The sequence below is a fragment of the Emys orbicularis genome, chromosome 2, assembly GCF_028017835.1.
Source record: "Emys orbicularis isolate rEmyOrb1 chromosome 2, rEmyOrb1.hap1, whole genome shotgun sequence".
In the NCBI taxonomy this organism is placed as follows: Eukaryota; Metazoa; Chordata; order Testudines; family Emydidae; genus Emys; species Emys orbicularis.
The window spans coordinates 264,848,303-264,992,481 of NC_088684.1; the positions used below are offsets into that span (position 1 = coordinate 264,848,303).

Here is a 144,179-nt window from a genome sequence, read left to right on the forward strand (position 1 = left end):
GACCGCCGCCCCCCTCTACCAGTGCCCACTGACGACAAAACATCAGATCGCTCAGTCACCTGCCGTCCAGCCTTGAATGAAATGTGATCCCCGTCAGGCAAGGTACCCCCGAGGGCCAGACATGCGTGGGATCGCCAGCCCGGAGACTCCCCCTAATCAGTTCCTCTGTGCTCCTCAGCTTGCCCCTGTGCCAACCTCTAGCCTTCAACTGCCTCCCTCGAGTTGCCGGGTCTTTCTCCCCATTCCCCTCTGAAGCTATCTGGACACAGCACGCGTGGGGCGTGCCCGGCTCCCGGAGCAAGTTTGGCTGTGCTAAGGACCAGGAAGGCATCCCATCAACCCCAGCCGCCCCCGTCCCTGGGCCGGTCCCGCAGCGCCCGCAGCTGATCTCTGCACAGAGCCAGCGCGTGGCCAAAGCAGGTCCCAGGCAGCAGCAGCCCACAGCTGGAGGGGAGTCGTGACTCGCGCACGCCGCCCTTCCCCCGCCCCAGGGTACCCGGGCTGAGGGCTCCAGCTGGATAAAAGCAGAGCCACGGTGACCCCCCGTTTGGCCGAGAGACGCGCGGGGTTGAAGAGGGAGCGGATCGGCACCATGGAGAGCGCCTAGCGTCCCTGCCCCACTCCCTCTCCCACTTCCCGCGGCCAGCCCTGTCTCCCCGGCCCGCAGCCCCGCTGCTTCTAGCCTCCCTCTCTCTCGGAGCCCCCGGGGAGCGCCAGGGCGCCGCTGCCTCTCTAGGCGCCGGCGCACGCTGCCTGGCGCTTGCACACGGGGATACTCGCACACGGGGACACTCCCGCGCTGGGACTCTCCCTCCCACATAGCTCGTTGCAGCTCGCCGGCTCCTAGGCACTGTTGGCAGCTCCGCAGATGGCAACGCCAGGCTCCGGCTTTTGGTCCTTCGGCTCCGAGGAGGGATCGGGGGATGCGGAGAACCCCGGCACAGGTAGGAGCGCGGAGCAGCCTTGGCGGGGGATGAGTTCCACCACCAGCCGCAGGAAAGTTCCCAGCCCCGTCCTGGGATGGGCTCCCAGCGCTACCTGCGCCCCGCATCCCATTCCCTGCCTGCAGCCAAGCGGGCTGGAGACCAGCTGGCCAGTTCGTCGCGGTCCGTCCTGACCAGCAACAGAGCGCACACTTGGATGCGGATGAGGCAACAAATAATCACCTAGGGATACTCCAAACACCACCCAGGGCAGCGCTGGCAAAGAGAAACGCAGCCATCCCAGCTCCCCTCGGACTTCGCAAGGCACTCGGGACCCAGAGTTGGGTCGCAGAGCAGCTTTATTGTAAAGCCTTGGCTGCAGCTAGAACTGGACCAAAGTGCCGCAGGATTCTCCAGGGCAGGAAGGAGCGACGCCAACATAAACCTGAGTCTACTCCTAGGGGGCTTTTACCTGGCTTTGGGGGGGTCTCTTTGGGGCGGGAGAGGAAGGCGAGAGGGAGGGGAAGGGTTGTGCTGTCTTGGGGGATATTAAGAAAGTTATGTTCTGTGTTACCCGGAATGTGTTTGCTCTTCGAGATCTGAAAGTTAGACAGGAGGGACAGTTCCCACCCAGGCATCCAGCCTGGAGCAAGACCAGGACACGAACCACGCCGTTTCCGAGATGACCCTACAGAAGGTATGGTACACCCCAGATAATATACACAGCCCTTTTTCTCTTCCAGCGAAAGCGTGGTGTCAGGCTGCCCAGAAGTTTACGGGAGGAATTGGAACCAAACTCTGCGGTAAGCGAGGGAAACCAGTGGTAGCAAATTGCATGAAAATGGGCAATAAGCAAGAAAGAATTCGCAGCCACCTGAGGGACCTTGGAGGGATTCTGGCAGAGAGGGTTAGTGGATCGCGGCGGGGATTGTAGTCCAGTCCCTGTGTTTTAAGAGCTGTTGTATTTAGGCTGCGTCTTTTGTGTCATTGTTAGCTTTGCTGTATGGGGATGGAGAAAGGCCCATGGAAACCGGGGCGAAGGAGGACCTGGGCTCCACGGAGAAGACACCGGCCTGTACCTGCAACAACAAGCCCTGTAGCTGCCAGAAAGCGGATATTAATTATGCATTTTTACACTCAACAGGTAACGGTACCGCGTGTGTGTGCTTGAAAAGTAGGAATGGATGGAAAGCCATTACTCCAACTTCTCAGCTGTTTGGTTTTCTCAGCCCACCGTAACCCTAGGGGCAGACCTTTCTCAGGGGGTGGAGACCCACAGACGAGCTAAATGATAGAAATTCTCAGGGCTATTCTAGCACAGCATGACGGCACGCGAAGGAAGGTTTGGGACGGGGCTATATGGACAGCACAGAAATTGGGATTATCTATATAGATATGTGTCTATATAAACCCAGTATTGCTTTTCGGAGTTGGTTCTAATCGGGCCTGCCTGGGCTTGCTGTGCAATGGCCCTGCCATTAAAGCAGAGGGGATGTACACTCAGAAGAAGGGTTTCCCTGTTCCACTCCGAACTGCGGGATAGTCTAGATGACAAACTTTTCTAAAACACCAGTAAAATATTCGGACTGGCTTGGCCTCTAAACTGCGCTGCCCGAGGAAGGCTGACGGCAGCTTTTTTTGAGAAACACGAAGCCAGCCGGGATCACGATTTTTAATTCCGGACATTCTTGCCATATTAATGAATGAACAGCCCAGTCTTTCTGCTCCAGTAAATACCCCAGACCCCAAGGGGGATGTGCTGGTGAGAAATGGTCCCATTCGAACCACCAGCTCCGCAGGGTTCCCTTCTCCTGGCCCATGGGGTCAATGGACAACAAGCAGCCTTGATAATCTCCTACATATTTAACCGCTACAGTACTACAAAGATACAGTCACAAGAAATAGGGGTTTCCCTTAGCGCTCTGTGCGGCACGGGCCTGCACAATTCAGTTTAAATAAAGATACAAATATAAATAAACATATGAATAAATCAGAGCATAACATATTGTTTCACGGAAAGGCATTCAAGCATCACTAAGGTATTGCAACCCTCCCATTTGACCAAACACAAAGAAGCTATTTTATTGTGATGTTCTTCTGGGTCTTCCACTTGTGTCATTTACAGTACAGGTATTTGCCTATTTTTCCCTGAAACTCTTTTCATTATTTCTTTTTCCTTTTTCTTTCTTTTTTTCAATGTTTTTAAAGTCAATCATAAAATGCAGTTTTCAACACAAATTTCTAGTTAACAATGAATGTAGAGCTTGACCATATCTCCTAGAAAAAATATTTTTGAAATAAGGTCTCATGGGATTGCTTACCAAATTAAAACCCCGATCCTCCGCTCATTGAAGTCAATAGAAAAGCCCCAAAGTCAGTGGGGGCGAGATTCTGTCAAAAAATCTATACATTAAACAATAAACTGGAGCTAACATTTCATGTAATTCCCCCCTCAGATCTTCTGCCAGCGTGCAATGGGGAAATAACAACTCTGTCTTTCCTACAAGATGTTATGGATATTTTGCTTCAGTATGTGGTGAAAAGTTTTGATAGATCAACAAAGGTTATTGATTTCCATTACCCAAATGAGCTTCTTCAGGAATATAATTGGGAACTGGCAGATCAACCACAGACCTTGGAAGAAATTTTGTTCAACTGCAGAACAACTCTAAAATATGCAATCAAAACAGGTAACAGGCATGCTGAGATTCTATTATGTGTGATTTTTTTACTATTTTTTTAAATGTCACTTGCGGATCCTTGGAAAGTCAGTGAAGCAGGGATAGCATATTACCCTGTGTGGCTTTAAGCAGTTATTGTCATTTGTAAATACATAACAGTAGATGAAAGAAAGAAAGAAAACTATTTATCGGCGCTATTAATATTTTCCTACGTGAAATGTACAGCGTTATAGTTTAAGTACAACAGTATACATTCTTCCTGATCGAAATGAATGTCCCGGTCAATGGTGGAACCTGTATATATCAATCGCTACGAAATAACATTCTCCCACCTCTGTGGCTCTTTTAGCACTTAATTTTTACACCGAGCACATTTTGGGCCCCCATCTTCCATTCTTTACGCTCTTCCATCCTAACCCGCTAATGGGGACCAAATTCCGCACTCGGTTACAACGGTATGAATTTGGAGCTAAACAAATGTAAATCCGAATTTACACCGACGTAGCAGAATCCACTCCCTGAGTGCTCAGTTCATAAGGAATGCAGGATAGGGGCCCCTGAAGCAGAGATTTATTGCTAATCCCCCAAGCGAGCACTTCTAAGAAGAAAGTGTTACCGTTGACTGCTGGGGTGGGGAGAAAAGAAGCAATTAATTTGTCAACTAAAATTGCCATAAGAACCACACTAATGGAAGTTCTGAGCAGACAGCTGAGTGCTGGTGGCGATGTTATTTATACAAAAGGCCACTAACTCTCCTGTGTGCCAAATGGATCGAGAGCTGGTGCTTCGGCTTTGCATCAGATAGCCCTGGCTTTGACTTCCGCATCTCCACACAGTCTAAAAAAGCTGGATGCAGAGAATGAACAATCCCATTTTCCCGGAGAACGCGATCTGGCTGCCCACTCCTGGGCTCGGTGTAAAAATAGGAGAATCTGGCGCAATGGAACGCAGAAAACATGTTTTTTCCCACTGGATTCTAAGCATGAAAAATAGGAGCTTGTTCAATGGCTATTTTTGTTATTGTCATGACCAAAAAATATTTCAATTAATTCTGATCTGTCCAGAGACAGCACCATTTGTCCCTGCTCATGTCGTTATTATCTCCACTTAGGCAACCTGCCACATGAAAATGATATTCTCAGTGATGCTAAACAGAATTCAGCAAATTCTTATGTGGACCCATCTAATTAAATTCTCACCGAATAAACAGAAAACAAAGGCTGCCTTTAGCCTCTCTTATACTGTTATTTAAAAGAACCATTTGTAGAGAAAACAAGGGTTCGGGAAGCTCCCGCTGGCATTTGAATTGCTGGGGAAATATTTTTTAAATAGTATAAATCCTTTCAAAATGTGGGTCCAAAAATCTGAAGGAGACGATAATGTGATGTGCGTATCGGCTGTGCAGACTCTGCGGGAAACACAGCTTGTAGCCTTTTAACAAATCGAATGGAGTGAAATAGACCCGATCCTGATCCTTTGGAGTCTTTGGCAAAACTCCCATTGACTTCAAAGGGACAGGATCGGTCCGGTGTTTTTACTATTTGATTCTGATGTTGCCAAAGCGTCCCTAAAAATATCCGGGCAACATACATAGGAAATAATTGAAGTAGTTACATTTGGTGGAACTCCAGGTCTGGGGTCGCAATATGGCATAGGAAACAAATATTTAACTGGATTAGATCAAACACTTTAACACAATTCAAATAGGATTTGTTAGACTCGCTCTACTAGTATACAGGTGCAATTTGCATTACGCTTCAGTGCATATCGACGCAATAAAATCACTGTGAAGTGTACATATACAAATCCTTCAAAATAATGTTACTGTTTCCGTTATGCCATATAAATGTGGGGAAATTTCCCCATTTGTAATTAAAATATACAGAAGAATTATACTTTAAATTACATTTTAAAAGTTCAAATGATTGCAATGACCATTTAAAAAAATTAAAACATTTTTTTTAAATAAAGCTGTTTGCTAGGGCTTCTTTTAGTTTCACCAAGCAAGTGGTCAAGCTAGTACCCTGGTTTTAGAAGAAAACAGGACCAAGGGAATGCAACTCCAGACACCCTTTGAGTGTGATTGTATTCCCCTGAAATAAATATGATGTATTGGCTCAGGGCTATCCATGTCCACTCAGTATCTCTAATCAGGAGTGTAGTACCCTCTGGATTCTTCCAAAATGTCAGAGCAGCCGCAAGAAACTGGCAGTCAGATTTCGTTTGCACGTTTCACGTATACATGCCTGTATTATTACCTGTCTCGTTGAATAGTAATGCTATTTAGCCTCTTAAAACAATTGTCATTTCGCTGCTATTAGTAGCCTTCTTGATACCTCAAGATGCTATTTCATCCGAATCTCAGGCTGGCATTACGTTTTCACCAATGCCCTTTCCCCCGTGTGATGTACTTTGAGTTGCACGACGAAATCGTTGCAGTTGCAGGTGAAAGGGTCGCTGTGCCATGACTACAGGATGTAAATAACGAGTCTGACAGCAATGTGCAGTATTAGGCAAATACAGAAGGCACGGCAGGGTTTGGAAACAGTCTAACTTTCTGGAGTTTTTTGTCACGACTGTTGTGGCAATGGTCCAGCACCACAGCTAAACATCGCCCATATATACATCTCCACACGCAATAAACAAAGGCACCGGGCATCCGCCCAGAATTGTGAAAAAGCGCCCGGCCCCTGTGTCAAACAGACCGGGCGATTCCGACCAAAGAACGTGCTTTGCTACATTAAGATTTTTTGGGGAGTGTATAAATGAGGGCATGTCAGTTGGACTGAGGCTCGGTTCACCCTCAGAACTGGATCCCTAGACTTCCGACCAGCAGACCCTTGCTGAGCCTCAGAGCTCATTTGCTCAGCTAGAGAGACCATGTTCTGAAGCAGGAACGCCTGCCTGCCTCCCTATTCAGCCCCGCACTTCCCGTTTGCTAGCTTAATAGATGAGTTAAGGTCAGTTTCCCAACGATATGGTTGTCTGTCATTCTAACCAGAGGAGCAGTGTATTCTAGCAGCAGCCGCCGCCGCTCCGTAGAGAGGTTCTGACAAGATCCGTTCTGAGCTGCTGGGTGAATTTAGAATGTGATCCTTGAGAAAATACCCTGAAGCAGCCTTGGGGTCTTTATCTAAGCAGAGTCGATGTGCTTGCTAATGGATTAGAGGAAACAATTGGTAATAAACAATTTAATTGATTAATTGAGCCTCCTATTCTGCAGCCAGATCCGGTTTCCCAGGCTTTATTCCTGAGGACTATCTTCTCTAGTTGTTTATTCTATGGGTTGATTATCAATATTAAAAATTCACTGTGTATTGCTTAATTGCGATTGGTTAGATATGTCACGTGGTATTTCCCCCGCTTCTTGACTGGATAAGTGCGTCGGTACAGGTGCGTCTGGTCCGAATTCTTATGTTTGTTCAATTAAAATTCAGCTTCTGGGAATACTGGTGTATGTAGCGTTGCAATTCATTTCCAGAGTTTGCTGGAGTTTTAAAAGTAATGGAAATTCCAGACAGTGAGCAGACTAAGAACTGGTGTTTGTCCAGCAGTGCTATTTGCTAGTTAGCAGGTAGTAAATACAAAAGGTTCATGAAGGTGGCCAGAGCAGATTGATTCACAAAGCTGAATGAATATCAATGGCTCTGTGTATGTGTCTGTGTTAGAGGGCAACAGAAGACTGTCAATAAATAACAGAGAATGCAAAGGGTGAAAGTGCTGCCAGCGGGGGATGTCAGTGCTCTGGGATTATATTGCTTGCTCTGACTCTGGCTCACTCTGTTACCATGGGCACATCACTTACATCAATTTGCCCTTCTGTAAGATGAGGATAGTACTGGGACTTCCCTATTTCACAGGTGTGCTTTGCAGCTTGATTAGTATCTGTAGAGTGCATTGAGCTCCTTGGGTGACAGAGAAATATGTCCAAATTATCAATTTTTAAGTGAATAAATCCAGCAGACAGTGGTATTCTCCTGTTTCCCCTTCAACCCACCCCAGATTCGGATTACTTACAGTCCCCTCCTCCTTCAGTTAGTTGCAAAACAATGTTGATAGCCATGCATTGAGGTAGGAGAGCACTATTCTACTGCTTTTTACTAATTCCTCAAGCAAGATCTGCTTATATGGTCAAGTGGGTTCCACAGGTTTAAATGAGACTAGAATTTATTTCGGCCATCCAATAGGGTGAAAGAACTTTACAGTCTCTCTAGGACCTTAAGCAGTCCCAATAATGGAGAAATACAAGCATCTATGATTAGAGTCAGATTATCTCCTCTCCTGTTTTCCGTGGAGAGCAGGGCCCAAATTTTGCTGAAGCGATGGCGAGTGAAAGCATCATTCTCCCTGCCTCCTTTGCTCTGAGGATATCCCTGTGAGAAGGCTGTATACATGCAAGCCTCTGTGGTTTTGAAGGGAATGTGGGTGAGCCAGCACCAGGTAGAGCTGGGGAAGAACCTGTCTCTGCACCCCCCTGAAAACGTGTGGGAATTTCCCCAGGTCCCCAAATAAGGCTAACCCTGTCAGTACAGCTTACAGAACATCCTGTTCCACACTATCTGGCATCGGCAAAGGCAGGGGTTGTTTGGCCCAGCTGTGGATAAGGAAAATGTTGAGCACATGGTTCCTCAGGGAGCTGTGCTGTTATGGGAGACTGGAGGTAGGAATTGGCAGGAGACACTGGGCTCTGCAGAAATGCACCAGAACTCTGTTTTCCCCCAGGATTTCGCCATAGACTCCCACCTGGACCCCCAGGGGGTTTCCCAGACTTTCAGTGAGTTTTCCTGAGGGAGGACATGATTTGACCCTTAATTGTTGAAAGCTACCACAGAATATCACATCTTCAGTGAGGCTGGAATTCACTTGCTGGAGGAGAGCCTGAGCAAGGTCCTCCCACATCGCTGAATATCTGTGGAACCCTTGTGTGGCTGGAGCAGTATGGCCATGCAAGCCAGAATGGGAAGTTCCGAAGCCCCCTGAGCATTAGTGGGATAGGCTCTGTGCCAGCTTCAAAGATAGAGGGAAGCATTGATGATTGACCAGAGAAAGGGGTCATGGATCTGTGCTTATGCTGTACCAGTGGTCAGCAATCCTTGCATAGAAGGTGTGGGCTGCTATGTCCCTGGATTATGGGATGGGGGGAATTGGATTTTGTTTCCAACTCTCAACCCAGGTTTACTTCCAGCCACAAAGCCCAATTACTCAGACTTTGTGTGCTGTGAGCTGGGGGGCAGGTGAGTAATTCTCGGCACAATTCTTTCAGCCATGTGTATGTGCCTGATAACAGACCACAAGAGACTAGGAGATAAGTTTTCTCTTGGTTTTTGTTTGCATTTCCTCAATCGCCCTGCTGTATTTTATGTTTCCCATGCGGTCAGTACCAGTCTGCAGTCCTTGGGTTAGGACAGGTGTTTTCTAAGCAGAAACGCTTTCCTTTGAATGAGATGATATTTACGTAATTGTTAATCTTTCAAAATTCTTGCTGGTAACAAAGCCGTGTAACTCTAAACAGGGGGGCAGGACATGACTAGTCAAGTGAGCTCTAATGAGTTATTTGTTTTATCCCAGTTTTAATAGCTCTGGGCATATTTTTGAAATAAAATATCTGACAGGAGGTCAGAAAAATCCAGAAGTCAGCAAGAGAAACCTTGTAAATGGACTACCCAGCCCACTGAATATATTTTCACACATCATTCCGACATAGCAGCAATGTTCCCTTTCGTCGGGTTTATTTAAAATCACAATTACTAGGAAGCTCTGTTATTTATAATTGTATTCTGACAGTGAAGAAATGACAAATATTACCATAGTCCATGCCATATTTGCACAATCATCAGCCTCTGAGTCATGTTCAAAGCAGTCAGCAAAGTGTTCCATTTTCTCATTTTGCCCTGTCTTTTATAATCATTAGCCATTCATCACTGATGTTGTTATAAGCAGTGTCAAGCACCTCAGATGGTGTGTTGTGCATGCCTTTCAAACGTAGCCCAAGCAAAAGCACAGTCAGTGACAACATGTGACACACATGCAGGGGCGAATAGCTATTTTAGTGCAGCAGCATCATGCTAATTTTCAATACAAATGGCAAGAGCTTATAATTCCAGTACAATATAATTTCAGTACAAATGATAGATCTTATAATTCCTAGCTCTACTTCATTGTTCCTATTTTACTTATTTTGAAATAAGAAAGGGGAACATAATCTCCCCATTACAAAAGATCTGTTGTTGTTGTTGTTTCACACATTGATGATGCTTTTCCATTGTGTAAAAATCCTGAGATAAATACACCAATCAGTACTGAGCAATTTCATTTTGCTTCATCAGACTTCTGATACATTTCTTCCATTTTATGCAGGGCATCCTAGATATTTCAATCAACTTTCAACTGGACTGGACATGGTTGGATTAGCTGCAGACTGGCTGACATCAACAGCAAATACTAATATGTAAGTAGCCAAATTTGCCACTATCATTATCTAGGTTAATTTTAAAATTAGATTCCACAGTATTTGCTGTAGCTGTAGGTAAAAGAAAGCCTTTCATGTGAAACTAGCAGGAAAAACATTTGTCTGCCTTTTAAATTTTAATACACCCATCATGTTATTTTAAAACTGCTTTGTATATTGTCTCCCATAAAAAAAATGCATTGCATAAATAAAGTGACAGCTCTGATAAAATTCCTGCAAGTGAAGGGGAAAATATTTTTGTATTTTGCATACATAAATACGTAAAATGTGAAATGGGAACACAAACAGATGCTGTTAGGTAAATAGACTTGCTGACAAAAGAACCTGACCTTGCAATCCTTACTCATGTGGGTTAGTGCCATTGGTTTCAGTGGGACTATCCAAGTGGCGAAGGGCTGCAGGGTCAGACCCAAAGTTTATTTGTAAGGCTCCTGGCCTACAAAGTGTTGTATGCACATCTTGCTTTATGCACCATGTCTCATTGACTTCAGTGAGACTACATTTGCATGTGAAGTGAAGGGCCTTGTTCTGGTCAATAGCTCTTGAACACATTGTAATAATGTGAGCCCCTGTCCTGCAGGAAGCTGAGCAAGCTCCACTCCTGCTGAAGTCAGTGGGAACAGAGTCCTCGGCACCTCACAGGAGTGGGGTTGAAAACATTTAAACTTCAAGGCAGAAAGAAAGTAATCAAATATACTGCAAAATATAGTTCTCTGCACTGTACACTATACCGTATATATACATAATATGGATTCAGAGTTTGACAGTGGAAACAATTGTGTAGATATTTTAAGTAGTAAATTAATGTTTTAAATAAAAAGAATAAAATATGGCCATTACTACATTTCAGGTTCACCTATGAAATTGCTCCAGTGTTTGTACTTTTGGAATATGTCACGCTAAGGAAAATGAGAGAAATGATTGGCTGGCCAGGGGGCTGTGGCGATGGGATATTTTCACCTGGTATATGATATTTCAAGCTTTCTTTGTGTTTCAGACTATACTATGACAGACCTCATAACTAATCTAGCTAAAGAGTCAATACAATGAAATCCACAGTTTCAAGAGGTCACTCACTAATAACAACCGCTGTCCTCTGTTGGATAAAAGTACTGCATATTTATGAAATTCAGGGATGTGATTATTAGGGATTTTAATGTCTGTCACTATTGAATACTCCCTTCAAGCGAATTGTGCTGCATTATGAACAGCAATAGTAGTGCATGGAAAACATAATCAGAAGAGACATTTGCCCTGCAGTTCTGCTATGGTCCTACTTTCTTATGGATTACATAAAATAAAAGACTATAGTGTTAATAATGAGACAGAGAAACACTCTGATGCCCTCCATCATTACAGTAGAAATTTAAGTGAGCAGGAAAATGTATCATCCCTATCAGTAAATACAAAGCCTGGCCAAGATCTTGCAAAGCCTTATGTTTGTGAATAATTTTACACAGGTGAGTTGTCCTATTGAGTTCCATGGGACTGCTCATGTGAGTAGTTATTCAAGTGTGCAAGTGCTTGCAAGATCAGAGCCCTAGCTTCTTCAAGGCAAATCAATAAGTCAAGAAATGAGTATGATTAACTATAGAGGAATCATTGTCAGTGCCAAGCACTATTTCCTTGAGACATCTGATTTTTTAGCATGCCATTTAATCTTTTGCATTACACTCTTCTTCACTTCCCGTTTTACTCTGAAACTTTATTATTTAAAATTACTTATGTATTTATCTCCCAAAGCCACAGAAACTATCCAGAAAAGGGACAAAGACTTAGCACTGTATAGATTACCTTTGTCAATTTCACAGCAACAGAATGACCTCTGCGGGAGGAATCTGTTCTGGAAAGAAAGGTTCAGTGGTCTCACAGGGGGAAAAAAGGATGTTTTGATTATCACCTGATGAGTAGACTGCACAGCTAATCATCACAGGTACTTCTGAGCCCCCCACGTACACTGAGTGTGAAGTTCATTCCTGTGCAGAGGACCAATGCAAAGCCCACATCACATGCCACTCAAGAGGGCTTAAGCAGGCTCATGGGCCTTGTTCTGGCCCTTTGCACAGGGGTGAATTTTAAACATAGTGAAAGCGGGAAATTTATATTACTTATTATTAATGAGCATTTAAATAGCACAATATGAACCTGACCTCATTCCTACTGAAGCAGGGGGAGTTTTGTTCCATAATGCACAGGAACCTGCTGCTGTTCATGGGCATTACTGTGTCTGCTCACAGCCAAAGCACTTCACATACAGAATGTGAAAACCAGAAAGGGGTTAAGTAGGCAAACTGCAGTGCGATCAGCAACAGTGTACAGATAGGAGCAAATCCTTCATTACACTATCATCACTTTCCTTCTCCTGACATAAGGAGGGAGGACTGGATTGTGCCTTGCTGAAAGTCAATATTATACATGGCTCTATAGCTATTTGTAGACCATGGGTCAAATTCAGCCTGGACTATGTTGGTTCAATTCCCACGGAAGTCTCTGGACCAAATCAACTATAGTGTAAATTACATGTTGGATATTAAGGTGGTCAGAGAATGAGTGTAAGTGTTAAAGTTGTGTAGCTCACAGTGATTTGACATTCAGTGGGTTAGCAAAGCAAGTGTAACATTCAGCAAGTGGCAAATGAGGTGGATTAGTAATCAACAAGAGGGTATTATTGTTCTTATTCATTGTTTGTATCATGGTAGTGCCTGGAGGCTCCAATCAAGCTCATGGCCTTGTTGTATGAGGCACTGTGCAAACACAGTGAGAGACAAGTCCCTGCCCCAAGATCTTACAATCTAAATAGCAAAGACAGACAAAGAATGAGAGGGGAAACAGAGGCACAGAGCGGTGAAGTGACTTGCCCAAAGTCATATAGCAGGTCTGTAGCAAAGTTGAGAACAGAAGGCCATTAGACAATGCTGCCTCCTCTAAGACAAGCAAAGATAAGATGAAGCAAAGGGAATCTACAGCCAGGTACCACTTAAACCCACCACGTCTATTTTCTGACCAACTTTATACTCAATGTGCAACTTACACCATTGTTTATATCACGTCTGAATTTGTCTCACTGCCTCTAAAAGTTTCCTCTAGATTAGAGGATTTCACCATGTCACGGTGCCATACTAGTTAACAGTATGTCCTACTAACTAGTTGTATTCTGCTACTCTAGGTTTCATTTGTGGGGTGCTCATTGTTTCTGCTTTGCATACAATCCCTGAGACATTCTGTATGGTTGTGTTTGCCTTTTAGCTAATTGCTCTCTGCACAGCACTACTAATCAGGAGGTGGCACTAAGAAAAATGCTGTCTCTTAGGGAGTTATTGAGGCTGCGTGTACAGTGTTTGTATTCACAATTAGAGCTGGCCAGGAATTTTTTGATGAAATATTTTTGCATCAGAAAACATTGAGTAGTCAAAACCAAAACTGTGGGAAAGGATCAGTATTGATGAATTTCCTGTTTTGAGAAATAATTGGAAAAAAGTTTTGTAATTGTCAAAACAGGACATTTCAACATTTTCAAAACAAAAAGTTTCATTTTTCAGTGTGAAACAATGTTTTGTTTTAAAATTTTAGTTAATTTACATAAAAAAATATTTTAAAATGTAAAAGGTCAAAACTGAAAAGAAAAATGTCAGTTGACCTGATCTAATTTTTTTTTCAGATGATCTGGTCTCAAAATGTTTTAAGATTTCACCTTTTTTTTTTTCCTGATTCTGGATGGAAAAAATTTTGAAATCTCAAAAATTCCTGTGGGGTAGGAAAACCATTTCCCACCAAGCTTTTAATCACAACTAATAAAACAACTTTATAGAGTCTAAAGACTTTAATTGTTCAAACTACGTGATGGAGCAGCTCTGTTGGAGTGCAAAGAAACCTAGTAAGAAAAGAGGATTAATAGCAACACTGCTTGGACAGTACAAGCCAATGGACAGGACAGTACTGATGTGGATGGTAATTAGGCATATCCTTATTGCTAGATTAAAAGAGTAGCACATTTAGGTAGAGGGCCTGTTTCAGTTATGAAGTCTGGTAGGTGGTTATATGAGGTGGAGTGACCCACAAAACATACACCCAATGGGAGAAATCCTGGCCCTATTGAAGTCAGTGGAAGTGTTGTCATTGATTTCAGTGGGGCCAGGATTTCATCAAATGGGTCAAATTCTGGAAATATGCAGAAAAATGAGGCAGCACCCCTATATATAGCTCTCCTATGTCCAGAATAGGAATCTTCCTTCCCTCTGCGGAGGAGAAACTAGCTTCAGGGGAAAAGGAGGAGTTGTATGTAAGGGCTCCACAATCACTGGTTTATGGAGTACACATATACACACTGGTCATCTGGAATGTAGTCCTGTATCATTCATATATGATTTCTGATCAGAGCGGATTACTTGTTTATACTGTAATTCACGCTTCTTACGAAGCAGTAGCTACTGTGCCAGATCTGCTTGTTTCGGCAATAGTCAAAACCATCTTTGTCTTTTTCTCTATGTCAGGGTACTGTACCATCCCCTTTTAGTTCTAATCCCTGCATCTCCGAATGAAAGAATAGTTTTTATATAAAGCTCTCACTGCTGTGAAGAAAAGTCTCTAACTCTATCCATTCTCTGCAATTGACCATATACAGACCTAATTTTGAGCTGTACTTTTACAGGTGTCTTTGGCACCCACAATTAATTATGGGCATAAAAATGTGTCTGGAAAAATGAGCGCCTAGGTTGAGGCCCATTAATAAATGTAATTCTAAATGGCTAAACAATAAAGGGAGTGATAGAAACGGTCCGTTGATGTAGGAACTCCTACATTCTAAACTTGGTGTTGACACTAATTCCATTTGTTGCCTTAGACAAGTCATTTAGACCAAATTTCTAAAACTCAGATGCCTTAATTTAGGCATCTAATTCTACAGTTAAGCAATTGAATACTTTAGGGATGTAAATTTGGCCTTAACCTCCCTGCTTCAATTTCTTCATTTGTAACAATAAGCATTAAAATACCTACATATCTCACAAGGGGTTGTGAAGAATAAATCACTTACAAGCCTGCTTCTGCTCTCATACCAGTTTTACACTGGTCCAACTCCATTGACATCAGTGGAGCTAATCTTAATTTACACCAGTGCAAGTGAGATCAGAATGAAATTCACTGCTTATAAAGACTGAAGATTAGTCTTAATTTAAAGAAAAACCCTGAACCAGAGTACCAGTTAGAAAGGGAGATACAAGCACAATTCTTGGCATACAATGGAATAGTAGACATAACTCCATGTTCACTGTAACAAAAAGAAAAAGCCAAAACAATGTCCAGACCAGAGGCGGAGCTGGTGTAATGTGATGTAACTCCATTGACTTCAATGGAATTACACTGATTTACACTTGCTTACAATCTGGCCCACCATTTTTAAACCTAAAACATAACCATTAAGCAGATACAGAACTATTGTAAAACCTGCACCCGGGGTGCATTATATCCCATAGTAACAATGGGTTGCTAGGCTATATCCAGATCTTACTTATCTTATCAATTGCTGAACTACACGTCCATTTTACTGAGCTTTTAAAAAGGAAAGAAACTGAATTACTGTGTTTTTTTGTGTCTAAATTGTTTAATTTAAGCATTAGAAACTGAATTATAGAGATCAAAACATAGTACAGCTCTAGACTAGGTAAATCAATCTGACACTTGAAACTGATAGTTTTAATCAATGTATGAAAGTGATTTTGATAGACTATTGTTAGAGAAATTTAATCCCGCCCCATCTCCCAACCCCACTGTGGGGGGAAAAAATCCTTTCAGAGGGCAGGGTTGGTAATAGATTTTAAAATAAAAGGAACAATTGTTGGACTGGTGTCCTTTTTTTCCCCCTTCTTTTTTTCTTTTTCTGGTTGCCCTAATGCTTTGACCTGGTGGTATATCCAGGACACCAGATTTGGGACCGATGCTGGAGTCTTTGAGGGCAGAGAGTATGTCACTCTCGTGTGCCACTTTGCAATTTTCCCTGTGGTGGTTTACATGTTGAAAGAGGCCCTTTGACTTCTCACACATGGGGTCAGAGCATCACATAAGAATACAAATTAGCAGCATGTGCAACTGTTCTTAGGCAAGAGAAGGACATGTTTGGGGAATGTGGGGAAGTGGCATCCAGGAATAGGGAGAGGGCAGAAACCCCATGACCCCATTCTGGCCAGCTTAACTTTTCACATGCTTGTCTTGGGGCGTAGGAGGTGTGTTAATAGACCCATTTGGTCTATCCCCCTCTCCCCCCGATTAGAGGAACAATGAGCAAGAACCATTCATGCTCCCTTGCCTATGAACTTGAGTTGGAAAAACTGTAACAAGAGTGTAGTTTGTACTAAAATGATGTTAATAATGCATAGAAAAAATAACAGTGTATTACTGTGGACTCCAGGTGGTGCCATATCTAACATGTATGCTATGTTGATTGCACGTTTCAAGATGTTCCCAGAAGTCAAAGAGAAAGGAATGGCAGCTATTCCCAGGCTGGTTGCCTTCACCTCAGAGCATGTATGTGTTTCTATTTTATCCAGTTTGTTAAACTTGCTTTTGTTAATTAAACCAGGACAGAAAGAATACCCGAGCAAGGGATTTGTAGCTACGTGGCTTCATTTCTGTTATACTCTCATTGGGAATAATAAGGGTGGTTTCTTGTTACATGAAGGGATGTACTGGATGCTTGATGTTGAAATGCATGATATTCTAAAGCGAGGTCTATAAATCATTGTGTCTTTCTGGCTTTCACTTATATCTGTCTAAATCTTAGCGTGAAATCCAGTGTGTGTGAGCTCAGAATCAGGCTCTATAACACTCTGGCAGTGATTTCTCTGTTTATATCGCTCTAATGGAAATAGCAAATCCCTGTAAATCCAAACATCAGTAGCTGACACTGTTCCTACTGTAATTTAAAAACAATGTGCTAACATACATGAAGACAGTAATATTTAAATGCTATACATGCAGTAGAATAAATATCAGATCTATGCTTGCTGCTGAATATGGGGGGTAGGTTGACTTTACCATTGATTTATCACCACGAACCAAACCCTGAGTCCAGCGTCTTTGGCAATAAGGGTTGCATATGCCCTAGACACTTGCATAAACTGGCTGTGCACTGAGCTGACCAGTGCTAGGATGAGGGGAGGTGGCTTCACACATAGGATGGTGGGGAGAAAAAACCACAACTGCCCAATGTGTGGGAGATGTAGTGAGTTTCCCACTCCAGACTCTCCCCGTGGTGGAATTTTCTTGGCTTTAGGGCTGTATTAACCTTCCCGTGTAGGGGAAGAGGGTGGAAAGAGAAGACAGGGCCAGGCTTCATGCTCCCCCTCTAAATTTCCCTCCAGCTGACTGCTTTCAGCCAATGAGGAACCTTTGCCTGCTAGGGCATCAGCAGAGGCACTGCACATGCTCAGTGCCTCCCCAGGCATCATCCTCAAAGACCTCACTGCCAAATGTGGCAATGTGAATGGTCAAAGTTGGGGTGTCCGCCGCTGGGAAGGACGAAGGTTAAGTGGCCTCAAAGCTACTATATTCGTGTCTGCAGGGAAGGTCTCTTTCAGGATCTGTGTTCGCTCCCGTGTCTGCAGAGACTAGACGGTCCTGCAGGTTCCACACTTCAGAGCAGCTGGGCTAAGAATTTGGCCCCACAGCAATCAGAGAGAAAAATAATCCATAAAATAATAATGACTATCCAAAAAGGCCATGCGGCAACGGATACATAATCAATAGAAGACCAGAAACCCAGCAAATTCTTACAAACAAGGTTGTTTAAAATAATAATTCCCTCTGGTCACTATGTAATCTAACAATATTTCATAGAACTGGAACAGTGCACAATGAATCAAATCTTACTATCATTCTCAAAATAATGAAATGAGTCAACATCATTGAGATTTTATGCTAAGGGGCAGGAATATTGCTACTTAAAGTGACTAAAATGTATTTCAAAGTCAAGTGTGTTGTCAAGGCCACAGTATGTAATATAATCCCTGAGAGCTGATAGTTATATTCATTAAATGATCTTAAATTACAGTTATTGCCCCTTCCACAAAACAGCTGCAAAAACACTGATAACAATGCAGAATCCCAGTTTCCAGGGATCAAACTACCCTGTGAACTATAGTTTCCCACAAAATATCCAATAATTTGCCCTTTAGGATATTGCTTGATGAAACTGAGTTATTTGTGTCCTCTAACCCTTAATTCGTTACACAAAGCTTGCAGGTTTGGGTGCTTTATTTATTTATTTTAAAGTATAATAGAAACTGTTCCAGAAATGTCATAGCCCCAGCAGCATAATCCTATTTAGAATAGAAGTGTTGTTCTGAATCAGAACTGACAGGGGGATTTTTGGATGTCAGTTAGCACACCCAACTGGCCTTCTTGTCCATGTAATACAATTCAACCTGATGTTAGCTTCTCTCTGATTCAGCAACATGCCATTACCAAGCAGTGTCACTACAAGGCGAGCATTCCATACACTTTGCATTATCAGCCCTCTCTTTGTGTTTATGATGGAATAGTGAACCCAGGTATAAAATTGCTGTATATCTTTAGGTGAATAAAGATGGTGCGTCAGGGGAAAAGTAAAAATCCAACAGGAGCAAATCCAAGACAATAATATCAGCACAAGCAGGCAGAGTCAGTTCTCATTTTCACCTACGTAAATTTGGAATACCTCCATTGTTACCTTCTTGGAGTTACTCCACGTTTACACTGAAATCACAGTCTGGCCCCTTGAGCCAATGAATATTCAGCCATCTAGTGTATGCTTCAGTTAGAAGAGACTTTGTATTTTGTACAATATTATGACATACACCTCTATCCCGATATAACGCTGTCCTCGGGAGCCAAAAAATCTTACCGCGTTATAGGTGAAACCACGTTATATCGAACTTGCTTTGATCTGCTGGAGTGCGCAGCCCCGCCCCCCCCCGGAGCGCCGCTTTACCGCGTTATATCCGAATTCATGTTATATTGGGTCACGTTATATCGGGGTAGAGGTGTACCTCTGACTCTGCATCACTTCTATTCCATCCCACCATTTAGGACACTGCTATAGCTAACTTACAACTTTATGGGTCAAATTCAGCCCTGGTATAGCTCCATTAAGATGTACTTGCTTACACCAGGGCTAAATGTAATGTTATATATTTACTGGCACAGCTTTCTAGAGCCAAATGCTGATCTCATTTGCACTAGATGTGGAGTAACTCCCTTCAAGTCAATGATGCTGGTTTGAGTCTGGTGTAAGAGAGAGCAGACTTTGTAAATAGATCCTTCATAGGTAAAAATTATGGATGTCACCCATTATATTCCATTTTTATATAACTTTGAAAACCCAATGAAAGTCCAAGACTTAGAGCCACTTCCTTAGTCCCATTACATCTGCTTTGAGCTGTTCTGGCAATGAAGAGCAGACTGAACACTGCTTTAAGTGTTAGCTAAGGTGTTTCCATACGTAGTATAGGGAGCATTGCATAGGCTAAGGAAAGGGGGGATGCCCAGAACACCTTTGTGCTGCATCAATTCCCATGTGCCAGAACAATCCCCTGGGGTCCTTGCCATTTGGCACAACTTAGAGTAGCCCTATGGTTTCTAGAAATTGCTCCTTGGGACTGGACTGTCACTTCAGGATCAGGTTCCCCCCCTCCCCCAACCCACTCTAAGCTGAACTGGACATGAAATGCCTGGTCCTGTAGATCTTGTCCCAGGTGTATATTTGGTGCACACTCCAAAGCAAATTGTTACTGTTCTCATTTTGCACATGGGTCCGGATAGCCTCGCAGTTGCACCTTATACTGTAACTTTGGGCCAAATTCATTTTTCAGTTACATATGTTTAAATGCAAAACTTTTGATCTGAAAATCACTGGGCTCTGAATACAAAAATAAAAAGTTACAGCAAAAAAAAACAAGTTAATGGTATTTCCCATTATTCAACCAAATAGTAGAAGGATAAAGAAAACAGATGCTAAAGATAAACACCTCTGGACTGTTCTAAGCTCATTCACATTGGCTTCACACCACGTTCGTTCCATTGATTTCAATGGAATTACACTAATATAAAGTGAGATCAATCCCAGGCTCTCAGCCATTACAATGATTTAAGAGTATGTAAGTAAATGTCCTTCTTTGTTCCACATAATGCAAAATCAGTTTTAAGAAGGGTATGAAATCCAGCTAGATTATTTGCTAAATCAGGTCATGGAGCAACGCATGGCCTAGGATCTCAGCCTGCATTCCTTGCAAACCCCAAAACCTTAGGGATCCTCAAGGACTGCAAGTTTAGGCCCTAAAAGACTTTCACTTACTCTGTGGGCTTGAGCTATAATTAAGGGCTATAGGGTCTCCTCCTAGGGTTACAGGGATAAAAAGCAGCCATGTCTGGGCATGGGTGACAGAAGGAGAGTGCTGCCTCCACATCATCTCCTCTCCTCCAAGCCTGCAAGAGTTTGGAGGGTAAGACAGTGCTAAGTGTCAACTTACTTGCTGCCCCATTTCACTCTGCTCATGAAGGACTCAAGGAAAAGTGACAGCTAGAGTAATGACAGGCAACATGGCTCAGGGGCCCGGAGGGAGCCAATGGGAGGCTGGGAGCCAGTGTGGAGGCACAGTGCCTCCAGAATATCCCTGGCTTCTGCACATCCTTCAGATCCATGTAGATCTGCTGATTTTAATGGAGGTCAATCTCCTGCCCTTCCTCTGCCACCCACCAGCACTTTTGCATGGGGGCAGAGCTCACCTCGTGCTCCAAATAGTCAAATTTGTAGGTTTGTAGGAGTCATGGAATTTCCTGTCACATACTTGGGAGCAGCCCATGTGGTTATAGCCCTAATTACATCCATTAATTGTAATGAGGACCAAAGTTCGCACTGTAATGAAAACCCTAGGGATGGAGCTGTTCAAAACATTTTCTACTAAATGCTTTTTTTTTTTTTTTTTTTGGCTGAAAAATGATGCTTTATCAAAGCTGAAACACTTGGCAGCGTTCTAGCAATTTTGACAAAGCTTTTGCCAGAAAGTTTCTGAGGTGCAAAATGGTCACTTCCAGAGAGGGAGAAATCAACCTTTTTGATCCAAAAATGGACATTTTGATACAATTTTGTTTCACAAAAACATTCTAAAAGTTTTGGTTTCATTCCAGTGTAATGAAAACAAATTTCCAAATCTCAAATATTGTCATGAAATGGAATTGTTTTTCTTCACCCAGCTCTGCCTAGGAGATAGTTTTCCAGGCCCTGCCCCACGGATAAGGCTCCCAGAGGTAACACGTACATGATGGTGTTTTTAGGGAGAGATTTGAGGATACTGGCGACTAGGGTTTTCATTTGGTGCCCTACAGTATGAAGTTATTCCTAACAGGGATAGTTTCTCCACTAAATCCATGGCAGAGTAGTTACTCCTCTAATCATGCAGAGGAAGCGGGCAGAGGTTCTATTTTCCACCATCTAAAGAAAAGTAGCTTTGTTCCCAACATAGAAATTGAGATCAATTTTAACTCTCTGATTGGCATTTCTTTTTTGATTACCTCATACACAAGGATTCGAAAAGTTGGTGGGCTTGATTGAGGAATAACTCCATTTAAATCAATGGATTTACATCGTATACCAGCACAGAGTCCAACTGAAGTAAACGGGGCTACATATGGACATAGGAGTCCACTCATACTCAGATCAGATTGCAGGATTGGGACCTTCTTGCCAACAGCTCCAGCTTTGATTGCTTGGTTTCATTTTAAGACCTGTACAATTTTTCCCTTGGAGCATTCCACAAATAAACCAAAGAAAACCAAAGCCTTGGACTTTGTTGCATGAGGAAGGCTGTGTGCAGATAAATTTTTTGAAATGTAAAAGGTAGAAACATTTGCATGTCAGGCAGAGACACAGAATTATGATAACTTATTCTCCCCTAACATTAACAAAATACCTGCTAACCTTCTAGCAGCAGCAAATATAACACCACGCAAAGACACATATCTTACTTCAGTGTGTTTAGAACATTGATGTGACTATAACCAGCATGCACATACCCTGGGAGGATTCCATTTCGATAGATAATTGCAATAAATGCTACGGTTTGCTATTAGACATTTACAGTGAGTTACCCTGGTGCAGAGAGCCCACATAAGGCCCTCCACACCATTTAAACCCTGGGTGGAACTGCAGAGGGAAGCTTCTTCATACCTTTTGTGCCATGTAGGGTGTCTCCATCAAATAGGCTAAGGTGGAGAAATTGTAGGGGATGAGGCCCCACACTTACACAGGAGCCACGTCCCAGAGTCTCTACATAGAGATCACAGAGGGACAATGACACTCTTCTATCTGATAGGCTGTCCAGCCTGCCCAGAGACTGGGAGTTAATTCCCCACCCAGTTAATTCCCTTCACAAAGCTTATTTATGAATTTCCCCCTAACCAGAATAGACATGAGCATTGGGGATCACAACATTATAAGTTTTTTTTTCTCTTCAGTTTCAGACATCCCTAGTTAGGAAATAATGATTTATTAAGCCATAAAATATGCCAGAAGATTGAATGTCATAATCATCTATATATTAAAGCAGGGATCATGTAAGATAAGAATAGGTCACCATATATTTCAGTGTCACCGAAATTGTTAATGAACCTTTAAATCTAATTAGCAGAATGATTTCAATTCTTCATTTTTTGGAAAGGCCTGATTCTCTCATTAACGGTCCTGTAATAAATTTGTATCGTGCTTCCCAACCTACAAAGTTCAATATAAAAAAAAAAAGGGCACAAAAGATGATGGAGACAAACAAAGTTATTCCAAACAGCCTAAGAAATTTTAGAAAGAGGAAAGAATCTCCTAGCTAAACAGGCCCATTTTATGTTGGGTAATAATCTACCCTAATAACTTAGCATTAATAGTACTCTACCCTTCCTGCTTTTCACCATTACATTTAAAACACTCCCTTTTCAAGAAACAAATCTAGGTTTCTCTTGAACCCTTCTTCACTCAACTTTAATCCCTTGCTGGCATAAAACATAAGTATCTCATACATCTGGAATCCCTTGCGAAGCTATCTCAAAGTCGGTCACCTGTGAGAAATAACTTCAGCTTCTTCAGTTTTTCCAAGTAACCTCAATTCTTCAGGCCTGGGGTTATCTTTGTTGCCCTCCATAACACTTTCTGGAAGGCAGGTCTTTTCTTCCTGTTAATGGGGTGTCACGCCAAAGTGAGCAGTGTGCTTTGTCAGCCCATTACCGGATACAGCACACGCCCTCACCTCATGTCCAGCCAGCTCCACTGCCCACAGGTATAAGGAGGGTGGAAGCATGGCTGTGCCTATTTCCAATCTCTCTTCACCACCTTCCTAACCCATATTTTCTCAGAGGGGCGTATCAGGCATTTAGCCCCTGCTCTCCCCAGCCCATGACAGAACCCAAGATCTGGATAGCTTCTGCATTGCTACATGGATAGGGGTGGGGCTCACTCCCTCTTCCCTTCATGGCCACACAGAACCCAGCAACATTCTAACTCAATGCTAATATAATGAGACTTAATTTCTCACCAACCGGGCTCTGCCCCTGCCAACTAAATATGTTTAACCTTTTGGTTATCTTGTTCACCCCTCTGTCAAAGCAGGACTGTTCCCCCAAACCGATCTGTCCACTATATTCTTGAGTGCTTTGAGCAGTTTAGTTTTAATTTACCCAAGTGGCCAAGCTTCCACCCCTTCCCTGGGGAGATTAGTCTGTAGATCAGTAGTCTTCATTGTTAGGAAAGTTTTCCTAATACTCTGACTAGCTTTCTCTTTGCTTAATTTCATCCCATCACTTCTAATTAGAGCAGCCAAAACAATTCCTTCAAACACTAGTAGACCAACAAGAATGAAACAGCAATTGTGCGCTTATATTTGTATATACAAGTTGAGCAACTGCATATACAAATGAGGATTCGGAAGTTTAATTGCAGTTGCATTTTTGTGTATAAGCCTCTAGCCTGATTTCCCCCCCCCCCCCCCACACACACACACACTGTTTATCCCTAAAGCACTTTTGTTCCTTATCTCTGAAGTCCCTTCAATTTGTAAGCAACTTTCAGACAAGTGAGATGCCCAGAGCTGCATTCACTTTTCTAGGTTCAGTTTCACCAAGGCTGTCAGCCTACCAATGCCTTGAAAAAGGGACAGCTAGGCTTGGCTATATTCCAGTGGTTGCTTTTGAGCATATGGGCTTAATTTTCTTCCTAGTGGTAATCCACACAAGTCAATGTTCCCTCTTTTATGGCATTCCGAAAGATTTTATTTTCTACTAGATAGAAGAGTTACGGGAGCAATTCCATTTTACCCAGTGTAGAACAATGAGCCAAATTCATCCTTTCTGTAATGCCATTGACTTTAAAGCCAATGAATTACATTTAATGCCACGTCTTCAGTTCTTTAGCCCTTTCCTATATAACCAATATATTATACTATATAACATATAGGTGTCTTTTCACATAACACACATGTAATGTATATGTAGATATATAACTGGAAGGATGAAATCAATGATTTTCTTAAATTGGTAACGGAATTGCTGGCTTTAGGAATTGTTAATGAACTACCAGTATTTTGACACCCTTACAGTTCCCCTCTAATCTGTGTAAAGATCAACAGAATCTTCCTGTGCTCAGGATTTTGTGCACATCCCTATTCATCAGACCACTTAAGCATGTGCTAAACTTCAAGCATGTACTTCAGTCCCATTAAAGTCAATAGGAGTTATACAGATGCGTAACTTTAAGAACATACTTAAGTGGTTTGCTGAATAGGGATGGTTTGCTGAACTGGGGACCTAGAGCACAGATTACAGGACTGGAAAACGTAATACATGATTTTGGCATAGCTGACCAGTGTGCAGTGGTATATTGCAGTCACATACCACTGGGGAAGTTTCATCAATTAGTTTAACCAAGAAATATTATTACATCATTAGGAATAGAGGCCTGCCATGAGCTGTATAGACCCCAGGTGGACTGGCACCCCCGGGATTAATGCAGGACCTGCCAGCTAGTTCTGTTTGGCAGCCTCACCGCAGCTCGGAGAATAAAAGAGCTGAGAAGCAGAGGAGTGGGGCAGCTGCCAGAGGAGCCAGCAGTCCAGAGAAAGGAGGTTCTGTCAGCAAGCTGGTGAGACGCTGCCCCAGAGTGACAACAACCCACGGAAGGGATGACCTGAGCCACAGGCTGAGAAGCCTACAGAACCGAGGGCGATAGGAAGGAGCTCAGGGTACAGCAGGAGAATTGATGAGAACTGATCCTGCCTGGGTTAAGGGCCCTGAGCTGGAACCAAGTGGACTGGATGGGCCTGGGTTCCCCTACCTACCTCTTAACAGAGATGTAAGAGCCAAGTTCCTGGAGGACAAAGACCAGCTAATCCCTGCCAAACATGGGGGAGTCTGTACATTCCAGTGGGACAGAAATTAACATCCCTGCCCCCGGAATAGGACTATAGAGATTGAGACAAGAAGGGCAGGCTGACTGCCCCGCCCATCTGAGCAGAATCTGTGCAATGCTGAGTCTGACCAAAGAGTGGCGCTGATATGTTGAGGCGCCAGGCCACAAGGCATCCTAGAGAACTGCTTTCATACTCCATCTATAACTTCAGTACTTGTTGCTTCAAAAGTGATTTTGTTATGCCTAACTATGATGGTCTGCAGAATTGCATTTTGAGTGCAATTCATAGTATTATCAGCATCTTTTTCATTAAATCCTTCACAAATATTTGCAATAAACACATCTCTGTTCTGCTTAGAATTGTCTTCAGAAAAGGCAAGCCCTCTTTCTACCCAATTGTATCATCCAATGAGTCAATTTCTTACATTTGACGGAGGAGAGAGAACAAACTAATTAATAAAAGACTGTTGATTCCAGGAGTCTGATAAGTGAAGGAAAACAAATTATTTATCCTATAGGAGAAAATCCATGTTGTAATCCTGCCAATTGTATGACTCTGATAAGACACTACTGATATAATTATTCATGTAACTTTGAGAAAAAAATTAAGGGTTTCAAAAAATCAATTATTTCATAAAATCAGCACTTTTTCATTAGTTTACTAGATCACCTAATGTAACATACACATACATTATTCCATAAATAGCTATGTTAAGAGAATGTTTAGGATGCACAGGTCAGCCCTAAGATTAAGAAAACAATTTATTTTTCAAAATGGAAAATTTTATGCCCTGAGCACACGTTTTCTTTATTTTTTTCTTTACCCACCTGTTAGTCCCACGTACATGCAGAGGGTGAATCCCCAATTTCCACCTCTCAAGCTTAGCAAGATAAAAGCCCTGCCACATATATTGCACATGCACAACATGTAATCTTCAAAGATTCATAACTTGGACAAATCAAAACTTCTTTTCTCCAGAAAAGGCATTTCTCCTAAATAAGAGCAGATTTCAAGTCTCTATCCCCAGCTGTTTGTTACTGAAGATGTTAAAAGTCTCAAGAATTTTTTTTAACTTGCTCTCAAAAAGGGCACAACACTTATGCTCAAACCTTCTTGTTGCTCAAAATCTTTTTTTACAAAAAATTACCTTTGGTCAGAAACTAAGCATGAAAAAACTTCAGCTGAAATGGTAAAGTTCCGAGTGACTGAAAAACAAGACTTTAAAATGGAAACCATTGTGCAATCTTACATATAGTCACTTCTGCTCCTGCTGTAATTAGAGAAATGACATTAGATAATTTTACATAGTGGCAGAGTTATTTCTCCCCTCACTTATATTCTATCACCCCACTTCTTGCTGCAGCCCGACACTGCAGTCCTGCTTTCATGGCATTGCTCACTATTACTTCTGAGTCCCTTTCTGCCTCTGTTTCCTCTAAATTAAGTCAATTTAGACCTCAGTTTGTCAAAACACTTAAGCATGTATGTGTGCTTAAGTGCTTTGAATGGGGCATCATAGTAAACAATTTTCTCATCACCTCCCTGTTTTCCCAATGTATTCAAATCCTTCTGTATGGCACTCTACTGTATGCAGTACAACTGTGGTCAAACAATTGCTTTGTGCAGTGCTAGTGATTAATTCTCTTCTGTAGTCTGTCCCTGGACTCACGCAATCCTGTGAGGGCAGGGGGAATGGACTACATGCCCTAGTGTCTTTTCCTTCTCTAACATCTATGACTTCATGATAAAGTCTAGTGTATCTTCTTTACCTTGTTTCTATGCTTTGCCCTACACTAATGCTGCTGTACACTATACAAATATGTTCCCTCTGCTTGATTAGTCAGTGTTAGCGACTTATGAGTACATGATGTTATGTATGCACATAACTTCCATCAATATTCAAGTGTTAATGTACACCAAATGGCAAACAGATTCGTAACTAATTCTTCTAATCATGAATTCAATGGAGGATTTCCACTAGGAAAGTTGTATTTACTCCTTTTTGAAAAGTTTAGTGATCTGTAGTTAAAACTGTAAGACTTCAGATAGATTCATTAATCAGTTTTAGGTAATCAAAACCAGTTTCTCGGCTGTACAGTTTGATATAATATCACACTATGATTATAGTAAATGTGATTGAATTCCTTAAATTGTAATCCCAAATTACAAACAAACATTTATTCAGGATTCAAGTCCTGACTCCTGAGGAAAATTAGATTGAACTACTTTCCTAACATATAACTTCCACTTTTATCCTATGCAGTGAGAATAACATTCCTGAGTTTGATCTTACACTACTGTAACTCAATTTACTCCAGTGCAGTTACAACTAATTTACACTGGCATGAAATCAGAATCAGGCCCCATATCTTTGCCTATCCTCAGTTATAGGTCTTTCTTTGGGCTTATGATATTATCTGGCCAGTGGTCACGTAACAGAAGCACTTTACTTGGGATGTCACATATTAAATGAACTGACCTTCCATTTAGCCAAGGGACTAAATACAGTAAGTCAAATTCAGTGAGGAATGCACAGAGGTAACTCTCATTGATTTCAGTGCAAGTTGTGAGCTTGCATCGAGGGTAGAATTTGGCTCTGAAATCAGCTACAATATTGTTCTTAATATTTTGAGTAAAATCAGTTTAGAATTATTAATTTTGCTCCAAATAGTGAGGGAGTACTGATGTGAAATTTCAAGTTACAGAGATGCGTTTCTAAAAAAACTACATGAATAAAATGATTGCTCCTATGGGGTTAGTTTTTCAAGGACACTCCAAGAGTGCAGGGTTTTTTTGCTTTGAATTGGATTAAAAAATTAGAAATAATACAAAACAACAAATATGCTTTTTCAGAGTCACTTTTCTGTGAAGAAGGGAGCTGCAGCCTTGGGGATTGGCACAGATAGTGTGATTCTGATTAGATGTGACGAAAGGTAAGTACAGATTCCATATACACCTCCTTACAGTGCCACCCTAAGAGAGGGGACAAGCAATGGCTGAACACAGAGAAAGCATGTAGGGCCAGATCATCAGCTGGTGTAAATCAGCATAGCTCTAATTTCAGTAGATTTAAACCAATTTATACCAACTGAGGAACTGGCAGTAGTATAAGGGGCCTACTATCAATCAAATCAATCATCAATCATGACTGGAGCCGGTCATGTGTCTGTCTTGCTCTTGGAAGTAATACCCCAGGGGGGTGGGTCTTGGGGTGACAAGTGGGCAGTGCCTGGCAGGTCAGGGGGTGGGGCCAATGTTTGATTATGGTAGGCCCCTTATACTTCTTCTGGCCTTTTGATCACAGCTTCTACAACAACTGATAGCTAGAGCTGGTTGAAAACTAGAATTTTCATTCCATGGGAAATATTTTAACATTTGTTTTTCATGGACTGGAAAGTCCCTTAAAATTCTGATTCAGAAATAGTGAAATACCTTGGTTTGCTTAAAATTAAATATTTCTATATCCTCAAATAGAAATATTTCATTTTGGTTTGTCCAACTGAGCTGAAATGTCTTATTTCAACTCAGTTCAACCTGGAACTATATCCATCAGTAACTCATAGGAGTTGTAATTCGCTGATTCTCATGCCCCCATTTTCATTTATGAGGTAGGTTCCCTGCCTGGACCACATTTCTCATAAAGCACCATGGCAGAAAAGCCATAGGACACAACTGTGGGGTATCATGGGAGCTGTAGTCCTGCCAGGGTACACTTCTCCCACGGAGGAGAATGAGGACATGAGGCTCTCAAACTGCAGCTCCTATGAGACAATACACCACCTCAGGTGGACACAGATTAATATCAAATGGGCCCAAACATAACATTTTGATTCAGTTCAACAAACCAAATTTCCTGACAGACAACTGAAATTCTGACAAAAATCAAAATTTTATCATGGAAATTTCTGTTCTTGTGGAACTTGCATTTTCTAGTTGGAAAGAAAAAACTTCAATGGAAAATTTCTCACTAGTTCTACAGAGAGTTTTTCAATAAACATTGCCTTTCATTAGGAGCCATTGGATATCATTGTTATAATCTACTGAATGGTTTACGGCTCCAGATTAAATGGAAGGCCTGACTAAATCAAAATGTTCTGATCCTCTCATCAAAAGAAAACCATTTAAGCAATTTAGAATAGTAATCACAGGCTATTGATTCATAATCTCATCTCCCTAGTCTCAAAGTTGAGAACTCTTTGCAGAAGAATTAAAGACTGTGTGAACAATGAGCAAAAAACACCTGATGCACCAGCACTTCATAATGACACCTTTGCTTTTTCTAGACACTAAAGACCAGATTCATGTAACTGGGTTCAGAATCTGACCCTTCTTGCATGAATTCTGTGCAGATTCAATGTAATTATTTATTTTTCTTTAGTGAGAACAATGCTTTAAACTGTTCTTCCTAAAGAAAATGGCAGAGTTACTGCATGTTTCTCATCCATTCCCGGAAGATGCCAAAGGAACATAGCAGGTCACCAGGCCTTCTCCCAAAACACACTAAGCAGGAATTATGGGATGATCCTATGGCTCTTATGAAGGAAGGGTTTGGATTGTATGGGCTGTGGGTCCATCTGAGCTTTTGGAGGCTTATCTAGCCTGAGCCCACCGGACCCGATCCTGAGCAACACCCAGTAGAATTTGCCTGTATTCTTGTTGTATTGGAGCTGGTTTACACTGTTTTTTAATCTATAAGATCATGCAGGCAATCAGCCCACCCAAACAAAGCAAAAAATGCATTTTTGCTAATGCTGGGCGATGGTCTTCCACATGCTCCTATTGCCCATTTATGTGGATGGGTAATGGTAGCATCTGGTTTACTCCATGCTCTTATATGTAGGTTGGCAATGCTATCAGTTGTCTTGCTGGGCGCCTGCTGTATTTTGCCTCCGCTGGGGACTTTTTTGCATGCTCCACCCTATATTTTGGCTATATTGGGGGCTGATTTACTGCCTGTTCCTATGTGAATTTTGACAATGCTTGCAGATGATTTTATTGTACAGTCCTGTGTGTGTTTGGTTCTCCTGGGGGCTAGCTAATCACTAGCTTATATAAATTTTGCCAGTACTGAGGTCTCCTTAACTGTGCACCTCAACGTGAATTTTGGCAATGCTGAAGGCTGGTAAACAGCATGCTATTATACTGTATTTAGAGCAGGAATTCCAAGTCTGGGTTTTAGTTTCTTTTTATTTTATTCTCCTTATAGTCCTAATAGCAGTTTTAAGAGGAAGAAGAAAATATTATTTTTGTCTGACACCATAACAAATAAGCAGGGGAATTTTGGCATGGGTAGAACAGCGGTTCTCAAGCTGTGGGTCAGGACCCCAAAGTGGGTCGTGACCCCATTTTAATGAGGTCGCCAGGGATGGCTTAGACTTGCTGGGGCCAGGCGCCGAAGCAAAGCCCAAGGGCTTCATCCCTGGGCAGTGGGGCTGAGATTACAGGCTTCAGCTTTGCCCTCCTCCCCTGAGGCAGTGGGGCTTTTGCTTTGCACCCCGTCTCCCCCCGGGGTGGCAGGGATCAGGCAGGCTTAGGCTTTGGTCCCGCCTCCTGGGGTCATGTCATAATTTTTGTTGTCAGAAGCGGGGTTGTGGTGCAATGAAGTTTGAGAACCCCTGGGGTAGAATATTCTGTACTGGCCTGGTATCGCAAAACAAAACCAGGGTTGAGTTCAGCTTTTTTCATTTGCAAAGCAAAATATCTTGATCTTTTGCCAAAGCAAAGCCCATCTTTACCAAAAGCCTCTTTCTGGGTCAAACTCTTGACTTTGTTGGTTGTTCTGCATAATTAAGCACTAGAAGTGATCAAAAAATACCAAACTTTGAAAATTAAGACATTTTCATTTTTTTATTCCCCTGAATTTTTCTGGTGTAAATGAAACCAAACCCCAGCAAATTTTTGGTTTTCTAAAATTATTTTTCGTAAAACATTCTGGTTTTTGGTTAGAAACCAAAAGTTAATTTTTATTTTTAGACAAAAAAATAGAACCATTTCATTACATTTTTTCCATGAAAATATTTATTTTTGACAAATCCATTTCTTTCAATGAAATTTTTTTACCACCTCTGTTAAAGACTGAAAAGGTTCTTGAAGTGGGCCTGTTTTTGTAAGTGCCCAGTGATTAATCAAAGTTAATGAAGAACTTACCAAAATTTTAAAAACGACTAGCATAATGCTGATGATTTTATGGATTCTTTCTCTCCATGGATAGTCTGACTCTCAGGCCTGGTCTACACTGGGGGGGATCAATCTAAGATACGCAACTTCAGCTACATGAATAGCATAGCTGAAGTCGACGTATCTTAGATCGACTTAGAATTACTTACTTCGCGTCCTCGCGGCGCGGGATCGACGGCCGCAGCTCCCCCGTCGACTTTGCTTCTGCCTCTCGCCGAGCTGGAGTTCAGCAGTCGATGGGAGAGCGATCGGGGATCGATTTATCACGTCTACACTACACGTGATAAATCAATCCCCGATAGATCGATCGCTACCCGCCGATCCGGTGGGTAGTATAGACGTACCCTTAGCTAAAACAACCAAACCCCCAGATCTTAATATGTAAACATGAATAGTGTTTTCATCATGAGCCTAATGAATTTACAAGACTTTCCAGATTGGCTTGAGGGGCTTATGCCACTGAGCCTGAATCTCAGGTGAATGGCTCTTAATAAATCTACTGCAAATACCATGTACACTAAATTTGAAGGATTTGAAGATGTATTTTCTTTTAGCCCAGACCAGCTGCTTCTTTTCATGCCCCTCTCAAAGCTAGTAGGAAGGTAACCAGATCAAGCTATGGAGCAGTCACTCTGAGGCAAATTCATCTGTAGTGTCACTCCACTAGAGTTACACTGAGGATTAATTTGGCCTGCTTTGTTTTGTTCTGCATTGCAAATAAAAGTCCATGTTCTCCTGTGGGTGTGCAGAAGTAATGGGAAGGGACCCAGCTGCTCTTAGCAGGCAGAAGACTTCCTTCTCCCTCCCCAACAGTTTAATTTTAGAGCAGTCAGCTGATCTCATGGTTTGGGGCCATGCAGTTGATTCGAGGATTCTCTATGCAAGTGCAGAGCCCCCTGGACATGATCCTCAAAGCCCTTGGGAGATGGAGTCACAGATTTCATCGCTTGAGCAGGGGGCCTGGTTGGGTTGCCACACAGCAACCAATAGCAGCCACAGAGTTGGGAATCCCCTGCAGGACATCCAGGAACTTCTCAGTGGGGCTACAGAGGCACACTGGAACCTGAAGCGCTATGGGACAGGATTTGCCTTTTAATATAGCACTAAGTGGGGCTTCAGCATGGTCCTGAACCACCACCTGAATGGAGGTGACTTTTCCCCACTATTACCACCACACTGGTGCCAGCTGACTAGCTAACAGTGAAATTCAGCGTTGTGCTGAAGGCCAGGTCAAGGACTAGGCACCATTTAAGGGCCTACTTTGAGAGCTTAATGGTGCAGAGGGGTCAATTTCATCCCTATCTGAGATTATTTAAGTGGAAAAGTGATAGAAAGGGGCTGTTTTCAAAACTGGAACCTTAATATGACATTATCCTTTCTGCAGAGGGAAAATTATCCCATCAGACCTTGAAAGAAGAATTATTGAAGCCAAACAAAAAGTAAGTCTATTACCAGGTGCCTTCAGAAACGGTGCAAGGTTTTCCACTTCCATGCATAGGAAACAAGTGGCATTTTGGTCAATTTGATTGGTGTTTTTTAAGAGGAGATTTGAGCTATTCTGTGTTATGTTCCCTTGCAGGACAACATGGAATTATACCATGATTTACTTATCTGAAACACAACAGTATAATGAGGAAGGTTAGAAGTGCTGAATAAAAGATGTGTTTAAAGATGTTTCATGGCCTTCCCAAGGCATTTGTCTTCCTTCTATGCTATATAGTATAATCTTCTCCTGATTTAGACCTCCTCAGTCTGTGATACAATCACTAGCTGAATGTTAGCTCTAAATGAAAAGACTTTTGGGATTGAAGTTTTTTTTAATAAACTGAAAATAATCTTATCGAAGTCACAAAAGCAAGAAGAGTTAATTCAAAGAACTAAATATATTCTCCAAGGTACAGTTTATTTGTGTGCCCTTTTAAAAGGCCCTTTTTAAAGCTTAAATATGATATTATAATATATATCTTATTTTAATATGGTGGCTAAGGCAACAGTTGCTGTACAATAATAATTTAAAAACACAGAGTTCATACTTCACAAGAAAAACTGGTCTTTGTAAAAACTTGCTTTGCCTAAGATAAACCATGGGGTAGGGGAAACTAAACCAAAAAACAAAACATTCAACCAAAAACCTACTAAGCATATATCCTATTTTGCAGGGGGTAGTTCAGGCCTTTTAAGAAATATCAGTTGCTCATTACATGTTAAGAAACCTGTATTTTTTATATAATTTTCATATATATATTTTAGACCCCAATCTTGCAAAGTCTTAGGCACTTGCTTAACTTTACACATTTTGAGTAGTTCCAATGGTTTCAGGGGAACTGCTCATGTGCTAAAAGTGGAGAGTAAGCATAAACCTTTGCAGGATCAGGACCTTACAACATAGACTCTTGGGGTAGGGAATGTGCCTTCCTATATGATGCACAGAATCTAGCATGTGCTGAATGCAATATTAATATAAAACATAATATAGGCTACTTCAGATTTGCCAAAAAGATGTATTGTTCTATGATGCATAAAGATAGTTTGGCTTGTCCTACATGTCATAACAGAGTATCCATGTTTTACTTCAAACAGACAGATAAGTGTGGAAATGTTCATTCTGAAGCTTTTACATCTAATGTATCTTTATTTACATAAATGGCACAGTGTTGGCCTTGGAAGTTTGCTGCCACCTAAAGGGGGAAACTGTAATATTATGAACATCTAAAATGAGAAAAGGAAAAAAAAAAAAAGGAAAGGAAAGTGCAAAGCTCTTGATTTCCAAATGGCAGTTTCCTTTGCCTGGCAACATAAAGCAGGTTTGTCACCTGGAGACACTTGTGTATTCATTCAGGATTAGCACAGTGGCTATTGCAATTAAAGTTTTACTTACACTATGGCCTGACTATCTGGAAGAAAATAGAGCTACTGCAGATTCAGGTGGGTTCTCTGTTTGACTAATAATATTCTCTCACTGAGGAATATTTCTCTTCTTTGTGTAGGGATTTGTTCCTTTCCTAGTTAGTGCCACTGCAGGAACTACAGTGTATGGTGCGTTTGATCCACTCCTAGCTATTGCGGACATCTGCAAGAAATACAAAATCTGGATGCACGTGGATGTAAGTACTGTATTGCTCTAGCAACTGGATTATAAAGTGTGCCAACATGAATACATCCATCCGTGTACAGTGTCATTTCCCACAGATGATAACTTACTAGGTCCTCTAATGAAAGCTAATGAGCTAGGGCCTAATTCTCCCCTCCTTTGATCTGAAAAAGAGGCTGGGCACCTGGAACTCCTGGTGAGGTCGCTGAGAGCTGTTGGTGCTCTGCACCTTTGGAAATCAGGCCACTTTTAGCTGTCTAAACATGCATTTCAGTGACTCACTTTCGGAATCCTAGTTTGAAAATCTTGGCCTCAGCCTCTGTATCTCTAGACATCATCATTGTGAGAAAATAACATACCCCATATAGACCCATCTTCTGTGGCAGATGTAAAATAAATCAAGCTGGTTGAAAATTTCATAGCGTTGTAGCTGAAATGTTTCACAGAAACATACTGGTTTCAATGAAAATATTGTCTGGAGGGTTTCTCAAATCCAACATGGAATTTGGGGGAGGGGTATGGAAAGAGACTGAGAAACCTCCCCCCAGGATAGCCCGCTGGTTAGTGTACTCACCCAGGATGGGAGAGACATGGCTCCAAGTCCCTACTCCATCTATTTCAGCTATTCTGGGGTAGGGGGCCTCCTGCGGGTTCTTTGCAAAAAATGTCTAAAGATCTCATTTTTGTTTTGCTTTGGAATAAATAAAAATCTTGACATTTTTCATGAAACAGAATTGTTGTTTTCCAGCCAGCCCTAAAAATAAACAAGTGAGAAAAAGGCTGTTAGTTGTTCCTAAACTTGCAGTCAGTTAATGCTGTAACTCCCCCAGACTACTAAAACTCTGAGGTCCCTAAGGCATCTGCTAGACCAGGAGTAGGCAAACTTTTTGGCCAGAGGGCCACATCTGGGTGGGGAAATTGCATGCAGGACCATGAATGTAGGGCTGGGCAGGGGGTTGGGGTGCGGGAGGGAGTGTGGTGTGTAGGAGGGGGTGCAGTGTGCAGGAAGGGGCTCAGGGCAAGGGGTTGGGGCAGAGGAGGGGTGCAGGGTGTACGAGAGGGCTCAGGGAAGGGGGATGGGGTGCAGGAGACGAGTGCAGAGTGCGGGAGGGGGCTCAGGGCAGGGGTGCAGGGAGGAGTGTGGCAGGGGGCTCAGGACAGGGGGTTGGGGTGCAGGAGGGCTGTGGCAGGGGGCTTAGGGCAGAGGGTTGGGGTGCAGGAGGGGTGCAGCGGGGGCTCAAGGCAGGGAGTTGGGGTGTGGGGTGCAGGAAGGGTTCAGGGTGCAGGTTCCAGCCCGGCGCCACTTACCTTGAGCGGCTCCGGGGTGGCAGCGGTGTGCAGCGGAGCTAAGACAGGTTCCCTGCCTGCCCTGACCCCACACCACTCCGCTCCCAGAACTGGCCAGCGTCATGTCCCTGTGGCCCCTGGGGGAAGAGGGGCAGAGGGCTCTGCGCGCTGCCGTCGCGTGTGGGTACCTCCCCCAAAGCTCCCATTGGCCACAGTTCCCCGTTCCAGGCCAATAGGAGCTGTGGGGGGTGGTGCCTGCAGGGATGTGGTGCCAGCCGCTTCCAGGAGCGGTGCGGGGCCCGCGGCACCACGCGTCATGGCAATCCCACGGGCTGGCTCCAAAGCCCTGAGGGGCCGGATCCGGCCCAGGGGCCGTAGTTTGCACATCCCTGTGCTAGACTATCTTGCCAAACTGATTTGCTAACATTAGCTTACTTTATTGAGGTCCTCACTGCGCCTCATTCTTCTGCACAAGCTGGAAGATGATCGCTCCAATCCCAGAGCTCTGCAGGAAAAAAGAGGGTGAGGAGGAGGTTTGAGGAAACATTAGTGGTTTGAACTCAGATGCAAAACCCATCTCTCCAGCTTGGCTGCCATCCCACTCTATCAACACCACTGTCACAAAAAGGGAAAAGGCCAACTTATCCTTCTGTGTCTCTCTAGTCACCTATTGTCTCCCCAGCACAGATTGGGGTTGGCCTAGCATACTGCTGTCGTATATGGCCATGGTGAAGGAGGAATTAGGTGGGCTGGACAGTGATGCAGGTTGACACATAGGCCCTGGCCTACGCAACTCCAGTCACAGCCTCCTGAAAGAAACCACAGGAGAGAGAGATGAAAACCATTAGTACAGTTTATTATCCAGGCCCTAAACTGTAGCTCCATCTGAGGTGGTTAGAGATATATGGGTTCAGCAAGCCAAGGATCAGACATAAAATTGCTTGAACACATGGATGCAAGCACCAGAAAAATACAAAACTATCTGCTTTGTAAGATTATGTATCTTGTCTTTCAGGCAGCATGGGGTGGCGGGCTGCTGATGTCTAGAAAACATAAATGGAAATTAAATGGTGTTGAAAGGTATGATTTATTAACAAATTAAGTGCTCCAGTACATTTGTGATTACCACAGAAATGTCTATAAATAAAAATCAACCAGTCCTATTCATTATTATAATTTAATGTCCAATATATAGCATGAAGCAATCTTTCAAGCTATCCTCTCTCAACTGAAATAACATTGCTAAGTTCCTTTATTCGATAAGCTGTGTGACTAAAAACTTGTGATGTGACTTTGTTTTCTTGTTCAGATAATGTATAGCTCCTATTTGTGATTCACCCCTTTCAAACTATATTCTGAGCTCCAGAATGGTCATTGTGTGATTCTCTGTCTGAACCTGTCCAAAAAGAACTGGCAACTGCATTTCCAAAAGAACTGAACCTTGGAGCTCTTGCAACGGGGTTACCCGACTGTCTGAGATTGTTCCAATTTTATAAATCCTCAAATCACTATGAAATATCAGCATGTCACAATGCCATGACAACATAACTCTTAAGTTTTTATGCAATGTCCTAGTACACTGGGTATTGCAATGGGTTCTAGCTAGAATTTTATCATCAGAAGAGTTGTTATGCATACTCTTGCTAGGAATATTAATTTACACATCCAAATTCATAGCTTCTTCTATTCTCCACATTTCTGTAGTTGCAAAACTCAGCTCATATGTGCAGCAGCTCAGATTTCCGCACTGTTTGAATATGCCTCATGGAAGTAAATCCTTGTGCTGGATCTTGAAAATGCTGAGATTTAGGTGTACAAGGTTTTGAATTCCACCCACGGTGAATGCATCTATAATACACACAGAAATGATGAACCAGTTCAGTAGCAATAAAGAATAAGCTTGAATGAACTCCTGAGCAAGTACTTTGTCCAGAAACTTTTTAAAGCTTCTACTGGTTAAGATTAGGATATTATTCCCATCCTACTTCTTTCCAACTTCTAGCAAAACCACAACTCCCTGCCAGTTAAATTGCACTAGTCCCAACTTCCTTCTTCTCAGTCTTCATGCCTTTGGTTTCACTCAATTCCCATGATCCTCTTACTGGCTCCATGATATTTTCCTTCCATTCTTCTCCTGCAGACTCTGTATTCATGTCTCTCTATGAGGGCCCAATCCCCTTCTCTCAGATTCATGAGCATATAACACTTCTAAAAATTGTTTTTTATCTTGAATTCAGAAAGCAGCCAGTGACGTCCTCTCCAACTGATCACTTGAAAGCCTTTAGAACTCAAAAAGGACTTTAAAAAGCTAGATACGTTTTTGTTAAAGAAAACTGACTTATCACTGAATACATGCACGCTGTGCTTAAGCAGGATATACTTCAAAACATTCAGGATGTTGAAATCCCTGCTCTTGCTGCTTATCAGGATATAGCATTAACGAGGAACCTGAATCACAAAATGTGGATCCAGGATAGGAGCCAAATCTGAACTTCTTCCAAATTCAGAGGTGTTTAGAAGTTCTGGTTCAATCTATGATAAAGCGATTCCTAAATCATGAATTCAGACCTACAACTCAATTGGAACTTCCCCAACATTCAAGGGGTTTAGATCTAGTGTTCTGATAAGGGTCATCTCCCGGTATGGGGCAGTGAATTACTTGGGGAATCTTGCCATTTCCTCTTCCTTCTTCACATGGTGAATGATGGGGGAGGGGGGCAGGGTAACTACTCAGATTTCCACAGGGCATATACACTTTGTGTACACGTGGATGCTAATATTAGTGCTTAGGTACATTAAATGGGAAAAATTCCAGTCTGAGCACCCACGGGTGGGATTTAGATATCCTACTAAGGTGTTCACATTTGGATGTTGCAAAGTGAGAGTTAGCATCTGCATCCATTTCAGCCTTCAATTTCTAATAATCACAACACACCAAATAAAGCCAATTCTTGATCCAGCAAAACTCCAGGATGATCCATTAGGAAATTTCCAAAAGAAAATAATGTGTCTCATTTTTGTCTATGTAACTTTCTTCTTTAAATGTGACTGTCAGCCATCATTTTATTTACGCATATATCAATAGTTGATGTCAGTACCCTTTGTGACAAAGCAAATTTAATTAGATAAAATACTTTGTGCACAACCGTGAATTTTCTGATGAATTTTAGAAAAATGGATGACCTGAAGGTCAATGCAATGATTTAGGCATTGTTGCTGGTAAACAACCCTTTTACTATAAAAAACTCAAGCCACCTCCATTATCTACATGCATCTTAAAAAATGTATTTAGGGTTCTCTGTAAAGACAGAGAAAAGTTATTAGCTGTAATAGGAAAAGAGATTAATAGGCTTGAATGCAAGTTTAGAATCATTAACTCCAGTACGCTAAACAAGTGAGTGGCGCTGAGTTGATTAAAAGCTGCCAAATGCTCAAAGAGCTGGGCCAAGTAGCCAGATGCTGTCTGTGAAAGAGTATTCCCTACAGGCTTTGCTTCAGGGGCTGCATAACCCCATTTAAATAGCAGGAAAGGCGGCACAGAAGTATTCCACCAGCTACAGGATTTTGCAACTGCACATAGTTGCATTGATCACAATGGTCTCTTCTGGCCTTGGAATCTATGTTGTGGGGGAGTAGGGAGCAATCTGAGAGAAAATGACAATGCTCATGTACTAATATGCAAGGCACCTTACCGCCAGCGGGATCCCAAAACACTTCTTCACAAACCTTAATACCGACTGGTTTCCAAACAGAGAAAGAAAACTACCTCCCAGGCCAGAGTCTCAAAACACTCACTTCCATTCTTGCAGGTACAGTTTTGGTCCCCTAGATATTTGCACCCCCCCAATTTACTGACTTGTTCAGATCTACACAGTTAAACAGCCCCCTACCACAGCAAGAAAGAGCACAATCCTGTGCCTTAGGCATCTTCAACAGCCCTCCAAAGTATAAATCCTGCAATTAGTAAATAACAAGTCAAGCATAACACAAAAATAAAACAATGAACAACTGAACAGTTCACCACTCCACCCTTCCCACAACCTCAATCCTTTAATGTTCACCCACCCGCTTTGTGCTCCCTCTGCACCCATGCAAACAGATGGGTTTTGCAGCCTGCCCTTGAGTCAGCAGATTCAGTCTCTTTTGTACCTGGCAGAGCAGAAGGACTTCCAGTCAAGGGCCACTGACAGAGAGTGCCCTGCCAGCAACTTGCTTTCCTTTAAACCCTGGGGGATCCAGATTCAGCTTTGCAGATGCAATCCAGGATGTAAAGATCAAAGTGACCTGAATAGTGGTCACAACTAACTGTGGGTGCAAAAATGTACTTGCAGTTATCTGTGTCTTCAAAAACTGACACCTGTTTAAGGCTGAGCTGAATAAGAGCCAAATTCTGGTCCAAATTGTAGCCCATATAATGCTCCTGCAGAGTTGAATAAGAGGAGTGCAAGGCATCCTCTTCCTGCCCTAGGCCTCTCTCTCACACACACACTCTTTCTCACTCTCTCGCTCTCGCTCGCTGGGGAAACCAGGAAGCAGATTATAGCATAATACAAAGAACTATACAGCAAGGAATGAACATAGTTCTAAGCTCATTTAGCCCATTTGGCAGATTATTATGCATACCCTTAATAAATGTATGTACATTATAGCTCAGGCAATCATATCCAGAGAGCAATCTTGGAACCCAGGCTAGTCGTTCATTCTAGTTTTTACTAGGCTGGGAGCTGTGTTTCTAGCCTCCTGTTGACCCAATTCTCAAACTTGCCCAGTTCTGAAGATAGGAGGCACAAATCAACCCTTATGTATGTTAAACAGGTATTTGATTGGTTTTATTTAGCCATTTTTGAAACTTGGGATTTCTATACATTCTTCTTCATCTTCGCTGTGGTCTAAAAAATACTTTTCCAAATGTTCTCACATGTATAACAAGACGTGATCTTTTGGATACAATCTCAACCTTCTGCAAGCCATGCCAGGCCACTATTTGCTTCTTTTTAAAAAAATCTCTGAAGACTTGTTAGCCTTTCAAAAAAAAAAAATCTTACTTTTAAGTGATTTATTAAAGAACTTGCAAAACCCTAAATAAAGGGAACTAAACTCCCCAAAACATTTTTGAATCCCCACTACCAGCTCCTCTCACCCTTTCTAAGCCATTTGCAGTGATGTGATTAGTTAGCAGCATAGCTTTTGCTGTGCCAATGAATCGCTCTTCCTATGTCACAGTATCTTGAGGAGCATATTATATCAATCCAACAGGCATAGGACCTGGTGTTTTTTTCCTGCTTGAGTCAATGCATGCCAATAAGTATTTCAGCATGCTCTCTGACTAACGTTCTAAGGCAGCTTCTGGCATCTTGGTAACCAAGATAAATGACCGAAAGCATGAAAGAGCATTTTGAGATAATGCCATATTCACTACCATGATCATTTTGCATCATCAAGTAGATGGGATCAATGGGGGTTAATGGGAATAAGTGGGAATTAGACACCAAACCTGTTTAGGCACTTTTGAAAATCCCACTAGGCACCTGTCTGCATCTTAGCTGCCTAAACACCTTTGCAGACTGGTCCTAAATCACATACGTGTTTTTGACACATTCACTCTTTGCCTTTAAAGTGTAGATGGATCACAAGAAATTCTGGTGCTCACAAAATCTAATGTATAGCACCATGGCTCTGTGTTAACTCTCCAGAGCCGTAGTCCAGAACCTTTTAGGGCTAACTCTACAAAAATCCTTACTTTGATGAGTAATCTGCCTGGGTAAATTTATATCAGTGCCCCACAGTGTGAGTAAAAGTTCTACAATTGGGTCCTGCAGAGCCAGTGCTAGGCATACGCAGATTAAACAACTGGTTAGGGCCCTGAGCAGTTCAAGAAGGCCCCTAGTCACTTTTTATTATGTGCTGTATGTGGGAAGGGCACCAAAATATTCCTGCTTAGGGCCCCCCAGTGGGCTAGCACTGCCTTTGGGGTCCTGTATGAACATCAATAATCACTCTTCTGAAAACCGCTGTGCGTATTTTCAGCTTGCATCTTTGAGGCCCATATGAGCCTTATTATTTTTGTTTATTACTGAATGTTTTAATGATTCAGACCTGTGGAATAACATCTCAGTTTAATGTTGTTTGTTGTTGTAGGGCCAATTCTGTGACTTGGAACCCCCACAAGATGATGGGAGTCCCATTGCAGTGTTCTGCCCTTCTCGTTAGAGAAGAGGTATGTCTTCATCCATTTGCACCTCTAGTTATTTCTGGCATTTCCCCCCGCAATGTGCTGGATGCCTTCTTTATAACTGTGTCATAGCTAATGTATGTTAATGGGATGAAGATTACAAATGAAACTGAGAAACAAACCTCTAGGCACTTGTTCAGTCTACAAACACAGAAAGGATTTAAAGCAGCTGTCCAGGAGAAATGAATGACTATATCTTTATAGAGTTTTGGCGACTTTGTATTTGAAATACACTGAACTAAGTTGTGCACTTAGTTGAAGCCATGCAACACCACAGCTTTCAATGCCATGTATAGGTGTGACTGAAGGCCAGGGCCGGTGCTACCATTTAGGCCAACTAGGCAGTTGCCTAGGGCGCCAAGATTTGGGGGCACCAAAAAGCGGCGCCCCAATTTTTTTTTTACAGCGGCCGCTGCGCTGGGAGGGAGAGGGAGTCTGAGCCGCCGGCAGGCAACCCAGGGGTTCCCCCGGGTCAGCGCGCCGCTGGCAGCCCAGGGGTTCCCCTGGGTCAGAGCTGCCGCACGGATCCCCGGGCTGAGGGATGGGGAGCTGCCGCGGGGGGGTGCCTCAGAGCAGGGGGGAGCTGCCGCACGGCTCCCCAGGCCAGGGGTGAGCTGCCGCGGGGGGGCGCCTCAGGGCAGGGGGGGAGCTGCCGTGGGGGGGGGGGGGTGCCTCAGGGTGGAGGGGGGGTGGGGAGCTGCCGCAGGGCTGGGGGGGGGGCACAAGGTGGAAGTTTCGCCTAGGGCGCGAAACTTCCTTGCACCGGCCCTGCTGAAGGCAGAATCTGGCCCACTTACCAGATGGCCCACTTACCATCAGTTGGACTACCAATACGGTACACAGTGTCCATGAGTTATTGCCCTTTCAGATGTTTGTGGTCAACCCAGGGATGAAAGTAAGTTAAAGGATTTACCGGTACGCCGGAGTCCTGAGCAGGGGCGTGGCCTCAACCGGAAGAGGTGTGGCCTCAACTGGAAGAGGCGGGGCCTTTAAATCAAGATTTAAAGGCCCCGGGGCTCTGGCTGTGGCTGGGAGCCCTGGGTCCTTTAAATCACCCCTGGTGCTACCAGCTGCAGAGGCGGCTGGAGCCCCGGGGCTCAGGAGCGATTTAAAGGGCCCGAGGCCCTGGCCGCCGCTACTGCAACGGAGCTCCGGGCCATTTAAATCACCGCCGGAGCCCTGCCACCACTACCCCGGGGCTCCGGCAGCTGGGCTCAGCTGGCGATTTAAAGGGCCCGGGGCTCTGGCAGCGGGGAGCCCCGGGCCCTTTAAATCGACGCCCAAGCCCTGCTGCCTGAGTCCCAGAGTAGCGGCAGCAGGGCTCGGGCAGTGTTTTAAAGGGCTGGGGCTCCCCGCAGCGGCCAGAGCCCCATGCCCTTTAAATCGATGCCCGAGCCCCACTGCCTGAGCCCCGGGGTAGCGGTGGCAAAGCTTGCGCAGTGCTTTAAAGGGCCGGGGCTCCCCACTGCGGGAAGCCCCAGGCTCTTTAAATCGCCGCCCGAGCCCCACTGCCTGAGCCCCGGGGTAGCGGCGGCAGGGCTCCGGCGGTGATTGAAAGGGCCAGGGGCTCCGGCCTCTGCAGGGAGCCCCGGGCCTTTTAAATCACCCGCCTGGGGAAGCCGGTCTGGTCCAGCATGGCGTACTGGCTCTTGCCGGTCCGCCGTACTGGACTGTACTGGCTTACTTTCACCTCTGGGTCAACCAAATGGCGAGACATTACAACCCAACACTGATCTATAAGCCCAATTTGTGCAGCGTGGAATGAGAAAAGGAAGCCCAAGTTCACGTGATAAAATCTACACATTTTATTTAGTACTTGGACAGCTACAACTGGAAGAATTATCCTTCAAGCTTGTAATTTTTATATAGCAGCCACTTATTGGGACAGCTGCTATACAACCACCACCACTTAGACCAGCTATTGAAAAGCTGGTTACTGCTCTGCTAACAGCTGCACAGCAGATTGTACACAAAGTGCACTTCAACAGAAAGAGAGGAGCTAGGTGTTATTTGCCCTGTGGTTCAATTCTGTGAAACAAGTCCTGGCCTCACTGAAGCCAGTGCCATCCCTCACCTAGAGTGAGATCAGGCGTCTCACAAAAAACGTACAGCCAATTGTTTTTCTCTCATTTTTCCATCTCATTTTTATGAGTTTCATATATAAGTAAATCTTGAAGACAAAGACCCCTCGTGGACTGCAAAATACAGTTTTGGGAAAGAGGTCTATGGCGTGCACAAAACATGCACAAAGACTTCAACAAAGCCAGGATTTGGCGCTCTCTATATATAATGCACACAAATAAAAAGGAAAACTGAGACAAATTATTAGCTCCATGCTTTTTGTGAAACGGCTGCCCTCACCTTAGCTCAGAGATAGCCAACTGGGGGCCCGCAGCCAAATTTTGTGCACATTGCAAGACTGCCTCCCAAAACTACATTTTGCAGGCTAGAAGGGGAGTCAAAATGTGACCACTTACCTTCAGAAACAGCACTAGCAGTGTTCTTAAAGGCATATTCACCCCCGTCTGCCCAAAGCCTTTCTTACTATTTAAGACCCCCGTAAGCACCTGGTTTGTAGTGTAGGTGGCGTGGAGGGCCTTGCATGTGCCTTCAGCACTGGAATGAACTGCACCCTGAAAGAATAAAAACGGGGAATAGTAGTTTAGAAACAAAACCAATTCAGCAAAGAGTGTCATGACGTTATTTAGAAGAGCCACAGGGCTGCTGGGTCAGCTTGCTTTATCCAGAGTAATGCTTTGAAGAGTCATTTGGAAAGGTTACATAATAGAAATAAAAGGAAGCAAAGCAGTAAAACCATGCAAATGCCAATTTTCCTTAGCTGTGTCTCTGTTTCTTTAAGGGCTTGATGCAGAGCTGCAATCAAATGCATGCTTCCTACCTCTTTCAACAAGATAAACACTATGACTTGTCATATGACACTGGAGACAAGGCGTTGCAATGCGGGCGTCATGTTGATGTCTTCAAGCTCTGGCTGATGTGGAGAGCAAAGGTAAGCAAGTACGTGATGTATTTGTTTGCATAAAACAGTGAACAGCTCTGCTTTATATAATCAGAATTTTAGAAAATGTCTAACCTGACCTTTTCACATGAGATGGAAGAAAGAACAATGATAGAAATTAAATAATAATAAAAATAATAATAAAACATTTCCACTTTCTTTACCTTTTAACTGATTTAGCTACAAAGCATCACACATGACTTTGAAATTCAGACTCCATGTCATTGTACACCAATTGCGGCATCTAACTCTTACAATCTGACAGCATAAATATGTTTAAGTATAAGTGTAATCAGTCCAGAAAGTTTTTGGAAACACAAAGATTTTTTATTTTAATGAAATTCTAAAACTAAATGTGACAAATTAGTGACTAACACACCTGGTTCCATTTTATACTGTGATTACACCACAGTCACATTATTATCATGGGCAAACTAATTAAAATCTGAAAGTACTGGCTCTTTTTGACTCATGCATCCTTTTGTATAATATTGCTAAATAAATACTTTTATGTATAAATTCAAATGATTATGCCTAACTATTTCAGGCTTGTTCATTGCAGTTGACTGCATCGTTCCTATACAAAAAAAAAGGCCTTAAAGACCCTTAGATGCAGGGCCGGCTCCAGGCATCAGCTTAACAAGCAGGTGCTTGGGGCGGCCAAGGGAGAGGGGCGGCACCTGCGGCAATTCGGGGGCGGCAGGTCCCTCCCTCCCTCTAGGAGCGAAGGACCTGCCGCTGAACTGCCGCTGCCGATCGCGATTGCGGCTTTTTTTTTTTTGCTTGGGGCGGCAGAAATGCTGGAGCCGGCCCTGCTTAGATGCTTTATTCAAATTCTGAAAAAACATTCTGGGATAGCTCTTTGGGACTGTCACCAGGAGTCTTCAAAATTGGATGTAAGCCATCTTTGTGTTTCCCTGATCCTCAGGCCACTAGGCACTGGACCAGTTGCAAGGAACAACTTCAAGAAGCCTCAAGACTGTTTTCAAGTTGTCCTAGTTGAAATAGCCTCCCAGGAGCTGCTGTAATAGTGGGGGCCTTCCAAGTGCAAGGGAACTTTGGCCACACCCCTTTTTCTTTGGCCACACCCCCTATGCTTGGCACTATGCTGCCTCTGCACCACTGTAGGATGCCCCTACCCAAAGGTCCACTTAAACTAGCTTTAGGTTTGCTTTGCAGTGCCAGAGCAGCACAAATCAGATTTAGCTGGGCTGAGTGGACTTTTATTTATAAACATTTTTCTTAAAGGCCAAATCATTTCCATATTTCTTTCACTATTTTTTCTCCCAATTTCCCACCTCTATTTAAATTGGAATGTTTACATTAACATAGGATCAGTGTTTCTTAAACAGTTTGTCTGTTTCTGCAGCTTGTTCTCCTGACTTGAAGCCATAATAATGCTTTATTAGTGGCATCACAGCTGGTGGTTGCAGAAATGATTATGATGTCACAAACGGACTTGAGCTGGAAAGGAAGCAGCAGGAGAAACTGAAGCTCTTAAAAACAAAGATTCCAATTTCATACAAATGTCCTTTATCAAGTAGCAACGAGGAGAGAAAATAAATGGCCATGCTGAAGAGACAGAGCTGCTTTCTAATTAGAATGCTTGTTTTTCACCAGACATCAAGCTGCTCTTTAAAAGCTCATGTTATCATTTAATTTTCTAGGGGCTTTTTGGGCTAGGAATAGGTGCCAGATTGCCCCCCCTACAGGCTAGAGTCCTCTCTCCAGAGATCAGTGCAAACTTCCCCACTTGCTCACAATGTGACTCAACCCTGACCAAGAAGGAACAACTGTAGAGTTCATGCTCCACAGCTTTCCAATCCATGGCCTCACTGCAGAGGCTGCCAACAAGTGTTCCCATCAGTGATTCGTATCTTCAATGGCCCATTAGGAACTGGACTGATATCACCAACCTATTTCATACAGGTCAGATGGATACAGCTAGAGCTGGATGAATTATTCATAGCAAACAAGAAGATGTACAGCATCTCCAAGATTAGACTTTAGAGAAGTAACCTGCATATTTGCTTTAGCAAGTGCCACGTATTCCTGACATGATAGCAATTCAGAATACAGAGAGATACAAAATATTGTGTTCTTTTTTTATGAAGGGAACTACAGGATTTGAAGCACAAATTGACAAGTGCTTGGAACTTGCAGAATATCTATATAATAAAATAAAGAACAGAGAAGGCTATGAAATGGTGTTTGATGGAAAGGTATGTATTCTGACTTACTGTAGCTTTAAAATTTGGTACATTTCGTCAGGAGTTGTGTAGCTACTGATAGGACAATCTGGTTTTGGAGGACCCAAAAACATGCTCCTTACAAAGGAAACTGCTAATGATTCCCATCATTGTGGGACAAGTGAAATGAGGCAGCAGTGTGGAGTATTGTAGCTTGCATCACCCAGATGAAAGTCAATAGCCGACTTTTACCGGTGACTCAGATGAAAACAGGCTCCACATGGCATGCTAGTGCACTGTAGATTCACACCCCAACTTGGCATGCACTAAGTGGGGGGAGGGATAGCTCAGTGGTTTGAGTATTGGCCTGCTAAACCCAGGGTTGAGAGTTCAATCCTTGAGGGGGCCACTTAGGGATCTAGGGCAAAATCAGTACTTGGTCCTGCTAGTGAAGGCAGGGGGCTGGACTTGATGACCTTTCAAGGTCCCTTCCAGTTCTAGGAGATAGGATATCTCCATTTATTATTATTATTAAGTCTATGTGTAGACAAGCCATGAAAACAGGCCACGCCCTACTTTTCACCTGTCTTCTTCTGGCTCCTAAATGTGCAAATTAAACTAGTTTAGACTCCATTATTCTCTCACATTAGTAAGGGAGCTTAATGGAATGTAGGGAAGTGTAACTAAGCACCAGGGATGTAGGGAAGTGTAACTAAGGAACTTCAAGGAGTAGAAGAGAATCTAATTTATACCATCTCACACTCACCTCTGACTCTAGCCTATATGTCCAGAGTTATACATTATATAGTCACACAACAAAATCAAAGTACCCAGGATGCTTTATTAAGTAGGTCATCTACTATAGACACCTGCTTCTGAAGAGACATTAACTCCATACTCCATGCATCCTCTTGAAAGGACAGCACCTATAGAATCCAGATGTCTCTCTGTAGGGGACAAATGCATAGGCACAGTGGGGGATGTATATCTGGGTCTGTCTTCTTTGGGATAAATTGCCTAAAATTATCCCTATTAATGATGCTAATGACTCTCTGTAGTGTGCAGTAATGAAAGCCAATGATTGCTGTCATAACATGATGTATGAGAGGAGGGAAAGGCATGGAATTAATTGCAATTGAGATATTATGAACATTTTTTGCCGTGTAAGCCATTATTATTTTGTGTTTAGCCTCAGCACACAAATGTCTGCTTCTGGTACGTACCTCCCAGTTTGCGCAGCATGGAGGACAACGAAGAAAGAATGAACTGCCTTCTAAAGGTAAATAAGATATGTTGGTTCATTGTATGCAAGGCATGCCCATGTCATCAACATAAAGGCCACAGGTATCTTTAGCTGAAAATATTTCAAAATATTAGAGATGGGCTTGCACAAGAATCTTGGATAACAACCCTTCAGTCCCCAACTTTGGGGAAGTTCAAACCAAATTTGGATCCTATCTTTGTGTATCAGGCTCATCTCTAACATAATGGTTTTCTCAAATTGTGGTCTGCAGAGCACTTGGTGGTGGTCTACAGAGGCCTGAAAGGTCACATGTTGCTAGCTGCTCCTCCTTACTTCTAGCTTCCAAAGAGACTGGAGGCCTGTAAAAAGATCTGGAAATAAGGAAGAGAAGCCAGCCCAGCTGCCTCCTTTAGGGACCACTGCTATATAAGTGGAGGAGGCGAGGAAACAGGAGCTGTATTTAGGGACTAGAAATGCCAGAAGGTGTTGCAGAGAGGGTGAGAGAGGAGAACCAGACAGCCTGTCCAAGGGAGTAGGAGGAGGAGAATCGGGCAGCCTGTGCAGGGGGATGAGAGGAACAGAACGGATGGAAGGGGAGTTGAAGTGAAGAGCAAGAGCAGAAAATGTGATTAATAAAAAGCCAAAATATTTGGTGCTTAAAAGAGGGCTGAAAATACACAAAGACTTTCCTAGTGTTATTTCTCCGCATGAGCTGCCACGGGGATATTGTGTGATCAAGAATGGAGCTGTGATGAGGAGGTGGTCCACTAGGGAATCGCTTTGTCGGGACACTCAGAGCACTGGGGGGGGGGAGGTATCTAGTTATGTTTTTATAAATTGGAAAAACTGGTGACATAAAAGTGATCATTTGAACACTTCCAATGTTATTTTAATGTTTTCTTTCTGCAAGGTAAGTGGGTTTACAAAATGCACCAGTAATTCAGTTCACCCAAATGCTGGTCTGTGTATTTTGTATTCTATGTGTTTGCCCTTTCTCAGTATTTTTCTCTATGGTGCTTATTTGACCTTTGGTCATCCTTGATGTTAACAATTTAAATTGCAATTGGTGATCCTAACAAATGTAACAATTTGACCAGAGGCTTTAATTTGATTGTGTGGTAGAGGTCTAGCATATGAAAACAAAGGGAAAGTGATTATAACAATATGCTTGAGGATTATGCAGAAAATGACATGTGTTAATTGCATTTGTCAGCAATACTGAGTGTTAGCACACTGGTTAGAATAGCTCTGAGCCATTTATTGCCAATATAAAGAATGGTTTTGTGCCTTTGCAAGGTGTCATGACTGCCTTTGCAATGTCATGCAACGTCTGCTGATACCTGTAAAGTTAAATCCTTGTAAATACTGCTGCTTTTATCTAAAGTAGGAAGGTGACTTATCAGATGACGAAACAATCTTGGGCACCTACCTGCACTTCCCTCTGGCATGCCTACCTAAAGGCAGTGGGACTACTCACATACTTGAAAGTAGGCACATGCATACCTATTAGAGATTGACAGAAAATGAGTCTTTTTCCCATCAAATTTTTTTACAACAATGAAAAATTGAAGCTTTCCATAGAAAAATTTAGACTTTTCAATGAAAAATCAAAATCAAAAATATTTAATTCAAAAATTGAAATATTTTGATTCAGAAGTGCTGCCACAGTGCCTCATGGGAGTGGTAGTTCAGGTTCACCAAGCTCCTCTATAGGCTGGTCTCCCTGATTCAACTACATCTCCCATGATTAAAGCTGTGAGTCTGTCACGGAGGTCATGGAAGTCACGGATTCCGTGACTTTCCATGACTTCTGCAGCGGCTGGTGCTGGCTCAGGGGCTACCCAAGACGGGAGGGGGCCCAAGCCTGGGGCACGGGGTTGAGGTGCGGGGCGGCGCTTACCTGGGGGGGACTTCCCCGGCTCCTACCAGCATGTCCCTACAGCTCCTAGGTGGAAGGGTCAGGTGGCTCTGCGCACTGCCCGCGCCCGCAGGCACCGCCCCCACAGGTGCCACCCCCGCAGCTCCCATTGGCTGCGGTTCCTGGCCAATGGGAGCTGCAGAGCTGGCACTTGTGGCGGGAGCAGCGCATGGAGCCCCCCTGGCCACCCCTCCCCCTAGGAGCTGCAGGTACACTCTGAGCCAGGTAGGTAACCTGCCAGCAATGCCACCCCCCCCCCGCACCAGCGGGGATCCCAGGCCACACACTGCCACCACCCCTCCAGCACCAGCGGTGGTCTCAAGCCAAGTGCCACCGCCTGCCCCGCCCCCAGCACCAGCGGTGGTCCCAGGCCAAGCACTGCCACCTGCCCCTTACAGCACCAGCGGTGGTCCTGAGCTGAGCGCTGCCACCCCTCTCCCCCAGCACCAGAGGGGGTCCCGGGTCACCTTGACCCCCACCTGCAGCGCCCCTGGACTGCCCCTCCAGAGCACCCCTTTCTGATGCAGTACTTTCATAGAGTCATAGGGCTAGTCTACACTATCAAACTACGTTGGCACAGCTTCACCAATGCAATTGGTAAAGACGCACTATGCTGATAGGAGAGCACTCTCTCTTCGGCATAATACCTCCACTTCAACGAGAGGTGGAAGCTATGTCAGCAGGAGAGTGTCTCCTGCTGACATACCGCAGTATGGACACTGCTTTAAGGCGATGTAACTTGCATCGCTCGGGGGGGTAACTTTTTCACACCCCTGAGCAATATAAGTTACATTGACTTAAGCGGTAGTGTAGACTAGCCATAGATTCCAAGACCAGAAAGGACCATCCATACTGACCTCCTGCATAACACAGACCATAAAAATTCCCCAAAATAATTCCTAGAGCTTATCGTTTAGAAAACATCCAGTCTTGATTTAAAATGATCAGTGACAGAGAATCCACCACAAACCCTTGTAAATTGTCCCCATAGTTAGTTACTTACATTATTAAAAATTTACCCCTTCTTTCCAGTCTGAATTTGTCTAGCTTCAGCATCCAGCCATTGGGTCATAGTATACCTTTCTCTGCTAGACTGAAGAGCCCATTACTGAATATTTGTAGCCCATGTAGATATGTATAGACTCTAATCAAGTCACTCCCTTAACCTTCTCTTTATTAAGCTAAATAGATTGAGCTCTTTGACCCTATCATTATCAGGCATGTTTTCTAATCCTTTAGTCATTCACATGGCTCTTCTCTGTACCCTCTCCAATTTATAAATTGATCAGTTTACTCTGTGCTATATTCGTTTTTGGCCAAAAATTAACTTTTTTCTTATTTTGTTTTAGCTTCCTTCTCTTATTAAAAAAAGCAAACAAATTCTAGAATTAGAAATAATTATTTGATATTTGTATCATGCCTTTGCAGGTGGCCCCAGTGATAAAAGCCAGAATGATGGAATATGGAACTACTATGGTCAGCTATCAACCACTGGGAGACAAAGTGAACTTCTTCCGTATGGTTATCTCAAACCCAGCAGCTTCTCATCAAGACATTGATTTCCTGATTGAGGAAATAGAACGTCTGGGACAAGATTTATAATAATCTGGTCTGCGAGTCTGCTCCAGAACCTCTAGGTAGACAATTAAGTTGTCACAAACTGTGTGAATGTATTTGTAGTTTGTTCCAAAGTAAATCTATTTCTATATTGTGGCGTCAACGTAGAGTACAGTTTAAAATCAAGAAACATGCTCCTTTTAAAATCCTCTCTTGAGTTTTAGAATACCTCTTTAATAATTAGATACACAAAAGGCTGCATTCAAACAGATAAGAAATAACAGAAGATACTTGCAATTTCCCCCCAAATTTTAATACAGTTAGTAAATACGTGTTTTAGGTTAAAAGTAGTCAGATTGAGTGGTGCCAAATTTGCCCCAAATGGTGACAAAATCAAATGGGGGCGGGGGGCAGTAAGATACATAAAGTAAAGAAACTGTATGTTTAAAAGTGAAAATATTTTGCCTTTTTCTTAGATTTAGAACAGAATTTCTAATTTACCTATAGCAACATTTCAAATGTATTTAAATACATATAATTTTAAAAAAGGAATATATATATATTAAAATATCCTATTTTGTAAACTATAGATTTTTATTTTATATGGGTTATGCAGGGGCAGAAACTGAAAACTAAACAAGTTTTTTTTCTTTTAATAGAGGTGCATCAAATATCTACAAAGATTATTTTGAACCATAAGCCCACATAAATTCTTTAAAAGGTTCAATGCCTCATTTCTATATGTCACATGGATTGTACATCTCTAGAGTTAAGTATTGCAAAACCTCACAAGTACTGCAGCTCTTAAAAACTCTTAATAAGAACTACTACAATACAACAATAGGATGCTATTATTCCTAAATATATTTCCTATGTGGCCTAACCTAAGCAAATGGACTATCAATATACAGTCCTAACCAAGACTGAACTAAGGTTATATTTGTGTGGTTTCTTTGTTCTACTTTTAAACAGCCTATCAAAAAGGGCCACACTTTACACTAAATAATTGTGTCATAAGCATCTTTGCAAACAGTAATTTATTCATTAGAGATAAAAATAAATTGAAAACTAGGATTGACTAGAATTCTCTAAGACCCAGATCCTACTACATCTCACAGGAGCAATGCTAATTGGATGAGTAAGGACTTTTGTATATGTAAAGGTCTCAGAATAGGGTCCTAAGTCAGATGCTCATGTCATGGTGGAACCTGAGTTTTCCACATGACAACAGTTTTTCTAAACATCCCCATTCCCAGCACTGGCATAGAGCTGCTGGAAACTCAGAATTTCAGTTTCACGGGAACGTTCAAAAATGTTTGTTCTAATTCAGAACAACAACAACAATGTTTGCAATTTCCCACAAAATGGAAATTCTGAAAATTTTCATTCTGAACTTTTTTTTTCATTTGCCTGAAATTTTGTAGAACTCAATACAACTTTGTGAAAAATTTCAGTTTAGTCAAAACACTTTTTTCAAAAAGTGTTTTGATTAAATCTACTAACCAGCTCTACATTGAGTTTGTCTGATTGAAATTGCTATTAGAATGCTTTGAGATATGCCTAGATACTCATAGCACAGTCATTGTAGAGTCATCCAGACCCATTTAGAAATCACTGGCGCAAAATCCTGCATAACTGATATGTTGAGTCATTCTTCAACACGAGGGGAGGCATGGAAGTGGAAACTGAGCTTCAACCTCCTCTTCCTCAAAATCTGGAAGAGCTTGGATCAGGACTTAATGGCTCAGACCTGTTTCTATTTATAACCCTAGTTAAGTTTTGGTTGTAGCTTTGACTGGAATCTACATGGCCACTTTCATTTGTAAAGCAAGATTGTTTTACTGGCTCTAAAATACTTGAAGAAAACTAGTGCAGAGTGGTTTAATTTGACCTAAAATACATAAATGGGGTATTGATTCGGTGTAATGTCATGAGGATGTGACATGAGAAGAGGAAATAAATTGTGTCTGTAATTGTGTTGCCTTTATTATATTGATAGTACTGTTTGTCACCTCAGATTGAGGCCGTGCATTTTAGATTTAAACTGTACAGTGTTGCAAATCAACATGTGTTACTGAATAAGCTTGTACAATATATTATTGATATGTCTTTCTTTGTGTGGTAGTACTATTGACTCTTGGTATTGTAAGAGCTGCATTCACACACAAGTCCCTATACTATATCTTTGCTCAGTACTATCCTCTCCTGATCAGCTTGAGAGAAGAACATTCCCCTCACCCTAGTACAATGCATAATGTTTCAATTAAAGCTTTAGAGCAGATACCAATTCTGCCAATGAGGACTAAAGCCACCTTATCTAAACAGGTCAAAAAATTACCAACTGTAGTCACTGAAACACTGAGCAGCCGAGCAAATTCTGTTCTTGTTTGTAGCAGAGAAAATGGGGACGAAGAACTAAGTGTAAAAAATAGTACAGGGACAATGGTGAAGGTGAGCAGTAGCCTGGTTACATCTTGCATGTGCAATTCTGTTTTCAAATGCTAAGTACAAACACTGTATTTATTAGTTCTATGTGCCAATCCAAGATATACATTCAGTGTTTCATGAGGACACCAGCATTTTTCCATGTTACTGCCAGAAAGAACTACATGGCAACCTCTTCTTCTTGTGTTTGACCAAAGTATTTTCTCTGTGTTGTTGATCTAAACCCAAATAAAAGTGTAAAATGTGGCTATGCTGTATCTGTGTGGGCTTTTTTATTATTATTATTGGCCTCAAAGTTCCGTGTGAACAGAAAGAAGCCACATCTGTCATGTCATCTCTGAGCCAGGCTCGTGATGAGGATGATGATATTTCCTGCTAGCTCTCTTCTGGTTGCTCTTTCTGAATTTTCATTGATAAGACACCTTCTATTAAATGTATAATATGTATAATACATAGCAAAATAATTGAAATCTAATGTCAGACCCTCTTGACATAAGCAGAGTCATATATTAGCCAGCGTTAGTATCTACATGGAAACATGCTTGCTGCCATTCCTTTATCTGATCGTTACCAAGGTGGATCCAGCTGTCACTAATCCTACACATGCATTTTTTTCTCTCCCCTATAAAAACATCAGAATTTGTTGCCCTTTGGTTTTTTTGTCTGTCTTTTCTATGTGCCCTTATCCCCAAATAATGGAGATATTTAACTGTGGCATAATAAGTGCATGCAGTTGGACATAAATCTTTAATTTTCAGTGGCTCAAGCCTCTCCAGAAAACCCCCCTATTACACTGAGTGTCTTGTTGGATACAAAACAGACATTCTGGGCATCCTGAATGCTTTTCAGTATGGATAGAGAAAGGGAAGGGTGGAAGGAGGCTACTAAAGGCAAACAATGCTTCTGAAGTAGTGCTGCCAAAGTGAGATTGTGAATTCTCCTCTATATGAGCCTGTAGCTATTTTCTATCATTAGCTTGTTCTTACTCAAGTAAGTCTCATCTGAAATACTGGCAATTTTTGCTGGAGTAAGAATTTCAGGATTTGGCCACAGATCAGAACTGAGCCAAAAACCTGAAGAGTGTGGCAAGATAGCTAAAAGCTCATTACACTCACCAGGAGTTAGATTTTTTTCCCCCCACGATCTGCTCAGGTTTATTGCACCAACTCTGAAGAATTTGACATTTCTCAGCGTTTAACTACCAAAGTGATATGCAATTTAGACACACTATAGCTAGATTAGATACAGGCATTTAACCTGCTTTCATTGAAATCTTCCATATTTTGTTACCTGACTGAAGATGAGTTGAAGGAATGATATAGGAAGCTTAATAATGCATTTCAGTACTCTCAGGAGTTGAGATCTATGCAGAGAAGACAGTGGTTTTATAGTGCTCCATGCTACAAAACTGAGCACTGTGAACCTGATTCTCTTGCAAACAGCCCCTTTACAACTCACTGGCAATGTGAAGGTGCCTTAAGGCGAGTGAAAGTGTAGTTGATTGTCAGAGCAGTGTACAAGCAGGGCATAAGAATCAGACCATATCAGAGCAGTGAAGGAAAGAGTGTGATCACCTTTCGGGACAAATGTGGAAGGAATTGTGACACCACTTTAAAAAGGCCACAAAAGGAAAAATAATGAGATCATAAAATAAATATGTGAGATTACATATAGATACTGGTCATTTAATTTTGTAGCAGAAAGGCTAGGTATTAGGGAGGGTCTAGTCGAAACTCTGTAGTGAAGTAGAGCGAGACAAAGTAGTTTTAGGGATAATATATCCTGAAGCTATTAAAACTCTTCATTCAGGGTTGGAACTGAGCAACTTGTTTTGTGACTTTTTAGCATTGTCACATGACAAATGAAGGGTGATCTTCTTTCTCTGACATTTTATTATATTTTCTGAAAAACTGTCCTAATTTCAGTTGCACTTAAAGCTGCTTGGACCAATTTCCTTCTCAGGAGTGGAATACACTCACCTGGCAATAATGGATGGGGCCCACTCAGTGCTCCAGAGGAAGGCAAAACAAAATGGCTGACATGCCGTCAGATTTTTCCTGACCCCAAATTTACCAAACAGTTCATCCATGGATTGGTGAGCAAGAACTGCCATGTGGGATCACCAAATGACAGATTGTAATTTCTTCATCACCAAGATGGGTTCGTTTTCATTTCTGTTACAAAAGTGAAGTTCTGTATGTTGAAGTATTTTCTGCCCTTACTCTTTTCTTTGCCACAAAACCAAAAATGGGACTATATACACACTGAGATTCAAATACTGACAAAAGCCAACTGTTTGCAGCATGAGGTCATACCTCCCCCAGTAAGAGCAGCTATTTAACATGGCTGTCAGCACTTACTTGTATGGAATTCTGTAAGGCCCTCAGGAAAAAAAATCAGTTTATTGAGCAGCTCTGGCCTGAATTCAATCCTGCCCTACACTACCTTGTTTAGAGAGACTACAGAACAGTTTTATTAGCCTCTGGTTCTTCCTCTTCCTCAGGTTTCAGACTATTCTGCCTTTTCATACTTTTTCCCCCTCTTATTTATATTGTTCTTGCCCCTTATGTTTCTTCGTCACTTTAATTAGGAATTTAGCTACTAGGTGCCTTAGAAATACTAGGTTAGATTAGAACGTCAGCACAATAAACTGGCTACTGTATCAGAGCGGCATGGTGGTCACTTCTCCAGCTTCTTCAGGGGTGAGGGCTGTTGGTAGTTCCAAGACTTGGTGTAAGCAAAGACTTATCACAAAGACCCTCCCCAAAATCCCAAAGCCAGGCTGTGGAAAGTGATCCCCTTAAATATGTCATAAAAGAGGAAGAGTTCTGTAAAGCTGAAAGTTGAGGCATTTGCTTTAAAGCTGAGCTGACCCGAGCTATCTTGATTTGACTTTCCTCAGCCAATAAGTGCCTCATTGGATGAATCTAACACCTTAGATAAAGTGTTTAATAGTTCATTTCTTCAGCAACACTTTACATTTCAGATTGATGATAAAATATGCCACAGTCATTCTCGCTATATTATAGCTATGTATGGGCTCTACATATGGTGAGCTGATTCATCTGACTGGAATGTTAAAATCAATGGTTATAACCTATTTAGGATGGGTCAAGCGGGTAAAAAGGGTGCGGGGAGTGGCACTCTACATCAAAAATGGCATTACCTGTTTCCCATTCACTGATAACTCAGAAGAAAATTATTTTGTATGCTTTTGGATCAATGGCCTAACAGATAAAGCACAAGCTGGTGTCTGCTACAGACCACCAAATCATACCAGGGAACAAGGTGAGCACCTCCTTACGCACCTATCTATAATGTGCAGGAATAAAAAAACTGTGTGATTACGCACATCTTCAGTTTGAGTGCTGCCAGGGCTAAAACAGCCTTGTAATTTCTAACCACTATAGCTGACAATATCCCAATTCAAAAAGTGTTGCAGACAATGTGGGGGAATTCTATATTAGATCTTGCCCTACTAGATAAAGAGGACCTGATACAGAACTAAAAGTTAATGGTAACTTAAATACAAGTGAGCATGACTTGGTCACATTTATAATGTGCAAACAGAATAAAGTCCAGACCCATAATATATACACTTGGTGTATAGGGCCAATTTCACAAAGCTGAAAACAATTATGAGCCAAATCAGCTGGGAGGAAGAATTTAATCAGATAACTGTGAATGCTAATTGTAAATCTTTTAAGAATGCCTGGATGCCCAAAAAGTCATAATCCCAGAATTGCACAATTAAGGACAAAGGCTGTGATAGTTAAAAAACAACAACAACCTGGTTTAGAGGGAAAGTGAAGGCAGCTGTTAAAAAAAATGTATATACAAACACAGACAGAGATAAAATGAAAGAAAGGGGAAGGTGATAGTAATCAATATAAATCAGAAGTTAGAAATTGTAGAAAATTGATAAGGGAAGCCAAGAGACACAAGGAGAACTCTATGGTCAGCAGAGATTAGGAAAATAAGGCTATGCCTATACTGCAGTGCAAGCACAGGGTTAGTGGGACTTCAGTCAGCTGACTCATGTTAAAGAACCCTGGGCTTGAGCATAAACACTGATTCTTAACTTTATGTTAAGAATTTTCTAACCCAGGCTTGAACATGGGGCTCTGGTGGCCATATTGCAGCAATAAGACCCAAGTCAAACCAACCATAGCTCAGAATTTTTGCTATAAGCTGGGGGTCTTATCAGTTGGATGAGCGAGAGGAGGGGAAAGACCTGGCTATATTGGTTGATCACAGGATGAATATGAGCTGTCAATGAGATATAGCTGTGAAAAAGGCTAATGCAGTCTTACAATGCATCAGGTGAGGTATTTCCAGTAGGGCCAGGGAAATATTAGTACCATTATACAAGGCACTGGTGATCCAAGGAATGGAAAACCTACCTTATGAGAAGAGACGCAAAGCGCTTGGCTTTTTTAGCCTAACCAAAGAAGGCTATGGGGAGCTATGATTGCTTTCTATAATACATCAGAGGGATAAATACCAAGGAGGGAGAGGAGTTATTTACGTTAAACACCAATGTGAACACAAGACCAAATAGATATAAACTGGCCATCAACAAGTTTAGGCTCGAAATTAGGCAATGGTTTCTAACCATCAGAGGAGTGAAGGTCTGGAACAGCCTTCCAAGGGAAGCAGTGGGGGGCAAAAAACCTAACTGGCTTCGAGACTGAGCTTGATACATTTATGGAGGGGATGGTATGATGAGATTGCCTACAATGGCATGTGGCCCATCAGCGACTGCTAGTAGCAAAAGTCCCCAGTGGCCGGAGACAGGACACTAGATGGGGAGGGCTCTGAGTTACTACAGAGAATTCCTTCCCAGGTATCTGCCTGGTGGGTCTTGCCTACACACTCAGGGTATGTCTACACTATGAAATTAGGTCGATTTTATAGAAGTTGATTTTTAGAAATCGATTTTATACAGTCGATTGCGTATGTCCACACTAATCGCATTAAGGTGATGGAGTGCATCCTCATTACCATGGCTAGCATCGACTTACGGAGTGCTGCACTGTGAGTAGCTATCCCACAGTTCCCGCAGTCTCCACCACCCATTGGAATTCTGAGTTAAGCTCCCAATGCCTGATGTCGTCAGTTGCCCCTCCCTCCGTGAAAGCAATGGCAGACAATCATTTCACGCCTTTTTTCCATGCAGACGCCATACCACGGCAAGCATGCAGCCCACTCAGCTCAGCTCACCAACAGCGCCACTGTTGTGTCCTGGGTGCTGCTGTCAGCAGACGGTGCAGTAGGACTGCTAACCGTCGTCATCCACTGATTCCGCTGCAACTCTGCTCTCCTGCTCTCCTTCAGATGCCATACCATGGCAAGCATGGAGCCCGCTCAGCTCACCGCTGCTGTTGTGAGCATTGTAAACACCTCGCGCATTATCCTGCAGTATGTGCAGAACCTGCAAAAGCAGGCAAGGAGGTGACGGCAGCGCGATCACAATAATGATGAAGACATGGACACAGACTTCTCTCAAAGCACGGCCCCTGGCTATTTGGACATCATGGTGGTAATGGGGCAGGTTCATGCCATGGAACGCCGATTCTGGGCCCGGGAAACAAGCACAGACTGATGGGACCGCATAGTGTTGCATGTCTAGGATGATTCCCAGTGGCTGTTAAACTTTTGCATGCGTAAGGGCACTTTCACGGAACGTTGTGACTTGCTTTCCCCTGCCCTGAAGTGCAAGAATACCAAAATAAGAGCAGCCCTCATAGTTGAGAAGTGAGTGGCGATAGCCCTCTGGAAGCTTGCAACGCCAGACAGCTACCGGTCAGTCGGGAATCAATTTGGAGTGGGTAAATCTACTGTGGGGGCTGCTGTGATCCAAGTAGCCAACGCGATCACTGAGCTGCTGCTATCAAGGGTAGTGACTCTGGAAAATGTGCAGGTCATAGTGGATGCTTTGCTGCAATGGGGTTCCCTAACTGTGGTGAGGCGATAGACAGATCTTTATCTTGGGACCGGACTATCTTGGCAGCCAGTATGTAAACTGCAAGGGGTACTTTTCAATGGTGCTGCAAGCACTGGAGGATCACAAGGGACGTTTCACCGACATCAACGTGGGATGGCCGGGAAAGGTGCATGACGCTCGCATCTTCAGGAACTCTGGTCTGTTTGAACAGCTGCAGGAAGGAACTTACTTCCCAGACCAGAAAATTACCATTGGGGATGTTGAAATGCCTATAGTTGTCCTTGGGGACCCAGCCTACCCCTTAATGCCATGGCTCATGAAGCCATACACAGGCACCCTGGATAGTAGTAAGGAGCAGTTCAACTATAGGCTGAGCAAGTGCAGAATGGTGGTAGAATGTGCATTTGGACGTTTAAAAGCTCACTGGCGCAGTCTACTGACTAGGCTAGACCTCAGTGAAACCAATATTCCCATTGTTATTGCTGCTTGCTATGTACTCCACAATATTTGTAAGAGGAAGGGGGAGACGTTTATGGTGGGGTGGGAGGTTGAGGCAAATCGCCTGGCAGCAGATTACGTGCAGCCAGACACCATGGCGATTAGACAAGCACAGCTGGGTGCCCTGCACATCAGAGAAGCTTTGAAAACCAGTTTCATTACTGGCCAGCCTACAGTGTGACAGTTCTGTTTGTTTCTCCTTGATGAAAACCCACCCCCTTGGTTGACTCTACTTCCCTGTAAGCCAACCAACCTCCCCCCTTCGATCACCGGTTACAGAGGCAATAAAGTCATTATTGTTTCCAAATCATGCATTCTTTATTAATTCATCACAGAAATAGGGGGGAAACTTGCAAGGTAGCCCGGGAGTGGTGGGTGAGGAGGCAAGCACTGAGTGGGGTGGTGGATGAGGGGAGGAGGGAAGGATAAGGCCACACTACAGTTCAAAACTTATTGAATGCCAGCCTTCTGTTGCTTGGGCAATCCTCTGGGGTGGAGTGGCTGGGTGTCTGTAGCCTCCCTCCCCCCGCATTCTTGGGCATCTGGGTGAGGAGGATATGGAACTTGGGGAGGAGGGCAGGCAGTTATACAGGGGCTGCAGTGGCGGTCTGTGCTCCTGCTGCCTTTCCTGCAGCTCCACCAGATGCCTGAGCATGTCAGTTTGCTCCCCCATTAGCCTCAGCATTGCATCCTGCCTCCTCTCGGTGTGCTCCTCCTTCCTCTCATTGCGTTCATTTAACGCTTTCCTGGACTCTGCCATTGTTTGCCTCCACACATTCTGCTGAGCTCTTTCAGTGCGGGGGGACTGCATGAGCTCTGAGAACATGTCGTCGCAAATGCGTTTTTTTGCCTTCTAATCTGCGCTAGCCTCTGGGATGGAGATGATAGGGGGAGCGTAGAAACATTTGCAGCTGAGGGAGGAAAAAAAGGGAGAGTAGTATTTTAAAAGATACATTTTAGAGAACAAAGGGAAGACTATTTCACACTGAATCAAGCGATTCACATTACATAGCACATGTGCTTTTGGTACAAGGTCTCATTTTGCGTCTTATATTGAGTGCCTGCCGGTTTGGTGTGAGACATCACACGCTCAGCTGGGCAACAGAATTTGGCTTGCCGGCAGCCATGGTAAGGCAAAGGATTTCGGCTTCTTCAACCTTCATAACATGTGGAAATGGTTTCGAACAGCAGCGTCCTCCTTTCCCATACCAAGCAAAGCCCGTTGGGTTTGCCATTTAAAAGGAGGGCTGTGGTTTTAGGGTGAATGTGCAGCACAATCCAACCCCCCCCCCCCCCCACACACACACACAATTCTCTGGGATGATCACTTCACCCCTCTCCCCCCCCCCCCCCCACCACCACCACCGCGTGGCTAGTATCAGGGAAGATCCCTGTCAGCCAAATGCGAACAGCTCAGCATGAATGGGCCTCCCCCACACCACGTGGCTAACAGCAGGGATGATTTCTTTTCAGCCAAAGGCAAACAGCCCAGCAGGAACGGGCACCTCTGAATGTCCCCTGAAACAAATTTCCTGTATTTCAACCAGGTGACCATGAATGATATCACTCTCCTGAGACTAACACACAGAGATAAAGAATGGATGCTATTTGAATGCCACCAAAGCCTGTGCCCATTCTCTACAATGTTTTGTTCTGCAATGATTCCAGATCACTTGCTACTGGCTTGGCATGGTAAATTAATCATTAAACCCTGTATTATATTTATAAAGGTACACTCACCAGCGGTACCTTCTCCGGCTTCATGGTCCGGGAGCCGCCTTGGGAGGGTTGGGAGGGTATTGGCTCCAGGGTGATGAACAGTTCCTGGCTGCCGGGGAGAAGGGATTCTCTGCTTGTCTGCTGTGCACTATCCTCAATCCCCTCCTCCTCCTCATCCACAAAATCCTCATCTCTGTTGTGTGAGACTCCCCCCTTGCAGGTGTCCACGGACAGTGGTGGGGTAGTGGTAGCGGCCACCCCTAGAATTTCATGCAGCTCATCATAGAACTGGCATGTGTGGGGCTCTGACCTGGAGCGACCGTTTGCATCCTTTGTTTTTTGGTAGGCTTGCCTCAGCTCCTTCACTTTCATGCGGAACTGCTGTGTGTCCCTGTTGTAGCCTCTGTCCATCATGCCCTTGGAGATTTTGGCAAATATATTGGCATTTCGTCTTTTGGAATGGAGTTCTGCCTGCACGGATTCTTCTCCCCATACAGCGATCAGATCCAGTACCTCCCGTTCGGTCCATGCTGGAGCTCTTTTGCAATTCCGGGACTCCATGGTCATCTGTGCTAATGAGCTCTGCATGGTCACCTGTGCTGATCAGCTCGCCACGCTGGCCAAACAGGAAATGAAATTCAAAAGTTCATGGGGCTTTTCCTGTCTACCTGGCCAGTGCATCTGAGTTGAGAGTGCTGTCCAGAGCGGTCACAATGGAGCACTCTGGGATAGCTCCCGGAGGCCAATACCGTTGAATTGCATCCACACTACCCCAAATTCGACCCAGCGAGGTCGAGTTTAGCGCTAAACCCCTCGCCGGGGAGGAGTACAGAAATCAATTTTAAGAGCCCTTTAAGTCCACAAAACGTGTGGACGGGTGCAGGGTTAAATCGACCTGACGCTGCTAAATTTGACCTAAACTCGCAGTGTAGACCAGGGCCCAGGGTCTAACTTATCATCATATTTGGGGTCAGGAAGGAATTTCCCCCTGCATCAGATTTGGAAAGACCCTGGGCGGGGGGGGGGGTTGCCTTCCTCTGCAGCATAGAGATGGATCACTTGCAGGTTTAAACCAGTGTAAATGGTGAATTCTCTGTAACTTGAAGTCTTTAAAGCATGATTTGAGGACTTCAGTAAGTCAGCCAGAGGTTTGGGGTCTATTTCAGGAGTGGGGTGGGTGAGGGTCTGTGGCCTGCAATGTGCAGGAGTTCTAGATGATCACGATGGTCTCTTCTGACCTTAGTCTATGAGTCTAAGACTCCCTAGTACGCTCCTGAAATGTGGCTGCTCTAGCACTTTAACCATGGTGCACTGTGGGAAAACTGTACTGCCCACCCTGCACATTACAGGAAGTTTCAACAGCCTGCCAAGCAATATGAAGGAAAGTTATCTTGCTTGCACTTTGACTCTTGGGTCAGGAACTGGGCAGAGCTTCCATGGGGCACTGGTGGACATTTTGGCAGCATTTTCTAACCCAACAAAGGCACCTGACAGAGCTTCAGATGGAGGAGGCAGAGTACCCTGGCATGACAGACTCATACTGGCTGATGCTACTCAGTACACGCAGTATAGCTGCTGATGCTCCCTACATAGTAGTCATTTCTAGCTCAGGACATGCCTTTGACATCCAATTGGCAAATTCATAGAGCTAGCCCTACAGTTTTCTTAAAAAAAAAGAACGAGGAGTACTTGTGGTACCTTAGAGACTAACAAATTTATTTGAGCATAAGCTTTCGTGGGCTAAAACCCACTTCATCGGATGCATGCAATGGAAAATACAGTAGGAATATATATATATATACACAGAGAACATGAAAAAATGGGTGTTGCCATACCAACTGTAATGAGAGTAACTAATTAAGGTGAGCTATTAGGTGAGCTATTATCAGCAGAAGAAAAAAAACTTTTGTAGTGATAATCAGGATGGCCCATTTCCAACAGTTGACAAGAAGGTGTGAGTAACAGTAGGGGGAAAAATTAGCATGGGGAAACAGTTTTTACTTTGTATAATGACCCATCCACTCCCAGTCTTTATTCAAGCCTAATTTAATGGTTTCTAGTTTGCAAAGTAATTCCAATTCTGCGGTTTCTCGTTGGAGTCTGGTTTTGAAGTTTTTTTGTTGGAGTATTGCCACTTTGCGATCTGTAATTGAGTGACCAGGGAGGTTGAAGTATTCTCCAACTGGTTTTTGAATGTTATAATTCTTGACATCTGATTTGTGTCCATTTATTCTTTTGCGTAGAGACTGTCCAGTTTGGCCAATGTACATGGCAAAGGGGCATTGCTGGCAGATGGTGGCATATATCACATTGGTAGATGTGCAGGTGAATGAGCCTCTGATAATGTGGCTGATGTGATTAGGTCCTATGATGGTGTCCCCTGAATAGATATGTGGACAAAGTTGGCAATGGGCTTTGTTGCAAGGATAGGTTCCTGGGTTAGTGTTTTTGTTGTGTGGTGTGTGGTTGCTGGTGAGTATTTGCTTCAGGTTGGGATTCATGAAACTTCAGAATAGATATTTATAGAAAACATTATTAGAGAGAAAGCCCAAGATTGATTATTCCCCACAATCATTTTGAATGGAAATGCCATCATTTTCTGAGCCCAGCCTATAGGACAGATAAACAGCCTCAGGAATTAGTGTGCAATGGGCAGATGATAAATTATGTCACTATGAAATGCGGCAAATGTCTCCATGTCTCACTTTGTCCTTGTACCTGAAGCACAAATGAATTATGAAGCTGTTCACAATGAGGGTACTTTCTGTGCGCCACCAGGCAAAGGTCTTTCTATTTATATCTCACATTTCCTGAAGTTTTCTGTCAGCAATACACAGAAATTCTCACATTAAAGTGAAATACAAAATACCAAGGATTAATGGTACTTCTCAATTGATGAAAAGGTTTTATTTAATACCTTGTTTATGCATAATATGGTCCAATTTATGTTGATTCTTTTCTGCCTTTACTGCTTCTCTTAATTTATGATGGCATGCTTTTATGAGGCAGCACTGCAGGCAATCTGAAAACAAGCACGTCTTGTTGGTTTGCCTACTGTAAGCCAAAAGGTATGAGCAGATTTTTCTGCCACTGCTTCTAAATGAATCGGTCTTGTATTACCATTGTGATCAACTTTATCTTTTAAACTGGCAACTAGCAGTCACTTTTTCTCTCCCTCTTTAGCCTCTTCAGACACTTTCATCATGAAGAAGAATTTAAAAAAGCAACACTCCAATAATTGTATCTGATTACAGCTGCTAGAGTTGAAATTATTGATTATATTAACTATAGGGTTTTAAATCATTTCCTTGCAATATCTTTAGGGGTAGTAGTATTAGGTTTTTACTGGTAAAGGTCAATTTTACCATACACACACAAACTGAAGAAAAAAAAACATTTACAGATTTACTCCAGATAGGTAAAGTAAGAAAAAAGCTGCTTGAAACCTTATTAGAGATCGATTTAACGCTGTTTTGTATATTTTGACTGATGTTGTCAATTTGTGTTTTAACAACTATATAGCTTTAACTTTTTGAATCTCAATGTCTACTGTTATTAAATAATTATTTTCTGACCCTCTATTGTCTGACCGCTCATAATTTCCCATACCTGTGAAAAATTAAATAGATATAAAAAGCTTAAAACCTATAACTTTGCACAACTATGAAAATTTAAATTGATAAAAATAGAAAAAAAGCTTAAAAATAAACCTCAATATTATCCATAGAAATTATATTTTTTTTAAAATTGAATTCTGCTGAGCCTAAGTATCTTTAATGAAATCTTCTCTCTTGAATGAACTATATTTAGTGAACAGCAGCATTCAGTTCTCAAGACAGAATCTCTAACTAAGCAAAAGAACTACATTGTATTCATAAAATGATACTTTTATAATGATATTTTTGCTGAACCCAAAATATACACTTATCCTAGCTACAAAATACCAGACAAAAACAAACTACCCTTATCTTCTGTACTGAAGCCAACTAAGAAAATTAATATCAGGCAAAAAAACCCTAGACAGCTATGCAGTCTTCCTGACAGTTCCAATGAGTTGGCCAGGCATTAAACGTCAGGATACATTGCAAGGGACACGAGGAACTCTGAGAACCTCAGACTTGGGCTGCACTAAGCCCGGTCACTATAGCACACACATAGACACTACTAGGGCCGGTTTCAAAGTAGCAGCCGTGTTAGTTTGTATCTGCAAAAAGAACAGGAGTACTTGTGGCACCTTAGAGACTAACAAATTTATTTCAGCATAAGCTTTCGTGGGCTACAGCTCACTTCTTCAGATGCATCCACTACTAGGGCAGGCACATTCATAATCTAACCCACAGGAGGGCGCCAGAGGGTCAGGAAAACTCCAGGATGGTCCAGTTCAGGAACATATGGTCAAACAGTGAGCGGGGTTAAGTGTCATACAGTGAGAAACGGGGTGAGGCCTGTCACCCTCAGCAACCCTCACCCTCTACTGACTCTTCCAGTTACCCTCAGCAACGTGGGGCAGGTCTTATCTGCGTAGATGGCTCCGGCCTCTGTGCTGCTCTACTTGTGACCCTCCCAACAGGCAGCACAGCTCCTAAGGGATCACTGGCTGCTCAGAAGCTGCCCTAGGAGGCACTCATGGATAGTTTATACAACTCCATGTATATACAGTTGTGCCATAACTGGTTCCCCTGACATGGCCCTAAATCAAGGTGCTTATTCCCCATGGAAACTCCACAGCTTATATGTGGATATCAGTGGGATGAGGTGGGTTTCAGAGGATGGTGCTTTAGAGCACCACCACCAGCAGTCCCCTTCTCTGCACCCTCCCACTCCCAGCCCTACCAGGGCGGTCCCCCAGTGTTCTTGGAAGAGGGGAATAATGCTGCATGCAACACCTCTTCCTCAAGCTCTGTTGGTAAGGAGGGAAGATCCAGCTGCACAGGGCCCCTCTGCCCATGCACCCCAGCATGGGGGCTCTGGGCTGTACCCTGTGCCTACTGTGCACAACACCATGGAATTGAAGTTGAGCAGCATCCTAGAATTTGCTGCTTTAAACTGAATCCAGTGCGTCATTTTCATTTCTTTCTGACGTCAGGCTGGATTGACACAACCTCGGGAAAAATCAGCATTAAAAAAGGGTCAGAAAGAGACATCACCATACCAAAACCTTGGATGTGGTTTTGGCCACACTACCCATTAAAACCCAGTCAGGGGACAATGCGCCATAATGGTTTCCCCTGCCCTGGCCCTAAATCAAGGTCTTTACAGCCCGCGGTAACTCCCCAAGTAGAAGTTAATGTTCTCACAAAGAGTAGGGGGAGCTCTGGTATCTTGGCCAGGCCTTCCTCCCTCAGTAAGCTAGGTTCCAATGTGCAAGGCTGTGTGGGAACTATTGCTGAGTCCGTGATGCAGCTCCTTTGCCTACACAGTCACTGCCCTGCCATTATCTAACTCATGGCTTTGTAAGGGACTTTGGGGACCTTGAATAGGAAAGGTGCTATATAACAACAACAAAGTGTTCTATTAAAACTGCCATGGAGAGAATATCTGCTGTTAAGTTCCAGACAAAGTAAGTAGACGGGATACAGCCACAGTGAAGAATTATTATTGATTGTTGCTAGAATGAGAGCTACATTTTCGGTAATTAAACCAGAGCTAAAGAAAGGGGCCATTTGTTAATAACTTTCCCAAGGAGGGAACATTCTTGTTGTCTGTGGATACCCATTATAAAAAAAGAGGTGGAGAGAAAAGCACTAGACAGTGAAGGTCTATAGAGTGTAGCGCTCTCAGCTGTGCCCCTTTATATGCACTTCAATTTGAATACTTGGAGAGTAGTAGGAGAGAGGAGTGAAAAGACCTTGCAAAGGTGGCCCAGTGAGTGGTTACCCAGAGCCCTGCACTGTTAGGAGTTCCTTAGCTCAATTTACACTCCTTCCATAATCCTATGACCTCTGCATCCCCCTGGCCTTTGGAACCCCACTTTAAAAGATGAACTTGGGAGTCCAGCACAGGCAGGGGCAAGCGCTCCAGTGCAACTCCCCTGTTAAGGCCCTGCCCACAGGGTTGACAAACACCCTGATTTCCTTCCCAGTTGACAAAACCACCCTATGGTTTCCCCTAATTGGAAGCAGCCCCAGCCTGCCTAGCTGCTCTCACCTTCACTCTGAAATGCTGTTGTACACCGTACTGTTCCCTTCAGTATAAATGTAGCCTATCTTCTCTTTTTGCAAAAAGAGTTGGTTCTATATAAAGCAGGATAAAATGCTAGAGCTCTATATTTCCACCCCATCTCTTTACATCTGGATCTGTGCTCTCAGGTCAGCACAGCTCTGGAGATCAGGAAGTGCTCTGAGTCCCCAGTAACTTTCCCATAGTGAACTTCTTCTTCTTTAAATTTGCAGATACTATTATCTTTTCTGTTATGGTAATTTATAAAACTTTATAAAGGTAGGGTGACCAGATGTCCTTATTTTATAGGGACGGTCCTGATATTTTGGGGCATTTTCTTCTATAGGCGCCTATTACCCCCCCACACACACACACACACACAGACCCTGTCCCGATTATTCACACTTGCTGTCTGGTCACCCTGTATAAAGGTTAAGTATTAATCTTAAAAGCAATAACTGCAAACAGTGGCTCTGTTAACACCATGTGTGTTTGCTAGTCTCAGGAAAAACCTGCTGTACACAGTTGTTAGGTAAAGTGTTTGTGACTGAAAAGCAGTTTAGTGGCTCAGGTTAGTATCCTGAGAAGTGTTATTGCACAAAGCAAATACTAAAGCAATGTAAAGAGTAGTATTTTATTTACAAGTGAAGTCTGGTAGCAGTTTACATTTTATGGAAGTGTATTTTAAACAGGGTAAATGCACTCACCGCAGCTGGTACAAATACAGTAGTAATTTGGATAATGCTGAAAAATTTGAATTTGTAGATGAACTAAATTGCCTGATTTGTGAGTGTAACACTGTAGATTACTTAAGTCTGAGATACATGCCTCTTACTTTGCATAGATCCCTGCAATACACATGTTTGACTCTGTGGTGATAATGTTGTACAAGATTTACATGGGCTGTTGAAGAAAAGAGGGAAAGTCAAACATTTTAGAAGACCACTGGACATTTTATTGGATGGTCTGATGCCTGTATGTAAAAAGTATTACATATAAAAACTGTTAAAAGAACAGTATTAAGATTTCAAAGTCAAGCCCTCAAAAGTTAGGAATTGCCAGAATTAAGGCTGCCTGTGCAACCTAAATTTTGTCCCCTGGCATTGTGGTACAGTTCTTAATTACTGACCACAGGCTAATTTTTCCACAGGACCCCTGCCTCAATCAGTGCACTCCCAGGAAACATTTTTATGAGACACCTTCATGTCATGACCTCATGGTTAATAATTACTGAGCTAGAACAGGCTAATGGAGTGAACCACTGTCTGCAATGTTCCTTCACCCCCAAAATTCTTGTAAGGAGGGAGAATTCCTGGAGGACTATTTATTCTGCAGTGCATCTGGGAAATTCAGCTTTGGGACATGGTTCTGATACTATAGGCTATCAGCTGTTCTTCAGGGCCTTGCAGTTTGCAAGGAGTCCATGGGGCTTGCCTGGAACTCCTCCTGTTCTGCTGGATATTGGGCAAAGAGAGCAGGCGGCTAATCACAGGAATGCTTCTCACGCTGTTTGATACATATGGTGAGGCTCAACAAATGGATTTGGGATCCCTATCCATTCTTCCAAACACCCAGCAAGGGAGTGGGAAGGACAGAGAGACAAGAGAGCCATCCCTTAAATGTACAAACACAGCCTGGAAACCTGGTGAAGGGAGGAGATAAAGTCAAATGGAGTTGCAGAGAGCCACAAAATAATCAGAGTGACATCCTGGCATTGTGTTGTAGTATTGGCCTTCACTTATTACATCAACGGGTGATGACATTTGGTCACAATAATGCAACCCCATGTCAATACAACAATCCTTGATTATTGTGGTTTCCAGAGACTCCATTCAAGGACACTTTTCAAGGTTAGTACTTAAGTACCATATAAAAATGGTGGGTTAATTGCAAGTAAATCTGTGTAGCAAGAGATCTGTAGGGATTTTTTACAAAATTCTGAGACATAATAATGAGTAGGCTCTCTACCTGTGCATACTCCCATTGCTCCGGGTTAACCATGCAATTCCTTGGTGGCTTCTAAATCATTAGCCAGTTAAAACAACATAGCCCTGTATTCCTGGGGTTTTCAATTACATCTGAGCACTCTGAGAGAATCTAACACTAAAACTCATTTATCACAGAGGCTGAAGGTTAAAAAAAAAAGAGAGAACTGGGTGAATTCAGCCTCTACTTAAACTAGTGAGCACTGAGAAAAAATGTGATTCTTAATCCTATATAGATCTTAACTATTTGATTAGTAAAATAAACTCAATATTTTATTATTTGTATATATATTTTGCTTACACATGTTCACCAGACCATGTACATGTGCAGTGATCTACTTACACTGATATGAAGGGACTCTTAGGGCATGGCTACACTTGCAGTTGTAGAGCGCTGGGAGTTAAACCCGCCTTCGGAGACCACAGCAGGGAAAACGCTGCCGAGTGTTTACACTCTCAGCTGGAAGCGCACTGGCGTGGCCACATTAGCAGCTCTTGCAATGCTACAAAGAGCAGTGCATTGTGATAGCTATCCCAGCATGCAAGTGGCTGCAACGTGCTTTTCAAATGCGGGGGGTAGGGTGGAGTGTGACAGGGAGTGTGTTGTGTGTATGTGGAGGGAGAGAGAGTGGGTTTTTGGGGGGCTGAGAGCGTGTCAGCATGCTGTCTTCTAAGTTCAGACAGCAGCATACCTCCCTCCCCCCCACCCACCTCTCTCTCACTCACTCAAAGCAAGCAGCATTCCTCAGTAATGGTTCCTTTGTCCCGGAGCAGATAAGCAGCCAGCTGTCAGAAATGGAGCTTTGAAAGGGCATAGCCACATTCCTACAGCATTCCTACAGAGTGTTCAAAACAATGACAAGAGTGGCCACTTGACTTAAGGGGATTATGGGACGTTTCCGGAGGCCGATCACAGCGCAGTAATGCAACATCTCGTTCACACTGGCGCCGCGGCGCTCCAGCGGGGGCGCAGCAAACGTTATTCCACTCGCCGAGGTGGAGTACCAGCAGCGCTGTAGCCGCGGAGTCAGAGCGCTCTACGTGCCTTGCCAGTGTGGATGGGGAGTGAGCTAGTGCGCCCGGGGCTGCTTTATTGCACTGTAACTGGCAAGTGTAGCCAAGCCCTTATTAAACAAAATAACATGTCCCTTTTGTGCATCTGGATAGGATGTGGCTTCTGAAGAACTGCTCAGGCAAAGAGGCCAGGTGCAGAAGTTAGTTCTGGCCCACTGGGCACTCCTGTTAAGGGGACACAAATGTGCTAAATATGCCCTTCCCTGATGTGCATCTCTCCCTCTGACTCATATGGGACAAGCTCTCACCCTATGCTCACTGAAAATTAAAAGTTGAAAGTTAACCTAGTGCAGTGCTGAGTTGGTATTAAAACATCCCCTTAACCTTACCACATAAATTCAGGGCTGGCAGGTAAACTTTGGATAAAGATGGCTATAAATCCTGCTCTGTCTGCAGCCGTATGATCTGGGCTTGATCTAGTTCCTATCCAAGTCGATGGCAAAACTCCCATTGACTGCAATGGAGTTAAATTGACTTTATACACCACATAATTTAGAGGATGTCTTGGCTGCCTAAACTAATGCCCATCTGTTTGGATGCCATGTTTGCTCACTTACAAATTGTTTGAACCCCCGGGCTAGGCAGGGCATATGTGACAAATGCCAACAGGAAACTTGCATTGTACTGCCATTGTCATAGCCGCTGCAAAACATCCCTCATCCACAGTAATTTCTCAATTAGCACAGCAGGCTTCCTTACAGTTGATCACATCTGTTGTCATTTATGGGCCAATAGTAAGATTACTTGAATTGAGGAGGAAGGAGTTTAAGGTGAGCCAGGATAGTACGAGGATCATGTGTTAGGAGGCAGCTGATCATCTGCCTCCAACACACCCTTCCTATGTACTGATACGAACTTTTCCTCTGATCATGTATATTATCAAAGGGGAGGCATGGCTTTTGGCTGCTTTATAGCAGGAAGGCTGTTGCCAAACTAAGACAAAGCTCCAAAGAAGAGTGTAGGAAAAGTTGGGCTCCTGACCCATAGTTGGCTCTGTGTGCAAATATTAGATTATTGTCTGCATAGCACACAGAGTGATCAAATAAGAATGGACACAACAAGCCCCATACCAGATGTAGATCAGGGGTTCTCAGCCTGTGGTCTGTATAGATCCCTGGGGATCCACAGACTATGTCTACAATTTCCAAAGGGGTCCGCACCTATATTCAAAAATTTTTAGGGGTCCACAAATGAAAAAAGGTTGAGAACCACTGATCTAGATAACGGCTACTATATTCTGGAAGCTGACTTTCCAGCATGGAAAGTATATTTGCACTAAAGAATGACAAGAAAGGAATCAAGACTTCTGACTGAGGGGAAGTAATTAAAAGCTCATTACAGCTGGCAGTGTTGTGTCTTTTCAGAAAGCACTTAAGGTTTGTGGCAGCTTTGTTAATTCTACTGAAAATTCAATTATCTAGACTAGGTAAGAGTGAGGCTGAGAAAATGATTGAAGGCTGTATATGTATATTTAATTAAAATTAAACGGGTCAGCTCCTTTTTACAATATTACCATGCTTCATTATCTTCATGACTGTGAAAGGAAGAGAGGGAGAAAAACAGGTAAAAAAACAAGATATTTGCCCCATTGTTTCTTTCATATTTGGTTCACAACCTTTCTGTGTTTGTACAGGAGATTTGAGCTCATGGATTTAAGTTTATTTTATGGACTTAATTTCTTACAATTAGCTGTGCTTTTGTGGAGGATTTGATCCAACTGTGTATGGTGAAGGGCAAACCTTGAAATCTTTGGGGTTAAGGTCAGAGAAGCACCCAAAGCTTCTCTGAACCTCTCGGGTCTACAAAGATTGCATGGGAACAGTCTTTTATGTGAGATATTTGGCATTTCCTTGTTCTGGTTGGGCCAGAAATCCTAAAAGGAACAGCCAATCCCATGGCATTGGAGGCTACTGGGCAAGACTAGAAACCAGAAGAGTGGGTGTATGTGAAAGTGGCAAAGGAGGACAAGTCATTCACAATTTTGCAAATCTCAAAAAAAGTTTGATCCAAGGTTTGGCTAAAGTTTTAAATAACGTTCAGGAATAGGGTGTATTCTCATTGTATCCAAGCCTGATCACCCATCAATAGTTGTGTGGTGATGAGAAATGAGCCTATCCCATTGTTTTCATCGATACAGCTCTTAGCACCATCACCAGTGAATTACAGGACAGGCAACAAAAACTTCAGAGATTTATTCTGTATAAATAAATATAAATATTTATCTGTATAAATAAAGTGCACTAGCTTCAGTCTGAGATAATAAATGTACTCCTCACTCCTTGCTACCGAGAAGGCTAGTTTGCAAAACATCAGGTTTTAGCAGTGAGCGGCAGCTAGGGAAGTTCTAATTTTAAATTATGAATTTCTAAACACAGTGAAGGAGAAATACTGTGTGATCATACCCACTGGAATAATTGGGTTTTGGATTGGACCAATAGTGGTTTGAAGTTGATATAAGAAAACATGCAAACTGCATTGATTTAGGGTGAAACCCACTCATCAGATAGTGGGGGAGATCAGACAGAATCAGCAGTAATGCCTGAATGTAAAATACAGAAATGTAATTGCTGGTTCAGGACAGGATGGCTCACAGAGCAACAGATCCTGCCCTCCTCACAGTGTTTGCTGCTAACCACAAACAAGTTTATAAAGCAACATCTTGGGGCTGTGCAGCACCCCGACCATATTCGCTAAACCCCCTTCCCCTATCAGCAACTTGACCCCACAACGCAGATCAGCATGGACTGACTCCTGCATGTGTACAGAGCCCTGCTGTAGTCAATGGGATTCTGTTTGGACATAAAGGTCTGCCCAGATGGCTCATCCTGAAAGACTGGGGCCTAGGAGTGTATCTTCTCCTGCTGCTACTGCTGCAGTTGGGTGTACTGGGAAAGAGGATTTCTTTCTTCTGTGGAGCCATAATACACCCGTATCATGTGGGGCAGGATTTAGCCCATCACTGAATCTACATACTAAAGCGTGGGGGGATGGAAGGAGGCATCTTTGCAGGTGTAGCTCCAGTGAAGCCAATAGGATTTGCGCCAGTAAAGAATTTTGCCCAGTGAGTGAGGATAGAAAAAATATAGCTTGAGTGAAACAGCTGCACTATCATATTTATGCTGGGAATACTCATGCACAAAAGCTGATAAACTCATCTAGTCATGTCCTTAGAGAGTAAAGTGTTTATTGAATTGTGCACCAAGAAAAATAAGAGCAATTGCCAAGATTTCTGCTTGCAGTGTGTTTGCAAGCTTTTGTCTGATTCTCAGTGAAGTGAAAAATGTCACATGTTGGCTCTTCAGCTATTGCATGCCACCTAGCTTTACAGCTGGCATATGGCGATGCTTTCCACTTCATACACTGCCTTGTGCCATTCCCTTCACTTCGCTGAGACGTCTGTCATGTGCTTGAAACGATGCAGCTGCTGCTCTCGTGTACTGTGTCCACACTTGTGTTTTCTCAAACATGGAGTTGAAACAGTGAAGGAAGGGCTCTGCCACAGATTTTAAAAACTATATTTTTCAATCCGTTTAATCTACTAATTGATTTCTAGACCCACAATCCTAGGGAGGAGTATAAAAATATTGCTCTAGCACTCCGGAGTGTAATCAGGAAGGCCAAAGCACACTTGGAGTTGCAGCTAGCAAGGACGTGAAGGGTAAAAAGAAGGATTTCTACAGATATGTTAGCAACAAGAAGAAGGTCAGGGAAAGTGTGGGACCCTTACTGAATGGGGGAGGCAACCTAGTGACAGATGATGTGGAAAAAGCTGAAGTACTCAATGCTTTTTTTGCCTCAATCTTCACAGACAAGGTCAGCTCCTAGACTGCTGCATTGGGCAGCACAGTATGGGGAGGAGGTGAGCAGCCCTCAGTGGTGAAAGAACAGGTTAAGGACTATTTAGAAAAGCTGGACATGCACAAGTCCATGTAGCCGGATGCAAGGCTGAGGGTGCTGAGGGAGTTGTCTGATGTGATTGCAGAGCCATTGGCCACTATCTTTGAAAACTCGTGGTGATCGGGGGAGGTCCCAGATGACTGTAAAAAGGCAATATAGTGCCCAACTTTAAAAAAGGGAAGAAGGAGAATCCTGGGAACTATAGACCAATCAGCCTCACCTCAGTCTCCCAAAAAAATGGAGCAGGTCCTCAAGGAATCCATTTTGAAGCACTTGGGGGAGAGGAAGGTGATCAGGAACAGTCAACATAGATTCACCAAGGGAAAGTTTTGCCTGACCAACCTGACTGCCTTCTATGATGAGATAACTGGCTCTGTGGATATGGGGAAAGCGGTGGATGTGGTATACCTTGACTTTAGCAAAGCTTATGATACAGTCTCCCACAGTATTCTTGCCAGCAAGTTAAAGAAGTATGTATTGGATGAATGGACTATAAGGTGGCTAGAAAGCTGGCTAGATCGTCGGGCTCAACAGGTAGTGATCAACGGCTCGATGTCTGGCAGCCAGTATCAAGCGGAGTGCCCCAGGGTCGGTCTTGGGGCCGGTTTTGTTCAACATCTTCATTAATAAGCAACAGAGGGTCCTGTGGCACCTTTAAGACTAACAGAAGTATTGGGAGCATAAGCTTTCGTGGGTAAGAACTTCACTTCTTCAGATGCAAGAAGTGAGGTTCTTACCCACGAAAGCTTATGCTCCCAATACTTCTGTTAGTCTTAAAGGTGCCACAGGACCCTCTGTTGCTTTTTACAGATTCAGACTAACACGGCTACCCCTCTGATATCTTCATTAATGATCTGGATGATGGGATGGATTGTACCCTCAGCAAGTTCGCGGATGACACAAAGCTGGGGGGAGAGGTAGATATGCTGGAGGGTAGCGATAGGGTCCAGAGTGACCTAGACAAATTGGAGAATTGGGCCAAAAGAAATCTGATGAGGTTCAACAAGGACAAGTGCAGAGTCCTGCACTTAGGACAGAAGAATCCCATGCACTGCTACAGGCTGGGGACCGACTGGCTAAGTGGCAGCTCTGCAGAAAAGGACCTGGGGATTACAGTTGATGAGAAGCTGGATATGAATCAACAGTGTGCCCTTGTTGCAAGAAGGCTAACAGTATATTGGGTTGCATTAGTAGGAGCTTTGCCAGCAGATCAAGGGAAGTGATTATTCATCTCTATACGGCACTGGTGAGGCCACATCTGGAGTATTGCATCCAGTTTTGGGCCCCCCACTACAGAAAGGATGTGGACAAATTGGAGTGAGTCCAGTGGAGGGCAACGAAAATGATTAGGAGGCTGGGGTACATGACTTATGAGGAGAGGCTGAGGGAACTGGGGCTTATTTAGTCTGCAGAAGAGAAGAGTGAGGGGGGATTTGATAGCAGCCTTCAACTACCTGAAGGGGGGTTCCAAAGGGGATGAAGCTCAGCTGTTCTCAGTGGTAGCAGATGACAGAACAAGGAGTAATGGTCTCAAGTTGCAGTTGGGGAGGTTTAGGTTGGATATTAGGAAAAACTATTTCACTAGGAGGGTGGCAAAGCACTGGAATGGGTTACCTAGGGAGGTAGTGGAATCTCCCTTCTTAGAGGTTTTTAAGGCCTGGCTTGACAAAGCCCTGGCTGGGATGATTTAGTTGGGGTTGGTCCTGCTTTGAGCAGGGGGTTGGACTAGATGACCTCCTGAGGTCTCTTCCAACCCTAATCTTCTATGATTCTATGATAATCCTCAAGGGAATATCACAAAACTTCAGGATGTCCTGAAGGCTGGACATCTGCATTTGAATCTCTTGATTTAGAGAAAAATTGGGTAAAATCCCACATAAACAGATATAGACTCATAGACTTTAAGGTCAGAAGGGACCATCATGATCATCTAGTTTGACCTCCTGCACATTGCAGGTCAGGAAACCTCACCCACCATACCTGTAATAGACCCCTAACTTCTGGCTGAGTTACTGAAGTCCTCAAATCATGGTTTAAAGACTTCAAGCAACAGAGAATTCACCATTTATACTAATTTAAACCTGCAAGTGACCTGTGCCCCATGCTGCAGAGGAAGGCAAAAAAACCCAAAAAACCCAGGGTGTCTGCCCAATCTGACTCCTGAACCCAAATATGATGATCGCTTAGACCCTGAGCGTGTAGGCAAGACCCACCAGGCAAATACCTGGGAAAGAATTCTCTGTAGTAACTCAGAACCGTCCCCATCTAGTGTTCCATCTCTGGCCATTGGGAATTTTGCTACTGGCAGTTGCCAATGGGCCACATGCGATTGTAGGCAGTCCTGTCATACCATCCCCTCCATAAACTTATCAAGATCAATCTGAAGCCAGTTAGGATTTTTGCCCCCACTGCTTCCCTTGGAAGGCTGTTCCAGAACTTCACTCCTCTGATGGTTAGAAACTTTTGCCGAATTTTGAGCCTAAACTTGTTGATGGCCAGTTTATATCCATTTGTTCTTGTGTTCAGATTGGCGCTTAACTTAAATAACTCCTCTCCCTCCCTGGGTATTTATACCTCTGATGTATTTATAGAGCAATTATATCTCATCTCAGCCTTTGTTTGGTTAGGCTAAACAAGGCAAGCTCTTTGAGTCTCCTCTCATAAGGTAGGTTTTCCATTCCTCAGATTATCCAAGTAGCCCTTCTCTGCACCTATTCCAGTTTGAATTCATCTTTCTTAAATACCGTATTCCAAATGAGGTCTCACCAGTGCATTGTATGGTATTAACACTTCTCTGTGTCTATTGGTAATACCTCACCTGATGCATCCTAGGATTGCATTAGCCTTTTTCACGGCCACATCACATAGATGGCTCATAGTCATCCTGTGATCAACCAACACACTTCAGTCTTTCTCTTCCTCTGTCGCTTCCAACTGGTAAGTCCCCAGCTTATAGCAAATATTCTTGTTGTTAGTCCCTAAATACATAACCTTGCACTTTGCACTATTAAATTTCATCCCATTTCTATTACTCCAATTTACAAGGTCATCCAGATCTTCTTGTATGATATTCCAGTCCTCTTCTGCATTGGCAATACCTCTCAACTTTGTGTCATCTGCAAATTTTATTAGCACACTCCCACTTTTTGTGCCTACATCAGTAATAAAAATGTTAAATAAGATAGGTCTCAAGACCAATCCCCGAGGAACTCCACTAACAACCTCCCTCCAGCCTGACAGTTCACCTTGCAGTATGAACTATTGTAGTCTTCCCTTTAATCAGTTCCTTATCCACCTTTCAATTCTCATATTAATCCCCATCTTCTCCAATTTAACTAATAATTTTCCATGTGGAACTGTATCAAATGCCTTACTGAAATCCAGGTAGATTAGATCTACTGCATTTCCTTTGTCTAAAAAAAAAAAATCAGTTATCTTCTCAAAGAAGGAGATCAGATTGGACTGGCACAATCTGCCTTTTGTAAAACCATGTTTTATTTTATCCCAATTACCATTCACTTTAACTACTTTCTCTTTCAAAATTTGTTCCAAGAACTTGCATGCAATTGAGGTCAAAGTAACAGGCCTTTAGTTTCCTAGATCATTTTTTCCCTTTTCTTAAAAATAGGAACTATTAGGGCTGTCAAGCGATTAAAAAAATGAATCGCACAATTAAAAAATTAATCATGATTAATTGCATGGTTAAACAATAATAGAATACCATTTATTTAAATATTTTTGGATGTTTTCTATATTTTCAAGTACATTGATTTCAATTACAATGCAGAATACAAAGTGTACAGTGCTCACTTTATATTATTATTTTTATTTCAAATATTTGCACTGTGAAAAACAAAAGAAATAGTATTTTTCAATTCACCTAATACAAGTACTGTAGTGCAATCTCTTTATCATGAAAGTTGAACTTACAAATGCAGAATTATGTTTTATTTTTGAATTCGGTTACTTTTTGTACAATGTAAAATTTTAGAGTCTACAAGTCCACTCAGTCCTACTTCACCCAATCGCTCAGACAAAACAAGTTTGGTTACAATTTGCAGGAGATAATGCTTCCCGCTTCTTGTCTACAATGTCTCCTGAAAATGAGAACAGGCATTCTGATGGCACTGTTGTAGCTGATGTGGCAAGATATTTACATGCCAGATGCGCTAAAGATTCATATGTCCCTTCATGCTTCAATCACCATGCCAGAGGACATGCCTCCATGCTGATGATGGGTTCTGCTCGATAATGATCCGAAGCAGTGCAGACTGATGCATGTTCATTTTCATCATCTGAGTCAGATGCCACCAGCAGAAGGTTGATTTTCTATTTTGGTGGTTCGGGTTCTGTAGTTTCCATAGCAGAGTGTTGCTCTTTTCAGACTTCTGAAAGCATTCTCCACACCTCGTCCCTCTCAGATTTTGGATGGCACTTCAGATTCTTAAACCTTGGGTCGAGTGAGTTAACTGCAGTTAATCAACAGCCCTAGGAATTATATTAGCAATTCTCCAGTCACAGGGTACGACCCCTGAGTTTACAGATTCATTAAATTCCTAAAGTTTCATTCATCTTATTGTGTACATAGTTGAGCAGGCTTTGGAGAATAAGGTCCAGATTCTCAAAGGTATTCAGGCACCTAAAGATGTACATAGGCACCTAGTATGATTTTTAAATGCACCTAGATACCTAATTCTCTGATTTCTATGGGCGTTAGGCACCTAGGTGATTTTGAAAATCCCACTAGGTGCTTAACTGCATTTTTAGGCACGTAAATGTATCTTCAAAAATCTGGCCCTAAATTCTTTCCCAAATTAAATACTTCCTTTTACAAAAACTCACCATTTTTTGCCAAAACCACATCCAAATTTGGAGATGTGACATCTCACATTCTGATGAAGATTTTTAATGTTTTATTGAGAAATTAAGAAGAGGTAATTTAAGGGAGGGGGATAGAGAAGAATCAGAGCTGAATTCCTTTCCACTAACCCCACTGCATACTTGTGAGTTTCTAAAATCTTTCTACCTGAACACAATACGTAAGCGGGCAAATCTTGTCCACACAGGTGCATAGTTTCTGAATGGCAGTGGAATTAGTGTGGTCTGATGGGCCATGGGACAAGCCACAGAGAGCCATGCACAAAAGTTTCAGCAGAGAACTGTGCTCTGTCAATGGTAGCCAAAAGAGGGGTGGGAATACCAAGCAGATCCCCAACTACATGGACTCCCTCCCCACTCACCATCCCCATGTAAAGGCTCAGAGGGTATTGCAGCCCATGTAGAATCAGACACAGCTCCACTGACATTCCATGTCCTGAGGGAGATTATTTCCTTCTCCATCCCCTGTGGAAGCATCCTGGCATGCAGCCAGTTTGCCCAGATTTTCTACAGGAAGGGAGGATTTTTCCTCAATTTAATGAAGAGAAGAGACCAATCTTGCAGTCCTAACTCAAGGCAGCAATGGGAATTTTGCCAGAGTAGAGGCTCTGGGAGCAGACCCAAAGTCTGAAGGTGAAATCCTGGCCCCGCTGAAATCAAAGGCAGGATTTCACCCTGAATGAATTCTTCAGAGAAAAGACAGTTTCCTTCACAGTGTATTTTAGGAGCCTTCTAGACAGGCCAGGCTTCAGACTGCTCCGTCTCCCTGTTTCACAGATGCCTCTCACATTTTAGAGAGGTGCCATAAGCTGCATGAAAGCAGTCAAAGACCTAGAGGTCCTTGAACAAACATAGCTCAGCTCCATGTTTTGTTTAAAGAATATTGAAGTTCTGTCTTAGTTCAGTGGAATAAGAGCTTTATCTGAATACACACAGGCAAAAGCTTACTTGGCACAAATTTAAAAGATATTTTAGATTATCCTGCAGCCAATTCCAAAGGCAATTTACATTTATGTTTAAAAAGAGTGAATTACAGCTCTTGTAATGTTCTGTATATTGTAAATCAAAACATCATACAGTAGTTATACAGCATGAAACAAACCAGTTATGTCATTAGTTTCAACATGTTTTAGCCCTTAAGTAATTTCAAATTAGAAAAAAGCCCACAATTACGATGTATACAGAACCAAGTTAAAGTTTTGCTTCCTTATCGCCAAAAACTGGAATTGTATTTTTGTTTGTTTGTTTGTTTTAGTTCAAACCTGCCCCCTGCAACATGACTTGGCTCAAATCCCTTTGCTGCAGTGACAGAACTACATTATTAGTGATGACCAATTCCCATGGCGATTAGGTACTTTATACACACCACAGATAATTATTTATATGGCTCTGTAGAGTAGAACAGTGGTACTTGGTGAACATAAATCCTGCCCCAAATGATTAACAAGCTGTGGTGCAAGTCATTAGAATACATAGCAAATACAGTTCAGAATGCAGTGGCTGGTGTTTAGGATAGCAGAACTGTACAGGCAGGTTGTAAGGAGCTGAAGGAATGCGGCTGGTGCTTAAGGAAAGGTTGGTATGGAAGAACAAGTAAGTATATTTGATGCAGTAAAGGCAGTCGAGGGTTTGTAGGAAAAGAAGAGGAAGGAAAAGAGATGCTCTAGTTCAGCCACAAGTTACTGGGCTCAATATTGTTCAGATGCACTGCAGGGGAGAATGAGTTCCTACACTGGAGGAATTTCTAGGTGAAATGTTCAGGTCTGTGTTGTGCAGAAAGTAGGGTGACCAGACGTCCCGATCAAATCGGGACTGTCCTAATTTTGAGGAGTTTGTCCCGCGTCCCGACCGAAGTACGGTCGGGATGCCATTTGTCCCGATATTTTGTTTCGGGCTTTTTTTTTTTTTACACTCACCTGTCCGGGTCTTTGGCGGCAATTCGGCGGCAGGTCCTTCAGTCGCTGATGGTCTTCGGCAGCATTTCAGTGGCGGATGCTTCTGTCTTTGGTGGCAAGGTTTATTACCCGCCGCTGAAATGCCGCCGAAGACCATCAGTGACTGAAGGACCCTCCGCTGAATTGCCGCCGAAGACCCGGACGGGTGAGTGTAACAATTAAAAAGGCGCCCCCCCCCCCCCCCCCCCGCGGCGGTCCCGATATTTTCCACTTAGCATCTGGTCACCCTAGCAGAAAGTCAGACTGAATGATCATTGTGGTTCTTTCTGGCCTTGAAATCTACATGGGAGCATATGTAAATTGTGTTGAAGAAGAAGAGGAGAAACCTGAACTTAATGCAAAAGAGGAGGAAAGACACTATAAATATCCAAAAAGTTTGAGGAATATAGGGCCTGAGCCTGTATTCCTTATGCAAAACATCCACTGACCTCAAGGAGGGGAGGAGTTTTACCTGCTCCCAGTGGGCAGGACAGCACCCACACTGAAAGATAATTACAAAAATACAGTGAAAGTTCCTGCAATCATCAGCCCTTAAAGGATAGAAATTAATTTTTATTTATGTATTTAGTTTGCAATAGTACCATGTGTCTGTTGCATTCATGGGACTGAGTGAGCTTTTTCCGATGGTTGGTTTAGCAACCTGAAAATTCTTATTTCAGCTTTAACTAAAGACTTTATCATTCTTAAAAATACACCAGGTGTCCAAGCATTTTGCAATGAAACCTTCAGACTTCTAAATGGACTAATACCAAGTCTGAACCTCCTCCTCCTTGGTTGCCAAAGAAAGCTATTGATACAACTGAATGATACTGAAAATAATGTTAAAATGATTTCTGATTTCTTTGCCTAGTAATGCCACATACATTTGTATCTAATTAACACCCAGCTGTATCATTAGCTGGAATTTACTGGCTTACTAGATAAGACATGCACAAATATTTTTCTTCTTATTTGCTTATAGTATTTCAAATACAAGAAACTAAATCTCTCTGTAGTATCTCACTTTTTAATTTATTTTTCCTCTTTCATTTTTCTGTGTTTATGATGGTTTTGCTTAATCTGATTTTTAGTGCCTTGTGGCTAGCAAGATAACATTTCATCAATGGGAAAGGAGCACACACCACAGAAAAAAAGAAATTTGCAATCATAAGTAGCGAGTTGTGAATAAAAGATACCTTGGCTATGCTTTGTAATTAACCTTGTGTCTAGAAATATTTATTCTTCTGTAGGAGAAATATATTTTAATTAAAATAGCTTAAAAACCAGAAGGCCTAAGAATACATGTTTAAACCCTGGCAGTGGGACTGCTCGCAGTGCATGAAGTTAAGCAAACATTCAGTGGCCTGTGTTAGCTCAATGCCTAACACAATGGGGTCCTGGTCTAAGTCCCCGAGTCACTATGGTAATACAAACAATAATGAATTAGAAGAAGATTTGCAGGATCGGAACCTAAACTAGTTACAAAGAAGCAAAGGATTCTTTCTATTTGCTGAGCACTAATGCATAGTAGACAGCTGATTATTATTCAGTAATGTCTTTTAATATTGTAAAAAGCAACAAAGAGTCCTGTGGCACCTTATAGACTAACAGACGTATTGGAGCATAAGCTTTCGTGGGTGAATACCCACTTTGTCAGACGCATGACATAGACACGCATCTGACGAAGTGGGTATTCATCCACGAAAGCTTATGCTCCAATATGTCTGTTAGTCTATAAGGTGTCACAGGACTCTTTGTTGCTTTTTACAGATCCAGACTAACACAGCTACCCCTCTGGTCTTTTAATATTGCATCCCAGAGTGACCTGTGCATAAAAAATTCCAAGAGAGATTTTATTTATAAAAAAGAACTATGGAAGCAGATGTGAAAGCACTATATTAATAAAGAGAGACCCTGCCTGCCTGCAATTTTATGAGCTAAAGCTGTGATCTCTTCAGATTTCACCAACTTAAGTTTGGCAGAGTCAAACTGGGCCACAGTACTTAGATAAGAGACCTTTGTAGAAAACCAAGAGGCTACAGTTTTGATAATTCAGTAGGTAAATACTCTTCTCTCCAAGTCAACAGTGAACCAGTGCATCAGGAAAGGGTTACGGAGGATATTGCACACCGTAGGTGCTAGCTTTTTAATGAATCGTAAAATGGAGGCCCTAGCTATTTGAGGTCCAACTTGGGTAATTGCATTTGGGCTGTCTACATTGCCTCTGTAATTCAATTGGATGTGGTGGGTGAAATCCTGGCTCTACTCAAGTCAATGGCAATACACCCATGGAGTTCAATGGGACCTGGATTTCACTTGGTTTCCTTGCTGTCTGTTCCAAACTAGTGCTTCTGTGCAGTGTTCAATAGTTACTGCACTTCAGTGGAGGGCAGAATGATTTTATATAATGTATACTCTCCTGATCCTGCTGTCCTTACAAAGGACAAACTCCCGTTGTGTTCAATGGGAGTTTTGTCTGCTTAGGACTCAACTAGAAGCCCACGATTGTGCCTGTACAGGGGAGCTAAGGGACATAGGCCTGATCTACACTGGGGGGGGGGAGGGGTGTCAATCTAAGATATGCAACTTCAGCTACGAGAATAGCGTAGCTGAAGTCGACACATCTTAGATTGAATTAAAATTACTTACTTCGCGTCCTCGCGGCACTGGATCGATGGCTGCGGCTCCCCCGTCGACTTTGCTTCCGCCTCTCGCACTGCTGGAGTTCAGCAGTCGACGCAAGAGCGATCGGGGATCGATTTATCGCGTCTACACTACACACGATAAATCGATCCCCGATAGATCATCACTACCTGCCAATCCGGCGGGTAGTGTAGACGTTCCCATAGGGAGCAGAGGAGCTGAATGGGGAGAAATTAGCTGGTCCAGGCTGCTACTCCCCAGCTCATGCAGCTATCAGCACTGTTCATGGTCTCAAGAAAATGAAAATTAAGCATTTGTAAAAAAATGAAACTGAAGTAGATCTACAGGTCAAGTGAGACAACATCTTTCATTCACTATTCTAAACTGATGTTTTCCATTAGAAGAACTCTAAATGGAATGTGCCCTGGACCTTTCAAATAAAAGAACAAGGATCAAGACAAGATTATGTAGGATAATGACAAGCAGGAAGCATACATTACTCCGTGTTGTGTAATTCATGCCTATCTATGCACCAAAAAAGTAGATTAATTGCCTATTAACCAGAGTTTAAAAACATTAAATACTATTCTATTTGCACTAAACCCTATTAAGCTAGATACGTTTCATGACTCAAAATAATTCTACTTTTAGATTTTGACTTAGAATTAGCTTTTTATATTAACTTGTAAATATACATTTGGCCAGAAGCACACTATTGATTTTGCCCTCTTTGTAGACAGCTAACCGTACAAAACACATTTTACTTAAGGTTGAGCAAGTATTATTTGCCTAATGAAAGAGTTCCAAATGCTGCTAACCTAGCTGGTATCATGTGAATTATGGTAAAAGGAAACAGTTCTGTTTAGCTGTAATAATTCTGAGTAAGGAAAAAACAGCTGAAGACCTCCTGTTTAATGCATGACAATGAAAAGCGAAGAAAGGAAATGCAGTTTTAACATGTTCCGGATTTCAAAAACATGTGGTGCAATTTTAAGTGGTGGTTTGAATCCTCGACAAGCTACAGTAAACCTAGTGAAGAAGAGGGTATTCCTCTGGTGGTCATAAATCATTTCTCAGAATTGTTGTAAGAAAATTATAAGGATTTGTTTGTATGTGTGATCATAAATCGAAGTATTGTGTTAGTCTATATCTTGAAAGGGAGTTGGGATTTCTCAGACATATGTTTTTTATTGCCTGCAACGTGGTTTGTAGACTCAGCTTTGTTTGCTCTGCTCTGTAAAATAAACAATTAAGAAATGATAAGATATATTTATTTTCCAAACTGTTCCTAATTATACAATGAAAATCCAAGGACTATTTTTTCTGTCCTCTTTATTTGGATGGAAATCCAGAAGCAAAAGTTTTATGCAAAACTCACACTTGCATGACTTAAATAAATGGACACTTATTCACAAAATTTGTTTGTGAAATTAGATTTTTTGTGCATGTAATGGGTGTTCATAGAAATTTTGTAGGCTTAGTAGAGGTAGCAGCTCTGCAAATATGGCCCAAAATATTTTATCGTATTAGAAATTAACAATAACTCACCAGTTAGCATATGAAAATGTATCTCTTGTCTCATAGAATTTAATGTACTGCTGTAAATAGAAACCAAATAATCTCTACTTTTTTAAATGCAGCAATGACTACTTAAATTAAATAGATAATATTCCCTGATTAACAGCAAAAGTCCATTGAAGTCTTCCTACTGCTTTCTTTTGTCAAACCCCAAAATGGCAGCACTCCAAAGGTTAAACTAAGTGAGAGATTTTCCTATTCAACAGGAATGCATTCAACATTAATTCAAGCCATTTGATGTTGCTGAGTCTCCTGGAGGTTCTTGTAGGTGATGTTGCAATTTGGAAAAAATATATGGTAGGTGAATTTACCTTTGGGGATAATAGAAGGTTTGATCATGTCCCACTTTTCTATAGATATAACTCAGAATATTTCTTCCATGGGGTGGATTATCCAGGGCAGTCTCTTCTTTGCTTATTCCAAGGACCTGGTTATAGATCATTACAAGTCTTTACCCAAGAAGATTATCTCTAGGTTCTACATCCAAAGATATCCCATATGATTAGACTCTCCCAAGCTTTATCTGAATCTTCTCACAGTGCCATGTGAGACTCTCCCTCAAGTCTTCCATTGCAGACACTTGTAACAAAATTAGTGTAACAAAGTAACAAATTGCTGTAAGCTGCTAATAGACATCCCATGTATAATATTATAGCTATTCTTGGGATCATCCATTTACCCCAAAGCTGTACTGAGCAGCTGGAAGTGTTAGTTCCCCATGCAAGCATCCATGGAAGTGCTGTCCCCCAAACACACTTGGAACCCTATAAAATACTTCTCACCAAGGACAGTTGCATTTGTGCAATAATAATAATTGAGCTGGTCAAAACTTTTTGTTCAAAAAAGGTTTTGATGAAAAATTGTTTGTTTTTCATTTTACCACCTAGAAAAAGAGTAAAAATACCGGAGACACAGGAAAATCAAAATCCCACAAATTTTTGGTTTTTGAAAAACAAAAAATGTTCAGTGGAAGACTTTTTCCCCCCCAGTTTTTAAAAAATTTTCCACAAAAAACAATGACCATTTTCCAGAAGCTCTAAATAACAGTAACTCTCTCACTGTAACACAACATCTCTTGTAAGTTCCTCCTTAACTTTTCTTTCACAGCATGGGACTCCAAGACTCTTTATTTTGGCTAGGTGGTGCCATCTGTTCTGCATTTGGGATCTGCCTACCTTCACTGTTTGTAAGAGCCAAAATGTGGGCAGCTGCAGTGCATTTTTATCTCCCTTTTGGAGGAAAACAACTCCTCAAACAGGCATTGGATGGTCACGTGCTGCCACACTTTAGAAAATAATATTGCCATGTCTGACATTTCCTGTGTGGGGATCTGTGAGGTTACCCCATTAATCAGTCATTTGTGGCATCAACCTTCTCAATTTTCTTAAATTAATCTAAAACGTTCTTGCTAGCTTTTGTCCCACAAGAAGCAAAATATTTTAATAAACAGAGCTTTACACAGAACTATGTAAATCTCAGCATTTTTACTTTTCACAAGGGCTCATGGAAACATTTGTTTCAATCTGCTTAAATTCACAAGTCAGGAGTTTCAGATTCAAACCTTTTCCAAAGCCTTGGCAAAATCTGCCTTCAAAAAGTTTCATTTCAGAACCACGGAAAACCTCTGATTTCACACAATTTCATTGCCATCCACAAACCAGGCAAAAATTATTTGAAAGGGAGTCCAGATTCACCTGGAAGATTTGCAATCATCAGCAAACCCCTCAGTTAACCTGATCTGAGTTTTTGAGTTTGCACTGAAACCCCGAACGAGCTGGATTTCATGTGGCCTCAGGTTCTGTTGCCAACAGTTTGCAGAGTGCTACTTTTAAACAAGGGTTGAACTTCCTTCTAACTGGCTTTCTTTATTCAAACTGTTTAGTTGTGTAGCGTTTTTACATTCACTTCCTATTTGTTCCTAACACATGAGGAAAGACATCCTGGGGCCTGCTTTCCCCAGTAGCAGCTCCTCTCTTTTCAATGTCACATTGGAGAGGTATGGTTACAATTACACAAAGGAGTTATTCTGCAGAACTCAGCAAGTTCTGGATAGTCTTCACTGTTAATTGTGCAAGTTGACCTCTGAAGCTAGGTTTACTGCCTTATGGGCCATTTTAGTGTTCAGAAAAGAGATACTTACATGTGATAATGGTTGCCACTTCCACTGACTCAACTGTGTCAAATCTACGGCCTTCAATAAAGTCACTGTACCAATAAATTTAATGAGAATGAACTAAACAGCTTTCCAATGCTATAAAATACCTAAGTTTCCAGCCCTAGCAAGGGAGGGCACTGGACCACCCTACTGTGCTGCACTGTTGGCAAGCGTCCTTTCGCACCCTCTAAGTGTTCCTTGCATGTCATTTTCCCTCTCTGTACTCTGACTTGATTATCATTATGGCTAAATTATAAACATGAATCACATGGACAGCTATGGAAAGAAGTCCTATCTCATTATTATGATGTCATCAAACAGCTATATAGCCGGGCTTTGACATCATATGACTTCTTGGAAGTGTGGAGAAAAATGCAATCCAACTTTTAGAGAGTTAAACAAGAGACAATGATACGATTGACTGAGTTACACTGGATATCATTATTCTCTTCACAACCCAGTAATGTCCATTTGCTGGATCTGAAAGAAGGCCGAGTCAGTTTTAACTCAGGCTCTTTAACCAAAAGTCCTTTCTTTGTCTGTTGGTCCCTGGAGAATGCAGTCTGCACCAGTATATGCTGTATATATCTCCAGCTGGTGATAGCTCTCTGGAGCTGTTACAAGCTGAGTGAATCTGCCTAACTACACACCACTGTTCTTAGTTCCTGGAGGGCTGTGGTCCCTCTCCCCCATGGAATTACACACAATCCCTCAATAGCACATAAACATTTGCATTTTTAATACAATGGACTCCTAAAATACTTACTCTTAATTCAGTAAGGTTTGTCAAGGATATTGCAACATATTGTCATATCTGTCACTCATAGGTTATCATGATTTAAAATTTAATTTTAAATAGGGTTGTTTCTGTTTTTTTTTAAAAAAAACAACCCTGTATTTAATTTAATAAAAAAAACCCAACAATTTAAAAAAAATATCTATTTTTATCCACCCTGGATTTAAGCATGCAACTATCATTAGTATTCCTAATTACTGCTTCAAAATATCCCCAAGCTCATAAAAACTAATCTAATCAGAGAAGGGTGTTCTTGTTCCCACAGTCACCTCTCTGTTTTGTTGTTACCTCTAGAGAGTTGGGATATATTAAGCTCAGTTGAAAAAAGAATAGAATCTTCAGCTGAAAAGAACAGAAACAGACCAATATGCTCTTCAGTAAGTCACTACATTAGGAGTCAGGAAGCCTGGCTTCTATCCCTGGCTCTGCCACTGACAAGCTGTGTGACCTTGACCAAGTCACTTCCGTTCTCTGTGCCGCTGTTTCCCCTTCAACTCTTTGCCAGTCGTATTTAGACTATATACTGTTTGGGGCTGGCACTATCACTTACTGTGTGTTTGTCCAGTGCCTAGAACAGTGGGGCCCTGATCTCAGTCAGGGCTTCCAGTCACCATTGTAATACAAATAATAATGTACATAGACTAAGGCCTTGTCTACCCTGGGGACATTGGCCATTGTTAGCCAGCCACTGGTGTAGTTTCACAAGTGCAAACCTCTAGTATATACAAGCAAGGTCACTATAAGTCGTGATATTAATTGTACTGGTGCAGACTAACCTGGTTTCAAATAAGGGGAAACCACACCATTGCAAATAGCAGTTTATGGTGACTTTGCTTGTTTACCCTGGTGCATGAAAGGTAGGTAACCGTTTTTTCTTCTTCGAGTGCTTGCTCCTGTTGATTACATTTTAGGTGTAACCAGGCCAAGTCCTCAGTGCAGGCAAGACCATAATATTCATCCATTTCCCTCCATGTGTCTCACCAAAACACGTGGGGAGGGTTTTTTTTTTTTTTTTGCTATAACTCATTTTTTTGTGGAGGTAAGAAGAGAACACAGGAGAGAATTTTTTGCTGTTACTTCTAAGAATTGCCTCTTATTAACAAATCTCCCAGGAACAAACTTTACAAGTTCTGTTTTCCTCTGGCTCACAGAGAGCTACTGAAATATTAGTAACAGGAAGAAGCGCATGTTTCATTTCTATTACTCATTATTCAGATTCCATTTACATGGGCTGCCCTGTGCTCCTTTCCAAGAGTCTCAGTGAGTGTCTGTCAGCCTATGTCATCTTGAATGGCACAAAATTATTATACCCTATTTGTAAGCTTCTCATAGAAGAAATAGCACAATGAGGCCCACTGATGCATTTTGATGTCTATGACCAATTTGCCCTCTTTAAAATGAGAAAGCACTGGAGCGCAACACTAGCGCACCACTGTGTCAGTTTTCCTGTCAAAATTCAACTTGCCTTCCAGCAAACTAAACCCACGCACATGTTGAAAAACAACTGCGTATGGTTCATGTTTTGAGCCTGTCACAAACCACAGGAGTTCTGAACCCTAATAAAAGGAACGACCTCGGTTAAAGACACAACTAAACTTTTATAGCATTGTATAAAAATCTCAGAAAGAGCTAGCGATTGGGGGTGTAATGTGATATTTGGGAAACTAACCCCAATCTCTGGTTACTGACCCTTATCTTGCTTGCTACTCCTACAGAAAGCTCAAGTAGCTGTGGAAAGGCAACTATGAACTGATCTAAGCTTTGGCATAGACAGTAATGGTATGGTTCCACCAATGAAAGAACCGCTTCGCTTGTGTTAGTTCAGTATGACCTTGCAAGAGATTGCTTCCTAAGGTCTGTTAAAAGTCTATGAAACCCAAGGAGAAGACTAGGAAACTGGTGTTTTCTGTTATTCCCATCTAAATTATGCCATTGTAAAAAGGTGATCTTAGATTAAAAAGAACATGAAACTATCAGCACAGAGCTACTGATTTTTTGTCTGAGGAAGGTGTCTCTGTTTAGATGTGTAGAATTCTTCAACCAGATGGAGTCAGCAGGGAGGGGCTATGAAGAAAAGAGCAGCACTAGGAAAAGAAATCTTAAAAATTGTATCATCTTGTCACAGGCTAACTCCTGCCATCCCTCCTCAGGTGAAACCTGCAGTGGCTTTGCATCTCTATTATACAGGCACAATGCTTTCAGTGATGGACACTCGAGCTGTGCTCTCCCTCTTCCCAGCCACCATAGCTCAGTTTCCTAGAAGTCATAATTATATCCTTAATTTATTAAATGAAATCCCCTGGATATCCGGATATTTAGTCCATGATGTGAATGGACTTTGTGGGAGAAGAAGATGTAAAAGAGCTGTTGACAAAGTATGTGAATTTAACAGTAATAATCACACTCCGCACTTATCATCCAAATATCTAAAAATATCAGTATCATCCCTGCTTGATGGATGGGAAAATTGAAGCATAGAGCAGTTAAGTGACTCGACCAAAGCCACACAACAAGCCAGTGGCAGAGTCAGGACTATAACCCAGATCTCGACTCCTAGTCTTGTGCTCTCACTTACCAGACCAGGTTGCCTTCCATCTGAAAATTAACTGTAGGCAGAATGTCATACCCTCATTCACGTGTGGTAGTACCTTATTTTGCAAATAGTCCCTTTGACTTCAGTGGGAAGTCATAATGGAGTAAGGCATTACTCAATGTGAGAAGGGGCATCACGGTCTGGCCCGCTAGTGAGGATCTTACTACCACTGAAGTTTTGCTACTGACTTCAGTAGGAGCAGGATCACACCTCTGGCCAGATTGTCAGCTGGTATGAATCAGCATAGCTCCATTAATCAGTACTTCTGGATCCATTTACACTAGCTGAGAATCTGGCTAGTTATTGACAGTAACAACATTCCTGTCTCTGCTTTTTTACTAGCAAGATTCTTATGCAAGTTATCTCAAGATATTAGTTAGCATGTATTTATAAACCTGCAGCCTTACATTTTCAGATATATTGTTTTACATCATGTTGGACTGATATTTACACACATTGGTAGCCTACAAATGAATTTCTTCACAAAACATTTTACCTACTGTAAATTCTTCTTTGATTTGCATAGAGCCAAACAGAAACATTGGTATTTACTGAACAGAACATATTATAGAAGACCAATACGTAACAATATAATATGGACCATTGCATAACACGCTGTAGAAAGATTACTGTATAGTAGGCATGAAAAATTTTTGTAAGAAGTAAGAGACAAGGTGGGTGAGGTAATATTTTTTTATTGAGTACCTTTCCCAGACCTGAAGAAGAGCTCTGCGTAGCAGGAAAGCTTGTTTCTCTCTCCAAAAGAAGTTGGTCCAGCAAAAAATATTACTTCACTCACTATGTCTCTCTAATATTCTGGGACCGAGATAGCTACATCACTGCCTACAACAATGTAAGAGTGGCAGCTGACTTTGTGCTCCGTGTACTCTATATGCAGTACTCTTGTTGAATTCAGTAAGTGACCTGCATGTGGAGTGCTGGCAGGAGGAGGCCATAAGGTTATTTTAAATACATATTTTTAATATGGAAAACTCTACTAAATTGACAACATTTAAACCACAATTTCAAGGCAACTTTATGTAGATGGAATCATAGTTTAGTCACATTTAGCTGTGTGTAAATACAAAAAGTATTTTCTGTAAACATTCATAGGACCAGGGCGGCTCCAGGCACCAGCGCAGCAAGCGCGTGCCTGGGGCGGCAAGCCACGGGGGGCAGCCTGCCGGTCGCTGTGAGGGCGGCAGTCAGGCGCCCTTCGGGCGGCGTGCCTGCAGGAGGTCTGCCGGTCCCGCGGTTTCGGCGACAATTCGGCGGCGGGACCAGCAGATCACCCGCAGAAACACTGCCGAATCCGCGTGACCGCGGACCGCCTGCAGGCATGCCGCCGAAGGCCGCCTGACTGCTGTGCTTGGGGTGGCAAAAAGCATAGAGCCGCCCCTGCATAGGACAAAAAGGATTGAATTTGCCTCACCTGAGTTCTTCTCTTTTCCTTGTGTTCACTTTCTGCAAATGTTCTAGCAACCCTTCCTGCTCCCACTAAATCCAATTGCTTAACACCCTTGATCCGGAGCAGACTGTTAAAGCTTGTTTCTGCCTCACTGAAGTCAATGGAAGCTTTGCCATTCTTTTAATTGGCAGAGGATCAGACCTTAGGCCTTGTGTCCCTTCTGTCTGTGGATTGCCAGTCGAATTAGACAGCAATATCATTCTTCTATGTTACTGCCTGGTCCAAAGACCACTGAAGCCAATGGGAATCTTTTTCAGGAAATAAATTGATCACCACAAATTGTTTGAACAGCTGTCATAGTTTTCCTGATCCCTATTTTACAGGGAGGGAGACTAAGAAGCACAGACAGATTATTTGTCCAATTTACACAGTAAGTGGCAAACCCACCTTAATTGCCAGTTTGCTGCTGTAACCAGTAGGTGATGTTGCCTCAATCTGAAGACAAAGAAAATTAGATATCAGGGTTTAGAATCCCACCTATAAAAATAAGAAATTGTGTGAGCGACGGTGATCCTCTATGAAAAAGAGATGGGTTGAAATCCTATGCTGTTCTGCATAGGCTCTTATACCACCCTCATCACCGTAGGATCTGAGCCCCTTCCAGCAGTGCATTAAGCAACATGACTGACATCTGTCACCTGGAATTCATTTTCTCTCGCGCTCTCTCCAGGGGGAGAATTGTACATGCAATGGAGCTTTTTGTTTCCTTACAGGACTAGAGCGTCTCTACCCGCAAGTCAGGGATCCAGTTCCGCCGTGGGACTTGAATCTGGTACTGTCGCAGCTCAAGGGTCCCCCCTTCGAGCCTATGGCTTTGTGCTCTCTCCTCCTCCTTTCTTGGAAGGTCGCATTCCTGGTTGCAGTGACGTCGGCACGCTGAGTATCTGAGATTTGGGCGCTCACCTTGGAACCGCCATACATGGTCTTCTACAAGGACAAGGTCCAACTCAGACCACACCTGGCCTTTCTCCCCAAGGTGGTCTCTCAGTTTAATTCGAGGACATTTACCTACCGGACTTCCCGAAGCTGCAAAAATTGGAGGAGCGTAGGCTACATGCCTTGGACGTCCGGCGGGCTCTGGCCTTCTACATTGACAGAACCAGGTCATTCCATAAGTCAATGCAATTATTCGTCGCAGTGGGCAACAGGATGAAAGGTTGCCTCATATCCACTCAAAGAATTTCTTCTTGGATCACGGCCTGCATTCGCTTCTGCTATGACCAAGCGAAAGTGCCACCTCCGGCGATCGTCATCACCCACTCTACCAGGGCGCAGGCCTCCTCAGCAGCTTTTCTGGCCCATTAGCCTATTCAGGACATCTACAGAGCAGCCACCTGTCATCTGTCCATACCTTTATGTCCCACTATGCGCTGACCCAGCAGGCCTGGGACGATGCTGGCTTTGGCACAGCAGTACTGCAAGCCGCTAAACTGTGAACTCCGAGCCCACCTCCGTGGATACTGCTTGTGAGTCACCTAAAATGTAATCAACATGAGCAAGCACTCAAAGAAGAAAAAACGGTTACCTACCTTTCATAACTGTTGTTCTTCAAGATGTGTTGCTCATGTCCATTTAATTTCCTGCCCTCCTACCCCACTGTCGGAGTTGACAACAAGAAGGAACTGAGGGGGTGCAGGGCCAGCAGCACCTGATATACCACCGCATGGGAGCGCTACTACAGGGGGCGCCACAGCCAGCGCTACGGATACCGCTAAGGCAGAAATCTCTGGCAACTGTGCACATGGGTGCACACACACCTACAATGGAATGAACATGAGCAACACATCTCGAAGAACAACAGTTACAAAAGTTAGGTAACCGTTTTATCTTTAATTCTGATGCTTGTGCCAAAATATTACAAGCACATAGGGTAAGTCAGATAATTCACTCTTTGAAGACTCCACTGCTAACCTCAACTCCAGTGAGGGGAGCTGAATATGGAGCTTTAGCCTCTCACAAGCTTGAGTTCATTTTTGAATGTTACGTATATGTAACATTTGTAAAATGTGGTTTAATTTTGTCATTTAGGGGCCTGAGGGAAGAAACAAAACAAATCCCTTATCATTTCAAGCTTCTACTCATTGAGTTTCCTAGTCCCTACACAGCAAACCCCACCTAAGAATAGCCTCTATGTTCCATTCCCTTTAAAAAGGAGGCTGTATCCTAATTTAAACTACCATTTAATTCTATACTGAGATACCTTCAAAGAGCGACACAGTTAATACCAGATGATTTGTGTTTCCTAAAACATATCAGAATACAAACAATAAAAGACTGGGTAGAAACAAGCAATAAAATGAAAAACAACCTATCATAAACTAATTGCAAATCAAATGCAGGAGGCTATAGACTTGTACCACAACAATCTAGGACAAAGAATCATCAAAAAACCAGCTGTCGAACGTACGATACAAAAATCAAAAGGCATGACATTCACTGTGCTAGAATAGCTTTCTCTCTCCCCCGCTGGGTAATCTGGGGGCTTCTTTAAAAGAAAAGTGAATGAACTACCAAGGCAAAAGATGCCACCAACAGATGAGTTTTCTTCAGGCGAAAAGATAATGCAACTCACCCCTAGAGTAACTTCTCTGTAATTTACCTGTAGCATTACCTACATCCTACTGATGAGCCCATCTGTCTCAAAGCCAGCAACATATCCAATTTCCTGAACAGCTGTTTGTCAAAACCTACCCCAGGGTCATGTGAACAGAGACCTGCCTTTTTATTGCCCTTATCAGCTAACTATTATGGCCACTTTTATAACTGCGAAGCTCAGTTAGTGATAAATGAGTTCCTAAAATCTGAGAAGCTATTTTCTCACTGTCTCTCTCATCATGTTGCCCTAGAAGAGCCATAGGATTGTTTATCTTAATTATTGGGGGGGGGGGGTTTCTTCCCCACACTCTTTGCAAATGTTTCCCTTTTGTGAAGCTATTGCACCTTGCTGTTCTTGGCAGAAGCAATAATTGCCTCCAATGTAATGAGATTTCACAGTTAGTGTGGGCATGTTACCAGTTTCTGTGATCAGTCTGGGTTGTTTGGTTTGTGTTTTGTTTTTGCTGTTAGTTTTGGGTGAACTGGTTTTATATTACCTGTTGAAACACAGCTCAACGATCTTATTGCTTTGGGTTTGTTGAATGGTAATAACAGTATTGTTGATATGCACAGTATAAGTTTACCATATTTACTGCAATGCAAAATATCTATTTCTAAGTGACTGTTTATTAAAATTAGACAGATGATCCACCTAATGATTGATCCTGTAGATGGTCAGCAAGGATAGCACCTCAAACACTAGTGAATTTATCTTCACAGCATCCCTATGTAGCCAGGAAACCTCATCTCCATGGGACAGATGGGGGAAGTCAGGCACATAGACAGTAAATGCCAAATTCACAAAGATACGTAGGCCTAACTGCCTCGTTAGGTGCCTCTGCCCAATATTTAGATGACACTGACGTTTTCCAAACCACTGCTCAGCTGCTACGTAACCCAGTAGGCACCTAAGTTTCCGCAGCTGGTAATTCAGAAAGCTGCCTAAGTCCTGACGCTGCCCCCTGGCTAATGAGCTGCTTGGCACCCTAGCGCAAGCCAAAGCGCCGGTAACCTGAAACCAGGATCTCAAATTAGGCATTTCTCCTGCTATCTCACCAGCAGGGCCTGATCCCATAAGCATGCTCTGAACATACCTGCAAGATTGGCCTCTACTGGTGAGCACACCTAGGACCAGATCAGTCCACACAGGTGGAGAGCCAAATGCAGCCAGTGTTTACAAAACATACACGAGTCTGTTTGCTTGAATGGGGGTGGTGACAAACTGTACACAAGAAACTCCCTTCTCTGAGTCCTCAAGTTCCTTGTTTCCCGAAGCAGCAGCCTCCCTTGGTCCAGTCTCTCTCTGGTCTCACACACACCTAAAAGCTTACCAAGACAGTTATGGCTTCCCCAGTCGCTGAGTTTTACACCTCTGACTCAAAGCTCCTCCTCTGGGACTCTGGCCTTCACAAACGTGAGCCTGAGCATCAACCCTCCCTTCCTGCTGTTGCTTTGCAATACAAAGAATCCTCAGAGATTTAACTGACAAAGGAGGGTCCTTTAACAACCCACACAATCTCCTTATCATCAATGACCCCAACAGACAAGCCATTAGCACCTTTATTCCAAGCACTAGAAAATGCACTGCAGGGATCAGCCCTTCACTGGCAGGGGGCTGTACTAGATGACCCAACACCTCTTTTCCATCTCTAATTTCTATGAAAGGCTCCATCCTCTGAATCAAGGCCAGCCAAAAATAAGGGACCTTTGACATATGGGTTGGCTACTAGCAAGGGTGGATTAGAAATGTATTTAAAACTGTTCTTCTGAGATTGTATAAACCCTGCAAACCAGGCAGTCTACCTGTTCCTGTCTGCTCTTATTAAATCATTCCTGCACTTGCTGCTATTGCTCTCCTTTGAGGCTGGTTGGAGGCTTCCATGCTGCTTTGGAGAAGTCTTGATTTATTTTCACAGCTTCATCATACCCTAGAAACTAAGCAAAGGAAGGTAGAGGGCACTAAGTAGTAGGGGAGGAGAAAACAAAACAGAAAACTGGCACTGACAGCTTAGCACTTAGCAAACTTCCTTCCCTCTTCCCAAAGCAGTGCTTCCCAACATCAGGGCAAGAACGTACATTATTATGAAACCATCAGATGTGCACTAGGCATTTTACAGATAAATGTGAGAAGTCCCATCTCCAAGAGATTTATAATACAAGGACTCAATCCTGCACTCATAAGTTTTAATGAGTGCTTTGCCATTGACTTCAACAGGAGTAGGATCCCTCACTCCCCAAATGTTTAATATTGAAGTAAATGGGAGTTTTGCACATTAATTCTGATGCAGCGTCCACTGAAGTCAACAAAAAGACTCCCTTTAATGTCCATGGGTAGGGTTGCCAGGTGTCCGGTTTTCAATGGGACAGTCCAGTTGAAAGGGGATCTGTAGAGTGTCCAGTCACATGTACTGACCGGACACCAAAAGTCCAGTTACCACTGGGGGGGAGGGGTGCAAGGGAGGAGGCGCTGGGTCATCAACTCACATCAGTAAGCTGTGACACTTTTGTATTTTTATGTCTGATTTTGTAAGCAAGTAGTTTTTAAGTGAGGTGAAACTTGGAGGTACGCAAGACAAATCAGACTCCTGAAAGGGGTACAGTAGTCTTGAAAGGGTGAGAGTCCCTGGGTTAGAGCACTCACCTGGGAGTGGAAGACTCCTGTTCAAATCCTCTCTCTCAGTCTAGCAGAGAGGGGAATTGAACCCCACATCCCAGGTGAGTGCTCTAACCACTAGGCTAACAGTTAGAAGATGGGCACCAACTCCTCCCTTCCATTTTGGTGTTAAGTGAGGCAGGTACCTAACTCATTTTCTCAAGAACTGATTTAGCAGCCTATTGCAGGTACAGTGGGTTCCTGCTCACAAATGGCTAAGCAGAGGTAGGCACCTAAGTCTGGGTAATAGGATGTTGCCTATCAGAGAGAGGCAGGACTTAGCACACCCTCTCGCCTCTGTATCTCCTATTGGCTTACTTACGAGGCTCCCTGCCCAGCATGCTGGCTTTTGCGGGTTGCATTCTTAGGTGCCTCTCTCTCCCCATTCATTTTACAGGGAGCCTAGGCATCTAACAAAAAATTTTTGGATCACAGTGTTGTTCCTGTCCTTTTTCTAGCATTCTAGAAATCAGGCACTGCAATGCTCAGCTTTGCAATGCTGAGGTCCCTTTGGGGATCCCACACCTATGACTTCATTGGTACTGGTCACTAGCTTAAAGTTGAGCACATGCATAGATGCCTTGCTGTATCTGTGCCAGAGTATCCTGCACCTTGCAGGATCAAGCCCCTACCTATTCTTATAAATACAGATAAATACTCATGTTTCTTCTCTGAATTAATATTGTGGTAACAATGATTAAAATAAATTAATTTATTAAAAGCATTTATCAGCTTGATAACATCAATTACAAGTTTTTAACTATTCAGATAGCTAAATTTGCAAAAAACCCAAAACTCTGACGTCCCCTAGAAATACAGGCCTAACACAATTTAAATATCACAGGCAAGCAATGATGAGACAATGGTAAAACACCAATTTACTTTAGTGGGCTAGGATTTCACCCCATCATGGTAATAGGACATTAAGCAACATTCAAGTCAGTCTGTTTTATTTGTGTTAAATTTTCTTAATACATATTGTAATACAAACAATATTTTTAAATCAAGGTAATATTTGGAAACATGATACCTGATAAAAAAAAAAAAAAAAAAAACTAATGTAGTTTTCATAATGTACTGTATTCTGCATAAACACCAACAGAAAGCACAAAAACACAATATTAAATTAAAATATACTTAAGATATCCCTCCAGGTTTGACACTATAGAAATATAAAAACTTTGTAAAAGTAATAAAATATATTCAGATAAAATTTTTTTACAGTTGCAAAATGTTTAGAACACACATTGAAGCAGAATGTCATTATACAGGAATGGCAGTCTGCTATAAACCAAATTATCTTTCCTATATATAAGCAGCATTAGAAAGTCTAAAGTATTTCCCTTCTGTAATGGACAAGTTTATTACAATGAACTACTGCATGTTACATACATACTGTAAAGTAGTAACCTACAGGGCTGCATATATGCATTAGAATAGGTTCTGTTTATCCATCTTTATGTGTATGGGCCAGATTCTGTCACCCTTGTTCATACTGCACAGTACCTTACATTGCAATTACCTGCACTGGAACTACTCACAGAGAAAAGTACCACTCTATGTGAGCAAGGACTCCACGGCATTGGAGCAAAATGTTGTTTATAAATGGATTTTGCACTTGAAGTATCCAATGTACAGGATTCTGATATTAGAAAGAGTTAACATTACATTGATTTGACTAAAGGAGTTCAAGAATGGTCAACAAAAGTGGATAAAATAAACCAATTATAGGAAAAATATGCAATTTGGTTACATTCTGGGTACCATAACGTTAACGTTCATTTTAACTATGCCCAATTCCTTTTGAATAATATTTGGTGTAGGATTACAGTGCACTGTTGGTGATCATGTCATACAGTACATGGTACTGGCTTCAGAGCACATATAAAAATATGGAGGCCCATAGTCTGCTCTTAGTTACACTGGTGTAAATCAAAAGTGATTCCTAGTTACTCCAGACTTACGTTCGTGTAACCAAAGGCAAAATCTGGACTGAAATATAGATGTAGGGTATTTTTAGTGAGGAGGGCAAGGAAACAATTGGCTACAACCCACTTGAAAGTGAAATTTGCTGTAAACTATTGTTAAAGAAGTATTTGGAGAGAAAGTGATCTGTCCTAATCTGCCTGCATCCTCTGAGATAACAATAGTGAAAGAGAAGCAGTATTTGTGATGTTTAGTTTAACCACTTAGGAGCCAGACTTTGCATTCCGGCCATAGTGCATCCAAAACTGCCTTTGACTTGAAAGTTTTGGGGTTGCTAGGAGTGCAGAATCCGGAGCATAGTGTAGTGAAGCACTTCTACTCTGAAAGCTTTTCCTTAGCCTTAATATTTATAATACTCACTGGTACCTGCCTAGTGCCATTTCTAAACAATGCATAAAACACATAAAAAGTAAGCAATTACAGAATGTACATGATCTGTGCTGTAAAAAATTTCACTGAGTACATCCATATTAGGACACACAAGCAATTCCATAAATATTGTAATCCCATCCAAATACAGCATAGTCAAAATGAGCAGGACTGCATCTAGGCAAATGACATCATGTTGATTATATCATGATAATTCCTGTATTTTACTCTGGGGACACAGGGTCAGATTCTGATCTCAGTTACACAGGTTTAAATTTGGAGTGACTCTACTAACTTGTAGTTACATCAGTATAAATCTGGGGTAACAGTGCAGAATGTGGCCTCCTGTCCACAATATAACTTAAGACAGGAAAACACTGAAGGAAAAACAAGGCCATTATATCTATGGGAGAAGGTGCCTTTCCTAAAGTGCCTATACTATGCTGAGTGAGAGACTCAGCTGCTTCCTGGGGTTTTGCTTTATTAACAAAGAAATCACCAATAACTAGGGCCCTACCAAATTCACAGCCATGAAAAACGCATCATGGACCGTGAAATCTGGTCTCCCCCCGTGAAATCTGGTCTTTTCTGTACTTTTTACCCTATACTATACAGATTTCACCAGTGTTTCTCAAACTGGGGGTCCTGACCCAAAAGGGAATTGGGGGGGGAGGGGGTCGCAAGGTTATTTTACTTCTGTGCTGCCTTCAGAACTGGGTAGCCAGAGAGTGGCAGCTGTTGGCCAGGTTCCTAGCTCTGACGGCAGCGCCCCACCAGCAGCAGTGCAGAAGTAAGGGTGACAATACCATACCATGTCACCTTTACTTCTGTGCTGCTGGCAGCGGTGCGGCCTTCAGAGCTGGGATCCCGGCCATCAGCCGTCGCTCTCCAGGTGCCCAGCTCTGAAGGCAGAGCCGCCGCCGCCAGCAGCAGTGCAGAAATAAGGGTAGCTGTAGCGCAACCTCCCCCCTCCAATAACCTTTTGACCTCCCCTCAAAACTCCTTTTTGAGTCAGGACCCCTACAATTATAACACTGTGAAATTTCAGATTTAAACAGCTGAAATCATGAAATGTATGATTTTTTTAATCCGATGACCGTGAAATTGACCAAAATGGACCGTGAATTTGGTAGAGCCCTAGCAATAACACAAAGCTCAGCACAAGCCTTCTCTCCAAACTTAGCTTCTCCTAGACGTCCAACCTCAGGGCTGCTCAGCCCACAGTGGCTCTCTAAAGATCCACTTGTACCTCCCATATATCCTTGTGAAGTAACAAGCCTCCCTCTGTGAGGCAGCAGAACCCATTCAACCTTTTTTCCACTAAAAATCAACACCTGCTAACAGGGTGGAGTATTTAGGCAAACACTGCCAGCTTGTTGCAACCTGCTTTCCTTTAAACACATTAAACCATTTAAGAATTATTTGAATACTTTGCTTTACTGGGCAGTCTCACAGGAATTAAGCTCACTGATTTGTTTGTTTGTTTGTTTGTTGCCCAGTCTAACTAGGAGCCAGAAATGCTACTGCTCTCAAGTGAAAGGGCTCCTCCATATAAATCTGTTCAAGACAAATGCTCTAGTTCCAAGAGAGGTTTTGTTTTCTTCATACTAAATGTTCTCTACAGCCACAAAAATATTTTCCAAGTGTTGAGAACTCTCAGTCAGGGATGAAGTTTTACTTCTGCAGTACTGGAGTTTATCGATCCCACCTAATCTTCTAGTCAGAGTTGGTGAAATACTGGCCCACTGAAATCAGTGAGCGTTTTGCCTTTGGGTTTGTCTACATGGTGCAGCAAAGCACATTAGAGGGATGTGACCTGTAGAGCGCTCAAACATGTCCTATTCTAACTGCCCCACGTAGACCCTGCTGGCGTGCACTACAAGGTATCTAGTTCACATTAACATAGTCTGAAACAAGACTATGATAATACGAACTAGTAACCTTTTAGAGTGAACTGGCAGGGTCTACACAGTGCAGTAAGAACGCAACACGTTAGGCTATGTCTACACTATGCAGCTTTTAGCGACACGGCTGTGCTGCTATATCCATGCTGCTAGAAGACATGCAGCGTAGCCGCTGTTTGTCGACAGGAGAGAGCTCTCCTGCCAACAAAAAACTTTCAACCCCAAAGAGCAGCGTTAGCGCTGTTGGCAGGACAGTGCTCCTGCTGACAAAGCGCTGTTCACATCAGCACTTGTCGACAAAACTTTTGTCTTTCAGGGGTTTTTTTTTTTTTTAAACACCTGTGAACGACAAAAGTTTTGTCTTTCACTTGCCAGTTTAGACAAAGCCTTAGAGTGCTCTACACATCACACCCCTCTAGAGTGCTTTTTGGTGCCATGTATACAATGGAGCCAGAATTTTACCCAATGTGGTTTGCACTGCTATGCTGTCTTCAGTACCATATCACTGCTGTGCTACCTTGCAATGAACTACTGAGAGTATATAGATTAAGGCCTTGTGTACACTACACAGTTCTGTTGACAAAGCAGTGGAGGTGTACACACTGAAATACTTCTCCCGTCGATGTAACTCCCCAACTATGCCAACATAATAAAACTACCTCAACGAAAGGCTTAGGGCTTATATCGATGTAGTCCGGGCAACCTAGCGTCTGTGTAGACACTGCATTCCTTACATGAGCTGTTGGCTGTCATTCTTGTCTATTTCACTGCTCTGCTGGAGCCATGAAATTGACAAGAAAGCCGGTTCCCGGCCTGCTGCCCAGTCTCCGCTCCAAGTCGGGCTGCCACCAGGGCTCCCCACTGGGAGCCCTGCTGCCCCCTGAGGTCCCAGCTCCCCACCGGGAGCACAGCATCCAACTGGACTCCCAGCACGACTCTTCCCCCCCTCCCCACAGCTGGGAGCATGGAGGCAAGAAGCCCCAGGTGGCTTCCCCTTAGCTCCCAGCTGGGAGTGTGGAGGTGAGAAGCCCTGGGGGGCAGCTGGTCTCCCAGTGGGGAGCTGAGTGGAGATGATAGCCCTGGCTCTCAGTTCCCCACATTACCCCTCTTCAGTAAGTGGAAGCTCTCCTGGTGAGGACGCGTACCGCTGACAGAAGGAGGGTGGTGTGGACATCAGTCACCACAGTAATTAATGCAGTGGCTTTAAGTTGACCTAACATAGGTCGACTTATCTTTGTAGCGTAGACAAAACCTAAGACTTTTTCCCCCGCAAATCAGAGATCCACTGGATGGAGATGAGAAGGAGGTCAGGCTGAAAGCCTTCAACCTCTGCATATTCCTATGAGTGCAGAGAGTAAGTGTATGGTAGGAAGGGACAGGGAAGAACTGATGCAGGAAGTTAAGATTGCGGGCCTGATTACAAAGCTCTAGGCAACAACAGAGTAGCCTGGTGGAAGTTACCCACCCTAATTTTGCCTCTCATAAAAAATTATAGACTTAGACTACTTTGCAAATCTCTCATACTTTTCATCCCTAGTGTCCTACAAAATTCGCAGTCCATTTTGGTCAATTTCACGGTCATAGGATTTTAAAAACCATACACTTCATGATTTCAGCTATTTAAATCTGAAATTTCACAGTGTTGCAATTATAGGAATCCTGACCCAAAAAGGAGTGGGGGGGTCACAAGGTTATGGGGGGGTGGTTGCGGTACTGTTACGCTTACTTCTGTGCTGCTGAAGGCAGTGCCGCCACCAGCAGCAGCGCAGAAGTATGGTATTGCCACCCTTACTTCTGCACTGCTGCTGGCGGAGCGCTGCCTTCAGAGCTGGGCACCTGGCCAACAGCCGCCGCTCTCCAGCCACCCAGCTCTGAAGGTAGTGCAGAAGTAAGGTTGACAATACCACGACCCCCCCTAAAATAACCTTGCAACCCCCCTACATCTCCCTTTTGGGTCAGGATGCCCAATTTGAGAAATGCTGGTCTCCCCCGTGAAATCTGTATAGTATAGGGTAAAAAGCACACCAAAGACCAGATTTCATGGGGGGGAAGAGACCAGATTTCACAGTCTGTGATGCTTTTATGTCCGTGAATTTGGTAGGGCCCCACTGACATCCCAAACATAGTGAAGGCATAAGGAAGAACATGGGTCTACATATATAAACACTTATGCACACAACTAAGCTAGGCTTATCTCATGCATAGCAACACACACACACACACACACACACACACACACACACACAGCACTCTGAACAGGGAAAGAACGCCCCAGGTACCTGCATATTAGACTAGACTTGAGGTAGCCTCCAGCTGCATTTTCCATCATGCCAATTTTCCATCATCCCATGTGGATTATCTATGTGCCCACATGGGACGAGGGAGAGGGAAAGTGCTGCGCCACTTTTCCCACATGAGCCAGAATTTGGTCCTAACAAAGGAAATGAGAAAGAGGCAAGAAGAAGCGAAAGCAGTGTCTGCACAGAATAGAAGAAGAGTGGAGAAAATGAGAGAGTCTTGATACAGTAGGAAAGAAGGAAAGACCAGAAGGAAAGAAGTTTGATGGAAGGCCTGGAAAAAGAGCAAACAAAAGTCAATGCTATTAATACATTTTCTTATTAGAGCTGACTGAACATTTTCACCAAAAAGATGCATTTTTGATTTAAATGTTTTTAAGCCAAAATTAAAAATAAAATAATAATAATTTTCTCAACAAATCATCATGGAACAAACATTTATTTCAAAAAGTTTCATTTTGTTTCTTCCTAGATTTTTGTTGTTGTTGTTGATCTGGGGGGGTGTGACGATGCGGTTCTGGCGGAACCCAACTGAGAGTGCCAACTCAGGACAAATTGCTTAAACAGGGCAGTTACAGCCCAAGGCTGGGGTTTTTTCCACCTCTAAGGCAAACCAAACCAGCCAGACTAAGAGGACTTCGGTCTCACCCCACTGGCTAACCGCAAGTCTCACAAGCAATCTCCCTAGACACTCCAGTTTCCCAGTATCACCACCAGTGCCACTCGTTATGGGGACAAATGGTTATGAAAACCAAGACCCCAGTAAAAGAAAAAGGTTCTCCTGATCCCAAAGGACCAAGCCCCAGACCCAGGTCAATATACAAATCAGATCTTACCCACAAATTACGCTGTTGCCAATCCTTTAGAATCTAAAATCTAAAGGTTTATTTATAAAAGGAAAAAGATAGAGATGAGAGTTTAGAATTGGTTAAATGGAATCAATTACATACAGTAATGGCAAAGTTCTTGGTTCAGGTTTGCAGCAGCGATAGAATAAACTGCAGGTTCCAATCAAGTCTCTGGAATACATCCCCCGCTGGGATGGGTCCTCAGTCCTTTGTTCAAAGCTTCAGCTTGTAGCAAAGTTCCTCCAGAGGTAAGAAGCAGGATTGAAGACAAAATGGAGATGAGGCATCAGCCTTATATAGTCTTTTCCAGGTGTAAGAACACCCCTTTGTTCTTACTGTGGAAAATTACAGCAAAATGGAGTCTGGAGTCACATGGGCCAGTCTATGCATACTTTGCTGAGTCTCAAGGCATATTTGCCTTTTCTCAATGAGTCCATTGTATAGCTGATGGTTCTTAATGGGCCATCAAGCAGGCTAGGCAGAGCTAACACCAGCTTGTCTGGGATGTCACCCAGAAGCATAGCATAAGTTTGCAATACAAACAGTATAGAGCCAATATTCATAACTTCAACTATAACACTGATACACACATATAGACAGCATAATTATAACCAGTAATCCATAACCTTGTCTTAGACACCCCATTTGACCCCCTTTATACAAGATTTGGGTGCCACTACAGGACCTTGGTTGCAACAATGATCTATATGGTCCCAGATTATATCAATAACGTCACAGGGGGTTAAGAAGCTTTTTTGCGGGAGGTGTTTCCCCTGCTTCCTCTTTTTTGTTCCCTCCAAAACACATTTTTTGGGGGGGAAAAAGCTAAAAAAAAAAAAAAAAGTGAGAAAGAAAAAGTGGAAGGAAACACCCATTCCCCCAAAGACACTTAAAACCATTTTTTTCCATTATAAATAACACTAAAATTGTCATTTACCTTACATTTTTGAGGGGCTGGGGAGGGGGGTGAAAATTACATTATATTTGTTGACCAACCCTCTTTCTTACATTCTAAGCATGAATGCTGAGCTGTTACCCTTTTGCCTTTAGTCTGAAGCACACTTTCTCCCTGCCTATATATGGGAAACACCGCTATGTCAGAGCCTGACAAGATGAGTTTGTAATACCTAAGGCAAGCGCATGTAGTCCTTGCATTACCCAGCTGTAGTAAGGGATAATGGTATTTGAAATCAGGCCTAGATTGTTTGGGTGTCTTTGCTCTTGCCAATTTCAGTACTTTTTTTTTTTTTTTTTTTTTTTTAAATAGCATTTTATTCTATTTACCTTCCCTCATATTTTTGTAGGCCCTGCAAAATCTGAGTTCAAGAGAATGCTTTGTAAGAAGTAGAGCCTGAGCTGGACTCCTGACACTACAATCCAAGATGTCAACAGAGCAATCCCTTTGGAAAAGCAGAAACATTACTTTTGTTTAGATGATAATCCAACCAAAGATTATTTTTAAAATGTTCCTAGTGGTAAGAATATTTTAATGCAATGTTCTGTACATGTTCACACAATCTATGGTTCTGAACATATGTAGTATGACAAAATTCAAAACCCATTGCAAACTGTCCATTCAGGCTTACTTCACTCGAAAGTAACTAAGATGAAATCCATAAAATAGATATGCTGGTGCTATGTTCATGGGCGATCTGATTGATTCTTCCACGCACACAGTCAAGAGAAATGGATATCAATGTACCATTATGCACTTCGAAAGAAGAGCGGAGGGACACACTGGTCCATATACTTCCCTCAGGCATCTGACCTCCAATTTGCTGGCCAATTGCTGTGGGTTGCATCTGATCACTGATCAAATGATTTAGAGTCACTTTGAGTACATTACATGAGTGGATCAGCTTTAAATTAAAAGCAGTGCTAGCAACTCCCCTTTCAGTAAATCTGAAGTACTTTTGAGCAAGTTCTCCAGAAGAAACAAGCTGTATTTGTTTCTCACTGGCTGAGACCTGGGTGAAATCCAGTAATTTGTTTCTGACAGCTCCTGTAGGCAGTCGTGTAACAGAGACTGTGGCTGAGATGGCAGTGGAAACTGCAGATGGGATCCAGATGAGGCTAAGCATACTAATTCCAGAGCTGTCTCCAAAATATCGAACGTTACATTGAGCTGGAGAAAGGATCTCAAAGCTAAGTAGATCTCCACTGTTGACTTTTGTGGCCCCAGAAGCAGATATTGATGTGTCTCTGTAATTTACACCAGATTTATACATGTTCATTAATTCTCGGTTAGTACCATTCCTATTGATATAAGAGACCAAGGAAAAGCCTTCACGAACACATGTATGGCCCATGGAATAGAGTGCTTGGTGAAAAACAAATTTTATGACACCTGTTTCAGTGAACTTTATAGCTCTGCCATCGTGAGATAAACTTAGCATGTAAGGGTCAGAAACGGAAATAACTTTAAAAGTAGGTCGATAGTTAGTTTGGTAGTGCATTGCAGTTGACATCTGTGCACTCATAGCCACCGCACCTGTATCATGGGACAACCAAAACAAACTGAGTGGAGTATTAAGGTCAAAAATATTTAAGTCTTTACTTTGGTTGCAGAATTGATTTGGACTCTTCAGAAAGAGAGAGAGAGTTTGGCTTGGTTCCACCTCTGCCGCGCTGCTTAAACTTGTGCTCTGAAAATATTTTCCTTCTGGTTGTTCGATACGAACACCACTCAGTTCACAGCCTTCCTCAGTGTCATTTAATTTCAAGGACAGCTGGAGAAAGTTTCTGCAGTTGTGCTTTACAGCAAAATTGAGGTCAGTCCACATCAAACCATGTTGCCTGAATACCAGGCTGTTATCTTCAACAGATACAACTTCACAGTGAAGCTTTCCCTTTATCTTCAAGTTTAAACCAGGATAGACCTGAGAAGTGCCAGACTTTACTGAGGGTAAAATAATGTTTGCAGCCCACGATTCAGAAAGCTTGTTCTCGCTGGCTGCTGAACAAACAGTGTCAGTGACTGGGGAGCAAGGGAAAGCTACTATTCCGTCTTCACACTCTGAACAAGCCTGGCATTCCTGCATTTCTTTATTAAAGAAATATTCCTCTCCACACAGTCCCAAGGCTGCATCTTTTTCAGCAATTCCAAGGCATCGGAAGCCACCTGTTTGTAGGAAGTAGGCAGTTTTAGTCACAGGCACACCTTCTGAGCCATTTGACACTAACAAAGTAAAAGTAGGTTATTCAATATTGTCAGAGCACCCTTGATTCCAAGCATGGGTTAAACACTATAGCCTTGATACCTCACTGCATTCACGCTGCACCCAAACAGAGTGGGAAAGGGGAGCTGCAGGGATCCCAGCCCCCAGTGCACGTTAGGAAACTTAGGGGAGCGGGGAGCTGAGGGGGGGCTGCCGGTCCACCATGGTTCCAGGCCCCCACCAGCTCGCTCCAACGGGCTGCTCTTTCTGCAAGCAGTGGACAAAGCAGGCGGCTGCCAAACAACGTTATAAGGGAGCATTGCGCAACTTTAAACAAGCATGTTCTCTAATAGATCAGCAACGTAACAATGAAACAACGTTAACCGGGACGACTTTAAGAGAGGAGTTACTGTACATTCATCCCTTCTAAAAGTGGTTTATATTGTAGAAAAGGATTTTTTTCTTAAATGTAGTTTGCTTCTTAACATTTTTTAAATATATATTTAAGCAAGTTTTTAGACTTTAGCTTTATAGTTTTTTGTGGGCGGGGTAAGGAGGGACGTCTACTGTTCTTCTCAGTTCACTGACGAGTCTTCAAATCTGCACACTGCATGACTAACCCTGGATCATCTAAGAAGAAAGATAATCTACCTCTGATTCTTCTTTGAGCTTCTCCCCGCCCCCCGCCCTCCCAATCAAACACACACACACCCGCACACTCCTCTTTTGAGGTATTTCCTGAATTAAAGAATAAGCATTTATTCCAGGGAGCCCTGTAGAAAACCTCTGCAGCACTAGGCCATATAAGCTCCCTAGGAGCACAGATGCATAGCACAGACTGATCTATTGAGAGATCAGGACTGCGCGCTGCAGAAAGCGCACTCCCACTAAACAACGACAGCCATTTTACAATCCAGATTCTAGCAGAGCTCCTCAGAGGGTGGGTCAGAGCAATGGAGAATAGAAGGCTCCTCATTTCATGCAACTGTATCCTGACTTGCTCTCTTTTTCCCTTCACACTAGAGCTGTGCAGATCACAGGAGTTGGTGAAGCTGGAACCACCTTTGCGTGTAGTTCCATGGAGGCTCCACATCCAACTCTCGACCTCACGTGTCAGAGCTAATTCCCATCCACCTTCCCCTCCCAAAGCAGAATCTGATTTCAATGTCCCCAAGAACAAGTACATTGGGCTTGTGTAAGCTAAGGGACTATCTTGAACAAATAGGAACAGGCCCTGGAAATAGCAATCTTCCTTAACAATTAAAACAATTAAGTTATTGGGAGAAGGGAACTCTCCCCCTCCTCCATGGCTGAAATGGGGTGATTTACAGAGGATGGAGATTGTTGACCCAAATTGCTGCCAGTGATGCAGGGTAACCCCCTTCACCTTTGTATGGGCCATCATTACATTGAGTGTTCCCTTCCTTTTGCCCCCATTGCTATGGAGTTTGGGTGGGAAGGCAATGGGAGTGCCAGAGAAAGGACAATCTTTAACCTGAAGGACCCTTCTCATCTCCTTGACTGACAGTCCAATAGCAGAGCTCATAACCAGTGAAACACTGTATTCTGGCCATGTAGTTCCTTTCAATTCTTGCCTGGCTGACAGGCAAAAAAGAACCCTCTTTGCTGATTTAGCATGCTCATTGTGTCTGTGAACTTCATAATGTGGCAGTCAGGCCCACAAGTGATTGGGAAGGGGCCACTTAAGGTAGGTGTGTCGGGCCAAAGCTGGGGTGGAGAAGTTTAATAGAATTTGTGGTTCTGAGTCACTTTGGTGCTTTTGAAAATGCCATCCTAAGAAACTGGAGGTGAAAACTGGGGCTTCACGTCTCAATACTAGACAATACTATTGCTACAAGGCGCTTCAGATACTGCAGAGGGGGGAGCTATATAAGTACACAGATTACCGTATATACTCGATCATAAGCCAGTTCGCTTATAAGCCGACCCCCCAAGATGGAAAAATTTTATGACCCATTCATAAGCCGACCCTATAATTCAGGGGTCAGCAAACTTTGACTCCAGGGCCATCAGGATAAGTCGCTGGTGGGCCGAGATGGTTTGTTTACCTTGAGCGTCCGCAGGCACGGAGGTAAACCTAAGTAAACAAAGTGTCCCCGCGTGCCAGCTGCTTACCCTGATAGGCCGGGACAGCAACTAGTGAGGAAATGTTTTTTGTTTTTTTTTGGGGGGGGGGGAGGGGGGAGAAGCTGGGGGTCAGGGGAGTAACCCCTGTGACCACCCCCCACATGACCCCACCCCTAGCCCGGGACCCCCACACTCTCTCCATCCCATCCCTTTCCACCTTATCTGGGGAAGGCCAGGGGAGGATTTCTCTGGCCTGCCTGGAGCTGTTCCAGCAGGCTGGGCAGTGCGGCCGCAGCCTGCTCCGGCGGGCCAGACCGGGCGGCGCAGCCACAGCATGTTCCAGCGGGCTTGGCCGGGCGGCACGGCCGCAGCATGTTCCGGCGGGCCGGGCAGCGTGGCCACAGCCTGCTCTGGCGGGCGGGGCCGAGCGGCACGGCTGCAGCCTGCCAGTCCTGGAGCTGCAGCTGCTTTGGAGGCTCGGGGGAGAGCAGCGTGGCCAGAAGTGGAGAGACTCTGGCCCCGCCTCTTCCCTTCTGGCTCTGCTGGCTGTGCTGCCTCTCCTTGCTTCCTCCTTGTTGGGGGGAGGGGCTATGTCCCACCTCTCCCTCTCTATACCCGTTCATAAGCCGACCCCCTTCTCGGGTGCTTCCCTTTTTTACTAAAAAAGTTCGGCTTATGAACGAGTATATACGGTAGTTTAAAAAAAAAAAAAAAAAAAATGATAAGCAACTGCAAGAGATAAATGACTCAATTAGCCTCCCATGCCAGTTGGCCAGCAGGGGTAATGCCCTTGATTTCAATGGTGTTACTCCTAATTTACAACAGTGCGAGAAGAGCGTCAGGCCCAAAGGCAGCATGGGAATTAAAAAGCCAACAGAAGTAAGGAAAGCACCAGAGGTTGTGAAGAGTGTTATTCCTGAAGCAGCCTATTGGTCTCCTAAGATTAGTTTTCATTCTTACAGCCTACCTCTCTGTGCCGGGTGCCTTTGATTTTCATTGATTCCAGCATCCTAAGCACTTCAGGACCCAGCACCTAGCAGGCCAGTGCTCTTAATTGCCTTCTTGTTCTGTCACTGAAGATGTGCTTAGTCACAGAAAGGTAGGAACTTACCTGGAGTATTCAGACATTTTATTCTCTCACCACAAATGTTGGGAGATTCAATGCATTCGTCTCTGTCCTACAAATCACAAGAATCATATTCATTTCACTTTTAATGAAATGGCTAATATGGAAGCTTTAAAACAGGAAAACACTTACCTGGAACGCCAAATGAAAAACATTTTAGTTCAATTATATAAAGCATCCAGTTAAACCAAGTCAGGTTTGTAAACTGACAGCCACTTAACTGTACTGGTTTTAATTATTTTGTAAAATAAACTTCTGAGGATTCAAATTCTCTCTCTCCCTGACCATATCCTCCCTCCCCGCCCAATTCCCTGCTCTGTCTCGCATTCCTTCTGTGTTCTCTGAGCCATCAGCCTCCAATTTCTGACACACTCTGTTCCATCCTCCCCCACTAGCCGCCTTCTCCCTCCATGCTATTCTCCAATCTCAGCCAGTCTGAATGTCCATCATCTTTCCATCCCTCAGGTCCTCAAACAATGTCATTTTTCCATCTTCTTTTTCTCCTCTTTCCTCATATTGATGGTCTCACTGAATCATGTCATTTCTCCAGAACTCAACCATCCCTCTCTCTCCCTCCAACCGCCACCAAAACTGTTGTCTGAGCTCTGATTATTTCTTGCCTTGATTATGGAAACCTCCTTCTCTCTGGCCATCCAGACATCCGTCACACCATCCTTTCCGTATATCCAGAATGCTGCCACTACAGTCATTTACTCTGTACCTTGCATTGAGTGTTTCCACCCTCTTCTCAGTTTCCTCCCTTCGTTTCCTGTACCAGCTGCATTATCTTTAAACTCTCTCCATGCCTTCAAAGCCCTTTGTAACCTGACTCCTACTTACCTCTCTGCCCTGGTCTCCTTTCACAGACCTCCTCACCCACTTAAGCCCTGCCCAAGCTGCATGTCGAACAATCCAACCCATGTCCCTCTTCAGTTCTCAACTCTGGGACTTTTCATGCCTGCTTATATGGCTGGAACCACCTCTGTGACCTGCTGTTTCCACCCTCTTCTCCAAGTCCCTCCTTAAAATACATTTCCCTAAGGCCCATAAACCACAACCCAATACTGTAAGTTATTGGAAAAGAGATGCATATATAAATTGTGGAACTAACAAAACCCAAGCATATTTATCACTGTTCTCATGTCACCTCCTATGTTCGTACAACAGCTATTCAAAATTTTAAGCTCTCTGGGACAAGGGCCTTGTTTTCATATCTGTCTCTAAAACACCTAGTATGCTGCTGGCGTTAGAGACAATGAACTGCTGCTAAATACATTTCTTAAAGCAAATACCTTACTGTTAACACAGGTGAACCTAAGAATCCTAAACTTGGCACGGCATAGAAAACTTACACTCAGAGTAGGAGCTCTCTCCTTGCTCTCTCTGAATAGCCTCAGTCTCAGCATGGTATCCTCTGTTTGCCTGACAAAATGCTTGATCTACTTATTAAAATACACAGAATAATATTTCACCTGGCAAATCCGATCGGCGTTTGCAGAACATTCAGACATTTGGAAAAAGCCAGCAGGGCACAAGGTGCATTTTTCACACTGTGATGGTGTCTTTTGGAAATTGCAAAATTCATCACTTTTACAAAGGCCGCAGTCCAGCAAAGACTCCCCAACATCAATCACTTTTGCATCAACTTCTACTTTATGTACAGAGTATGACTTCTGGAGATGATTTCTGACCTGGTTCTGAAGTCCTTGAAGCTGAGCTTCAAAATAATGTTGAATATCCTCATGCAAACTCTGGAATGACATTTGTTTCACTGTGTCGAAAAGCATGCCATACTGGACTTTTATCAGATCCATTTGCTCATACATTTTTCTTTGTTGTTCAAGAATTTCTCGTTGCTGGCTAACTAACGTGCTCTGTTGTTCAGCAAGTTTTTGTTGCAAATCCACAATTATCTTCTGTTGGCTTTTTAACATTTCAACAAATTTCTCTTGGCCTTTTGCAAGCTGCAGTTGTAATATTAGTGCATCTTCAGATGGAACTTCATTTTCTCCTGAAATACAAACAGTCTATTACTTTTCCTGACAAAAAAATAATTTTCCAGATTATATTATCTCCACAACGAAATTCAAAATTCCATCAGATCTTCTTTTAATTAAATGTGATTTAATAAAATATCACCCCTACTTTGAAGATTTAAATGTAAGAAATAACTTTCTCACATATCTTTCCTATAAATAGTCCTTAGGGATGGTGTCCCTAGCATCTATTTGCCAGAAGCTAGGAATGGGTAATAAGGAATGGATCACTTGATGATTTTCTGTTCATTCCCTCTGGGGCACCTGGCATTGGCCACTGTCGAAAGACAGGATACTGGGCTATATGGATCTTTGGTCTCTATGTTTTTATGTCCTTAAATATATGAATCTTGACGCTTGTGTGCACAAGCAAAAATTAAAACCTCTTTAGATTTATCTTCATAATCAAATGATAATTGACTTTTTAAACTACCCTCTGAAGTGAAAACATTTATATTAGGGCTGTCAAGCTATTCAAAAATTAATCGCAATGTTAAACAATAGAATACCATTTATTTAAATATTTTTGGATGTTTTCAATATATCAAATATATTGATTTCAATTACCACACAAAGTGTACAGTGCTCACTATATATTTATTTTTTATTACAAATATTTGCATAGTAAAAAAAATAGTATTTTTCAATTCACCTAATGCAAATAATGTAGTGCAATCTCTTTATCATGAAAGTTGAACTTACAAATGTAGAATTATGTACAAAAACTAACTGTACTCAAAAATAAAATAATGTAAAACTTTAGAGCCTACAAATCCACTCAGTCCTACTTCTTGTTCAGCCAATTGCTCAGATAAACAAGTTTCAGAGAGTCCTGTGGCACCTTTAAGACTAACAGATGTATTGGAGCATAAGCTTTCGTGGGTAAATGCCCACTTCGTCGGATGCAAGTTTGTTTACATTTGCAGGAGATAACGCTGCCAGCTTCTTGTTTACAATGTCACCTGAAAGTGAGAACAGGTGTTTGCATGGCACTGTTGTAGTAGCTGGCATCGCAAGATATTTACGTGCCAGATGCGCTAAAGATTCATATGTCCCTTCACGCTTCAACTACCATTCCAGAGGACGTGCATCCATGCCAAGGACGGGTTCTGCTCGATAATGATCCAAAAGCAGTGTGGACCGACACATATTCATTTTCATCGTCTGAGTCAGACGCCACCAGCAGAAGATTGATTTTCTTTTTTGGTGGTTCGGTTCTGTAGTTTCCGCATCACAGTGTTGCTCTTTTAAGACTTCTGAAAGCATGCACCACGCCTCGTCCCTCTCAGATTTTGGAAGGCACTTCAGATTCTTAAACGTTGGGTCGAGTGCTGTAGCTATCTTTAGAAATCTCACATTGGTATCTTCGTAGCGTTTGGCAAATCTGCAGTGAAAGTGTTCTTAATACGAACAACATGTACTGGGTCATCATCCGAGATTGCTATAACATGAAATATATGGCAGAATGCAGATAAAACAGAGCAGGAGGCATACAATTCTCCCCCAAAGAGTTCAGTCACAAATTTAATTAAACACATTTTTTTTAAATGAGCGTCGTCAGCATGGAAGCATGTCCTCTGGAATGGTGGCCGAAGCATGAAGGGGCATACGAATGTTTAGCATATCTGGCATGTAAATACCTTGCAATGCCGGCTACAAAAGTGTCGTGCGAATACCTGTTCTCACTTTCAGGTGACATTGTCAATAAGAAGATGGTAGCATTATGTCCCATAAATGTAAACAAACTTGTTTGTCTTAGCGATTGGCTGAACAAAAAATAGGACTGAGTGGATTTGTAGGCTCTAAAGTTTTACATTGTTTTGTTTTTTGAGTGCAGTTATGTAACCAAAAAAAACAAAACTACATTTGTAAGTTGCACTTTCACGATAAAGAGATTGCACTACAGTACTTGTATGAGATGAATTGAAAAATACTATTTCTTTTGTTTATCATTTTTAAAGTGCAAATATTTGTAATAAAAAATAATAATATAAAGTGAGCACTGTACACTTTGTATTTTATGCTGTAACTGAAATATTTGAAAATGTAGAAAAACATCCAAAAATATTTAATACATTTCAATTGGTATTCTATTGTCTAACAGTGAAATTAAAAGTGCAATTATTCGCAATTAATTTTTGTAATCATGATTACATTTTTTGAGTTAATTGCGAGAGTTTACTGCAATTGACAGCCCTAATTTATATTAACAATAGAAAAAATAAGTAAGATTTTCTAATGCAATAATCCTCACTCTCTAGCCCTTCATGTCCAATAGTAGAATTTTAACTAATCTACTATGTTTTATATATTTATTAAAAAATACAAAACTTCTCTTATCAATATCTTGTTTCAATACTCCCATACTCAAAAACTATGGGCCTGATCCCAAATACACTCACACACAAGTAATTTTATGCAAGTAGTCCCACTGAATGCAAAGCATGAGTGCAGGACCAATTCCTACATTGATAAATATGTGCATTGCTTTAATTCAATATAATGAGGCTGGTCAGTTTTATGAACCACATTTATAGCCATGCTTGCTAAAGTAGGGGGGGGAAATCAAGCCTCAGGCTTCAGGACATAAGTTCACCACCACTGAGGGGCAGGAAGGACTTTACCATCACCATGCAGAGCGCTGCTCTACATGGACAGGTATAGTATGGAATTGTGTTAACATTACCTGGAAACATCAAGTGTCGAACACTGCAAGAGGCAGTGGCTGGACTTTATTTATGGTTACTAGATTTTCTTATATTTAATTATTTTATTCCCTCATCACCAGACATATATCAATCATTTTATTTTCATTTTTTAGGCACTCTTCCAAGTCTCAAGGTGCTTTACATGCACATAAAACTCTTAAGAAGAATTACGCAGCTAGCATGCTGAGACCACAGCCTATCTTGCTGACCAATACTGTCTCATTGTTTCTTTGTATTCCCCGATCTGTCTCTATCTGTTGTCTCGACTTATACTTAGATTGTAAACTCTGTGCGATAGAGACCATCTTTTTGTTCTCTCTTTATACAGCACATATAAAATCTACCCATCACTATAATCCTCACATTAAACCTATCATATCCCTTCATTCCTCAGCCTACTGTCTTCACCAATGTCCAGGGAAGGAGGTCTGGTTTTTCCAGTATGTTCAAGAGGTTAACAAAATTCTAGAGGATCAAAGGGTATTAAAAACATCTTAAACTGCCCACGTTAGCCCAAAGAATCTCCTCACACACTCCCTGTAACACTCCAACCGACCAAGCCTCCCCAGAGATAATTCATAGTCCAAACAAATGCTTCACCAAAAATGTGCCCTAAAACTGCAGTTCTCAACCAGGGGTCCAGGGACCCCTGGGGGGCCACGAGCAGGTTTCAGGGGGCTCCGCCAACATAAACCAGAGAGCAGAGTCAGCGTTAGACTCACTGGGTCCCAGGGCAGAAGGCCGAATTTCAAGCCCCGCTGCCTGGGGCTGAAGTCCATAGCAACTTAGCTTTGCGAGGGCCCCTGTGGCATGGAGTCCTGAGCAATTGCTCTGCTTGTTACCCCCTAACACCAGCCCTGGGTTATAATCTACTGAAAAACAATTGTTGTGGCACAGGTGGGCCACAGAATTTTTATAGCATGTTGGGGGAGGGGAGGGGGGTGTCTCAGAAAGAAAAAGGTTGATAACCCCTGCCCTAAAAATCAAGATCTGATTGAGGGAGTGAATTCTATAGCTCAGGAGCTATTACCAAAAACATTTTGCCTATGTGGCTGGAGCCGCTAAGGACTAAAGGGACTGAGGTGCTACAATGGTCAGCATTGTCATACTTAACTTTTAGGTATTATGCTGCCTAGTGGAATCCACAGCCCTGAGTTAGGTGCCAAGACTCCCTGTACAATGCATGGGGAGAGATAGGAGCCTAAGACTGGAATTCACAGAAGCCAGCAAGCTAATCAGGGAGCCGCTGAAACTATAAGGTAGAAAATGCTGAGGAGAGAGACGGGGCTTAAGCCCTGCTCCACTCAGAATTAACAGCCACAAACCTTCTCCTGGCGTTAGGCACAGGGACTTGAATCTGGGTTCAAGTTCCAGTTCAACTCATCCAGAGCAGGGATTTGCGTCTGCGATATCCCTAACCACCAAGTTACCAGCTATTCTGGGGTGGAGTTCACTCAGTCTCTCCTGTTGGAGATGTTCCACTGTGCATAAATAATTACATATTCACTGGGCCAGAGCAAGACTGACTATAGCCTGAGGGTTAGGATACCCACCTAGGAATTGGGAGACCACATTCAAGTCCCATTCTCTGAATCAGAAAGAGCAGAAACTTGAACCTGGATATCCCAGAGGAGTACCCTAATCACCTTATTATTCTGAGGTAGGAGGCTATCTCCCTGGGTGTGACCAGAAATGCTATCCTGGACCTGACAATATTTCATTGAAACTGATACTGGAACTACTGGCAGGAATGTTTCAATAAACTGGAATATTTTGCTGAAAAATCCACAACAAACGATACTGTTTATGCACTTAGCTGGTATAAATGGGTCCTGAGAAACCCTCCAGGCCACATTTTCTTCTCACTTACTATGGTTTTACAGGAGTATGAGTCAAATTACTTGAGTGGAGTTGCTCTTGATTTTACACCAGTGTGAGTGGAGAAGAATCAGGCCCTTTGCCTTTATCCTGGGAAACACAACTTTGACCCTTTGTGCCCTCCCTTCTCATGACAGTGACGGTTGCTATAATCTAGTCAAAACCAGTGCTATCGCAGGATGCATGTGTGTAATGAGTGATCATACCCTTTCTTCCCACCAGATGTAGTTGAAATAGACCTAAACTGTGCCCCATCACTACACTTTATGCTTGGTACTGCTAGTGAACAACATTAGGACAACAGAAAGTATAATTAAGCTCTTCAATGGATGAGAAGTTTGTATTTAAAATAGGATTCTCAAACTGTTGCATCTTTACATAGGTCAAAGAGGTTTGCTGAAATATCCTTTTTTCCTGTCAAATTAAGACTCCCCATTGAGCAGTTGGTGTCAAGATATGATTTCAATATGTGCCTACGAATAAGGGGGTTCCACCACTCAAGACTGCTTTTAATCATAATCTGTCTAATAAGAATGCCCAGAAATTGTTCAGATGCATTTCCAAAAATTTACTATCCTAGTCTCAGCCCTTTGAGCTTGACACACAAAATTCCTAATTTCCATTAATCTTGACAAAAAAACATGCAATAAAAATAAACCACTCTCCCCTATTTTTAGATCCTTCAGGTGAGACATTAACCAAGGTCCTTATTATTTTGTGGCCATTAAAGACCCCATGACGGTTTTTTACTGCAGGAGAGAGACAAGCCCAGAGATCCTGGACTGATTCTAAATTGCATTCTGCTGGCCCAAATTTGCCCTGCCGTTTCAATTGGATATAGCCTACTTCACCTTCATACTAAGATGCTGTCCACCATTAAAAAACTGACAAATTCCACCCTAGAAGTGGCTGACTTTTCATGATGGTGTTTTAAATAATATTATTGTAAAGTGCTCCTGGAATCCTTCCACTCTCTGAATGAGTTATCAATTATTATTAGTTTGTCAATGTCCGTAGGATTCTGGTGGGCAACAGTAACTGTGCCCGATTACCAAGTCATTCCTTCGGGATGCAGATGTATTTCCATCCTACTCAAACCCTGTTTGGCCTTGCTGGAAATTACAGACATCAGAAATACCAGATTGCGAAGCTAAATAGAAAAGGTTTACACTTGGTAAAAAAAAATGTGATCTCCTATTGTGTCAGGCTTCCTCATCTGCTCCTTTGTTGCTTCCCTTATTTGAGTGTGGGGAGGGGGAAAAGAGACATAGTTCCTGCCCCGCTTTTAAAGACGAGGGCCACAAATTTGGGCCCAAATTTTCAAGTGGCCATGAATTTGGGGCCCCACACACTTTGGGCCTGAATTCCAGAGGTGCTGAGGACCTTCAGCTCCCTATTGACTTCAAGTGGAGCTGTGGGCACCCAGCACTTCTGAAATTCAGGCCCTAGGTGTCTCATGTCTGGCACCTCTAAGGGGCACTTTAGAAAATGCGAAGCTTGGCCCTGATTAGCTGAGAGGTAGGGTGCCAAATGCTGGGTGTTGGAGACAGGCACTTGGGCTCACAGCCCTACCCTATGCAGGCCACTGGCTTCCCCAGGCCAAGTCCCTGGACTGGTGGCACTCCCAGCCTCCTCAGCATGGGGGCAGCAGCCAGTGCACAGTACACACCCCCGGGGCTGGCTCTCCCAGCTCAAACCCTGCCCGCCTCGCTCTGAAGCCAGCACCCACCTGGTTTGAGGTCGCAGGTGAGCTGCACGCCCAGCTCCGAGGCCGGGTAGGCGAAGTCTTCCGCGAGGAACTGGGCGGCTCGCTCTGCCTCTCTGAGCAGGGCGGGCTCTGGGCAGGGCTCTCCCTGCTGGGCGCACTGAGCCCTGCTGCCCGGCCGGGACCTGTGGCGGAGCCGCAGGGGCAGTTTGCATTCAACGCCCTTGCAGTCCCGGCTGGTGCCGTTGGGGGCCCGGGCGGCGCAGTCCCCTCCCAGGCAGCTCTCCCCGGCGCCCCTAGCGGCCGGGGCAGGGAGCTCCGGGCTGAGCTCGGCCGTGCTCCTGGAGGGGAAGGCGGGGAGAGGGGCAGCGTGCGGGGCGCTCGGCGCCTGCTTGCCGCGGGCGGGCGTGACGGTGTGAGGGAAGGAGCGGGACGGGCGGCTGGCTCTGCCAGAGCAGCGGGGGCCCAGGCACTGCTGTCTGGGCGGATCTCGATCACCGCCGCCGTTGCCACACAGGGCGCCCCGGCAGCCGACAGCGCCGCTGCCTCCTCCCCCTTCCCCCAGCAGCGAGAGGCAAACACCCAGCCAGCAGCAGCAGCGAGCCCACCGCAGCATCTCCAGCCGCATCTGCAAGAGAAAGCGTGAGACAGCGAGGGGTCAGGGGGAGCAGCCCCGCGCACCGCACAGGGGCTCCCTAGCTCCCGGTGCCTGTACCCCACTCTCCTCTCCGCGCCCAGGCGCCATGGCCAGCAGGCGCACCCCACTTGCAGAGTGCACGTTCCCCCCGTACTCCCTCGCTACTAGATAGGTCGGGTCACGTTTGCACCCTGAAGGGCTCTTCCAGAGCCCGGTTCTCTGCACTCTCCACCCCTGGCTGCAGAGAGCTACAGCTTCCCTCCCCACTCATTCCGATTTTCTGTACGTCCACCCGCCTGTCTCAAACCCCGGGCAAACTCTTTCCAAAGTGGGGCTTGGCTGGTTAGATGGGCCCGTGAGTAGTCAGCTGCTTTACCTAAGAGATGGCGCGGAGCTGCACTTGAGAAGGCCACGCTCTCTGGAGCTGGGCGGCTTGCAAGGGCCAGGCAGGGAGCAGAGGAGTTTCCTTCCCCAGTAGTGGGGACTGACCTCCTCTGCAAGCCTGGAAGAATGTTAATGTAGAACATTCCTTAGACTTCATTAGCATCCAATTTCCCAAGCACCTCCCTTTAACTCTTGCGACTCCAGCGCCCTGGGCTCGGGGGGGGGGGAAGATTCCTCATAAAAAAAAGATTACACCGAGTAAAGTTTTGATTCCGTGAGGACTTGCATACGCCGATATCATGAAGACAACAGGAATAAACACCCGCACTTCACCTAAGACAAAGCAAAAGGCAGGGCTCGCAGAGCGGATAAATGCTGGAAGACTGCGATTGTGACCTCAGGGGCTAGCCAACGAGGGACGTTTATTCAAGATTAAAGGCGACCTTTAGCTAACCTAGAAGCTGGGGGGCGGGAGGAGAGGGGGAAGAGAATGGTTTTCACTTTAAACCAATGGTAGTGCGAGAGTTGAAGCCTGGCGCTCTCTAGTTGAAACTCTACGCCCTGATACTTCTGATCATAGCAAGACACCTAAGGAGGTGTGAGGAGCAGTAGTACGTTTCAAGTGCTCCATGAATAACTCACTAGGGTAGGCTCCAAACTCACAAATCTCATCTCTTCCAGATGTTTAAAGGGGGGAAAACAGCACATTTTCTTTCAAAGGGTGGGTCCACTTTGTCCATTTTGTTATTGGATTTGGCCATCATAAAGGTACACTGAGCTATAGTGGGTAAAATCATACCTGTAAGCAAAAAAAACCCAACCCAAATATATATATTAACTCATTGTCTCCAACCTTCTCCCCCACAACGTAATACTTTTATATTAACAGAGGTGAAGTCTCTTCAAAATTAAATAGAAGAGAAGAAAGGGCTGGCTAGAGTCATGCATTTTTCTCCATTTTTTGTGACATGTTTGAAAGTTTATGTTCCAAATTTCAGTTCTGTGCAGTCACTGTGGCTGATCTGTTGTTGCGCCTTCTGAAGGAAAACCACAGAACAATGCCCTACACACAATGGGCCTAATTCAACTCCAGTGACTTCACTGGGAATAGGGTCAAGCTTAACATTAACACAGGGAAGGCTAGCAGCCTGTTAAAGGGGCTGTTCTAGAACAAAAGGCTGTAATCATAACAAGCAATGTTATTCTAGAAAACCAAATATTGCACACAGTTGATCATGGTCTATAAGTACCTACAAAAAGCAACAGTAGAGGACTCCTAGCCATGGGCTCTTGTTATGCCTTTGTCTGCTAAAAGCTGAAGCTAGAAAAATTCAAACTAGGTGCAAATTTTTAAATGAGAGTAATTAGCCATTGAAACAATTTAGCAATGCAGTGGATTCTCCCCTCACTTAAAGTCTTCAAATCAAAATTGGATGGCTTTCTGGAAGATATGCTCAAATTTAAACAGACATTAGAAGTTTGATGCAAGAGGTCAGATTAGATTATTATAATGGTCCCTTCTATCCTTAAAAGATGTATAAAACGTTGGCACATTGAAATCAACAGCAAAACTCCCACCCGTTTCATTTGGGCCAGGATTTCCCTCTATGAATATTTGCAACATATGTTTTATATGTTCATTTTGTCCTGCAACATACACGTTGTTTCTAAGATGCTCTTTCCTTTGTTAATGCTCTTTTCCAGTCTGCTTTTTTTTAAAAACCTTGGACACTAGTATTCCATGTAACTCAATATACATTTCCATCAACAGCTTTTTCTAGGTCTTATTTACTCTGGATTTTAAAAAATCCAACACAATAAGGTATGCTCCAATTGCTATGTATCTGGTAGCATTGGGATTGTGGTCCTCCAAAGTATAGGGCTGATCTTGCAGCCTTTAATGACCCCTATCTCTCATAGGCAGTTTGCATAGGAAAACTGCAAGACGGAATTCAAAGTGCTCAGAGTCACCAGTGTACATCTCCAGTGACCTCTGATGATGGCTTGCAGGGAATTTGCAAGTTCTCAAAATAATTCCACCTGCATGCAATAGTGCACACACATGACCAGGGCAAATTCTGCTCTTGGGTCACACCAATGTAAATCTAGAGCAGCTCCACTGAAGTTAATGGAGTTACTCAAGATTTATGCTGAAATAAATGAGTGCAAAATTTGGCCCCAAATTTTTATCTGTGCAACGTAGTTTTATAGGTTGTACTGTGATCTTTGGAAGGATAAGTATCATGTTCCTAGGAGATACTGTGCAAATGAGATTGTGTGATATTAATTAAAGGAGTATTAGGGCTTGCGTTAAGCCTCTGAGAATGGCAGATGAGACATGGCTATTCTTTTCAGGAGTCTGAGCAAGCTCAGATTGAGCTGACTGGTCTAATCAACATGCCGTGTGTTCAAATCTGACAAAAATGATTCCTGATGCACCTACTTAGCAGTATCGTGTTCCCAAAGCTGTATCACTTCTTCCAAGTCCAGTGAAATTCAATGCAATATTTTCAGAAAAAATGGGGTTAATAAACAGGCCAGAACAGATGCTCTGCAGTTAAGAAATGCTTGCTTCATTTAAAACAGTAGTAAAAGCTTTCATTGCATTGCTGTGTATCCTGTATATGCAGTGTCATTGTAGCCATGTCTACCATATTACCACCTCACCTACTTTGTCTCTCTAATATCCTGTTGACCCTGATACATAAGATACTGTGTATATCCAGGACTTAAATTCAACCGGAGCTTCTGGAGCAAAGCTCTGGTAAATATTTTCAAACACGTGGGGTGAGCCTCAACACACCATAGGGGGTGAGTCCTAATACACCCCAGGGAGCTGAAGTCCAGAGCCCCGAATGGGAGGGCGCGTGCTTTGGGAAATAGTATATGAGAATTTAAGCCCTATGTATATCCCTGCACCTGAGGAGCAGCAGCATTGCACTGGAGAGCAGAGAAGCTCCAGCAAGCCTGTCCAAAACCCCAGACTGGTGGTGGTGACCTAACTGACAAAGAACATGACTCAGGAGTTGTAGTCAAGGTGGGGGAGCCAGGGCCCCTTTCCCCCAGCCTGACAAAGAAAAAGCTTGGATCTGTGGCATCAGTAGTCTATTTTCCCAAAGAGCAGCAGTCAAGAGTTGTCTTGGGGAAGGGGATCCTGCCACTGCAACAGGAGCAGGAAGATGCCATTTCTGGGGTCCCTTGCCTCCCAAGAGCTGAAAGTTGTGGTAGATGGGTCCCCCTTCTCTGTTCCAGACAAGAACTATAGCAGCAGCAGGCTCCCTCCCTTCAGCTCAGCAAAGAAACAAGAGCTGCAGCAGATGGGCCTCCCCTTTTTCCACCCTCAAGAAGAGTGGGATCTGAGGCAGTCAGGGCCTGCTATTCGTCCAGCCCAAAGAGCAGGAGCAGTGGCAATGGCTCTCTTCCTCCAGGAGAGCAGGAGCCAACAGCTGCAACTTCAAAAGTTCCTCTCCTCTGGGCCTGCCTGAACAGCAGGATTGGCATTGGCTGTTGGCATCCCTGTCTCCTGCAGAGAGGGAGCTGGGAGCCCAGTGGCAGCCAGGAAAACTTCCCCACAACCCACCCAAAGAGTGGGAGCCAAAAAGAAATTTCAAGTTAATTTTTGTAATGGGTTAAAAAAACCCAATATAAAACCCCAGTCTTTCCACAGCATTTTTCTTTTTAACTCAAATTACTAAAAAGATTGAACGACATAATACACCAGTGTAATAATAAAACTCATCCATTCTAGATGAGCATGTCACATACCTAGGGAACCAAACTAGAATGTTGGTCCTTCCTCTTCAAACTCTACTACTTTGTCTAAAAAAGCTCTCTCTCAGATGGCAATGAGTCTGATCCAACTCCCATTAAAGTTAATGGGAAAACTCCCATTAGTTTCAATAGAAATTGGATCAGTTCCAGTAGTAGGTTCATTAACTTCTCTGTAGATTAGCCACTAGAGGGCAACATGATCACATGCGTGCACACATCCCCCCTCCCCCAACCCAGTACACTAAAGTCCTATCCAGGATCAAAGCTTTCTTGAACTAGCTGCCACCAGAACCCATTGCCAGTTCCTGGTGCCCACAAATAAAATGTGTCTTTTCATCCTTCCCTCTCCTTCATTGCCCCATAGCATTTCCTTTCTTCTCTTGCTTCCATATGGATATGTATAATGGACTTTCATATACATAAAAAGATCAATTTTTGAAGTCAGTTCCAGAAATTTGGGGTGTATTAACTCCATATGAACAACAGAGTCTAGGCCTGGATCCCAATAACCCCCACACTTCAGGAATATAACATGGGTCAAATCCTATACTCCATTGTCAGGCAAAGGGAGTTTTTCCTGAGTAAAAATCAGGTTCAGTATTCTGTGGATGAGTCTGAATAGCATTAAAAACACGGCAACATTTTTATTGAACACAGACCCCTTTAAATCATAATTTTCATAGTATCCCATCACTATTTTTTTTCAGGATAAGTTGCTCCCTTTTCTTGTTCCCAGTCAATTTAGTTAGTTGGATTTTATAAAATGCACATTTCTAGAGCTCTACATTTGACTGGATGGATTATAATTGCATAGAATACATTTTGCAAGAAAGAGAAGTCATGTAACTCTTTAAGATAATGTTTAATATTTATAGACAGACACTCCCTACCAGAGTATAAGTAGGAGAAAGCTATCTAATGTAGTCAGACATATGTCATCAAATTTAATTCATCTTCATTAAAATCCATAATTTAACACTGGAACAATTCCACAACTATTCTAAACCAGATTTAAGCTTTGATTTCTTCTCCTGAAGAGAATGATCTTTTTAAAACCATCTTTTAGAAACTATTGCTCTGATCCTGCAAAGATTTGCAGACTTGCTTAACTTTGTGCACTGACTTGCCTGACTTCAATGGGACTATTCACAGTACACACAGTTAAATTTGTGCATAAATCTTTGCAGGATTGGGGCTTAACCCGGAATTAAAAAATATTTTTTCTTTATCAAATCATTGAAGTAAAAATGTATCCTTAAAACAAGTCTTAATTTTGCAGGCTTAAAAAAAAAAAAAGAAGTACAACTTACTCATCAATTGTAGTACATTTATGTTTCTCAATTTTTAGTTTTTAATCCCTGAACTTTGTATATTAAATAAGGAAATTATCTGATTCAAATCGAAAACTTGGTGGCCGTTTGCTGAATTAAGGCATTGGAAAGTGGTGTTGGTTTGGGGAATTTTTCCACCCCTGCCATAATGATCAATCAATAACAGGGGCAGGGAGAGGAATGGAGAAAAGAAAAATTACTAACATATACCTCACCAAAAGCCAGAGTTTACATTATATAATTATGCAGAGTATACAATACTCTTCATTGGTTTTCAAAAAGGGTCAAATTTAAATTCCAAGATCGTTTCTAATATATTCATAATTCCTCATGCTGGTTCTGAAATTTCTTTTAATACCAAATATTCTTCACTTTATTTCTTGTCTGGTTTGCTAAAAGTCAGTTCTAAAATACAATGAAATATGATGCCTAATTAGAGCAGAGAAAAACTGATAGTAGTATCTATGGATTGATAAGATTCTTCTAATAAAAACACCTTCTATAGTTGCTGAATATATGGTGGATAGATTTCTAGAGGGTTTTTTTTAATCTGTTCATTCCTTTATTTATGGAATTGCATTCAAAATGGTATGTAATGATATCTGTGATGACTAAACCGGAGGACTGAGGAGCTATATACATAGGAACTGAGCAACACCAGTAAAGTAGTTCTTCTCCTTCTCCATGGTATGTCCTACCTGTAGAAATGGCAGCCAATCTCAGGTATATGGCCAGTGGTATCTGGTCTCACCTAGATGTCTGGGCTGTTGTGGTTGTCTCTCCTCTATAGGCACATTTACATCTTGATGGCACATGGAAAAAAATATAAACTCACAAATGTCCAGAATGGAGGAGACTCGGAAATCGCTCAACTAATAACAATCAACTAGCTCTTACATATCACCTTTTCATCAGCAGACCAGTAATAATAATAATAAATAATAAATAGCCACAAACACTATCACTCAGTGTAAACACCAACATTCTTCCAGATTTAGCAGATAAACACCTTCTAACAAAGAGAAGGGGAAAGAACTTATTTGAAAGGAAGACTCCCCCTTTGCTATTGCTCCATACACAAAAAAATTCAAGTTATCACAGCACATTAATTATTTTTAATCTGAATCGCAAAGAACAAATCATTCTTTGCTATAAAAGATTATCACAAAACCACATTGCCAAATCTGCATAGAAAGAAGCAATTCTTCAGTGTAACCAAGGTACATGCAAACAGTGGAGGAGTCATATTTTTTTAAAAAAAATTCTCAGTTCATGAAGGACGTTAAATATCAAAGTATTTTTAAAGTAGTCCCCTATAATGGTAGCAGAGCAGGAATAGGATTAAAGCAGTCAGTTAGGGCTCAGTGACAAGTGGAGTCAGAACAAAGTGAAAGCTAGTCTCTGTTACAACATGGTTAAAACAGTAGTGCATACCCAAGAAATAAAAAGACCTTCTACCCAGTTAATGCTGGGAGAAAGCTAGGTCCTGTCAACATTACAAATTTTAACTGTGTTGTAATCAGATCAAAGGACAGTGTGATAACTATTTCCCTCGAGTCAGTTATATTTGTACTGTGGATAAGCCAGAGTCTCTCAGGCCCTGTCTGTTCTAGGATTTTTCAGGCCTATAATTCCCAACAGGTGCAGCTCCACTAGCAGTAGCATCATTGAACGTTTAAAGACTTCATGGTTAGATGGCTGGTAGTAAAGACACCCAAGCCTTGTCTACATTGGTGGTTCTGCACCCACTGGGAATTACAGGTCCAAAAAAATCCCAGAAATAACCACGTTTGTATCACCTTTCTTCCCCACAGTTTGACTGCACACTTTTCAACAATGTCATGGTTTATGTGAAGTACCACAATACAGAGTCCTTGTTAATATATTCAAAGCACTCTGACTTGATAGAGGATTTATGCTTCTCACTTTGAAGATGTATCATTCAATTAAACTGATAGGAAGCCTCACTATAAGACCACTTTGCCACTTCCAGACTGACTCATCAGGATAGATTCTGTCCCCTGCCTCAGCCTCTGAATATTGTGGCAGTGCCATACAGGAGCTTGCAAGCCCCACTACAGTGAATGTATCAGGAATTGCACAAAGAGTCTTTTTGGTGCATACTACAATGGAGAGGTTGGGCTACTCTGGACTATGGAGCCTCTTCTAAATAAACATCATCCTATCCAAAAGATCCATTCAGCCATTGTAGGTTACAATAAAAGATGCTAGATTCCAGATCATTTTTATATGCTCATCTCACAACAACATCACTTAAACACACACGAGTTACGCTCTGGACTAGTTTACCTGTTCTCATGTCTTTGTTGATCATGGGGGAAAAGGTAAACAGCTGAACTTATAGAAATTGCTACTGCACATAAATGTAATCTCTTTCCTTTCGTATGAAATTAGAATTTCTAGTTTGCCATTGAGAGTCTCAATCACACCTCAGCTGCTGGCTAGCCCCCAAGGTACCTAAATTGCCATAGGTGGTTTTGCACATACCCTAAGTTCTGACATCACCGCACAGCTAACAAGCAGCTCAGAGCCCTAGCGCAAGCCAGAATTGGGGCAGCCCCAATGCAGGATACCCAAGGGAATGCCTAGTTTGAGAATCTTGCCTGCAGAGCCTGAGCTGGTAGGCATGTGTGCCCATCTGTCACAGGATACCCAATAGCCCAGTGGTTAGGGCACTCATCTGGGACATGGGAGACCTAGAATTAAATCCCCTCTGTCGGATTTGGGGCAGGGACTTGAACCTGGGTCTCCCACATGAATGCCCTAATCACCGGATTACTGTGGGGATAGGGAGGTTAGTCCCTTCAGGAAAAGGAGAATAAATGAACAAACGTTTAAGCCATTAAATTCTATAAGGGCTTAGTGTAAATGTGGCTCAAGCCCTTTGCATCTCTCTCAAACTGTTATCCTCTTGTGATCAATACATATTAAAGGCATTGAGAGAATTTCAGTCAAAAAACCCAAACGCTATGAATAAGGGTTTTTCTTTTCTAAAAAGAACACTTTTGCTCTCCAAGAGGAAAACAAAAATTAACTTCTCCTGTTACTAGTGAAGAATTCTGCACAATAATTCAAATGTTTCTGTTGAACAATACTCCAGCATCTGATGGTCTCTTGAGTGCCCTCTGTAAACAGTTTATATTGATCTTTGCTCCAAGCTGTGAAATGTTTATGGCTGGTTCTTTTAAGCATGGCTCTTTGTTCAGCATCAAGACCCCAGGCCTCATTTTGGTAATCCTCAATATAGGACAGGATCAGTTACAAAGACTTCTTCTTTACCACAGTTTAAAACTCAATTAAAAAAAATAATACTATCAAATTAGAAATGTTTCAAATGTTGATCAAGATCCAGTTGGGTTTATTCTGCTCAAGAAAGATTTTTCTCAGTTAGTCTAAGACTATTGTTTGGTTTGGCCTTTCTTACTAGAAATAATATTAACCTGCAATAATACTGATTCTGTAAAGAAAAAGGCCTTTGAATAGGTTCTCTCTCTCCACTCCCACCAACCACTATACCAGTTTCACTTACATCCTGTGTTTGTTCAATACTTTCAGAAGCTGTAGCACAATTTCTTTGCTGTGGTTACCACAATTATCTAAGATACATACTTATACAGCCCTCATTACCATAGTATCTGAGTACCTCACAATCTTTAACTTATTTATCCTCACAACAGCCCTCTGAGGTAGGGAAGTGCTATTATCCCCATTTTTTAAAATGGATGAGGAACTGAGCCACAGACAGATTAGGGGCCAGATTTTGAGAGGTATATATGGGGCCTAAAGCTATCAAGTGGGGTTGTCTGCCTCTTTGAGCACCTAAATTCATCTCAAAATCTGTCTCTGCATGACTTGCCCAAGATCACACAAGAAGCCTGTGGGAGAAAAGGGACTTGAATGACAACCACCGTAACGACTGAGCCACCCATCCTCTCCAACTACAGTACTATCACTCTATTGCCTAGTTTTCTGTACGTAGGAGGGAAAAGGAGGACTTCCCTACTTCACAAGGGGGTTGTGATGATACATACATTAGAGATTATGGGGTGCACAGATACTACCGTAATAGGAGCCATATGAATATCTAAGACTGAGACAGAAACCTTGTGGAAAAAACTTCCATTTTTTCAGGAAAATGTGCAAACACACATAATATTGGTCCTGCTAAGCAAGAAAGCATTTCCTTTATGCATTGAATGTGAAAATTTGGGACCCTATTCTGCTGTTCTTGGTATCCTCATATAAATGAGATGTTCAGGGGTGTGTTTGTAAATTAGGGGTAGAATAATTCATTTGCCTTATGGACTTTATTTTCTTTTGGGTGGGAGGGGGGAGGAGTAGGAGGACTAGATAACTGAATATGAAGAAAATGATGAATGAGGACATTGAGTTCTGCTCTGGAAATCCTGTTGTCTTTGCAAACTTTTTATTTCAGTAACACGTCAGGAGAAAATATACGTTTGGATTTCTACTGATTGTCTCCACAGAGATCAAATCAAGTACATGTCTGTACCATAAAAATGAGAACAGCCACTGTCCACTTAAAAAAAAAATCTCCCCATTCTAGCTGCTGATATGACTAAGAATGCAACTTTCAAAGTTTCAGCTTTACCTGAAATGCATAAGTCTCATCCTGGCCCTCTGATATCTCCTCATGGATGTCCAACCGTCAGCTCAGCATCAACATGGTTAAAACAGTACTTAATCTCTCCCCCTCCCCCCCACATCCCCACCACCTGCTTTCTCAATCACCCTGGATAACACAACCATCCTGCCTATCCCTCAATCCCATAACCTGGGTGTTGTCTTTTACTCAGACTTCTCTCCAGGTTCTCACATCCCAGCTTCATCAAAATATTGCCAGTTCTTGCTGTGTTACATCTCCAAGATGCAGCCTCTCTTATCCATTCACACTGCTAAAACTCATCTCATCTCAATTACGGCAATATCCTTTTCTCTGGCTTTGACAAATGCATTCTTGCCCCACTCATCTCCATTCAGAATGCCGCTGTACACATCATTCTCTTAGCTAGTTGCAATGACAATGTCAGTCCTCTTTGAATCCCTCCGCTGGGTTCTCCTTCTCTATCATATCAAACATAAGTTGCTTGTTTTCACTTTCAAGGCCCTTCATGACACATCCCCACCCTACCTATCATCTCTCATTCTCTATCAAAATGTCAATTCCAACCCTGATCAGCCCATGTTGGCAGCCTCCATCACCCATTTGTTATATTTGCAAACAAGCGCCTTCTTGCTTTCTCCCACGCTGATTCTCATGCTCGGGAGGCGCACCTCATAAATGTCTAAAAAGCTACCTCATTATCCTCCAAATCCTTCTTCAAAACCCTACTTTGCGATGATGTCTACAAAAAACTTAACAGTTAGACCACTGGTGTGCTGAGATCCCTTCCTGTCATGCTGACCAGTAGTGTTCATGGTTTCCTTGTACTCTCCTGCCTATCTGTATCCGTCTATCATCTCTTGTCTTATACTTAGACTAAACTCTTTGGGGGCAGAGACCAGTTTTTTGTTCTGTTTTTTATAGTGCTTAGCACAATGGGGTCCTGATCCATAACTGGGGCTCTTATGCACTATGACAACTGCTTTCTTATTATTTATTTGTATTATCTCTGACAGTTGGGCATAATTTGGACACCAATGCAGAGAGGTATCAGGTGAAATTGAACACAAAAAAATAAAACAGATGCAATGTGAAGAGTGCAGACACCACCTGAGCTGATAAAGTGAACACTGAAAGGAATATAATCTAGATGAAAACAAAGCAAAATGGAAACCATGGATAATGAATGAAACATCAGCATGAACAAAAAAAGCACAGGACACAGACAGATTCTGACACTGTAGTGGGTGCGCTTTCCACGAGTGCATCCTAGTGGCAGGGTTTAGTACTGCAGTCCTTTTTCTCACCGCATGGGGTGTGGTGCAAGACCTGAAGCTTGAACCACAGTCAGCAAAGCCAGGCCAGGCTATGAGCAAAAATCAGGCCCTGTCATAAAGCAGACACTTGCTTACAAGTTCACTGTCTGGTACATGAACTTGGCAAAGGTATGGCATTGCTAAAATACAGGCACTCCTAAGAAGTACTAGACACTCATGTAAGCACATTCCAGGAGGCTAGAACAGTTACCCCCCAACATAAAGTTCTCAAGTAACAGCACAATCCTGGGAGATGGTACAGGAACACACCGACCCAGGTAAGATAAGGACAGGAGGACAGAACAACGAGTGGGGATGTTTTGTTCAAACCAGCAGGTACAAAGTGTAGAGTGGATAACTAACCATATCAGGACCATAATACATAACTTGTTTGACTTCTCTTTTAATACATTGATACATAGGAGGAGCACCTTCGTCCGGGGGCAGCAGAAACTCCTGTTGCTAACTAAGCTGGTGCATTATCGCAGGCATACATGTGTTAGCATACCGAGCACCAAATTAAATTAATGGGCAGCAGGTTTAAAACAAATAAAAGGAAGTTCTTCTTCACACAGCGCACAGTCAACCTGTGGAACTCCTTGCCTGAGGAGGTTGTGAAGGCTAGGACTATAACAGGGTTTAAATGAGAACTAGATAAATTCATGAAGGTTAAGTCCATTAATGGCTATTAGCCAGGATGGGTAAGGAATGGTGTCCCTAGCCTCTGTTTGTCAGAGGGTGGAGATGGATGGCAGGATTACCTGTTAGGTTCACTCCCTCTGGGGCACCTGGCATTGGCCACTGTCAGCAGACAGGATACTGGGCTGGATGGACCTTTGGTCTGACCCAGTACGGCCATTCTTATGTTCTTATGTTATGTTCTTATGTTCTTAGCATACCGAGCACCTTCACCACTGAACTGAGTCTTTCTGGGTAGTACTGCAGAGGTCTGCTGAACCAGCTATCTGCACAGGGCTGAGACAGCATCAGGAGAGAACACACATGCATGTCAACTGACAACAGTCTGCTTACTGCAGACTGCCAGCCAATATTGGTGGGTCTTCCATGGCTTGGCACTTGGGCCAAGTCACAGAGTCTGAATGAACCCCTGCTGGGGTAGAAAGGAGTCCAGTAAATGAACAGTGCCATTGCCTAGCTAGGGTCTTCAGTCCCAGCTCTGGGCTCTTTAAGTTTAGCCCTTTCTTCAGGCTCCCAAATACGAACCATTCCTTTCTTGGTGTTTACACCACTTTACCTGTGGCCTATAGGGGAATCCAGAGCCAATTAATAATCTAGGACATTTCAGCAAAGCACTACCCCCCACAAAATCCGACCTCCGTACCTCAGCGTTGGTGTGTGTGTGTGTGTGTGTGGGGGGGTGATATTGCACTCCATATGTTTTATGGAAATATGCCTATGAGTGTAAATATAATGTAACTGGAATATGGTTTATGCAAAAGGTCTCTTGTAAGGTATTACAAAGCTTATAAACTACTGAGTGTGTTCAACCTATTTGTATGAACGTATCATTCTTGTATCTGAAGCTAGAAATATTAAAGTATTACTCTGAAGTCCTATTATAATTATGCAAAGTGTGGGCCATTAATAATGGCTTGGAATCTTGATGGCTCCCATTGCCTAGGACAATTGGTTGTAAATGGCTCTGTTTACTTGTAAGCCTCCCTGTGTTTGTGTGAGTCAGGCTGGGGAAAATGGAGCCTTGGGCTCTCACAGGACATGTGACCATGTCACCTAGTACTGGAATCCATCTTAAACCTGGTGCTTTTCCATTTAGAAGGAGGGTGGGGACCCAGAGAGACAAAAGATTCCCGCCTTGTGCCAAAGCTATAAGCTGTCAGTCATGAGAAAACCCCTAGTTACCACCTGAGCTGGAACAAACAAGAACTGTACCGGGGAAAGGATTGGGCCCAGACTAGGAAGGAGTCTAATCTGTGAAAGAAGCTTATTGGAACTCTGAGGGCAAGATTTACCTATATTCAGTTTCTTAAATGTATTAGGGTTAGACTTGCGTGTTTTGTTTTATTTTGCTTGGTAATTTACTTTGTTCTGCCTGTTATTACTTGAAACCACTTAAATCCTACTTTTTATACTTAATAAAATCACTTGTGTTTATTAATAAACCCAGGAGTAAGTGATTAATACCTGGGAGAGCAAACAGCTGTGCAAATCTATCAGTGTTATAGAGGGCGGACAATTTATGAGTTTACCCTGTATAAGCTTTATACAGAGTAAAACTGATTTATTCGGGGTTTGAATCCCATTGGGAGCTGGGTGTCTGGGTGCTGGAGACAGGAGTACTTGCTGAGCTGTTTTCAGTTAAGTCTGCAGCTTTGGGGGCGTGGTTCAGACCCTGGGTCTGTGTTGCAGCAGGCGTCAGGCTCAACAAGACAGGGTTGTGGAGTCCCAAGCCATCAGAGAAAACAGGCTCAGAGGTAGTTTCAACACATCAGGTGACAGTCCCAAGGGGGTCTCTGTGACCGAACCCATCACAGGGTGAACGGGGTTTGACAGCGAAGTACGGTGGAGCATATGCTCTGGCAGGTCTTACTAAGCCAAGAAGATGTCAAACTATCATCCAGGGTAGTAGGTAGTCTGACTGTACCTCTATTAGTCTAGGGCAGGGATTGGCAACCTTTGGCACGCAGCCCGCCAGGGTAAGCACCCTGGCAGGCCGTGCCAGTTTGTTTACCTGCCACATCCGCAGGTTCGGCCGATCGCGGCTCCCACTGGCCGCGGTTCGCCGCTCCAGGCCAATGAGGGCGGTGGGAAGCGGCGGCCAGCACATCCCTCGGCCCGCGTAGCTTCCCGCCACCCCCATTGGTCTGGAGCAGCGAACCGCAGCCAGTAGGAGCCGCAATCGGCCGAACCTGCGGAGGCAGCAGGTAAACAAACCAGCCCAGCCTGCCAGGGTGCTTACCCTGGTGGGCTGCGTGCCAAAGGTTGCTGATTCCTGGGCTAGGGCAACCTGGCCAAAATGGAGGGGGGTACCACAGCTACAGGGCACAAGGGCTGACACCCCAAATGCACTGCTGCAAAATTCTCCTGCCAAACAATCCACACAAAGCAGAATAAACTGAGAAACTGAGCACAGACTCATGCATCAGCCTGACCAACGCTCACAAACTGGGGTAGCACAGGACGAAAAACAGAAAATGGCTAAAAGAACAGTCCAACTATTTGTTGTAAGTCAAAACACAAGAACATCTGATCCATACAGATACTTACATTAAAGTCACAAAATCAATAAAAGCTGCCATCATCGGGATTTGCAAAACAAGAAAAACGAAAGACTTCATTGCACAATGGAAAAGCGGAGAGCAAGTATTCCTAGAAAGATCATTCAACAATAGAGCAAGGACTTTAGGCATTGGATTCATTGTCAGGAAAGAAACAGTTCCAAGAAACAAGGATAGTCAGCTGTGACCCCGGATAGCAGTTCTCACACTTCAAATAAAATGAAGGAGAACGATTAAAATTATTTGGCTCTATGCTCCTATGCAGCAAGCAGAAGACGAAGAAATGGAACTTTTCTACGAAGAGCTGGAAGAGGTAATGCAGAAAAGATCCACCTACACAATTATCCAAGGGGACTTCAGTGCAATAGTAGGTTGAAAGGAGAGTGAGAAACTACATGGGAAAATTCAGTAAAGGTGTAAGAAATGATCGCGGAGCATGTCTGGTTGCATTCGCAGAGGCAAACCATCTCCATACAATGAACACGATATTTCAAAAAGAACAGCGTCGGTAGTGGACATGGAAAAGCCCGGATGGCGTCACAATGAATCAGATTGATTATGTAATGACGGATACAAGAAGAATCTTCAACGATGTAGTGACAATAGGAGAACGAATCATTTTCACAGGCTCAGACCATTGTACGTTGCGCTCAAAACTATGTGTTGACAATGTCTATGAAGACCGAGTAAAGAGAAGCCAGAAACCAAAGCAAAAATGGCACTTCAAAGAAGAGGCATTTGCCCAGGGAAGGAGTGAAATGGACCTCAAGTACAAGGTCAACAAGGACTATGAAGAGTTTATCTCACAGATAATGTCAGCAGCTAAGAAGGCAAAGGCATTGAAAATGCTGGGATACAAGCAGAAGATCAGCGAGGAAACTGTGAACCTGATGGAGAGGAGGGCGTGCATGAAATTAGAAGGAAAATGGGTGAATACAGAACACTGCAAAGAAATTTGTGTGAAGACCAAAGACGACTATGAAGACTTCGGAAAGAAGAAATTGAGAGGCAGCTGAAAAAGAATGAGAGTCTGAAGAAGGTAGAATGAGGATGTTAGGCTGAAACAGATTATCGCGGCAGTGCTGAAAGATGAAAATGGTGAAAGGACATCGGTAGAGATTAATGCTGCATTCAATGCGCTCAATTAAATCTGAATAGATCTGAGGTACATTGACCTGCTGGAGGAAATTAACCGCAATTGCTCAACAGAGATAACATTATTCAATGTCCCCTGCATTATTACTATATGCAGAGGAGTCAGACAAGGGAACAATCTCACCAAAGCTGTTTGCAACAGTACTGGAGTTGCTGTTCAAGAAATTAAACTAGGAAGAAGAAATCAGAATTGATGGAGAACAGTTAACTCATCTTCTCTTTGCTGGCGACTGTATAATACTGGCAAAGGACACAACAAAACTGGAGAACAAATTGCAGTAACTGCAAACACTTCCGCACATCAGGTAGGAAGTGAACATGTCGAAGAGGAAGTGGATGCGGGATGAGCTTTGTGCAGAAGGAATCATCACTTGCAAACGGGAAAGAAATCAAAGAAGTTGACAAATATATTTACCTGGGTCAGCAGCTGAGCAGAGAACTCATTCAAAGGGGAATGCAGTAGGAGGCGAAAGGCGTGGGGTGGGCAAGTTTCAACAAAATAAAGTTGTCTCAAATAGATGATAAACAGTTCTTTCCTTTTCTTCATGGGCAGTTCAACTTCACTGTTCTGCCAGCAATGATATACGGAGCAGAAAGCTGGTCAACAATGAAAGTGGAGGAAGAAAAATTCACTGTCACCCAGAGAGCAATGGAAAGGTGAACGTGTAAGATATTGCTCCGTGATCATATACCAAATGAGATCAGAAGGCGTACAGAGGTGACCGATGTGGTGCAGGCAATATACGACGCAAAGCGAAGAGACAGGTCATGTAGTCCACAAGTAAGACAATAGGTGGGCAACCTGCATCAGTGACTGGATCCCCAGAGACTACAAGCGACTGCTAGGCAGACCAAAAACGCGCTGGGCCAATCCCATGAGAAAACTCTTTGGCCAGAAATGGAAAGAACATACTCACAACACAATAGAATGGTGTGGCATCGACTTGCGTTTGTGGAGGGACGGACGAGGACAGGCTGGACAAAGGTGACAGCACCACACAACACATAGGTCACTAAGTTAATATATCCAAGCTGGTGGGTTTCACAGGGGAGTACTTCAACAATAATACAGGCTGTGACAGAGGGACATTTCAAATCCTGCCCTGTAAAGCTGCCTCACTTGATCCCCAACAGAGGAAACTACAAGAGGGGTAACAAATATTAAGGTCTAGATTATCTAACCCTTACTTTGGGGAGGGCTAATTCACATGGATAGTTCCTTTGATGTCAATGGAACTACTCCTGCAAGATTCCCGCTGACTTCAGTAGGGTTTGGATCAGCCTCTAATGTGCTCACTTAGGTTATGTCTACACTACGAAATTAGGTCGATTTTATAGAAGTCGATTTTTAGGAATCGATTTTATACAGTCCATTGTGTACGTCCCCACTAAGTGTATTAAGTCGGCGGAGTGCGTCCTCACTATCGTGGCTATCATCGACTCATGGAGTGGTGCACTGTGGGAAGTTATCCCACAGTTCCCACAGTCTCCGCTGCCCATTGGAATTATGGGTAAGCTCCCAATGCCTGATGGGGCAAAAACATTGTCGTGGGTGGTTTTGGGTACATGTCGTCACTCTCCCCTCCCTCCCTCTGTGAAAGTAGCTGCAAAAGCAAGGTCGGTTTTAGCACCCTTTAGGTTGCCAGGGAGGAGTACAGAAGTCGATTTTAAGAGCCCTTTAGGTTGACAGAACGGGGTTGCTTGTGTAGACCCATTCATTATAAAATCAACCTAACATGGCTAAATTCAACTAACCCTGTAGTGTAGACCAGGGCTAACTGAATGTAATAGATGCACAATCTAACTGTGAGCTAAATTACAATTTCTGGAAGTGAACATTTACGGCTCTGAGTGAAGTAAGGCTCACAGTTGAACTTTTTGACCATTATCACATACTAACATTATTCTTATTATTTGTAATACAGTAGCATCTGGAGACCTGACCTGAGATGGGGGCCCCATTGTGCTAGGCACGGTTACTGAGTAACTCATCAATTGCTATTACGCTAGCATTCAATGCACAAGCTGTAGAAGAAATAAATTGGTGAATACTTATTTGTTGAATATTTGACCAACAACAAATCTAAAATAAAGACATATAGTGAGAGATTTCAGAGTAGCAGCCGTGTTAGTCTGTATCCGCAAAAAGAACAGGAGTACTTGTGGCACCTTAGAGACTAACAAATTTATTAGAGCATAAGCTTTCATGGGCTACAACCCACTTCTTCGGATGCATATAGAGTGAAACATATATTGAGGAGATATATATACACACATACAGAGAGCATGAACAGGTGGGAGTTGTCTTACCAACTCTGAGAGGCCAATTAAGTAAGAGAAAAAAAACTTTTGAAGTGATAATCAAGCTAGCTCAGTACAGACAGTTTGATAAGAAGCAAGTGTGAAAATACTTACAAGGGGAGATAGATTCAATGTTTGTAATGGCTCAGCCATTCCCAATCTTTATTTAATCCTGAGTTGATTGTGTCTAGTTTGCATATCAATTCCAGCTCAGCAGTCTCTCGTTGGAGTCTGTTTTTGAAGTTTTTCTGTTTTAAGATAGCCACCCGCAGGTCTGTCATAAAATGGCCAGACAGGTTAAAGTGTTCTCCCACTGGTTTTTGAGTATTATGATTCCTGATGTCAGATTTGTGTCCATTAATTCTTTTGCGTAGAGACTGTCCGGTTTGGCCAATGTACATGGCAGAGGGGCATTGCTGGCACATGATGGCATATATCACATTGGTAGATGTGCAGGTGAACGAGCCCCTGATGGTATGGCTGATGTGATTAGGCCCTATGATGATGTCACTTGAATAGATATGTGGACAGAGTTGGCATCGGGCTTTGTTACAAGGATAGGTTCCTGGGTCAGTGTTTTTGTTCAGTGATGTGTGGTTGCTGGTGAGTATTTGCTTTAGGTTGGGGGGTTGTCTGTAAGCGAGGACAGGTCTGTCTATAGTGAGAGAGAGGATCCTCATGCTCTAAGACAGACCCCTTCTCTTAAAACCAATAAATAATAAGAATTTACCTTTTGCAAGGGCTTAATAGCTAACCTGCATTGCTACTCCATTGTTCAGTCAGGCTCACTAGAAGATTTTAAATTATAAGCAATTTTCTTTGGGCCCAAGTTACAAAATATTGATGTTCATTTCAAAATACAAATATATTTTTATATCAATAGAGAAATGGCAATGGCCACTGGACCTACAATGATTTTTTGCAGTGGTTATTATTTATTACAAGGTGTGATGAAGCAGATGTTTTTTGACATTGGTTTCAGAGTAGCAGCCGTGTTAGTCTGTATCCGCAAAAAGAACAGGAGTACTTGTGGCACCTTAGAGACTAACAAATTTATTTGAGCACAACCTGAAGCAAATACTCACCAGCAACCACACACCACAGAACAAAAACACGAACCCAGGAACCTATCCTTGCAACAAAACCCGATGCCAACTCTGTCCACGTATCTATTCAAGTGACGTCATCATGGGACCTAATCACATCAGCCACGCCATCAGGGGCTCGTTCACCTGCACATCTACCAATGTGATATATGCCATCATGTGCCAGCAATGCCCCTCTGCCATGTACATTGGCCAAACTGGACAGTCTCTATGCAAAAGAATAAATGGACACAAATCTGACATCAGGAATCATAACATTCAAAAACCAGTAAGAGAACACTTCAACCTCTCTGGTCACTCAGTAACAGACTTAAAGATGGAAATTTTGTTACAGAAAAGCTTTAAAAAACAGACTCCAACGAGAAACTGCTGAACTTGAATTAATATGCAAACTAGATATCATCAATTTAGGTTTGAATAGAGACTGGGAATGGCTGAGCCATTACACACATTGAATCTATTTCCCCATGTTAAGTATCCTCACACCTTCTTGTCAAACTGTCTGTAATGGGTTATCTTGATTATCACTACAAAAGTTTTTTCTCTTAATTAATTAGCCTCTTAGAGTTGGTAGAGCAACTCCCACCTTTTCATGTTCTCTGTATGTGTATATATATCTCCTTACTATATGTTCCATTCTATGCATCCGATGAAGTGGGCTGTAGCCCACGAAAGCTTATGCTCAAATAAATTTGTTAGTCTCTAAGGTGCTTGTACTCCTGTTCTTTTGACATTGGGTTATTTTAGAAAATGTTAAGAGTAAATAAACTGGTTAGATTTTTAAAAAAAGTTTCTAATGTACAACAGTGTGTTAATTTTAAACATGCTTCTCAGTGTCCCAGGAGCAGATGAACATTTAACAATCTTTAAATCAAACAATTTCTCATGTTAAAAAAGAATAGCTGAATTATAAAGAATTGTTTTTGCCATATAACGATGGGATAGCTCTAAAATAGCCATGCTAGAAAGGCTTAGCATCTCCCTCTGACATAGCGCTGTCCAAACCGACACTTTGTTGATGTAACTTATGTCGCTCAGAGGGATGGTGTTTTCACAGCCCTGAGTAACATAAGTTATGCCAACAAAAGTGCCAGTGTAGACATAGCCAATTTAGTGGTAGCATTTTGTCCAGTGAAGGTCTCTTGTATTGTTTATCAGTTGGCCAGTGACTGAAGGAAACCCAGGAAAGGCAGAAGTGATGCAGGTAGGAAGAACAGGAGGGAAACTGAGGAGCGACTAAGGAGGCTGTAATACTCTTCCAAGCTTCACCCAACAAGCTGCATCCACACAGAACACCAGGATAAAACTCCCTTCTCAGTAGGTTGCAAAGATGAACATATGAGCATGCGTGCTGTTTTAGCTCAGCTTCCCCTCAATGAGGTTTAAATATAGCCATGGATTTTTTGGATATGACTTCCCCTCAGTAATATTCTGAGAACCTGCTGAGTTGCATGGGCTTAGTTCCTCCTTGCCGGGGAAGCGGGGTGAGAAACCCAACAATAACCCAAGCAGTGCTCAATTTGTGCCAGGGCTTTCCAGGGCTGAGCCCCAGTACCTGTAGGCTTGGGGGTTCATAGCCCCAGCCCCTCTGGGTTTGCTGTGTCAGTTATGAAAGTAAAAAAAATTGCTTGAGCCCTGGCACCTCTCTCATTACAAATTAAACACTGCTCCCAAGCCCGCCCACTTATGGCTCCAAAATGAGCAGTCACCCAGAGTAGATTGTGTAGGTCTTCATAATGATACTTCCTCTTTCATTCTGTCATGCTCTGATGAGCAAGCAAAAGCACGAATATTGACATTTTAAGTGCAATCATTGGTATATGTGTTAGAACCCATTGAGGGGAATGAGGCAGCTGAGTCCATTCAGAGCTAATGTTTCATGCTCTCTACAAACTCAAGGATGATATCACTTCAACTGTGGGACACCTTCCAAACACACACAAGCCTGTGAGAGTGCTGGGCACCAGCTCCTATTGGAAGTCAGGAATGGGCAGGCACAAGCCTGCCCACAGTTAAAGGCCCCTCCCCCCTACCTAATGGGAGGAGCTACCAGACCTAGATCCCAAGGAATTTCAGGAGACAACTAATGAAAAATGTGAGGGTCATAGGGTCAAAAGCAGGGAGGCAGAGGGGGACACTGAGCAGAGAACCCCAGACAGCACCCACCGCTCCTCAAAAGGTATCGTGGGAGCCAGTGGATGCGCCCTAGAGGAACTCTGCCTAGACACATGATCTGAGAGAGGAGGGGAAATGCTCTGCGACTGTGGGGCTTATCTCCCCATCCAGTATCCTCCTCCTGGTACGTTGCCTGGCCACCTTGGCCAGGGCCAGGAGGGGGTTGATAAGGAGGTCTCACGATTTCATGGAACGACAGATAGGGCGTGCAAATATCAGTAGGTGCAGGAAGAAGTGCAGCCAGAACCTAAGGAGAAGGTTCTGGAGGAGCCAGAAAATGGGCTGCAACCTAGCGCACTCGATGTAAATATGTGCCAGGGTCTCCGTCACACCACAAAAGGGAGATGTGTCAGGGAGGGGGGGTGAACCATCCCACGTATGCGCCTGTCCTCACAGCTCCATGAAGCATCTGCCAACTAATATCCCTGGCGGGCCGTGGAACCAGGGTGAAATACAAACTGGCCCCCCAGGGCCGCTCACCCTCCATAGGTAGTAGAAGGTTCTGCCACTTGGTGTCAGGGTGGGACACAAGGGTGAAGAAGTGAAAGGTATGGAGCACAAGCGTGTACAGCTATTTCCTAGGTACGGCTCAGAAATGAACTGGCTGCAGGTCATGCAGCCAGCTTGGGTTGTATGGAGGGGGCAGCCAGTGAGCACCCTCCTGCAGGACCTGCTCAAGGAAAGCCTGAGAGGTGGGTGGTAAGGCTTCCCTCACCTCCTGGAGTATGCACCAGGACCTAACCTGTCCCCCCGGTTGTAGTCCAGGAGGTCTGTGGATC

At 42.9% G+C, this 144,179-nt stretch overlaps 1 protein-coding gene and 1 pseudogene across 1 annotated transcript; both read left to right on the forward strand.

Moving 5' to 3' along the window:
• Positions 1–868: 868 nt before the first annotated feature.
• Positions 869–52,247, forward strand: GAD2 (glutamate decarboxylase 2). Its single transcript, XM_065397788.1, has 16 exons — positions 869–944; positions 1,667–1,726; positions 1,918–2,067; positions 3,380–3,613; positions 9,962–10,052; positions 10,924–11,036; positions 16,477–16,592; positions 28,343–28,422; positions 33,051–33,105; positions 34,654–34,770; positions 37,060–37,124; positions 42,183–42,261; positions 45,137–45,286; positions 47,410–47,517; positions 48,674–48,763; positions 52,074–52,247. Exons 1-16 carry the CDS (start codon positions 869–871, stop codon positions 52,245–52,247), a joined length of 1,758 nt encoding a protein of 585 aa, XP_065253860.1.
• Positions 52,248–133,659: 81,412 nt separating this feature from the next.
• On the forward strand, positions 133,660–137,679 carry LOC135873858 (uncharacterized; annotated as a pseudogene).
• Positions 137,680–144,179: the final 6,500 nt, after the last annotated feature.

Coding starts and splice junctions, on each gene's coding strand:
- GAD2 (XM_065397788.1), top strand. CDS start 869: ATGGCAACGCCAGGCTCCGGCTTTTGGTCCTTCGGCTCCGAGGAGGGA. Junction 945..1,666: donor TGCGGAGAACCCCGGCACAG/GTAGGAGCGCGG, acceptor TTTCTCTTCCAG/CGAAAGCGTGGTGTCAGGCT. Junction 37,125..42,182: donor AAATTAAATGGTGTTGAAAG/GTATGATTTATT, acceptor TTGTTGTTGTAG/GGCCAATTCTGTGACTTGGA.